Source organism: Kogia breviceps, chromosome X (genome assembly GCF_026419965.1).
Source record: "Kogia breviceps isolate mKogBre1 chromosome X, mKogBre1 haplotype 1, whole genome shotgun sequence".
Lineage (NCBI taxonomy): Eukaryota > Metazoa > Chordata > Mammalia > Artiodactyla > Physeteridae > Kogia > Kogia breviceps.
The window spans coordinates 64,212,864-64,357,042 of record NC_081330.1 but is presented as its reverse complement, the minus strand read 5'-3'; the positions used below and the strand labels follow the sequence as shown (position 1 = coordinate 64,357,042).

The following is a 144,179-nucleotide window of genomic DNA, read 5'->3' as shown; positions in this document are numbered from 1 at the left end:
TAAAATTAATGCACAGAAATATCTTACATTCCTATACACTAATGATGAAAATTGTGAAAGTGAAATTAAGAAAACACTCCCATTTACCATTGAACCAAAAAAATAAAATATCTTGGCATAAACCTACCTAAGGAGACAAAATATGTGTATGCAGAAAACTATAAGACACTGATGAAAGAAATTAAAGATGATACAAATAGATGGGGAGATTTACCATGTTCTTGGATTGGAAGAATCAACATTGTGAAAATGAGTATACTACCCAAAGCAATCTACCAATTCAATGCAATCTCTATCAAACTACCTCTGGCATTTTCCACTGAACTAGAACAAAAACTTTCACAATTTGTATGGAAACACAAAAAACCCTGAATAGCCAAAGCAATCTTGAGAAGGAATAACAGAGCTGGTGAAATCAGGCTCCCTGGCTTCAGACTATACTGCAAAGCTACAGTAATCAAGACAGTATGGTACTGGCACAAAACAGAAATATAGATCAATGCAACAGGTAGAAAGCCCAGAGATAAATCCATATGCATATTGTCACCTTATCTCTGATAAAGGAGGCAAGAATATACAATGGAGAAAACATAGCCTCTTCAATAAGTGGAGTTGGGAAAACTGGACAGTTACATGTAAAAGAATGAAATTACACAACTCCCTAACACCATACACAAAAATAAAGTCAAATGGATTAAAGACCTAAATATAAGTCTGGACTCTATAAAACTCTTAGAGGAAAACAGACAGAACACTCTTTGACATAAATTGCAGAAAGATATTTTTTGACCCACCTCCTGGAATAATGAATATAAAAACAAAAATAAATAAATGGACCTAATTAAACTTAAAAGCTTTTGCACAGCCAAGGTAACCATAAATGAGACAAAAAGTCAACCCTCAGAATGGGAGAAGGTGTTTGCCAATGAAGCAACTGACAAGGGATTAATCTCCAAATTATACAAACAGCTCATGCAGCTCAATATCAAAAAAAATAACAACCCAATCAAAAAATGGGCCAAAGACCTAAGTAGACATTTCTCCAAAGAAGAGATACAGGTAGCCAACAAACATATGAAAAGATGCTCAACATCACTAATTATTAGAGAAATGAAAATCAAAACTACAATGAGGTATCACCTCATACCAGTCAGAATGGCCATCATCAAAAAATCTACAAACAATAAATGCTGCAGAGGGTGTGGAGAAAAGTGAATCCTGTTACACTTTCTGTGGGAATGTAAATTGATACAGCCTCTACAGAGAACAGTATGGAGGTTCCTTAAAAAACTAAAACTATGACTACCATATGACCTAGCAATCCCACTCCTGGGCATATACCTGGAGCAAAACGTAATTCAAAAAGACACATGCACCCCAGTGTTCATTGCAGTACTATTTACAGTAGCCAGGACATGGAAGCAACCTAAAAGTAAATCAATAGAGGAATGGATAAAGAAGGTGTAGTATATATATATACAATGGAATATTACTCAGCCATAATTAGGAACAAATTGTGCCACTTGCAGAGACATGTATGGACATAGAGACTGTCATACAGAGTGAAGTAAACCAGAAAGAGAAAAACAAATATTGTATAATACCACTTTTATGTGGAATCTGGAAAAATGATAGAGATAAACTTATTTGCAAAGCAGAAACAGAGACACGGATGTAGAGAACAAACATTTGGATACCAAGCTGGGAATGGGGGTGGGTGGGTGGGATGAAGTGGGAGATTGGGATTGACATATATTCACTACTATGTATAAAATTGATAACTAATGTGAACCTACTGTATAACACAGGGAACTCTACTCAATGTTCTGTGGTGACCTAAATGGGAAGGAAATCCAAAAATGTCAGATATATTTATACTATTCACTTTGCTGTACAGCAGAAACTAACACAACATCTTATATCAACTATACTCCCATAATAATTAATTAAAAATATAAATAATTGATTATTTTTCCATTATTGCAAGAATTTATTCCTGAGTGAAGATAAAGACTGTAGCATGTACTACAAAGTTTTTACTAGAAACAGAAAGTTGTAGGGTGTCTCAGTATGTACCCAGGTTTTAGGATCCATTTAAGATTTTGACATGTCTGGCTATACTTGGAGAACTGGTGAAAAAGCAGTTCCAGGGACCAAGCTACCAGAGGGACCAAAGAACCTCTTGGAATATAACTCATGCACAGGGAAGAAAAAGTCACAGAACTCAAGATGAGTTCAAAGACAATGGGTCAGCCCCATTAGCAAAAGTGATTATAGCACAGGTGTATATCACTCAACTGGATTAGTCACTGACCCAGCTCACTCAGAGGGACTCACATTTCAGTCCTAGTGGGATACCAAACAAGAAAAAGAGTGAAAATTATAATGATCTCTTTTACCTTATCACACAGCATGACACAGCTGTTTTACCTTAGTTGTGCCATTTACATGGCACATTAAGTGTTTAATTCTTACCTCGAAGTATCAGGACCATCATTGTCAGCAACCTGAGATAGAAGATGGCATCCTCAGTTCTTATATCCCTCCTAGACAAGGGCAGTAGATATCACCAACCTTACTGTAAAAATGTCATCAGAGGCAAGAATCTTCAACAGTTAGCAGTAATTAGTTGTGCCTTCAGAGGCAATGGGTTCCATAGCTTTGGGGGGCATAGTCAAGGATAGGAGACATTGTTACAGCAAGGAGAGGAAGAAAGTGGGGGGTACCAAGTAGCGGCCAAAAGGACTGGTTCACTCAGCATCTGAGAGATGCCCTAAGGACTCTCAAACCTGTTTGTGATGCACTGGGGCCTGAGACAGGTGAAGTAGAGCAGGTACTAGACTTTTTTAAAACAAATGAGTCCAGACTTATAGAAATACTATTTGATGATTGTTAAAATAACTGTATCTTACATCCATGATGATGTGACCCAGGAAATGAAAGTCACTTATGGTTATATTACTATTCTAGTGAGAAAATAAATGTATAACAGAAAAAGAACTATGTTAAAAAATGAAGAAAAATCAGGCAAAATCATTTTGTCTAGTAATGTTAATGGTTTAACTTATTAAACTAAATGTGGATGAAGTAGGGGTATAAAGAGTAAAATCAACAATCCCTCAAACACTATAAATGAGTGATTATCAATGAAATATATCAGTGATGAAATGTATCAATTATCAGTGAGAGATTATCAGCTAACTGGTAATATGTGTATACTGAGAAATGCTAATACATCTCAAATTCTCCAAATCTAACATTAAGAGTATATTAAATATCACAGTACAACATCATAATTATATTGAGTGTCTACTGTGTGCCAGATGCTTTATATAAACTAGCTCACTCAATCTTCACAGCAACTCTGCATGTTAGGTACTATTATTCCTATTATGCAGATGAAAAACCTGAGACTCAGAGAGCCTGTGACTTGGCCAGATATACTACAAATATGTGGGGGAACTGGGATTGCAATCCTGTTTTGATTGACTTCAAATTTAATGTTTCCTCTGCTACAATATGCTGCCTTCCAGGAAGGTTGATTTTAAATATTGAAATGAGCATGGAAAAATGTATAGCACTGTCACAAGAATAGCACATTGTTATTTTGACTCAGGGGAATCTGCTTTTATTTAACATCTAATTTGTGTATTACAAGTAACAAGTCTCATTTGGTGAATATTAAGTGATTGACAAAGTGTGTTTTGGAGATCTACTTATGAGGAAACTGGATTTTATAACTGAACCAACCAGTGGTGATGAAACTGTAGCTTTCATCACAGAAAAAACATGCATCTTAGGTAAGTGGGAAGGGAAATGAATGCCACTGAAGTAACATCTGAAAAGTTAATGACTGTATGACTTTTCTTTTTTCACAAGTATAATTTATTTTCTCTTCAAAAAGAAACTTTTGAACCCTGAATTCTTGTGTCAGGTAGCAGGTCAGTTCTAGTTCTGCATAAACGTTGGGAGTTGATGGAAATGTGAAAAGAAATGTAATGGCACGTTTCCAGTCTTGACAACATTATTTACTCAGTTTTGACTCACAGGTTGGTGGATGAGAGCCAGACAGCTTCACATTTCCTTGTATAATTTTTATGTGAGCTAGTTAATCAGCATACAAATATTCAGAATTTTCCTGAGCTGAAGATGTACAACTGAAAAGTTAAAACTATTCAAAGACTTCCCATTGTTCTCAGGATAAAAGCCAAAATCATTAATGGGCCTAGAAAGCCCTGCATGGTTTGGCATCTGCCTCTCTCTTTGCACTTCACCTCCAGTCACTCAAACCCTTGCTTACTACACTCTGGCCACACTGCTTCAGGGTCATTGTACATACTGTACCCAAATATGATACATTACTAAAATTATTTTGTCCTCCCATTAGAAAATATTTCAAATATAACAATAAGTATATAAAATGCTAACTGATAAATATGCTCACAAAGGAACTATTTGAGGAATTCTAGATTAATGCAAAAAAGTTTACATTTATCAAAAACAAATTACTTTTTATGAATCACATGTCTTGATAAAATTAAACATGCTGGGCAAAGCTAAATGTTATTTGCTTTTTTAAATACAATATTATTTTTTTCTCCAAATAATTAGAGGAAGCTCTAAAACCAGTTTTAAAGAGCAACACTGCACTCTTCTGGTTCCCTTCTGTCTGCTCCTTAAATGTATGTACATAACAGGGGGAAAAAGCAGGCGGATGTAGAATAAAACAAACTTAAAAGATATAACAATGAAACGTGATGTGTGGACCTTATCTGGATACTGACAAGAAAACAATAAATGAAAGTCATCTTTGTGGTAATCAGGAAAAATTTAATGTAGCCTGGGTATCAGATGATTTTAAGGAATTACTGTTAATTTTGTTAGCTATGATAATGGCAAGGTAGTTACATGAAAAAATAAGTCCTATCAGTTAGACATGCATACTGAAGTATTTAGGAGTGAACAGACATGATGTCTGGATTTGCTTTAAGATATTCCAATAAAAGGCAAAGGAAGAAACAGATACAAGGAGATTATACTAATGTACATTGAACAACCAGAAAAAACTCCTAATGTTAAAAAAAAGAAGCTACTAAAAGACAGAAGAAAATACAAGTGAATGTTTTTTATAATCGAGGGATAGGAAAGGTCTTTTCAACTATGGCTTAAAATTCAGAAGCCAAAAAAGAAAAGATTGATAATGTCAGCTTCTTAAAAAATATCTTCGGCATGACAGGGACAAAAACCATGCAGAAATTTTTTTTCCAAATGAGTAATGAAAAGCTGGAAAAATACTTGCAACTGGTATAACAGAAGAGAGTTAAACTTCGTAGTTTAATAAGAGGCCTTAGAAATTGATATGAAAAAGACAAGTAATCCATTAGAAAAAGGAGAAAAAGACATAAATGCACAGTTCAGGGAAAAAGGAATATGAATTCCCCATATATATAAAAATGCTCAACCTCACTCATAATAAGAGAAATATACATTAAGATACAAATAGAATTTTTACCAATCAGCTTTGGGAAACAAGCATTCTCATATATTTTGGTAGGACAATTCCTATGGATAATTTGGTAATTATCAAAAATACAAATGAATTTATTCTTTGACTCAATACTCCTAATGAGAATTATGTCTACAGATATACTTGCATATGTATTCAAGGATATTTATTGGTATACTGTTTATCATTAATAAAAGATTGGAAATAGCCCAAATGTCCATCACTAGTTTAGTAAATTATGGGATACCAATACGATGGAATACTATGCATCTGTTTACAAAACAAAGGAGCCTCTCTCTATATATTGATATGGTAAGACCTCCAGGATACATAGTTAAGTGAAAAAAAGTAAGAAAAGGAATAATTCATCCTTTTGAATAAATAAAGGATGGAAGTGATAATGACATATATCTTCATTTTCTTGTATTTACATAAACACTGGAAGTATCCACAAGAGCTAATAAAAGTAGTTAATTGTAGGAAAGGGAAGAGTGGTGTAGATGGGGAGGGGATGGGACTTAATATAAACCTTGATTTTTTGTTATATTTTTTAACCACTTGAGTATATTACATATTCAAAACAATATAAATAAATAAAAATTTAAAAGTTAACTCCTCAGCAAACCATCCTCATTTTATATCATACAAGATTAAGTCTTTTCCTCTACTGTGCTCCCACGTTATTTTATATGCAGTTTTTTATAACACTCCACAGTTAGTACCATAATTTTTGTTTCTTGTCAGTCAGTCCTACAAAGGTATGAACTTAAGTGTAGGAATCTTATGTTAATGCATTTCTGTCTGTTTCATAACATGCACAGTGCCTGGCATGTGATAGTTGCCCAATAAATTGTCTTTTGAATGAATATAACCTTTTCAGGTACACCTTGTCTTAATGAATCTTTTCCAATAGCATCTTGCTTTTGCCTCTTTTATTGCATTTGTAACTCCCTTGTAGTAGAATTATTTACTTAGATGTGTTTGTCTTTACGAGATTGTGAATCCCTGAAGTATACTAGGTATTCAATTAAGATGGTGAACTGAGATACCTTGAAAAATTAGAAATAATTTTTCCATAATTCTTAAAAACGAATACCAATAATATCATAATACGTAGTGATATCTAAGATGAGCACTCTCCAGTAAAGTAATAGAGTCTCGGTAGTGGAAAATAAGAATCTAAACTTTAAGAAAATCTTTGTTCATTACACTGATGCCTTTATCCATGGAGACTTCACACATCCTACAGTCCTTTATTCAAGGGTATGCAGAAATCTATTAAGCTGTTTTTACAATCTGCTTTTGGTTTAATTTCCAGAATTTCAATGATTAATTTTGAAATGTATTACTGGCATTTAGTCGAACTTTATAGAACAACATTATGTAGAACAGCACTAATGAATTGGAATAGAAATTCCAAGAATGATAAGGATATTATCTTAGAGCACATAAATTACTTGAATGCATGAAAGTCCCTTGTCCTGGCTGAAATGTAGTTATTTATATATTCATTCATTCAGCAAATATTTTTTTAGCAACTACTATGCTAGGCATTCTGAAGTATCACAATATAAATAAAATAAGGTCTTTGTCCTCAGGGAGGAATTATAGCATAGTGTTTAAGAACACATTGACAAAAAAAATTGTAAATCACTATATTGTACACCTGTAACATATAACATTGTACATCAACTATACATCAATAAATAAGAATGTGAAAAAAGTGCACATGAAATCAAATAAACCTACTTTTGAAATATCACTTCTCTCTTTACTAGTTACATTGATTTGAGTAAGTTACTTAAACACTGTGCTTAGTTTTCTGTCAAACAGGGACAATAATAGTTATTTCAGAGGATTTTCATGAAGGTTTAAATGAAATAATGGACATATAGTGGTATACACAGTGGTTGGCACATAATAACCACTCCCAAAGTGTTTCTTTTCAGTCTTATTGCCTAAAAATAGAAGTGTTCTTTTCTGCAGTCAACCTTTTCATAATATTAGTATTCATCTGCTTTATTATAGTATATCACCCCATTCCAAATACTTACAGGTAGACTTGGTATTCACACATGGTATGCTTATCCTAATTCTCAGGCTTTATGAGGCATAAGGGAACAACTTCTTAGAGTAGTGAGGATGTTAGTGAATGAAATTGATGAATAATTATTAGTAATCTTAAGAAGAATAAAAGAGGTTCCATAAGACTGATGATGGGAGGATATCATGTTATTTATTTGAGTGAAACAATGGAATTCTAAGATTCTAAATGTACTAAAAGGTACTTTGAAAGGAAATGGTGATCACTAAAAGTCAGTATGGGTTCACTAAGAATATATTATATGTATTATGTTAGTCCAGTAGACCACTGTCACCTAACTGGTATCCCTCAGAACATTGAATGTTAGTAGGATAGTGCTGCTAAAAGAAACATACAATAAAACCACACACACACACACACACACACACACACACACACACACACACACCAAACTTTTCTATGACCAAATAACTTTAGGGAACATGAGATTAAGCAAATTTAAACATGCCTTCACATGTATTTACTGCAGGACTTTTCAGTGTTTTAATACACTAAAGTGTGTTATATGTTTCCAATAGCATAACATAGTACACAGTCTTTCCCAAGTGGTAACATAGAACTATTTTGTAGGGTGTGTGTGTGTGTGTGTGTGTGCACATTACTTATCAACATTACTCAAACTAATATTTTATAAAATAGTTTTGGAAACACAGGTCTAGGTTGTTTCTTTATAGTTACTAGAGTAGTAGAAAGGATAATGAGAAGACATATTTCAGTTTTTAGAGGGCTGAAAAAAATTATTTTATTAATCTAAGATGAAAAACTGTCTTCTAGATGAGTCAGCTTTAAACATTTTTCTTGCATAACCCCTGAAAGAATTTTGAAAAAAAATATATCCTCTCACACATTTTTAAGTTGACATCAAATGTTTTTCATCATAATTTAGAATTTATTTTTTAAAAAGTTGGATCACAGGACATTCCTGGTGTTGCAGTGGTTAACAATCGGCCTGCCAATGCAGGGGACACAGGTTCGAGCCCTGGCGCAGGAAGATCCCACATGCCGCTCAGCAACTAAGCTCGTGCATCACAACTAATGAGCCCACACGTCACAACTACTGAAGCCTGTGTGCCTAGAGCCTGTACTCTGTAATAAGAGAAGCCACTGAAATGAGAAGCCCGTGCACTGCAATGAAGGGTAGCCCCTGCTCGACACAACTAGAGAAAGCCCACGTGCAGCAACGAAGACCCAGTGCAGCCAAAAACACCAAAAAAAAGTTGGATCACAGATGCTCAGAATTGCCTTCATTATAAACATTTTTAATTACATACTCTCTTCATTGGTCTCATACATAGACTACTTTTAGTTATTTATTTAGTAAATCAGTATTTATAATCTAATAGCATGCACAAACCCAACACCCAAAAGGAAACTTAGGTCTTGACAGTAATTTGACTTTTAACCATATATTTTCCCCCTGTTGTTCCATTACCTTGGGTCACCTACCCTGAATCCTGTGTTCACTGTTCCCTGGCTTTCTGTTTTATTGCATTTGTATGTATTCTGAAGATTTATATATTATATATGTCATATATGCAATTTTAGATGTTTTAACTTTATAAAAAAGGCTTAATGCTATCTATAATCTTCTGGAACTTAATATTTTCATTCAATGTTATTTTTCTAAGGTTCATGCATATTTTTGGACATTTTTATTTATTATTTTAAAAATATTTTATTCAAGTATATAATATATGTAAAGCATATATACCACAAAAAAGTGTGCAAATAATAGGTACTTGATGAACTGAAATAAACACACCTTTATAACTACTACCTAGATCAAGAAATAGATTTATGCAGGTATTTGATATATTTTATATTATTTAAATGATGTTTCAAAAAGTTAATTTCCCAAGTTTGTTGTTAATATGTTGGAATAGCATTTTATTTATGTATTGATCTTGCAACCAGCTATTTTGCTAAATAAATTCATTTATTATTTAAAGTAGTTTATCCATAGACTTCTTGGATATTCTATATACATGTATACTATTTATAAATAATACATTTAGATTTCTTCCCTCCTATCATTTATGTCTTTTTTGTTTACAACCTTTATTGGAGTATAATTGTTTTACAATGGTGTGTAAGTTTCTGCTTTATAACAAAGTGAATCAGTTATACATATACATATATCCCCATATCTCTTTCCTCTTGCATATTCCTTCCTCCCACCCTCCTTATCCCACCCCTCTAGGTGGTCACAAACTACCGAGCTGATCTCCCTGTGCTATGCTGCTGCTTCTCACTAGCTATGTATTTTACATTTGGTAGTGTATATATGTCCATGCCACTCTCTCACTTTGTCCCAGCTCACCCTTCCCACTCCCATGTCCTCAAGTCCATTCTCCAGTAGGTCTGTGTCTTTACTCCCATCATGCCCCTAGTTTCTTCAGGACCATTTTTTTCTTTTTAGATTCCATATATATGTGTTGGAAAACAGTATTGGTTTTTCCCTTTCTGACTTACTTTACTCCGTATGACAGTCTCTAGGTCCATCCACCTCACTACAAATAACTCAGTTCGTTCCTTTTTACGGCTAAGTAATATTCCATTGTATATATGTTCCACATCTTCTTTATCCATTCATCTGTTGATGTACACTGTCTTGATTACTCTAGCTTTGTAATATAATCTGAAGTCAGGGAGCCTGATTTGTCCAGCTTCATTTTTCTTTCTCAAGATTGCTTTGGGTATTCAGGGTCTTTTGTGTTTCCATACAAATTGTGAAATTTTTTGTTCTAGTTCTGTGAAAAATGGCAGTGGTAGTTTCATAGAGGTTGCATTGAATCTGTAGATTCCTTTGGGTAACAGTCATTTTCACAATGTTTGTTCTTCCAATCCAAGAACATGGTATATCTCTCCATCTATTTGTATCATCTTTAATTTCTTTCATCAGTGTCTTATAATTTTCTGCATACAGGTCTTTTGTCTCCTTAGGTAGGTTTATTCCGAGATATTTTATTCTTTTTGTTGCAATGGTAAATGGGAGTGTTTTCTTAATTTCACTTTCACATTTTTCATCAGTAGTCTATAGGAATGCAAGAAATTTCTATGCATTATGTTTTATCCTGCTACTTTACCAAATTAATTGAATAGCTCTAGCAGTTTTCTGGTAGCATATTTAAGATTCTCTATGTATAGTATGTCATCTGCAAACAGTGACAGCTTTACTTCTTCTTTGCCGATTTGGATTCCTCTTATTTCTTTTTCTTCTCTGATTGCTGTGGCTAAAACTTCCAAAACTATGTTGAATAATGGTGGTGAGAGTGCGCAACCTTGTCTTGTTCCATCTCTTAGTGGAAATGTGGAAATGGTTTCAGTTTTTCACCATTGAGGATGATGTTGAGTATGGGTTTGTCATATATGGTTTTTATTATGTTGAGGAAAGTTCCCTCTATGCCTACTTTCTTGAGGGTTTTTATATAAATGGGTGTTGAATTTTATTGAAAGCTTTCTCTTAATCTACTGAGATCATCATATGGTTTTTCTCCTTCAATTTGTTAATATCATGTATCATGTGGTTTGATTTGTGTAAATTTAAGAAATTTGAATTCCTGGGATAAACCCCACTTGATCACAGTGTATGATACTTTCATTGTGCTGTTGGATTCTGCTTGCTAGTATTTGGTTGAGGATTTTTGCATCTATGTTCATCAGTGATACTGGCCTGTAGTTTTCTTTCTTTGTGATATCTTTGTCTGGTTTTGGTATCAGAGTGATGGTGGCCTCATAGAATGAGTTTGGGAGTGCTCCTCCCTCGGCTATCTTTTGGAAGAGTTTGAGAAAGATAGGTGTTAGCTCTTCTCTAAATGTTTGATAGAAGTTGCCTGTAAAGCCATCTCATCCTGGGCTTTTGTTTGTTGGAAGATTTTAAATCACAGTTTTAATTTCAGTGCTTGTGATTGGTCTGTTCGTATTTTCTATTTCTTCCCGGTTCAGTCTTGGCAGGTTGTGCATTTCTAAGAATTTGTCCATTCCTTCCAGGTTGTCCATTTTATTGGCATAGAGTTGTTTGTAGTAATCTCTCAGGATCCTTTGTATTTCTGCAATGTCAGTTGTAACTTCTCCTTTTTCATTTCTAATTCTATTGATTTGAGTCTTCTTGCTTATTTTTCTTGATAAGTCTGGCTATTTGTTTATCAAGTTTTTTAATCTTTTCAAAGAACCAATTTGGGCTTTCCTGGTGGTGCAGTGGTTGAGAGTCTGCCTGCTGATGCAGGGGAAATGGGTTCACGCCCCGGTCTGGGAAGATCCCACATGCCATGGAGCGGCTGTGCCCATGAGCAATGGCTGCTGAGCCTGTGCATCCAGAGCCTGTGCTCTGCAACAGGAGAGGCCACAATAGTGAGAGGCCTGTATACCACAAAAAAACAACAACAACAACACAGCTTTTAGTTTTATTCATTTTTTTCTATCATTTCCTTCATTTCTTTTTCATTTCTTTCTGATCTGATATTTATGATGTCTTTCCTTCTGCTAACTTTGGGGTTTTTTGTTCTTCTTTCTCTAATTGCTTTAGGTGTAAGGTAAGGTTGTTTATTTGAGATGTTTCTTAAGGTAGTATTGTATTGCTATAAACTTCCCTCTTAGAACTGTCTTTGCTGCATCCCATAGATTTTAGGTCATTGTGTTTTCATTTTCATTTGGTTCTACATATTTTTTGATTTTCTCTTTAAGTTTTTCAGTGATCTCTTGGTTATTAAGTAGTGTGCTGTTTAGCCTCCATGTGTTTGTATTTCTTACAAATTTTTTCCTGTAATTGATATCTAGTCTCATAGCCTTGTGGTTGGAAAAGATACTTGATACGATTTCAATTTTCTTAAATTTACCAAGGTTTGATTTGTGACCCAGGATATGATCTATCCTGGAGAATGTTCCATGAGTACTTGAGAAGAAAATGTATTCTGTTGTGTTCTATGGAATGTCCTATAAATATCAATTAAGTCCATCTTGTTTAATGTATCATTTAAAGCATCTGTTTCCTTATTTACTTTCATTTTGGATGATCTGTCCATTTGTGAAAGTGGGGTGTTGAAGTCCCCTACTATGATTGTGTTACTGTCGATTTCCCCTTTTATGGCTGTTAGTATTTGCCTTATGTATTGAGGTGCTCCTATGTTGGGTGCATAAATATTTACAATTGTTATATCTTCTTCCTGGATTGATATCTTGATCATTATGTAGTGTCCTTCTTTGCCTCTTATAATACTCTTTGTTTTAAAGTCTATTTTTTCTGTTATGAGAATTGCTACTCCAACTTTCTTTTGGTTTCCATTTGCATGGAATATCTTTTTCCATCCCCTCACTTCCAGCCTGTATTTGTCCCTAGGTCAGAAGTGGGTCTCTTGTAGACAGCATATATACGGGTCTTGTTTTTGTATCCATGAAGCCAATCTATGTCTTTTGGTTGGAGCATTTAATCCATTTACATTTAAGGTAATTATCGATATGTATGTTCCTATTACCATTTTCATAATTGTTTTCGGTTTATTATTGTACGTCTTTTCCTTCTCTTGTGTTTCCTGGCTAGAGAACTTCCTTTAGCATTTGTTGTAAAGCTGGTTTGGTGGTGCTGAATTCTCTTAGCTTTTGCTTGTCTGTAAAGGTTTTAATTTCTCTGTCAAATCTGAATGAGATCCTTGCTGGGTAGAGTAATCTTGGTTGTCGATTTTTCTCCTTCATCACTTTAAATATGTCCTGGCAGTCCCTTCTGGCTTGCAGGGTTTCTGCTGAAAGATCAGCTGTTAAACCTATGGGAATTCCCTTATGTGTTATTAGTTGTTTTTCCCTTGCTGCTTTTAATATTTTTTCTTTGTATTTAATTTTTGAATGTTTGATTAATATGCATCTTGGCGTGTTTCTCCTTGGATTTATCCTGTATGGGACTCTCTGTGTTTCCTGGACTTGATTAACTATTTCCTTTCCCATATTAGGGAAGCTTTCAACTATAATCTCTTCAACTATTTTCTCAGTCTCTTTCTTTTTCTCTTCTTCTTCTGAGACCCCTATAATTCAAATGTTGGTGCGTTTAATGCTGTCCCAGTGGTCTCTGAGACAGTCCTCTTTTCTTTTTATTGTTTTTTCTTTATTCTGCTCTGTAGTAGTTATTTCCACTCTTTTGTCTTCCAAGTCACTTATCCGTTCTTCTGCCTCAGTTATTCTGCTATTGGTCCCTTCTAGATAATTTTTAATTTCATTTATTGTGTTGTTCATCACTTTTTGTTTGCTCTTTTGTTCTTCTAGGTCCTTGTTAAATGTGTTTTTTATTTTCTCCATTCTACTCCCAAGATTTTGGATCATCTTTACTATCATTTTTCTGGATTCTTTTTCAGGTAGACTGCCTCTTTCCTATTCATTTGTTAGGTCTGGTGGGTTTTTGCCTTGCTCCTTCATCTGCTGTGTATTTCTCTGTCTTCTCATCTTGCTTAACTTCCTGTGTTTGGGGTCTCCTTTTTGCAAGCTGCAGGTTCGTAGTTTCCATTGTTTTTGTTGTCTGTCCCCAGTGGCTAAGTTTGGGTCAGTGGGTTGTGTCGGTTTCCTGGTTGAGGGGACTAGTGCCTGTGTTCTCATGGATGAGGCTGAATCTTTTATTTTGGTGGGCAGGTCCACATCTGATGGTATGTTTTGGGGTGTCAGTGGCCTTATTATGATTTTAGGCAGCCTCTGTGCTAATAGATGGGGTTGTGTTCCTGTCTTGCTAGTTGTTTGTCATAGGGTGTCCTGCATTGTAGCTTGCTGGTCATTGAGTGGAGCTGGGTCTTGGCATTGAGATGGAGATCTCTGTGTGATTTTCACCATTTGATATTATGTGGAGCTGGGAGGTCTCTTTTTTATTAGTGTCTTGAACTTGGCTCTCCCACCTCAGTGGCACAGCCCTGATCCTGTCTGGAGCACCAATAGCCTGTCCTCCACACGGCTGAGAATAAAAGGGAGGAAACAAAAAAAAAGAAAGAAAGAAAGAAAGAAGAAAATAAAATAAAATAAAGTTATTAAAACAAAAAATAATTATTAAGATAAAAAAATTTTAGGTAATAAATAAAAGAAAAAAGAAAAGAAAAAGGACAGACAGAAGCCTAGGACAAATGGTAAAAGCAAAGCTATACAGACAAAATGCCACACAGTAGCAGACACATACACACTTACATAAAGAGAAAAAGTGGAAAAATATATATATATAGCGTTGCTTCCAAAGTCCACCTCCTCAATTTGGGATGATTTGTTGTCTATTCAGGTATTCCACTCATGCAGGGTAAATCAAGCTGATTGCAAAGATTTAATCCGCTGCTCCTGAGGCTGCTGGGAGAGACTTCCCTTTCTCTTTGTTTGCACAGCTCTCAGTTTCAGCCTTGGATTTGGACCTGCCTTTGCGTGTTCGTCACCTGGGGGCATGTGTTCTTCGCTCAGGATGGTGTTAAAGGAGCAGCTGATTTGGGGGCTCTGGCTCACTCAGGCCAGGAGGAGAGAGGGCTACAGATGCGGGGCACACCTGCTGCAGCAGAGGCCAGTGTGTCATTGCACTACCCTGAGGCATGCCGTGCATTCTACCGGGGAAGTTGTCCCTGGATCCCGGGACCCTGGCAGTGGCAGGCTGCACAGGCTCCTGGAAGGGGAGGTGTCTATAGTGAACTGTGCTTGCACACAGGCTTCTTGTTGGCTGCAGCAGCAGCCTTAGCGTCTCATGCCCATCTCTGGGGTCTGCACTGATAGCCACAGCTCGTGCCCATCTCTGGAGCTCCTTTAAGAGATGCTCTTAATCCCTCTCCTCACTCACAGTGAAACAAAGTGACAAGAAAAAGTCTCTTGCCTCTTCGACAGCTCCAGACTTTATCCCGGACTCGCTTCCAGCTAGCTGTGGCACATTAGCCCCCTTCAGGCTGTGTTCTCACAGCCAACCCCAGTCCTCTCCCTGGGATCCGACCTCCTCCGAAGCCATAGCTTCAGCTCCCAGCCGCCACCCACCCCAGTGGGTGAGCAGACAAGCTTCTAGGGCTGGTGAGTTCAGGTCGGCACTGATTCTCTGTGCGGGAATCTCTCCGCTTTGCCCTCCGCTCCCTTGTTGCTGCACTCCTCTTCGTGGCTCTGAAGCTTCCCCCCTCCACTACCCACATTCTCCACTGGCAAAGGGGCTTCCTAGTGTGTGGAAACCTTTCCTCCTTCACAGCTCCCTCCCACTGGTGCAGGTTCCGTTCCTATTCTTTGTCTCTGTGTTTTCTCTTACCTTTTACCCCACCCAGGTACGTGGGGAGTTTCTTGACTTTTGGGAGGTCTGAGGTCTTCTGCCAGCATTCACTCGGTGCTCTGTAGGAGTTTTTCCTCATGTAGATGTATTTCTGATGTATTTGTGGGGAGGAAGATGATCTCTACGTCTTACTCTTCCAGCATCTTGAAGCTCCTCCAGTTGTGTTTTTATATTGCAGTTACAGACATTCTAACCCTTTAAAAGGAAATATAAATGACTACAAACAGACACTTAATCAAAAAGACCACAATAAGAGAACTTGCCCTACAAGTTTTCAAGATGCCCATCTCTGGGGTCTGCGCCAGAGATGGGCATAGTAAAATTGATAGTAATTAAGATAGTGTGGTATTGACACAATGATAGATAAACAGACAAGTGGAACAGAATAGATACCACAAGCAGACATGCATGTGTGATCACTTGATCTTTGGCAAAAGTGACATTGCAAAGTGGTGCAAAAAGATTTTTTTTCAATTACTAGTGCTAGAATAATTTGATAACTATTTGGAAAAAAATTAAATTTTATCTATATCTCAAACCTTACATGCAAATCAATTCCGGGTGGATTGTAGCTCTAAAAGTAATTTAAAAACCCACCACAGTAAAGCTTTTTAAAATGAATATGAGAACATCTTCATGCCCTCAGGGTCTGAAAAGTCTTATTAAATAATTGACATAAAACCAACTAACCATAAAGAAAAGATTGATATATTTAAATAACTTAAAATTAAGAGCTATTGTTTATAACATGAAACTATTAAGTCAGGCTGGAATACGTTATTTATAGCACACATAAGGGACACAAAGCTGCTATTTGGGATAGAGACAAAGAAAGATAAACAAATTTAAAAATGGGCAAAAGTTCTGAACAGATATACCTCAAAATAAAATATCAAAAAGACAAGAAATATATGAAAAGGTGCACAACTTCTTAGTGTACAGGAAAATGCACTATAAGATTACCATTCCCCACTAATAGGAGAGCTAAAAGAGAAACACAGAGTCCAGAATGAGAACCCCATAGTACTCTACATGATGGTAGTCATACTATGCTTGGAGCATGATATTCAGTTCTGGGGATCACCCTTTGCAAAAGAGAGAAATTGACAAACCAGAGCATATTTAGAGGAGAGACCTCTAGAAATCTATCACAGCATATGAACAATGGTTAGAAAAACTGGATATATAAACTTGGAGGAGAGAAGTCCTCCTGTTACAAAGGCTTTCACAAGAATAGAAATGAGTTAATAACTGGAAATTATTAGTATCAAAGAAAAATAAAAGAAAATAGTTCTCAGCTCAACCTCATAAATTCTTTTCTAAAGTTTTGAGCTGACCCCAAAATGGAATGGGAATGCCTCAGGAATTGTGAGTTCACTGTAACTGGAGGTGTTCACAAGGAATGCCTAGGCAACTACTTGATGGGGTTATTATTACTAGGGTGTGGAGGGAGCTAAGGGTTTAGACTGACTTCTAAGGACCTTTGAAGATTTATAATTACATAAATGGTGGTGTGTTTGTGTGTGTATGTGTTTGTGAGTGTGATAGAGAGAAAGAGAGAGAGAGAGAGAGAGAGGGAAAGAGAATGGGACCTCAGAGAAGGCCACTCTTTGGAAGAAATAATACCTGGGAAATCACCCTCCACCCTAACTTAATCACATTTCTTTTAATGACAAGTGAGTTATCTTCACAGTTTGACTCACTACTCTTCTGGAATCAGTGATAACCAATGAAAGAATAAGGGGCCAGTGGCCCTTACTCTAGGTATCAAAAGGTTTTTAGAAATAGTTATTTCTCTTGCCTGGAGTCCCATTATTCCCTGAGATATTTTATTGTTACTGTTCAGAGACAATGGATGAAATGACATTCTAACTCTCTTCTGGAATTCTGTACAGTGCTAACAATGTTAAGTCTTGCTTTTCCAAGCACAGAACACTTTTTCCCATGGGTATGTGGCACCCTCTAGCGGCCCCAATTATGGACATAATGTCTTGGGGGAAATCAGAATTCTAGACCCAACCAAGACAATTTCTGGCACCAAGTCCTAAAGTCACCATGTAGCAGGTGACTGAGACAGGCTTAGAAATCCTAAGTACAACACTCTGTCATTGACCTACCTTGCTGCTGACACTTGGAAAGAACAACAGTAAGTCCTTCAGAGCACAGGGATTTTTGGTTTTGTTTTTTGCTTTTTTGGATTTAGATATTGTTGTAATAATGTGTTGTCTGTTAATAGAAGAAAAATGTTATATTCTTAGTCTCCCATCTGCCAGAGCAGGCAGAAAGGTTGGGAACAGGGAATCATTGAATAACATTGTTGGTGGTTCCTGCTAACTATCAAGGCTCTTTGAATACCATCAAGAACCCAGCCACTGGGAGACCTTCAAGATGGCAAAGGACTAAGACGTGGAGATCAACTTCCTCTCCACAAATACATCAGAAATACATCTACATGTGGAACAATTCCTACAGAACACCTACTGAACACTGGAAGAAGACCTCAGATTTCCCAAAAGGCAAGAAACACCCCAAGTACCTGGGCAGGGCAAACGAAAAAGAAAAAAGAAAAAACAGAGACAAAAGAATAGGGACAGGACCTGCAGCTCTGGGAGGGAGCTGTGAAGGAGGAAATGTTTCCACACACTAGGAAGCCCCTTCACTGACAGACACGGGGAGTTGCGGGGGGGAAGCTTTGGAGCCACAGAGGAGAGTGCAGCAACAGGGGTGCAGAGGACAAAGTGGAGACATTCCCGTGTAGAAGATCAGTGTGGACCAGCACTCACCAGCCTCAGAGTCTTGTCTGCTCACCCGCTCACCTGCTGGGGAGGATGGGGGTTGGGAGCTGAGGCTCAGGCTTCAGAGGTCAGATCCCAGGGAGAGGACTGGGGTTGGCTGTTTGAACACAGCCTGAAGGGGGCTAATGCACCACAGCTACCCTGGAGAGAGTCCGGGAAAAAAGTCTGTGCCTGCCTAAGAGGCAAGAGACCATTGTTTCAGGGTGCGCGTTGAGAGGGGATTCAGAGCACCGCCTAAATGAGCTCCAGAGATGGGCATGAGCCACGGCTATCAGTGTGGACACCAGAGACGGGCATGGGACACTAAGGCTGCTGCTGCAGCCACGAAGAAGCCTGTGTGCAATCACAGGTCACTATCCACACCTCCCTTCCCAGGAGCCTGTGTATCCCACCACTGCCAGGGTCCTGGGATTCAGGGACAACTTCCCCAGGAGAACACATGGCATGCCTCAGGCTATGGCAACGTCACACTAGCCTCTACCACCACAGGCTCACCCCGCATTTTGTACCCCTCCCTCCCCCCAGCCTGAGGGATCCAGAGCCCCTATATCAGCTGCTAATTTAACCCCATCCTGTCTGAGTGAAGAAGAGACACTCTCAGGTGACCTACACAGGAGCTGCTGAACCACAGGAGCTGTGTGAACACAGAAGAGAAAGGGAAATTTCTCCCAGGAGCCTCAGGAGAAGTGGATTAAACCTCCACAATCAACTTGATGTACCCTGCATCACTGGAATACCTGAACAGGCAACAAATCCTTCCAAAATTGAGGCAGTGACTTTGGGTACAACTGTAGACTTGGGGCTTGCTTTCTGCATGTAGTTTGTTTCTGGTTTTATGTTTATCTTAGTTTACTATTTAGAGTTTACTATCATTGGTAGATTTTTAAAATTGATTTGGTAGCTCTCTTCCTTTTTTTAAATAAATATATATATTTTTTCTTTTTCTCTTTTTGTGAGTGGGTATGTGTATGCTTCTTTGTGTGACTTTGTCTGTCTAGCTTTGCTTTTACCATTTGTCCTAGGGTTCTGTCTCTCCGTTTTTTTTTTCACCTTTAAAATTACTTTTCAATTTTTAAAAAAATTTGTTAATTTTTTACTTTAATAACTTTATTTTCTTTTTTCCTTTTTTCCCTCCTTCCTTCCTTTCTTCCTTCCTTCCTTCCTTCCTTCCTTCCTTTCTTTCTTTCTTTCTTTCTTTCTTTCTTTCTTTCTTTCTTTCTTTCTTTCTTTCTTTCTTTCTTTCTTTCTTTCTTTTCTTTCTTTTTTCTCCTTTATCAACTGAGCTGTGTGGCTGAAAGGGTCTTAGGGCTCTGGCTGCATGTCAGGACTGTGCCTCTGAGTTGGGAGAGCCATGTTCAGGACATTAGGCCACCAGAGACCTCCTGGCTCCATGTAATATCAAAGGGCAAAAGCTCTCCCAGAGATCTCCACCTCAGCACTAAGACCCAGCTGCACTCAATGACCAGCAAGTTATAGTGCTGGACACCACACACCAAACAACTAGCAAAACAGGAACACAACCCAACCCATTAGCAGGGAGGCTGCCTAAAATCATAATAAGTTCACAGACACCCCAATTCACACCACCAGACGTGGTCCTGCCCAACAGAAAAAAGATCCATGTTCTTCCATCAGAACACAGGCACCAGTACCCATCCACCAGGAAGCTGACCCAACCAACTAAAACAACCTTAGACACTGGAGACAGGCACTAAACACAATGGGAACTACGAACCTGCAGCCTGCGAAAAGGAGACCCCCAAACACATTAGGTTAAGCAAAATGAGAAGACAGAGAAACACAAAGCAGATGAAGGAGCAAAGTAAAAACCCATCAGACCAAACAAATGAAGAGGAAATAAGCAGTCTACCTGAAAAAGAATTCAGAACAATAATAATAAAGATGATCCAAAATCTTATAAATAGAAGGGGAAAACACAAGAAACGTTTAAGGACCTAGAAGAACTAAAGAACAAGTAAAGAATGATGAACAACACAATAAATGAATTTAAAAATTCTCTAGAGGGAATCAATAGCAGAACAACTGAGGTACAAAAACGGATAAGTGACCCAAAAGATAAAATATTAGTAATAACTAGCACAGAGCAGAATAAAGAGAAAAGTATGAAAAGAACTGAGGACAGTCTCAGAGACCTCTGAGATAACATTAAATGCACCAACATTTCAATTATAGGGATCCCACAAGAAGAACAGAAAAAGAAAGGGACTGAGAAAATATTTGAAGAGATTATAGTTGAAAACTTCCCATATATGGGAGAGGAAATAGTGAATCACGTCCAGGAAATGCAGAGACTCTCATACAGGATAAATCCAAGGAGGAACATGCCAAGACACATATTAATCAAACTATCAAAATGTAAATACAAAGAAAACGTATTAAAAGCAGCAAGGGAAAAACAACAAATAACATACAAGGGAATCCCCATAAGGTTAACAGCTGATCTTTTAGCAGAAACTCTGCAAGCCAGAAGAGAGTGGCAGGACATAATAAAGCAATGAAAGGGAAAAACCCACAACCAAGATTACTCTACACAGCAAGGATCTCATTCAGATTCGATGGAGAAATTAAAACCTATACACACAATCAAAAGCTAAGAGAATTCAACACCACAAAACCAGTTTTACAACAAATGCTAAAGGAACTTACCTAGGCAGGAAACGGAAGAGAAGGAAAAGACCTACAATAACAAACCCAAAACAACTGAGAAAATAGGAACATACATACAGATAATTACCTTAAATGTAAGTGGATTAAATGCTCCAAACAAAAGACATACACTGGCTGAATGATACAAAAACAATACCTGTATATATGCTCTCTACAAGAGACCCACTTCAGACCTAGGGACACATACAGACTGAAAGTGAGGGGATGGAAAAAGATATTCCATGCAAATGGAAATCAAAAGAAAGATGGAGTAGCAGATCTCATATCAGACAAAATAGATTTTAAAATAAAGACTATTACAAGAGACAAGGAAGGACACTACATCATCATCAAGAGAACAAATCAAGAAGCAGATATAACAATTGTAAATATTTATGCACCCAACATAGGGACACCTCAATATATAAGGCAAATTCTAACAGCCATAAAAGGAGAAATCAACAGTAATGCAATCATAGTCGGGGACTTTAACACCCCACTTTCACCAATGGACAGGTCCTCCAAATGAAAATAAATAAGGAAACACAAGCTTTAAATGATACATTTAAAAAAGATTGACTTAATTGATATTTTTAGGACATTCCATCCAAAAACAGCAGATTACATGTTCTCCTCAAGTGCTCATGGAACATTCTCCAGGATACATCATATCTTGGGTCACAAATCAAGCCTTGGCAAATTTAAGAAAATTGAAATTGTATCATGTATCTTTTTAGACCACAACACAATAAGACTAGATATCAATTACAGGAACAAATCTGTAAAAAATACAAACACAAGGTGGCTAAACAATACACCATAAATAACCATGAGATCACTGAAGAAATCAAAGAGGAAATAAAAATATACCTAGAAATAAATGACAATGAATATGTGATGACCCAAAACCTATGGGATGCAGCAAAAGCAGTTCTAAGAGGGAAGTTTATAGCATTATAGTCCGACCTCAGGAAACAAGAAACATCTCAAATAAACAACCTAACCTTACACCTAAAGCAACTAGAGAAAGAAGAAGAAGAAAAAAACAAAGATAGCAGGAGGAAAGAAATCATAAAGATCAGATCAGAAATAAATTTAAATGAAATGAAGGAAACAATAGCAAAGCTCAATAAATCTAAAAGCTAGTTCTTTGAGAAGGTAAACAAAATTGATAAAACATTAGTCAGACTCATCAAGAAAAAAAGGGAGAACACTCAAATCAATAAAATTAGAAATGAAAAAGCAGAGGTAAAAACTGACACTGCAGAAATACAAAGGATCATGAAAGATTACTGTAAGCAACTGTATGCCAATAAAATGGACAACCTGGAAGAAATGGAAGAATTCTTAGAAAAGCACAACCTTCTGAGAATGAACCAGGAAGAAATAGAAAATATAAACAGACTAGTAACAAGCACTGAAATTGAAACTGTGATTTAAAATCTTCCAACAACAAAAACCCAGGGCCAGATGGATTCACAGGCGAATTCTATCAAACATGTAGCAAAGAGCTAACCCCTATCCTTTTCGAACACTTGCAAAATATAGCAAAGAGACAAACACTCTTAAACTTTCTACAAGGCCACAATCACCCTGATACCAAAACAAGACAAAGATGTTACAAAGAAAGAAAACTATAGGCTAATATCACTGATAAACATAGATGCAAAAATCCTCAACAAAATACTAGCAAACAGAATCCAACAGCACATTAAAAGGATCATACCCCATGATCAAGTGAGGTTTATCCCAGGAATGCAAGGATTCTTCTATATATGCAAATCAAACAATGTGATAAACCATATTAACATGTTGAAGGAGAAAAAAAATATGATCATCTCAATGGATGCAGAAAAAGCTTTTGACAAAATTCAACACCCATTTATGATAGAAACCCTCCAGAAAGTAGGCATAGAGAGAACTTACCTCAACATAACAAAGGTCATATATGACAAACCCACAGCCAACATCATTCTCAATGGTGAAAAACTGAAACCATTTCCTTGAAGATCAGGAACAAGAAAATGTTGTGCACTCTCACCACTATTATTCAACATAGTTTTGGAAGTTTTAGCCACAGCAATCAGAGAAGAAAATGAAATAAAAGAAATCCAAATTGGAAAAGAAGAAGGAAAGCTGTCCCTGTTTTGCAGATGACATGATACTATACATAGAGAATCCTAAAGATGCTACCAGAAAACTACTACAGCTAACCAATGAATGTGGTAAAGTAGCAGGACACAAAATTAATTCACAGAAATCTCTTGCATTCCTATACACTAATGATGAAAAATCTGAAAGAGAAATTAAGTAAACACCCCCATGTACCATTGCAACAAAAAGAATAAAATACCTAGGAATAAACCTACCTACGAAGGCAAAAGACCTGTATGGAGAAAACTATAAGACACTGATGAAAGAAATTAAAGATTATACAAACAGATGGGGAGATATACCATGTTCTTGGATTTGAAAAATCAACATTGTGAAAATGTTTATACTACCCAAAGCAATCTACACATTCAATGCAATCCATATCAAACTACCAGTGGCATTTTTCACAGAACTAGAACCAAAAATTTCACAATTTGTATGGCAACACAAAAGACCCCGAATAGCCAAAGCAATCTGGAGAAAGAAAAAGGAAGTGGAGGAATCAGGCTCCCTGACTTCAGATTATACTACAAAGTTACAGTAATCAAGAAAATATGTTATTGGCACAAAAACAGAAATATAGATCAATGGAACAGGAGCAAAAGCCCAGGTATAAACCCATGCACCTATGGTCACCTTATCTTTGATAAAGGAGGCAAGAATATACAATGGAGAAAGGACAGCCTCGTCAATAAGTGGTGCTGTAAGAACTGGACAGGTACATGTAAAAGAATGAAGTTAGAACACTCCCTAACACCATTCACAAAAATAAACACAAAATGGATTAAGGACCTAACTGTAAGGCTAGACAGTATAAAAGTCTTAGAAGAAAACATAGGCAGAACACTCTATGACATAAATCACAGCAAGATCCTTTTTGACCCACCTCCTAGAGAATTCGAAATAAAAACAAAAATAAACAAATGGGACCTAATGAAACTTAAATGCTTTTGCACAGCAAAAGAAACCATAAACAAGATGAAAAGACAACCCTCAGAATGGGAGAAAATATTTGGAAATGAAGCAACTGACAAAGGATTAATCTCCAAAATTTATAAGCAGCTCATGCAGCTTAATATCAAATAAACTAACAACCCAATCCAAAAATGTGCAGAAGACCTAAATAGATTGTTCTCCAAAGAAGATATACAGATTACCAACAAACCCATGAAAGGATGCTCATCATCACTAATAATTAGAGAAATGCAAATCAAAACTACAATTGAGTATCACCTCACACCAGGCAGAATAACCATCATCAAAAAATCTACAAACACTAAATGCTGGAGAGGGTGTGGAGAAAAGGGAACCCTCTTTCATTGTTGGTGGGAATGTAAATTGCTACAGCTACTATGGAGAACAGTATGGAGTTTCCTTAAAAAACTAAAAATAGAACTACTGTACAACAGAGCACTCCCATTACTGGGCATGTACCCTTAGAAAACCATAATTCATATAGAGTCAGGTATCACAATGTTCATTGCAGCTCTATTTACAATAGCCAGGACATGGAAGCAACATAATTGTCCATCAACAGATACTGATGAAGATGTGGCACATATATATAATGCAATATTACTCAGCCATAAAAATAAATGAAATTGTTATTTGTAATGAGGTAGATAGACCTAGATTCTGTCATACACAGTGAAGTAAGTCAGAAAGAGAAAATCAAATACCGTATGCTAACACATATATATGGAATCTAAAAAAAAATGATTTTGAAGAACCTAGGGTCAGGATAGGAATAAAGACACAGACGTAGAGAATGGACTTTAGGACACTGGGAGTGGGAAGGGTAAGTTGAGACGACGTGAGAGAGTGGCATGGACATATATACACTATCTAATGTAAAACAGTTAGTGGGAAGCAGCCGCATAGCTCAGGGAGATCATCTCAATGCTTTGTGACTACCTAGAGTGGTGGGATAGGGAGGGTGGGAGGGAGGCTCAAGAGGGAGGGGATATGGGGATATATGTATACGTATAGCTGATCCACTTTATTATAAAGCAGAAAGTAACACACCATTGTAAAGCGATTATACTCCAATAAAGATGTTAAAAAGATATATAAAACAGGCACTCTCATTTTGGAGACACTATTCCACAGTGTATCAAAATATAAAAATTCAAATGTACCTACCCTCTTACCTAGATATAAATATTTAAACAACTATTATTAAGATTTTATAGTTTGTTTTATATTTAAAATCATTCAGCACCACACAATTGATTAAATTATGCTTGACAGTTATTTCTCTGCAATTATTATATATACTTGGGAATTCTGCTGATGTAGAAAAAAATCTGAACTCCAAATTATTTTCAAATGAAATGAATTTTTATGAATACCAAATTTAATATTTAAAGAAGTTGACATGGTAATATTTTGTAGATATTTCATTAAATATTTCCTAATTGTGATTTTATAGTCTTCTTTCTGTGTTATAGGGTAAATAATATGTTTACTTTCTCAAAGTTTAAAAATAGGTGAAATTTCTGCTCTGGCAATGGTGGACTAGGTAATCTGAACAACCCTTTTACTAAAGGCAAATTAGAATTTTAGAAGACGCTTAACAAAACCTTAAAAACGTCAAAGACCTTGACAAGAAAGTGAGGAATTACCAGTGTAAGAAAAGGGGATGAATTTTAACTTCAAAGAGCTCAGTGATGAATTAGCACTGCTTTTTCCCAGAGTGGGCATTTGCTGAGCAAGATAATGAAGCTTCTAGGCAGACCTTCTCTTTTGGCATGCGGAATGAAAATAACCCACCTGGAGACAGCTAACCCTGAGAGGGGTGTGAGAGCATAAGCATTCTCCACTTGCAAAAGGAAAAAGCTGTCCTGAAGAAGTAAGTATCAGTTAAGGCAAGGAGATAGAAGGAAAATTCAGAGAAAAGGTTGATGTGGGAGAGTTTTCTCATCATAAAGCAGAACCTCTAGTGAATACAGCAAAAATGTTTCAGAGGAGTGAAGCATGGAGATTGAAACCGGAGGTAGAATTTCTGAATGAGAGACATCTTCTAGTTCTTATCCTATGTCATATGCACAACCCATATCTACCAGAAATTATTAGACTCCCATGTGGAACCATTCCATGTGACAGATATCCTCATTTCTGTAACCTTCATATTCTATCTGTTCACCTATGCCCATGCCATACACCCCAATTCTACCACTGTATGTACATCTCACTGAAACTGTCCTATGCCCTCCAGCTCAGCAGTTGGCCCCAAAATTCAGCACAGGGAACCAAAATGTATGTTTTTGGGTAGTGCTGTACTCATTCTGATGCCATTACCAGTATGAGTGCCTGGTGCATAAAAGTAGGTATGGGACAGGGAAGTATATGGAGGAACTTACCTGCCACCTCAGAAAAGTTCCAAACATTAGGGACTTATATCAGGAAAATCAGTTAGGGAGAAGAGGAGAGTAAAACCTGCTAAGAACTGTCCTTAGATTCCATTCTCTACAACCATGGCCATAAAGCCTGTACTCAAACCTCCCCAACTGAATTCTTGCGATTGGGAAAACATCAGCTAGTTTTTCAATGAAATCAACATTCTTTTCCTCTAGATCAGGGCAATATTGGGTCCAAATTATAACATTATAACAATAGGCTGGAGTAACTATCCGGTTTGCCAGCAATTGCACATCTAGGAATTTACTTTGAAAAAAATTTTAGAAATGTGGGCAAAGATTTATTGATAAATCTATACTGCAGTCCTAACTACATAGAATAATTGAAAGCAAGCAATATGTTCAATAATACAGAAATGTTTAAATACATTTTGGTATATCTGTAAAATGGAATCATGTAAAGCCATTAAAATCAAGTAGGATATTTTCTGACCTGTGCTAAGTTTTAAAATATATTTTCTAAGTGACAAAGAGCCATTTAAAAAATAGTATGTATCTTGTATTAAATTTGAAAAATACATTATCTCTCTCTCTTCCTCTTTACCACTTCTCTCAACTCCTCAACCCACCCTCATCTATCTATCTCTGACTAGGTTGGAAAGGCTTATGCCACCATATTAAAAGTAGTTATCTCCAGATACTGGGGGTGTGGGTGATTTTTTCTTTTCAATGTTTGTTAAGTTTTCTGCACACAGTATAAAATCATTTTATAATTTTTGAAAAATATTATTTCATTAAAAAATGAATAGACTTCCTGTGGCAATTGGTCACAAATACTGTTTGAAAACCCTTGCTTCATCTTCTTTAATCAGACCTTAACCTTTCCAGTTGAATTATATGAACAGATGGTTTTGGAGACTGCTCTATGAACTATTAAAATGAAGCAAAAATGACCATTCTAAAATGTACATTCCAGAGATGGTTGACTATAGTAAGGGACAAGTATAATATAACCTACAATGTTATTTTCTAGGATAAAATCATTGGTAAAGCCCCCCTGCCCCTTATATCCCAAGTATTGTTAATAAGGACTAATAGATTTTGTTTATATATGAATTTATGGGGAAAATGTTCACTTAGGTTAATACATCTGTATTTAAAAGAAATGAAACACCAGGAATTGTCTTCCCATTTCTCAAAGTTCCAGATAAGATCTACTGGACTCATTGCTAATCTTGTCTGCCACTCAGTTCTCTGGAGATATTAATTTTGTCATATGGGTATGTAGAATACATAGAAGAGTTTTTCTTTCTTTCTCTTTATTTTATTTTTTTTTCATCAATTCAAAATAAACTATAGGTCCAAATAGAATATATGTTGACCACTAAGAGGTGGTAGGTTAGATTATGTTATTATATGGCAAATTATGCCCATTATGCCAAATCACAACCTGAAGGAAGATTTTCCCGTTCTGTGGTCTGGGAAGCACAATAACAGTCACCCTGATGTTGACCATGATGAGGGTGGCTAGGTCACCCTGACTTACTTCAGCCTGATCATTTGTATAAAGATATTGACTTGCATCTAATAAAGGTAAGAGTTGGACAGATGGAGAATGCAGAAAAGTATGACGATGTGGGGAGAAGGCAAAGAAAGGAACAGGAAGAGCAAAGGCATTGAAATGGTAATAAGTATGGTTATTGCAGTGGGGAGTCAACAATGATTATTCAAGGAAGTTAGTTTGGGAGAGCAATGGGTAAGACTGTATGGATAGTGTAGGGCCAGATTATGGTGGGAGCTCCTTAGAAACATAATCTAGGTTTGGTTTGATAGTCAATGGAAACCTATCTTAAGTATTTCAGCCTACATTGTCTTCAGTGACACATGAAACTGATATTTTAGGAAAAAATAGCTAACAATTATTGAGTAATTTCTCTGTTACAGGCAGTGTATTAAAATGATATTTAAGAGGGTGGCCTTTGGAGTTGGTTGGACTTAAAGTCCAATCTTAACTCTGGAATTTACTAGCTAAATAACTTTAGGAAAATTACTTATTTTCATGGGTTTGTTTCTTCATCTGAAAAGTTGATGTGATAATATCCACCCCTTGAAGTTGTTGTACGGATCACAGATTTTGGAGAAAGGAGAGTCTGTGAACAGGGAACAGTTAGGAAGCTGTTACAATTACTGAACCTAGACAAAGATGATAAACCACTAGAATGGAGAGGGAGGACAGACTTCAAAGTAAAGGTAAAGAAGTAGGGCAGGTGACTGACACCCTCTCTCCACTCTCATTCATCTTGCAAGTTCCTTATTTCTGTTCATTTGACATAATTTGGGAAGGTGAAATTACACTCTTGAAGTATATGGTCCCTCTCTGGGCATTATCAATTGTTTGTTCATTTCCCTAGAGCTACAAATAACCATTTGCTCTCTCCGTTCACCATTTCCACAACTCCTGCAACATATGATCCAAACTCCCTTTCCACAGTCAATTAGAAAGCAAACAAAACGTAACAGAAATCATTCACGTTCTTACACTGTATTTTCAATTGTTTTGATTTGCAGTTTCTTCCTCCATTCTTGAGTTTGCCAGTCAATCAGGTTCCCTGCGAATTCTCACGGAAGCAGGATTCCGTAATTTAACAAAAAAACAAAACTCATAAAGAAAACCAATCCTGCTGTTTCTGGGCTTTGGGAAACCTGACACTTCCTAAACCTTCCAAGGCAGCGCTCAGTGCTTCAAGGTCCAATTCCTGCCACCAGCTAACATCAGAACAATCACTATGTAATAGGAGTCTTAAAATGCACAAGGCTTTGAGAACTTGGTCTTTATCACTAGTGTCTGGATTCAACGCAGAACTTCCTCTTTTAAAGAAGACATCTTATTTGCATACATTTCTGAGCAGGAAGTTACACGCAGAACTTTGAGTCTACGTGGGAAAAAATCCTTCATTGCAATCTAATTTAATTCAACTCTCCCTCTTTCTTTTTCTTTCTCCTTTCCCTCTTCTCAGGGAGGGAATAGTCAAAAATAAATGTTTCAACAGATCTCGCGGTGCTATTCGAGATTCCCAATTTTTAAAAAAAATTAGAAATGATGCAAACGAGCCTGTGCCTTCCGGGGTTTGGGGCTGGGACTGCCGCCCTCTGAGCCCAGTGAAAGCAGCCAAGAGAGGAGGCGGGGCTCTGGCGAGTTTCCCCTTCCACCTTCCCCCACCCCTCTCTTCCAACCTCTGTAAGGCCCCTAGCTTGATTCCAGCCTTTGCTGCTGCTGCTCTCCAGCCGTTTGCAGGACTCAAACAACTACAGCCGCTGTTCCCAACCAAGATGGTGATCCGTGTGTATATTGCATCTTCCTCTGGCTCCACGGCGGTAAGGAAGGTGGGAAGCCCACCTTTGTTATTTTTCTACACATAAGTCTCCTGCTGCCCCAGAACCGTTAAATTGCAGAAGTTAGTCTGGCAGCTTCTCCTTCGGTAGACACCCGCATTTCCCACCCCACCCCCTTCTTCCCTTTCTTCTCTTTGTTGCATCGATTTCATTTTTCCATGGAGTTTAGCTTTGTTTGCCTAGTGATGTTAGTCCCACATTTCCTCTCTGAAGAAAAAAGAAAGCTACCGAGTTTTGGTAAATGGGAGATGGTGGTATAGGGTCTTTGGGGTTAGGTGAAGACGTCAAGAAAGTCTAACACTACTAAGTTTCAAGAGTGGGACATTTCACATATTTGCTGTAGGTACTGAGGCAGGGGCAGGAGTGCACATCTGTAAAGGATGTAAAACATGCTGTTACTGATGATGACTGAGTGGAGGCCTACTGAGGCACTGTGATTATATTTCACAGAGGGAGACCCTTGTAATTAAAGAGTTGTATTTTGCCACTGCGTAGGAGGGGATATTTAACTTCAGCCTAAAGAGTCTGTTAGAACTAGACAGAATGGGAGCGGAAGTTGGGAACAATGATATAAAGTTGTGGTTTTTTTTTTAAAACAATGTAACAAGGGACCTGTTTCTCCCTTCCATATTGTCCCTTATTTTGACCTTTTATTTTCTTTCAAAAGATGTTACTTCGAACAGTTTCTAACTGCTTCAAATATATTGAGAACTGGAAGGGAACTAACAAGTGCCTTCTTGTGTTTTTGCAGATTCCAGTGGTGGCTTCTTCAAATGATAGGGCAAGCCTCTCTCATCCCTCGTGCTCTTAATTTAGAATAACAATTGTCAGCAGTTGTGGGGAGCAGTAGGCTAAGCTGGGGTGAAAACTGAGTGTATATCCATGGTAAATGAAATTGTCTATGTGTTTCACAGCTCAGGAGAAAAGCTAACAGTGGCAAGAGCAGATGTGTGGGCTCAGAATGTAGAATATATGAACCCTCTCCCTCTTCTGAGCTTCAGAGCAGCAGCTATCCCATGTTTTTTGTTGTTGTTGTGTTTTTGTTTTTGTTTTGTTTACCCCCGCAGAGGGTTTGGAGTAGAACTGAAAGTTGTGTGAAATCACAAGGAGCTTGAACCTTCAACTTGTCTTCTCTGGCTACCACATGTGGGTGTGTTTAGACAGTTTTGAAATAGAATACTTAAAGTTACACTTTTGGAGCAAGATTGGGTTGAAAAAAAGAAAACTTTTTATATTGTCTTTGAACTTCACTTTATGAGCCTCTTGCCTTATTATTTTCCATATATATTATATTTAAAATAATGTTCAAGCTGCCCAGAGTCTCAATTCCAATAAAATAATTGTAAAATTTAAAAGATCAGCTTAATACCTTTAGTTAAATCCCTAATTAGGATGGACAGATCAGGAAACTAGTTTTGGTGATTTCACTTTGGGTGACATGCAGTTTCAGTACTGCTGTTTATTCTTTGCTTTCTTGCTCTTCTACCCCTACCCGAAAAGCAGATTCAGGAAGAAACTCCTTTCAGAATTTCTATTCAAATAAGAACAACTATACCTCTCTCTCTGTTAAGACTTAAGTTTCTTATGGCCTTAAAAATGACTACTGTCTCCTACTATGTACATTATTAGATTCCATTGTTGAAGACTATGCAAATAAATATTTATGCTTTTTGTGTTTTGTTTCAATTGTTTTTCTTATGGGTAATTATAGATTTGTTTGTTGTTGCAGTAATTATAGTTCCTATGAACCTGTTATCAAAATTCTACTGCATATTGCCAAAATGAATACTTATTTTATTATAATCTTATAGTACTTTTATATAATATTAAAACAGGATAAAGTGAGTATACTTCAGAAGAGCTCCTTTAAAACATAAATGGGGACTCTTCAGTTTGCAGTATTAAGGTTTTTCCTTTAAGAAAGCTGTCATGTTGTTTTTAACATACAATTTAGAAATTTTGGGGCAAACATCCTAACAGGAATCCAGCAATTGTACAAAGTGAGATGCTTCTATAAGTGACTAAGTGTAGTTTTCTGAAGAGCATTTAAAAGAAAGCTTTTGGTTTTGGATTGTGAATCTTTGACTGTTTTCTTATTCCTGCTAGTGATTTTAATGAAAATAACCAATATTAGATGTTTTATCAGGCAAGGGAGGATCTATGATGATTGCAACTTAGGGTGACCTTAACTCAAGACTCCCTTTCCTTCATAGACCAATTTAAAAAAAAAAAAACTTTTCAAACTTGTACTCAACTCTGCCCTAGTATAGCACTTGCTTCTCAAAAGTTTAGAAATGAAAGCAGGTATATTGGTTTTTGCAATGGATTTCTTGATAGTAGCCATAATAATGTTAGTAAGTAGGAACACTTATTTGTGTCGGGTACTATCTCATTTTTTCTTGACAATTTCTAGTCCTATGAGTTAGATACTATGATTATCTCTATTTTCAAGATAAGGAAATACAGGTTCAGAGAGGTTAAACAACTTTCTCAAGGTCACACAACTAGTAAGCCACAGAGCTTGAATTCCATACAAGCTGAATCCAAATGACATATGTTTAAAGAAATACATCCTCCCAGTGATGCATGACAGTTAGGAGGCATGCAGAGATAAATGTAAGCATGAGGTGAGAGGTACAGAAGGGAGTAAGTCCTGTAAGTGGAATTGCTTGGGCATATACATACAGGAGAATAGAAAAATGAGGAGCTAGTATAGAGGAGGGATAGCATGTCTAAAGGTGAATGTCAGTAAGTGGCCTAAATTCACTGAAGGCCAGGAAGATAGAGAAGATGCATATTTGGAACTGGTCTAGTATAGGTCAAGATGAAAATTCAGGTCTTAATACTGTTTTGTTTTATGAAAACCATTTAGCAAGAATGCAACTCCCAAGTTGTCTGTCTGTAGGAAGTGATTTCTGCCTGTTCAGAACTGTTCGTGTATGTTTTGACCTATTGTAACACAATAATATATGCCATATTTTTTCTTTGAAATTGTAATGTCCTGTAAGTTTGCATTTAATGGAAAAAGAATAGTAAGCACAGAACCTATAATAAATGTAATAAATTTCAATAACTTTTAACAAAAATCAAAATTGGCCTTTGATCAGGATTGCTAGAGAGATGATAGCTTGGAGAATTATAACTGGTTTGGAGTTTTCTTCCCATACTTCTTTTCCTCAGATCCATAATAATCTTCATTTCACAGTCTCTATGCATTTTAGGTGTGCTTGGTGTAGAAATTTTAAGATTGTGGTAGATAGATAGATTGTAGATTTCTGAGGGTATTATTTATGGTCTAACTTTTGTAAAATGATCTCTTTTATGACTGCTAAAACATAAACTAGTTGTAGCTTGGATTGTCCATATGGTAAATGAAATATATGCAATTTTCCTCTGTGGCATTATTCTGTGCACGAGTTATAGAAACAAGCAAATAAAATGAACACTTGTGATTGCCAAATCATTAGTCACTAGGCAGTATTTTCTTCATTGGGATAATATGGATATGGAACAACAAGCCACAGTTCTTCATCTATATGATTCAAAAATAATTGCATTTAGGTGAAGAGTATTTTGCTCCTCTGTCTCTTTTTTTTTTTCATGGAAAGGCATTTTATTTTAAATATAGCAGTGTGTATATGTCAATCCCAAACTCCCAATCTATTCCCCCCCACATCCCACCTGGTAACTATAAGTTCATTCTTTAAGTCTGTGAGTCTGTTTCCTCTTTTGTAACTAAGCTCATTTGTGTCATTTTTTTTGATTCCACATATAAGCGATATCATATGATATTTGTATTTCTCTGTCTGACTTACTTCACTTAGTATGATAATCTCCAGGTGCATCCATGTTGCTGCAAATGGCATTATTTCATTCTTTTTAACAACTGGGTAATATTCCATTATATATATGTACCACATCTTCTTTATCCATTAATCTGTCAATAGACATTTAGGTTGCTTCCCTGTCTTGGCTCTTGTAACAGTGCTGCAGTGAACATTGGGGTGCATGTATCCTTTCCAACCATGGTTTTCTCCAGATATATGCCCAGGAGTATGATTGCTGAATCATATGGTAGTTCTATTTTTAGTTTTTTAATGAACCTCCATACTGTTCTCCATTCTCACTGTATTAATTTACATACCCACCAACAGTGTAGGAGATTTCGCTTTTCTCCACACCATCTCCAGCATTTATTGTTTGCAGACTTTTTTTTTTTTTTTTGCGGTACGCGGGCCTCTCACTGTCGTGGCCTCTCCCGTTGCAGAGCACAGGTTCTGGACGCGCAGGCTCAGCAGCCATGGCTCATAGGCCCAGCTGCTCTGTGGCATGTGGGATCTTCCCGGACCAGGGCACGAACCCGTGTCCCCTGCATCGGCAGGCAGACTCTCAACCACTGCGCCACCAGGGAAGCCCTGTTTGCAGACTTTTTGATGATGGCCATTCTAACTGGTGTGATGTGATATCTCAATGCAGTTTTGATTTGCATTTCCCTAATAATTAGCAATGTTGAGTGTCTTTTCATGTGCCTCTTGGCCATCTGTATGTCTTCTTTGTAGAAATGTCTCTTTACGTCTTCTGCCTATTTTTGATTGGGTCATTTGTTTTTTTGATATTAAGCTGCATGAACTGTTTGTAAATTTTGGAGATTAATCCCTTGTCAGTTGCTTTGTTTGCAAATATTTTCTCCCATTCTGTGGGTTGTCTTTTCATTTTGTTTATGGTTTCCTTTGCTGTGCAAAAGCTTTTGGGGTTTAGTTAGGTCCCATTTGTTTATTTTTGTTTTTATTTCCATTACTCTGGGAGACAGATCATAAAACCTCTTGCTGTGATTTATGTCATAGAGTGTTCTGCCTATGTTTTCCTCTAACAGTTTTATAGTGTCTGGTCTTACATTTAGGTCTTTAATCCATTTTGAGTTTATTTTTGTGTCTGGTGTTAAAGAATATTCTAATTTCATTTTTTAATATGTAGCTGTTCAGTTTTCTCAGCACCATTTACTGAAGAGACTGTCTTTCTTCCATTTTATATTCTTGTATCCTTTGTCATTGATTAATTGGCCATAGGTGTGTGGGTTTATTTCTGGGTTTTCTATCTTGTTCCATTGAGCTATATTTCTGTTTTTGTGCCAGTACCATACTGTTCTGATGACTGTAGCTTTGTAATATAGTCTGAAGTCATGGAGCCTGATTCCTCCAGCTCTGTTTTTCTTTCTCAAGATTGCTTTGGTTACTTGGGGTCGTTTGTATCTCCCTACAAATTTTAAGATTTTTTGTTCTAGTTCTGCGAAAAATGCCATTGATAATTTGATAGAGATTGCACTGAATCTGTAGATTGCCTTGTGTAGTATAGTCATTTTGACAATACTGATTCTTACAATCCAAGGACATGGTATATCTTTCCATCTTTCTGTGTTGTCTTTGATTTCTTTCATCAGCATCTTATAGTTTTTGGAGTACAGGTCTTTTGTCTCCTTAGGTAGATATATTCCTAAGTTTGTTATGTTTTTTGATGTGTTGGTAAATGGGATTGTTTCTTTAATTTCTCTCTCTGATCTTTCATTGTTAGTGTATATAAATGCAACAGATGTCTGTGTGTTAATTTTGTATCCTGCAACTTTACTCAATTCATTGATGAGCTCTAGAAATTTTCTGGTAGCATCTTTAGCATTTTCTGTGTACAGTATCATATTGTCTGCAAACAATGACAGTTTTACTTCTTTTCCAATTTGAATTCCTTTTATTTCTTTTTCTTCTGTGATTGCCATAGCTAGGACTTCCAAAACTATGTTGAAAAAAGTGGCTAGAGTGGACATCCTTGTCTTGTTCCTGATCTTAGAGGAAATGCTTTCAGCTTTTCACCATTGAGTATGATGTTAGCTGTAGGTTTGTCATATATGGTAGCTTCTCTGTCTTTGTATTTATAAATTGAACATCAATTTGATGTATGCTATGGTCTTTCTTGTAGCTGCCAAGGTTTGTTTGAATGCTGTGTAAAGGTATTCATAAACTAAGAGCAAAATTAGAAACTCTTCATGAGATGACTGTTTGGATATGCTTTTTGGATGCCCTGAACAATGGAAAATGGCAGTTCTCCCATGGCAAATGCAGGAACTCAAGATCATTGCCTTCAGATTGGTGCCCTATATTTGGTGACTGATTTCCTTAAACTCACAGCAACAATGGCAAAGCCTTTGGAATACTTTGGCCCAATTTAAAGAGGCTTGGGAAACACAGTTATCAATGATGGTGATTATTTGGTACTTGAAAGAATGGCTATAAGAAAGAATATATTGCAGAAGTTTAGTAAACGTTTCCTAATCTGGTAGGAGAAAATGATAAAATAGATTCATTTTAGCTCAAAGACTAGTTACTCTATTGAGGAAAGGGTTTTGATCAATAAACCTTACGGTCAACCCTCCCCCTGGTTTGAGCTGGAAAAAAAACCCATAAATTGAAGGCCCAGACACAATCAGATAGAATGTTCTAATTCTCCGTAGTTAATCTCTAAATTCTTTTCTAGAATATATATTGTGCTATAAAACATATATCTTTTATTTTTATTTTTATTTATTTTTATTTTTTTTTACATTTTTTTTTCTTTTTTTTTTTTTGGTACGCGGGCCTCTCACCGTTGTGGCCTCTCCCATTGCGGAGCACAGGCTCCGGACGCGCAAGGCCCAGCGGCCATGGCTCATGGGCCCAGCCGCTCCACAGCATGTGGGACCGTCCCAGACCGGGGCACGAACCCGTGTCCCCTGCATCGGCAGGCGGACTCTCAACCACTGCGCCACCAGGGAAGCCCTATTTTTTTTTATTTCTATTTTTATTTTTTTTGTGGTACGCGGGCCTCTCACTGTTGCGGCCTCTCCCGTTGCAGAGCACAGGCTCCAGACGCGCAGGCTCAGCGGCCATGGCTCACGGGCCCAGCCGCTCTGTGGCATGTGGGATCTTCCCGGACCGGGGCACGAACCCGTGTCCCCTGCATTGGCAGGCAGATTCTCAACCACTGCGCCACCAGGGAAGCCCAAAACATATATCTTTTAAAGGAATATTTTCTGCTTTAATTGAATTTTCAAGGGTGAATGTTGTGTTTCATTTCTTACTGATCAAATTAAACAGGTTGAGAATCTGTTGATGACTATCTGACCATCTGTTTGCTTCCAGCTCTAATTTGCAACCCACCAGGAAACCTTTTAAATCCAGTTACTTCCTCTGATGCAAACCAAAATTAAACATATGTTTAGAGAGAAGGGGCAGCACATTTATGATGACTATTTTTATTAATATGAAAGCAAAGCTGACTTTTCACACTTGGCCAATAGAGAAGAATTCTAAGCAAGGGGATTATTTTCTAGCTTAGTTCCTCACATTTTGGCTTTATTAGTTTGTTTGAACTGTTTCAGGTTGCCAGAACATCAGGCAAAAGTTAAATATAAATTGTAAAATATCATGACAAATTAAAAAATTATATATTTAAAAATATTCAGTATTAGTGCTGCTAGATTTTTGTTTCATTACTTTTCATTAATGTGACTAATCAAGATTTGACTTTAGTAATAATAAAGCCTAACATTTATTTATGCATTGTGTATGTCAGGCACTGTACCCAATGCTTTACGTACTGTATCTCAATTAGTTTAGTACTTGTGATAACATTTTGAGGTAAGTACTAGTATTAGATCCATTTCATGCAAGTGGAAGGGATATCTCTAAGACCCAGAAACTAGGTACATTGCTCAAGATCAAACAGTTACAAATGGCAGCACCAGGATTAGAACCCAGGTTGTTCTGACTCCAGAACTGGCTCCTAAACACTGTTATTTACACTCCCTTCTAGAGTATAGATACTGAACAGAAATCGTGTCAATATTACATTAAAATCTTACCATGTGATTGGGAATCTATAACTGCCACTTAATAACTGGATGATGCCTGAAAATAAAGAGAAAGACTGGATGATGCCTAACTAGGCAAATGTGTCTTCATCCATAATCTGCATGTGAGAGTTAGGTGGAAGTGAGGGAGATAGATTAGTAGCAACATTTTCATATACAATTTAGTTCTTTTTAAAATAAAATTGCCTAACCAAGGGCACATTTTAAAATAGCATTTGTGACACATATTGAACTTTTATGACTTTGGTTCTCTTTCCTGAAAAGTATCTTTGTGTGGTTATAGACCAACATAATTAAAATGTGGCTTTTTATGATTCTATAAATCTAAATTGATCAAGAAAGCAGTACATCTATGACTTGTAAACTTTGGTTCTGGACTCTAGTCTTTGAGTTCTGTCCTTTTGGCTTAGTCCTTTCTGGAAATAAGACCCTATAACAGAGTCGGAGCAGAGCCAAACAGTTTTGCTGAGGGGATTTCTAGCAGTGAGTCAAGACAAAAAGAACTTCACCTTTTAAACACCAGAGAATGCTCATCCCAATTAAGAGTTACAACATGGGAAAATTTTGTCTGTTTGTTTCACCACTACTCAGCCAACTGTTTCACCATTAGTGCAGCATATTTCTCAACACTGAAATTAAAGCAGTAAATATATATTTAATAATGGCTGTATTATATGAGAAACCATTCTATCCAGTGTGATTTGGAAGCAAGATGAGTATAGACAAGTACTTAATATGTTAAAAATATGATAAAGCATTGCACTTTAATTTCTCATGCAAATAATTTGTCAGCTTTAGTTGATAATAATAAGAGCTATCATTCATTGAGCACTTAAAATGTGCCAGGCATAGTGATAAGAACTTTAGGTGTGTTATATCATTTAATTCTTGTGACAACCCAATGAAGTCAGTATTCCTATTATGCCCATTATTTTCTTCCTTTTTTTCCTTCATTTTTATTGTGATATAGTTGGTTTACAATATTATATGTTTCAGCTGTACAACTAGTGATTCACAGTTTTTAAAGGTTGTGCTCCATTTATAGTTAATATAAAATATTGGCTATATTCCATGTGCTATACAATATATCCTTGTAGCTTATATATTTTACACATAGTAGTTTGCACCTCTTAATCCCCTGTTATTATGCCTATTTTTAGGAAGAGGAAACAGGCTCAGAGAGCTAGCAATGTCAGAGAGCTAGCAAAACACCACTCATGTCTGTCTGATTCCAGAGCCCATAATCTTAACCTTTATGCTATTCTGCCTACTGAATGTTATTTATTAATTACCCAGTATGAATGTAGCTATGAAACTACTTTAAAAGTCATTGTAAAATTGCTTTTCTTCTGAACTTGGAAAATCATGAAAAGTACTTCTTAATTGGTCTATAGCAGTACCAAGAATAATTCTAGTGGCCTGTTACATCATGTAGAAAACTTAAAATTCTTTAGAGCAGAAAATTAAAGTCATAATAGCTTAGTGTATATGATTAGTTAGATTGCAGAACATGTACTTTTATCCCAATATATGAAAATTACCTTGTGTAAGACAGTCTAACTAAAAGTAGATAAGACACATTGTTTTGGGAAGGGATTTTAAGTTTTTAGCTACAGCATGTAGATTTAGGGTGAGGTATGCATTATGGCTTGTTGCCTGTGTGATTTGAGTAGGTCACTAAACCTTTCTTTGTTTCTCATCACCCTCACAAGTGAAATATAAATGACATAAAATTAAGAGTATTATGGAAGAAAACTTCTGCAAGTATCATCATTGGAAATCTATTACTGAAAATTGTAGAATCTGATCTCATACTTTCAGAAACTTAAACATAATTAATTGGTCTTGCACATCAACTAAACATTTTGAACTCAAAAAGGGCAGTGGTTGGGGTGAAGATTTTTCAATGAGTTTCTACTTTAAAAGTTTAGAAATAAAGGTCTTAAATTAAATCTTCAGAGCAATATTGAGAGGGCACTCAGGTGTGGTGGTGGTGATATAGAGACTGGGCCAGGCAATACGACAAACACCTGGTGAGTTTTTAAACATCTTTATTGGAGTATAATTGCTTTACAAAGGTGTGTTAGATTCTGCTGTATAGCAAAGTGAATCAGCTATACATATACATACTACCCCATATCTCCTCCCTCATGAATCTCCCTCCCACTCTCCCTATCCCACCCCTCTAGGTGGACAAAAAGCACCAAGCTGATCTCCCTGTGCTATACGGCTGCTTCCCAATAGCTATCTATTTTACATCTGATAGTGTATATATGTCCATGCCACTCTCTCACTTTGTCCCAGCTTACACGTCCCCCTCCCCATGTCCTCAAGTCCATTCTCTATGTCTGCATATTTTTTCCTGTTGTGCCCCTAGGCTCTTCAGAACCTTTTTTTTTTTTTTTTTAGATTCCATATATATGTGTTATCATACGGTATTTATTTTTCTCTTCCTGACATACTTCACTCTGTATGACAGACTCTAGGTCCATCAAACTCACTACAAGTAACTCAATTTTGTTCCTTTTTATGGCTGAGTAATATTCCATTGTATATATGTGCCACATCTCCCTTATCCATTCATCTGTCGATGGACACTTAGGTTGCTTCCATGTCCTGGCTATTGTAAATAGAGCTACAATGAACATTATGGTACATGACTCTTTTTTGTTAAAATTTATTTATTTATTTATTTTTGGCTGTGTTGGGTCTTCATTTCTGTGCAAGGGCTTTCTCTGGTTGTGGAAAGCGGGGGTCCATCTTCATCGCAGTGTGTGGTCTCTCACTGTCACAGCCTCTCTTGTTGTGGAGAACAGGCTCCAAATGCGCAGGCTCAGTAGTTGTGGCTCACGCACCCAGTTGCTCCATGGCATGTGGTATCTTCCTGGACCAGGGCTTGAACCCGTGTCCCCTGCATTGGCAGGCAGATTCTCAACCACTGTGCTACCAGGGAAGCCCTACATGACTCTTTGAATTATGGTTTTTCAGGGTATATGCCCAGTAGTGGGATTGCTGGGTCGTATGGTAGTTATATTTTCAGTTTTTTGAGGAACCTCCATACTGTTCTCCATAGTGGCTTTGTCAATTTATATTCCCACTAAAAGTACAAGAGGGTTCCCTTTTCTCCATACACTCTCCAGCATTTATACTTTGTAGATTTTTTGATGATGGCTATTCTGACCGGTGTGAGGTGATACCACGTTGTAGTTTTGATTTGCATTTCTCTAATGATTAGTGATGATGAGCATGCTTTCATGGGTTTGTTGGTAATCTGTGTATCTTCTTTGGAGAAATGTCGATTTCGGTCTTCTACACACTTTTGAATTGGGTTGTTTGTTTTTTTGATATTGAGCTGCATGAGCTGTTTGTAAATTTTAGAGATTAATCCTTTGTCAGTGGCTTCATTTGAAAATATTTTCTCCAATTCTGAGGGTTGTCTTTTTGCCTTGTTTATGGTTTCCTTTGCTGTGCAAAAGCTTTTAAGTTTGATTAGGTCACATTTGTTTATTTTTGTTTTTATTTCCATTTCTCTCAGAGGTGGGTCAAAAAGGATCTTGCTGTGATATGTCATGGAGTGTTCTGCCTATATTTTCCTCTAAGTGTTTTATAGTGTCTGGCCTTACATTTAGGTGTTTAACCCATTTGAGTTTATTTTTGTGTATGGTATTAGGGAGTGTTCTAATTTCATTCCTTTACATGTAGCTATCCAGTTTTCCAAGCACCACTTATTGAAGAGGCTGTCTTTTCTCCATTGTATATTCTTGCCTTCTTTATCAAAAATAAGGTGACCATAGGTGCATGTGTTTATCTCTGGGGTTTCTATCCTGTTCCATTGATCTATATTTCTGTTTTTCTGCCAGTACCATACTGTCTTGATTACTGTAACTTTGTAGTACAGTCTGAAATCAGGGAGCATGATTCCTCCACTTCCGTTTTACTTTCTCAAGATTGCTTTGGCTATTCAGGGTCTTTTGTGCTTCCATACAAATTGTGAAATTTTTTGTTCTGGTTCTGTGAAAAATGCCATTGGTAGTTTGATATGGATTGCATTGAAGGTGTAGATTGCTTTTGGTAGCATAGACATTTTCACAATGTTGATTCTTCCAATCCAAGAACATGGTATATCTCCCCATCTGTTTGTATCGTCTTTAATTTCTTTCATCAGTGTCTTTTAGTTTTCTGCATACAGGTCTTTTGTCTCCTTAGGTAGGTTTATACCTAAGTATTTTATTCTTTTTGTTGCAGTGGTACCTGGGAGTGTTTCCTTAATTTCTCTTTCAGATTTTTCATCATTAGTGTATAGGAATGCAAGAGATTTCTGTGAATTAATTTTGTATCCTGCTACTTTACCAAATTCATTGATTAGCCATAGTAGTTTTCTGGTAGCATCTTTAGGATTCTCTATTTATAGTATCATGTCATCTGCAAACAGGGACAGCTTTCCTTCTTCTTTTCCAATTTGGATTTCTTTTATTTCATTTTCTTCTCTGATTGCTGTGGCTAACACTTCCAAAACTATGTTAAATAATAGTAGTGACAGTGGACAACATTTTCTTGCTCCTGATCTTAGAGGAAATGGTTTCAGTTTTTCACCATTAAGAATGATGTTGACTATGGGTTTGTCATATATGGCCTTTAGTATGTTGAGGTAAGTTCCCTTTATAGGTACTTTCTGGAGGGTTTTTATCATAAATGTGTTTGGAATTTTGTTAAAAGCTTTTTCTGCATCTATTGAGATGATCATATATTTTTTTCTCCTTCAATTTGTTAATATGGTTTATCACACTGATTGATTTGCATATATTGAAGAATCCTTGCATTCCTGCGGTAAACCCCACTTGATCATGCTGTATGATCCTTTTAATATGCTGTTGGATTCTGTTTGCTGGTATTTAGTTGAGGATTTTTGCATCTATGTTCATTATTGATATTGGCCTGTAGTTTTCTTTTTTTCTGGCATCTGTGTCTGGTTTTGGTATCAGGGTGATGGTGGCCTCATAGAATGTGATTGGGAGTGTTCCTCCCTTTGCTATATTTTGGAAGAGTTTGAGAAGGATAGGGGTTAGCTGTTCTCTAAATGTTGATAGAATTCAACTGTGAAGCCATCTTGTCCTGGGCTTTTGTTTTTTGAAAGATTTTTAATCACAGTTTCAATTTCATTGCTTGTGATTGGTCTGTTTATATTTTCTATTATTTCTTCTTGGTTCAGTCTGAAAAGGTTGTGCTTGTCTAAGAATTTGTCCATTTCTTCCAGGTTGTCCATTTTATTGGCATATAGTTGCTTGTAGTAATCTCTCATGATCCTTTGTATTTCTGCAGTGTCAGTTGTTACTTCCCCTTTTCATTTCTAATTCTATTGATTTGAATCTTCTCCTTTTTATTTTTTTTTTTTTGGTTTTTTTTTTTTTTTATTTTATTTTTTTTTTTTTGCGGTACGTGGGCCTCTCACTGTTGTGGCCTCTCCCGTTGCGGAGCACAGGCTCCGGACGCGCAGGCCCAGCGGCCATGGCTCACGGGCTTAGCTGCTCCGCGGCATGTGGGATCCTCCCGGACCAGGGCACGAACCCGTGTCCCCTGCATCGGCAGGCGGATTCTCAACCACTGCGCCACCAGGGAAGCCCAAATCTTCTCCTTTTTAAATCAATGAGTCTGGCTAATGGTTTATCCTTTTTGTTTATCTTCTCAAAGAACCAGCTTTATTTTTATTGATTTTTGCTATTGTTTCTTTCATTTCTTTTTCATTTATTTCTGATCTGATTTTTATGATTTCTTTCCTTCTGCTAACTTTGGATTTTTTCTGTTCTTCTTTCTCTAATTGCTTTAGGTGTAAGTTTAGGTTGTTTATTTGAGTTGTTTCTTGTTTCTTGAGGTAGGATGGTATTTCTATAAACATCCCTTTTAGAACTGCCTTTGCTGCATCCCTTAAGTTTTGTGTCATAAAGTCTTCATTGTCATATTTTTCTAGGAATTTTTTGATTTGCTCTTTGATTTCTTCAGTGATCTCTTGGTTATTTAGTAGTGTATTGTTTAGCCTCCTTGTGTTTGTATTTTTACAGATTTTTTTCCTCTAATTGATATCTAGTGTCAGAGCATTGTGGTTGAAAAAGATACTTGATACAATTTCAATTTTCTTACGTTTACCAAGGGTTGGTTTGTGACCCAAGATATGATCTGTCCTGGAAAATGTTCCGTGAGCACTTGAGAAGAAAGTGTAATCTGCTGTTTCTGGTTGGAATATCCCATAAATATTAATTAAGTTCATCTTGTTTAATGTATCATTTAAAGCTTGTGTTTCCTTACTTCTTTTCTTTTTGGATGATCTGTCCATTGGTGAAAGTGGGGTGTTAAAGTCCCCTACTGTGATTGTGTTACTGTAAATTTCCCCTTTTATGGCTGTTAGCATTTGCCTTATATATTGATGTGCTACTATGTTGGGTATGTAATATTTACAATTGTTATATATTCTTCTTGGATTGATCCCTTGATCATTATGTAGTGTCCTACTTTGTCTCTTATAATAATCTTTATTTTAAAGTCTATTTTGTCAGATATATGAACTGCTACTCTATTTTTTTTTTATTCCATTTGCATGGAATATCTTTTTTCCATCCCCTCACTTTCAATCTGTATGTGTCCCTAGGTTTGAAGTGGGTTTCTTGTAGACAGCATATATACGGGTCTTGTTTTTGTATCCATGCATCCAATCTATGTCTTTTGTTGGGAGCATTTAATTCATTTACATTTAAGGTTATTATTGATATGTATGTTTCTATTACTATTTTCTTAATTGTTTTGGATTTGTTATTTTAGATCTTTTCCTTCTCTTTTGTTTCCTGCCTAGAGAAGTTCCTTTAGCATTTGTTGTAAAGCTTGTTTGGTGGTGCTGAATTCTCTTAGCTTTTGCTTGTCTGTAAAGTTTTTAATTTGTCTGTCAAATCTGAATGAGATCCTTGCTGGTTAGAGTAGTCTTGGTTGTAGGTTTTTCCCTTCCATCACTTTAAATATGCCCTGCCACTCCCTTCTGGCTTGCTGAAGGATCAGCTGTTAACCTTATGGGGATTCCCTTGTATGCTATTTGTTGTTTTTCCCTTGCTGCTTTTAATATTTTTTCTTTGTATTTAATTTTTGATACTTTGATTAATATGCATCTTGGTGTGTTTCTCCTTGGAATTATCCTGTATGGCACTCTCTGTGCCTCCTGGACTTGATTGACTATTTCGTTTCCCATATAGTTTCCCATTTTCAACTATAATCTCTTCAAATATTTTCTCAGTCCCTTTCTTTTTCTCTTCTTCTTCTGGAACCCCTATAATTTGCATGTTGGTGCGTTTAATATTGTCCCAAGGGCTCTGAGATTGTCCTTAATTCTTTTCATTCTTTTTTCTGCTCTGCAGTAATTATTTCCACTATTTTATCCTTCATGTCACTTATCTGTTCTGCCTCAATTATTCTGCTACTGATTCCTCTAGAGAATTTTTAATTTCATTTAGTATGTTGTTCATCATTGTTTGTTTACTCTTTAGTTGTTTTAGGTCCTTGTTAAACGTTTCTTGTATTTTCTCTATTCTGTTTTGGATCATCTTTACTATCATTACTCTGAATTCGTTTTCAAGTACACTGCCTATTTCTTTTTCATTTGTTTGGTCTGGTGAGTTTTTACCTTTCTCCTTCATCTGCTGTGTATTTTTCTGTCTTCTCAGTTTGCTTAAGTTACTGTTCTTGTGTTGTCCATTTCACAGGCTGCAGGTTCGTAGTTCCCGTTGTTTTTGGTGTCTGCTCCCAGTGGGTAAGTTTGGTTCCGTGGGTTGCATAGGCTTCCTGGTGGAGGGGACTGGTGCCTGTATTCTGCTGGATGAGGCTGGATCTTGCCTTTCTGGTGGGCAGCACCACATCCAGTGGTGTGTTTTGGGATGTCTGTGACCCTATTATGATTTTAGGCAGCCTCTCTGCTAATGGGTGGGGTTGTGTTCCTGTGTTGTGAGTTGTTTGGCATAGGGTGTCCAGTACTGTAGCTTGCTGGTCATTGAGTGCAGCTGGGTCTTAGTGTTGACGTGGACACATCTGGCAGAGCTTTTGCCCTTTGATATTACATGAGACCAGAAGGTCTGTGGTGGACCAATGTCCTGAACTCAGCTCTCCCACCTCAGAGGGTCAGACCTGACATCTGGCCAGAACACCAAGACCGTTTCAGCCACATTGCTCAGAAGAAAAGTGAGAAAAAGAAAGAATGATAGAAAAAGATAAATTAATAAAATAAAATAAAGTTATTAAAATAGAAAAAAAACTTATTAAAAATAAAAAAGTAATAAGAGACAAAGGAAGAGAGAAAGAGAAAAGAGAGCAACCAAAGCAAAAAACAACAAATCCACCAATGATTACAAGCGCTAAAAACCATACTACAAAAAAAACAAAATGAAAAAAACCAAAAAAAGGACAGTCAGAGCCCTAGGGCAAATGGCAAAAGCAAAGCTATACAGACAAAATCACACAAAGAAGCATACACATACACACTCACAAAAAGAGAAAAAATGAAAAAATATATAGATAGATAGATAAAATAGGAAGAGAACAACCAAATCTATAAATAAATCTACCAATGATAATAAGCTCTATATGCTAAATTAAGATAAACATAAAACCAGAAACAAATTAGATGCAGAATGCAAACCCCAAGTCTACAGTTGCTCCCAGAGTCCACCGCCTCAACTTTGGGATGATTCGTTGTCTATTCAGGTATTCCACAGATGCAGGGTACATCAAGTTAATTGTGGAGATTTAATCCGCTGCTCCTGAGGCTGCTGCGAGAAATTTCCCTTTCTCTTCTTTGTTCACACTGCTCCTAGGTTTCAGCTTTGGGTTTGGCCCCCCTCTGCATGTAGGTCACCTGAGGGCATCTTTTGGGAAGTCTGAGGTCTTCTGCCAGCATTCAGTAGGTGTTCTGTAGGAATTGTTCCACATGTAGATGTAGTTTTGATGTGTTTGTGGGGAGGAAAGTGATCTCCATCTCTTACTCCTCCTCCATCTTGAAGGCGCCCCCACACCTGGTGAGTTTTAAAGGGAACAAGTAGGAAGTAGGACAAGATCCAGAATAAGGCCAATCTATACCAGACTTGGAGTTTATGTGATTTTTTTAGAAAAGAAGTTGTTGAAAGACAAATATAAAAATATTGTAGGAGAACATGACTAAACATTTACTTTTGTGCAGTTGCATAAGGACTTATCATTATACTTTGAAGTTGAAATTGAAGAATAATTTTTGTTTGATATGTATTTGTATCCCTTTATTGTATGGTTATGACCAGGGTCTGCATGGAGGTTTAAGAGAGCTGTATGCATGTATCTGTCTTGGCATTTAGTCTGACTCTACCAAAAAGTTGACCTTGAACTAAAGCTACACATCGCAGTGGATCCTTACACTGCCCAAATTTCAGGGGCTGTGTGGGGGAGGTCCCAACAACCACCGAGCATGTATATTCTTTCAGAAGTTCAGTGACTCTAGATTTCATGAAAAGTGATGTACCATGTGATGTTTTGAAACACAAAGCATCTAACACAATATTATCTAAATAATTCATGTCTGGATACCTAAGTAGATTTACTATAAATCAATATCTAATTACTTTTTGAAAATCATTCATTTACAGAGATGGATGTTAGTTTTTCCCTGTATAACGTGGTTGAATAGAGAAGTATTAGAATTGTACTTTCACGTTAATGTATAAAACTAGGGTCACAGTGCATAAACGTCTTATTGCTTGGAATATATAGAGAACATCTAAAAGGGGCCTATCATTATAAGAATTAAATACCATATTGTGCAACAGCTTATGTTAAGAGATTCTGTGGGAAGAAATTTGCATAACCTGAACTTTTTGGTTGTCAAAACATGTATTTCTCCAGTAAGCAATTAAAAGGAAAGGTAGTTAGACAATCTCCTAATGAGTGAGATAATTATGACCTAATTCTATACCCACGTTTGCAAAAGGACCACCATTTGATGTCCTTATAAGGCTTCATGAAAATATTTGAAGTTGCAATGGTGGACATTAATTTACGTGTCTATTTTGTTTTAATAAAAATGTATAGCAATTTTCATTTCATATGATTAGTTGTGAGCCCTTATTATAGGTAAAAGCATATGAGAAAAAGACATATGCATGTTGTTGTATATAATAGGATTAATTTTTTTTCTAAATATTTTCTCAAGCTATAGAGATTGTTTCTACTATAGTAATTGTTTTAAAGTTGTGTAAGGCAGGTTTCTGTACATAAAAGAACAGATATTAAAGCCAAGTCAAAACATTGAACAAACTTAATAGTATATGTATACATACATACCATATAAACACTTGGCAGAGATGCTTAAGTGCAGAGACTTACATAGGGTAGACAGTTTGAATAAATTATATGGGCAGGCCCTGCTAATGCTGGACCTATAGGCTACGTTGGGAATTTTCTTCCTTTCACCCCCAAATTTATTAATTCATTGAGAAAACATTTATTGCCATCCACTGGGCTAGACTCTGGACCCAGGTCCTCAAGGGAAAAAAAAGCCAGGAATAAAAATTCCTCAGCCTCTTCCCTGAGCCAGAGGAAGTGAGGTAGTATGGAGATGTCAATTTTAGGGACTATGTTATACAGCCTACAAATAAGGAGTTGTATGTGAGGGGCTCAAAGGCAGAAGTACTTCAGGAACTACTTGCCTGAAAGTTGGTATGCTGTCTGACAGGAATCAATATTCTACCTCCCAACGAATGTCACAAAGTACTTTGTCTACCCCTTCTAGTCACCCTGACGATGATCTCCTCCTTGAATAACTATTCTGAAAACACCAATAGTTTATTAGTTCAATTCAAGCTTTACTTAGTTTTCCTGCCATTTCACTAGAGAAGGGTGTGGGAAGTAGATCCTAGGTACAATTTGCACTTTCTTCTTATATGTGAACATTTTTCATAGGCATGATTATTATACAGTTATGATTAAAGCCAAATGTAGCAGTGATGACAAATTAAAGATTTATGGTATCACTGCCTAACTATTTCTATCAGTTACCTTGGGATTCTGGAACAAAGCATGCTACACCCCTTTTTCATTATCTGAAAAATGCCTTTTAGACTTCTCTATAATCCCTTCACTTTGGGACCACCCTGACCTTGAGCTTTTGTGTAAACAATTATGCCCTACAAAAATCTGAGGTGTATTCATTAACTCTTTTATTTATAACACCCCAGCCATTTTATGTTTGCTCTCCCTTCCTGTTCTCCTTAGCTGTTTCTTTTTTTTTTTCCAAGGATTATAGGATTAAACCAACAGTATGGTTTAATGTTTGGTTCAGGCTTCTACGTATTAATGCCCTTTATTTATTTTGGGTTTAACTCATGCCACTGCTATGTTAAATTTGATAGGGATCATCTCTTGAGTCAGACTTGCCAGTGTGGAGGCTATTCAGTGTTTGCCTTTGGCCAAGCATATAGCAAAGAGGCTAAGTGCTGAAATAATCAATGTTTCTCCTTACGTTTCCACCAAATCATTAGATAAATAAAGATAATTTTAGCTCCTCCTTCCCCCTCCCAACATATTTCCAACTCTGCCCACCACAAGCATTTGAACCTGGTCAAAAATGGTTCCATCCATTACCAAGATTAATAAGCATCGAAATCCAGTTGGGCCTTATTGTTCTTGTGGATAAATTTTCTCCTAGTACCAGACTGTTCTTAAAATAGCATTATGGGGAATTCCCTGGCAGTCCAGTGGTTAGGACTCCCCACTGTCACTGCAGGGGACACGGATTTGGTCCCTCGTTAGAGAACTAGGATCCCACAGGCTGTGTGTGGTGGCCAAAAAAAAAAATAGCATTATGGCTTTCAAATGTTTATAACAGTGCTTTAGTGGGCTAAAGCAACTATATCTAGATAGAAAGGGTATGGTAAAAATTAATCTATTTTTTGATTAATGTCACTTGTTATTAAGAAACCTAGAGTATAACACTGGAAGTCCCTTCTTCATTGTGGAAAAAAAATGGCTTTCAGTCTTTTCCATTTTTCTCAGCATCAAACATGCTAAAAATAAAATATTAAAAGCATCTGGGTAGAAGGAATCATAGGAGGTCATCAGTCTATACACATAAGGACTGCCTGTGAACTGTCCCAGAAAGATCGTAATCAATTTTCTCTTAGAAAACTCTCCAAAGAAGGAAATATACAACCTCCCTTGATAATATGCTGCAGTACTACTTTCTATTCCTTGTTGTTCTAGACTCTGGGACTAAGATTGTAGAAATCTGGGTGACCAATGAAGGTTATTTTTTACCTCTTTTTGTATAGTGAAGAGAAAGATTAGATTCTTGAAACCGTGGAAGCAACAGAAGTAAAGCACTGTACAATACATAGAGATCCACCAGTAATAAATTCAACACATATTTCCTGAATACCTGCTGATAAAAATATTCAGCTCTGTGGGGGACAAGGTGTTCATCCTGAAAGAGTTTACAAACTACCTTGTTCTGGAAAGCTTAAAATAGGTCTGATTTTTTTTTCCTCTTCTCTTCTGCCCCTCCTCTTTTTTAGGAAGCATTCTGGGCATTGTTCATGCCTGTAGATTAGTACACTCTAAGATCATGCCATAAGAGAATATTCCCATATACTGGTTATTTTGTGAGGTGTGATTTGTTGAATTTATACTAATCTCAAAATCGGCATCAGAGTAAAAAAAAAAAATTCATGAAAAAAACATTTTAAAATCAATAATCCCCTAAGTCCAAGTATTGGGCATTGTTCATTCATAATAGTTGAATGTGTTATTAATGAAAACAATCATACGGCATGGCTAATGTAAGACCTAATGTGATGTCTTTAAAAGGTTCAATTTTGAGAAAAATATTTTGTTATAAAATTATGAATTATACTACTTACTGTTGTAGAGAAAACACAGCTGTTTTAGAACTCTGAACTGAAGGCTGTGACTTTTTAATGTTGTTTAATAGTAATTTGTTTGGAATCCTTCCAATCATTAGTGTACTAATCAACAAGGGAGCCTTGGATCAGGGAGTAAAGGCATTAGAATAATGATTAATGTCTATGCTTTTTTTCCCCCTGTAAAATAGAAGAAATGACCTTATCTCCACTTCCCATGAATGTTAGTTAGATTTTTTAAAATGTGATGAATATCAAGTACTTTGAGTTTCTTTGAAAGGAAAGAATTTTTGTTTAGCATCCTGAAACATTTTGGTAAAACTCTTAAGGCAGAATGGGCTTTTCTATTTTTCTTTTATAAGTTGGCATTTTGCATTTTGTTTTTAGTTGTCCAAGATTAGGCTTCAAGAGAACCTCAACTCCTTGTTTTCTTTTGAAATCCTAATATTGTACATGAGAGAGTTTTACCTATCATTCCTTTTCCATTGAAAATTAAGTAACCTGTTAAGGAGAAATACTATAGACTTTTATGTTGTCTCTCTCCTTCTCTCTCTCTCTTTTCTTTCCTCCACTTCCTCCCATCCTCTCTCCCTCTCTCTCTGATTCTTTTCTATGCCCTTGTAAGAATGCACAGTGATATGCAGTTAGTTGAATGTGACATTTAATAACAAAGTTGTGACCTGAAGAAGTTATATTTTAAGCTAGGAAAACGGTACTAAGAAAAGATTATACAGGACCTTCAACTCAACTCTAGAAAATAGGCTAATAATGCTGTTTGTGACATTCACATTTCCAAATTGGAGTTGACACATATAAAAACTTATAAATGTATAATATTATTGTGTTCTAGAAAGAGAATTTTATGCTATTGAAAATGATCACATTCTTTTCATTGATAATCACTCTTTTTGGATGATTTCCTCCCTACCCTTCATTTCTTCTGAATCTATGTCAGTAGCTCTTATGCTTATTTGTAGAATATTAAAAATCTACTCTCTTTGGGTATTTTTCAGCTATTTCAGGCAAATTTACAATAGGTTCCGGTCTCAAGAGCTTCCTAAAATTTAAACTAATTTTGTGAAACAGTATTATATATACCCCAAATATGGCTTGTTTAAAGTAAAATTTATGAATCAGGAAGACAAGCTGAGGCACAGGTTATGTGCTTAACCCCAAACTACATAGTTCGAAGCAAAACTGTGAGTGAATCAAGAATAGACACTAAAAGGCGTTTTTTGGGGGTCACAATCTGTGAGAGTAAAATGGTTTTTATATACTAAATTAATTTTATACAAAAGCTTATTTTGAGTCTCCCTTATGATTCCACTGTATTTGTCTTAAACTCCATTTTTTGACATAGTATAATAAAAGGACCACTAATCATCCTTTGTTCAGCCTTTGTTGTGTTTTTTTCTTTTTTTTTTTGTCAACAGTATTTTTCCCCAACTCTGGGACTGAGAACACAGTTTTGTTTTGGTTTTTGTGTTTTTTTTAATTGTTTTGGCTGCGCCTCATGGCATGTGGGATCTTAGTTTCCTGACCAGGGATCGAAACTTTACCCACTGCATTGGAAGCACGGATTCTTTAACCACTGGACTGCCAGGGAAGTCCCCAGTTTTGTTTTTTTTTAAACAAAGTCATTACAGAAACCAGGAGAGGGTGGTGGTGTTAGTTTCTTCTTGGAGATTGCTGCTTAAAGCTGACTCAATTTCTGTCTTTTCTAAAGAAGATAATAGATCAGATAATGACCTGATGAAAGAAATGTAGAGCTAAGTAAACCTGTCATCCTCATAAAAGCCCTGCACAAATGGAGACTATATTTCACTCAACACCCATGCCTTTCTTCAAGCTTTTCAAGCCTGAAGAAAGTTCTACCACCCCCAATACCAGTTCTATTAATTTTATATAATTAAGAGTACGGAAACATAATGATCCTAGTTGAACTGTTAACCAAAATTTGGGCCACTACCAATTATATTGTAAATAAAGTCAAGGCCTCAGAAAGAAGATTGCTGTACCTTAACCTAAGTATGGGCAGTAATTTAATTTTTCTTCGGGAAAAAAAAGAAGTTTCTTTTTAAAATTAGGCATTTGTCACATTTCTAGGCATCTGCACTTAGCCCAAGGTTCTTTTGGCTATTCTTCGGTGAAATCTATGTATTTATAAATATTAGCTGACCTTTTGCTCCTATAAAGTTTATTTTTCCCCATAATGAGTGAGGTTATGTTGATAATATTAATCTTGAGAAATAGGAGGACATGAATTAGGAATCTTAGGATCCATTTGATAATGTATATATTTCTGAGAACTACAGGGTAAAATGCCAGCTGACTTAAATTGATACTTTATCTTTTATTGTGAGAAAAATCATTCTTTCAATTGTCTCTCCCTCTGCAATCTATTCCACACAGGATCCTCATATTAACCTTCCCAAATATACTTTAATCTTTTTTAGAAGACACCCTCAACTTAGGTTATGTGTCTTTTTATAATCTAGTAGCACTTTGTGCATATTTTTATATCATGGCATATTGGATTGGCCAAAAAGTTCGTTCGGGTTTTTCATATGAAAACCCAAATGAACTTTTCGGCCAACCCAGTATTATAATTTTCTGTTTATATCTGTCTTTCCCACTAGACTGTGAACTCCTTGGGCTCAGGGTCTTTGTTTTGTGAACCTCTGTTGTATTCTCAGTCTGTAGCACAGTGCCCAGTCCCCAGAACTATGTAATGAATACATGCTTGTGGACTTAGTGGATGTATAAATGAATGCATATGTGAATAAAGCACCTGATTTATCCCAAACAATGATTTCAGTAAAATCATGGATTTAATGTGCTAATTACCTATTTTTTCTATTATACATTAGCATAAACACATACAATTGAAGAAACATCTTTAATCATGTATTAAAAATCACCTTGTGTGCCATCAATGGAAAGCACTGCACTAGAGGCACTGTTTGGTCCAGACATCTGAGTTTACTACTTCCTGCATGTGCCAGGTATATCATCACCTCTGTGCCTTTGCTTCCAGTGTTTCCTCCACCTGAGTTATCATTCTTTTCCCATTCCACAGGCCTTGGTCTTACCCATCTTTACCCCTCCTCCCTAATGAAGTCTTTTCTGGCTACTTAAAGTAAGGCAGTTCTCTCTACCTCTAAACTCCTTCAACATTTATTTTCTATATGTTTCATAAGGGGTACTCATCATATTGTTAGCTATGTCCTGATTACTCCATTAAACTCTCTGAGGATAGAGACTATCATATATGTCTTCAGTCCCTAGCCCAGAAGAGATGTTCAGTAAATGCTTGTTGCTCAATTACTTTTCTCAGTGATGTTGTTGCCTAAATAAATAAGCAACATTAGTGTAAGATTTTATGTGGAAGGAATTGTATCTATCAGTGAAGTCTAATTCAAGACCCATATAATTTTTAGGTGAACTGGACCTATAGCCCAATCTAACATTTTACCCAATGCAAACATGTTTTTAACAGCCTTTTAAATATTGACCTTCTCCATTGATACTTCTAGTAATTCTTCAAATATATTGTTCCATTGTCAGAAAACTCTGGTTAATGTATACTAATAACTACTACTATTAACTCCTAAGTTAGCACATAGAACTTCTAGAAGATATCCAAGTCCTAATTTCTGGAACCTGTGAAGATTACCTTAAAAAGGGTAAACTTCACAGGTTCCAGAAAAAGGGACTTTGCTGTAATGATTCAGTTAAGGATCTTGAGATGGGGAGATTATTCTGGATTATCTAGGTGGGCACTAAATGTAATTATAAGGTCCTTATAAGAGGGTAGCAGAGGAAGATTTGATGACAGAAGGGAAAATAGGAGATATGATGATGGAAATAGGTTGAGAGTGATGCAAGGAAGGCATCATAAGCCAAGAAATGCAGGTGGCCTCTAGAAACGAAAAGAGGCAAGGAAAACAGAATCCCTCCTAGAGCACTCAGAAAGAACCAGCACTGCCACCATCTTGATTTTAGTTCCATGAAACTAATTTCAAACTCTGACCTCCAGAACTGTAAGTGAATAAATCTGCATTGTTTTAACCTACTAAACTTGTGGTAATTTGTTTTTGTGACAATAAGGAATTAATAGAACTCCCAGCTCTGCCATTGATAAGTCATATATTGTTGGCCAAGTCACTTAACTCTGTCACTGTTTTTGTTTCTCTTAGGTAAATAGAATGGATTTAACATTGCCTATATTACAGATCATTCAAGCCTGTTGTAAGGAAATTTGTAAAGTTGTACCTGAAATAAATGCTTTGGGCTTTTACAACAGAGATATCATCACGAAAAATGGAGGGCCAAAGACCAAATGAGAAATTGGTTGTTAGACCCCCAACACCAGTTAAAAATGTGGTGCAAATTTTTAGATACTTCATGGATTTTAAACTGCCACATTTTATTTTGATCTGAAGGAAGTTCCAGAGCTATTACTAAGGTAATCAATTAGTCTCTCATTTAAGAGTTCTATTTTTCTGCTTAAAAGCAATCAAAATGTTCTCTTCTGTACATTTCCCACCACCATATGCCCTTACTCTGCTGATCTATTTCAGAACAGAGAGCCTGTCTCATTGCTTACAAAACCCCTGGGGCTCGAATCTATGTGAAGAATGCACAATAATTCCTGAACAAACTATCAGATGGTACTGTTGACAGCTTCCTAGTTTGAAGGAAACCAGTTGTCTTATGTTTTCACTTTTGCTTTAGAAATGAGTTATTTTTTACTTGCTGTCTTGATAAATCTCTAAAAGGCACAATGATTTCGTTTGCTTTTTAAGCATTTAGTAATAATAATCTTTTACTTGCAAATATTCTTTAAATAATAGGATTTTTGAAAATCTGTTGTTGTTTTTTAGTTATTGTAAGCTGGACGTGCTATTAAATCACCTAAACCAAGAGTGGGCTGAGTACAATGAATGGTGAACTAATGCTTGGAGTATTAACCCACATGATAACATATTTCCATCATTTCATGGATTTGCACTCTCTTGCAATTCACAGAAGTGATTACAAAATAAACTGTGACCATGTTCACATGTTCATGTTCTCTCATATATTTCACTAAGCAGGCAATTTTAGATACTAGGGCTCTAGAAAATACGATTACAGTGATTGCACATAAATATGTATAGACCTTTCTTTGTGATAGTTAATATTAATGTGTTTACAAGAACAGTCCATTTTAACAGTCCAGAGTATATAGCTAATCCACTTTGTTTATATGTTTTGTGTATATAACTCTAAATTCTTTTTTTCAACAAAATGACATGAAGTGTGACACATGAGATATAGCTTGTTAGTTACATATAGAACTTAGAGGTTTTAAGATTAGCCCCACTGAAGTTTGTGAATCCTGAGTGGCCTGGATGGAATGGTGGTCCTCTTTTGAAAAGAACATAGATAATTGGTTAACTCTTTTTTAGGGAAGTTTGTGATGCATATTCATCTCAGCCGCCTATAATTCATTTTCTAGGAGGCTACGGAGGAGGTATCAATGATTAAATTACATGGGGTTACTAGTAATTAGAGAGTTTCTGATCATGTGGTATAGTGGAAAATATGCTGGATTTGGAGTAGAAAGTTCAGAGGTTGAATTTTAGTTCCACCAGTCATAGCTATCTTATAGTTTCCCTAGTTTCTGTGAACCTCGGTGACCTCAACTAAAAAATGAATATACTAATACTTGGGGCTTCCCTGGTGGCACAGTGGTTGAGAGTCCACCTGCCGATGTAGGGGGCACGGGTTTGTGCCCTGGTCTGGGAGGATCCCACATTCCGCAGAGTGGCTGGGCCCCTGAGCCATTGCCACTGAGCCTGCGCGTCCGGGGCCTGTGCTCCGCAAAGGGAGAGGCCACAACAGTGAGAGGCCCGCATACTGCAAAAAAACAAAAAAACCTAATACTTGTTCTACCTATTCCATTAGGTTATCGTAATGAATGAGTGAATATATATTCATTTATCAAGTATATTTTGAACATTTTCTATGTGCTTAGTTCTGTACTAGGCCCCAGGGATTCAGCAGTGAACATGATTGACATAACTCCTACTTTCATTAAGCTTACATTCTGATGGAAAAAGTAGTAAACACATAAATAAATGTGTAATTACAACTTGTGATAAGTGCCATAAAGGAAGAAGACAGGGTTTAGCATGAGAGTATAACAAGAGACTTACTTTAGGTAGTGTGGTCAGGGAAGGTTCCACTGTGCAGGTGATAATTAAGCTTAGTCCTGAAGGAAAAAAGGAAGAACCTGGTAGATGACATGCAAGAAAAAGAACATTTCAGGCAGAGGAATAGCAACTGCAAAGACCGAGAGGAGGAAATGAGCTTGGCATACTTGAGGAATATAGACAATCCCTGGTGTAGCTGGAACAAATTGAAAATTTTGAAATAAAAATGGAGTAGAAGTCAGAAGATAGAACAAATAGAACCTTGATAGTACAATGGCAAACTTTATGAACTCTAAAATCTTCTGTAAGTTTAAAGTGGTGATAGCATTGGTGGCACCACTATTATCAACATAATATCCCTGAGTTCTTTCATCCCTATAATGTGTGGTCCTAAGTGACTCGACATGTGAAGATAAGCCTGTGGATTCCTGTATTTGTACTTAGAGCCAAATGGGATGAAAGCCAGATTTCTCTCACTTGCCTTAAGATCAAAAGTATGCTACGTGTCTTCTGTGGTTACTTTCCCCCAAATGAGATTATTGCTTCCTTGGAGTTCATAATTAGTTCATACTAGTTTGAAGAGTTTTAGCTGTTTGTAACATCAACAGTTTCATTCATGTAAAATGAGTAGAGAATTCTTCTATCGAGAGTGGCCACTAGAAGGTATAGGTCTTTACATAACAATTTTCAGGTAAAGCAAGGGCTTACTTTTCCAACTAGTTTCTGGAGGAGATAAAGATTCAGGGAAAACTGCACATCCCTTACCCTCCCTGGATTATCTGGTTGTTGAAATGGAAGACTTCTTGGAACAACAACATAGCAGAGTAGGAAGTGTCCTTAGAAATTAGCTATTTCATATTCCTTGTTATATATATAAAGAACTGTAGCTCAGGGACTAGACTCCAGGTCACCTGACTCCCAGGTCAGTGCTCTTTAGAACAATGTGTGCATATGTTGAAGTAAGGCAGATATGTTCGCTAGTTGGTGGTCTGTGGCTCTTCGGGGAGAGAAGCGAGGAAAAGCATGTTCAATTGCCCTTGGAAAATTTCATGTAGAAATAGGTTTAAATATTGTTTTACTAGAAGCCTGTGAACACAAGCATTGTTCACTCTTAATCATTTAGGAAAATAGTTTTCTGCCAAGAAGAATAATACATTTCAACAGACATATCTAAAAAGATGGACTTGGATGAAGTTTTATTTGTAAATTCGGAGTCAAGCAAATACTTATCACTAACTCCTTTTGTCATTTAAAACAGCTGTGAAGATTAGCCTTTGAAGGTATCAGTATCTATTGTTTGTCATTTTTTAGAATAGAAAAATTAGGTTATAGTTTTGGACACTTCCTTTTATTAATCTTTTCTATCTGAACCTAAGGATCTAAACAAAGTAGTAAACTGTATTATGGGATTTTTTCCTCTGTTAGAAAGTAGTCAACTTGTTGCTATAGCTGATTAGAAGGGGGAATTCCTAACTCTTAACAACTGCTAGTAGTTATCAATTTAACTGAATTGCTATCTGTTAAATGGTGATTGTGTTGTCAATTTTTGTGATGAACTAGTCAAATTTTTGCTGAAAAGTTAAGTGTAGTTCAAAAGAGAATATCCAATATGTGCAAGATTAAGGTGTGCTAGCAGTTTTCAAAATGACTCATCATTTAAGTATTTGAATAACATTGTGATATTATATATATATAATATATATATTATATATATATATATATTATATATATTATATATATAATATATATATACATTTGGTCTGTCTCTGGTTCCAGGCACAGAACCTTTGGAGTATCCTTAGAGATAGGAGTGCCTTTTGTTATTCATAATGGCACCTTTCAACTACACCTGAGTTTATGCTAATGAGGTTGCTCTTGGCAGGGTGGGGCCTCTAGATAGCTTCCAGGATTGGGGGTCTGGTCTCCAGAGACAACAATAGATCAGAGGGTTGGAACATTTACCCGCCCAACCCCGGGGAGGGGAGAAGAAGGACTGGAGATTGAATTCAGTCACCAGTGGTCAATGATTTAATCAATCATTCCTACATAAAACCTCCATTAAAAACTCCTAAATGACAGGGTCTGGGGAGCTTCCAAGTTTGTGAATATTATATTCACATTCCAGGGGGTGGTTCACCTTGACTCCACAGGAACAGAGGCTTCTGTGCGTGGGACCCTTCCAACCCTCACCCTATTTACCTATTCAACTGATTGCTTATTTGTATCCTTTATAATAAACTATAATAGGAAGTAGAGCACATTCCTGAGTTCTATGGGTTGTTCTAGTGAATTATTGATGCTGAAGGTCGCTTGTGGGAGCTTGAATTTGTAGTTGGCCAGGCAGAAGTGTGAGTTGCCTGGGAACTTTACTTGTGGTTGGCATATGAATTGAGGGCAGTCTTGTGGGACTGAGCCCTCTAATTTGTGGGATCTGATCTAACTACAGGTAGTGTCAGAACTGTATTGATGGACACTCAGTTGGTATTGGAGAATTGGTTGTTGGTATAGAAAAATGACATGTAGTTGTCAGAAAAACCACACAGTCATGTTGATCAGTTTGTTTTGAGATTAGTATGTGAATATTTGCCATTTAAATTCCAAGAGTCTTTTTTGATATTCTGGTTTCATAACCTTATTAGCTTCTGTAGGTTATAGCAGTAATATCTCTATGAGAACCTTCTGGAGCCTTATACTATATGGAACTCAGTCAGATAAAGACTAATGCTAAGTTTATAGAAGGACCCCAGTTGTAAAAATGGCTGCTTTGGGTACAAGACTGCATTAGCAATATTCTCTGGGCACGAGCAAATGAAATTAAATGAGACAATGTATGTGGTACTTAGCATAATAATCTGCCACAAAGTAGATGCTAAATATATTACATATATGTTCATATATATGTGTACATATATATATATATATATGGTTAGAAATGATTAGATAAAACAATTTAGGAGATACAAACTTTAACACTTCATGAAGCAAGCAGTCTCTAATCAGAACTGTAAAATGGGACAGAGGGCAGGAAACTTTTATAGGATAAAGAATAATGAACAAGGAAGACAAAAATAGAAAATACTTAATTGTTTGGGACCACATAGTCAACCTTGTTTGGGGTAAGAAGGCCCAGGGTTGGCTTGGCATTTGGGGATTGGCTGACTGGATATACTGTTTCCGGTCAAATGGAATATTTACAAGGACATGAAAATGGTCTAAGTTTAGGTTTGCTGACGTGGCACCCTGGGCAGGAGCAGCTGCATCTTGTGTCTAGAAATTTATTTCAACTATACAGTTGACCCTTGAACAACAAGGTTTGGAACTGCACAGACCCATTTATAGGTGGATTTTTTCAATAAATATAGTATCTGTTGTTTCATTTTATAGATCTTTAAGTTAACTAAGTTTGGGAAAAGTTAGTGTTTAATTAGAGATCACAATATGTGGAATCACAAGAACTAGGGTTTGAGTCCTGATTCTATACAAACTGTTTCAGCTTCCTGCCCGTGGGTGAGTCATTTATCAATCAATTTTTTTTTGAGGCAGAGATTTCCCCTGCTGTACGGGGATTTTTGACTGTGTCGGGGTGCAACACCCCTAACTCCCACCTTGTGCAAGGGTCAACTCTGTGTGTGTCTGTGTGTGTGTGTGTGTGCACGTGCACACACACACACACAGACACACACAGTAAAAACAGTGATAGTAATACCTAACTTCCTTGGCTGCTATAAAGTTTAAGTGAGATAAAATGTTTAGCACAGTGCTTAAAACAGTAACTGTTCAGTGTTATTTGATATTATTGTTTTTATTATTTTTTAATTATTATTATTTTATTAGTTATTATTTATTTTTGTTTTATTATTTTTATTACTGTTGTTATTATTTTAGGTATACCTGGATATATTCATATTGTCCCTAAACTTCTTTGCTAGGTTCAACACTATATACAAGTCATTTAATTCCCTCTGAAACTCAGGTAATAAAATGGGGGTAATAGTACATATACATCACAGAATCACTGTGATGACTAAACAGGATGAAGCTCTTAATGTAGTGTTTTGCATACCATTAAGTATTCAGCAAATAGTAGTGATGATGATGATGATGATAAAGAAGATGATGTCGCCTCCCCTCTGGAAAATAAGTGTAGGCTAGCTGTCACCTTTCCGAACAGTAAGACTTTTACTGCTTCACTGATACTCTCCCAGAACTGTTTTTCCTATTACTAAATTAAGACTTTCAACATGCATACCCATCTCTCTCTGTGTTCTCATGCCTTCCCCAGAGCTCTCATACTTGCAGTGGTTTTTGCATGCCAACGGCAACTTTTTATTTGTGAAAGCACTGTCGGCATGGATTAGCTTACTCTTTTGGAGATCCAGCTACAAACTGTAATGAACACTGCATATTGTAAAATAATGACCCAGTATTTCATTCTTCTTTAGACATTCAGGGTCAAATTCTCAAAATGCCTATGAACCAGAATCTGACCCTGCACTTGTCTGACTCATCTCATTTACCTCCCCACAATCCTGGCCCTGTCCGATCATGTCTTGTTTAAAATTTTGGTATTTTGTTCATTATCTATATTTGCATTCATTTTTATTTTAAAAATTTCTTTAACATGTTATCTATCTTGATTACTGAGCTTTTCTGTGCCGCTCAAATTTTCAGTTGAAGTGAGTGCCTCACTTCCTTCAACCTAGTCCAGACTTGCTCGAAACAACTGGAGAATGTCATAAAACAATAGAAACACGTGATAGTGGGAGTCAGCTTTTTCAGAGTATAAATATGGAAATCTACCATAATATTAGTTAAATTTTTACTATCCTTTGGCTAAGAAAATAAATAATAACAAAAACTACCATACCGCTTTCTATGGGGATATATGTATATGTATAGCTGATTCACTTTGTTATAAAGCAGAAACTAACACACCATTGTAAAGCAATTATACTCCAATAAAGATGTGAAAATTTCAAAAAAAATCTACCATAAATTTGCGAACACTTTGAAATGAATTTGTATTTTAATTTATACAACGGTATCTATACATATTAGAAAAGAGTTGTATGTTTTAGTGCAAAACTTATTCTTTTAGTCTCTAGAAAATGCTTTGTGTACTTAGAGATTTGTTGGCTCTTTGCAATAACTGTTCTTCCCTCTCCCTCCCCCTCCCCACAGTGATCTCTGGACCACAGACCAGAAACTACTGCTATAAGAATTCAGATCTAAGAAAAATCAGTGCACCTAAAATATATTCTAGGGAAGGTAAGGCTTGAGTTTGAAGAATGAGTAGGACAAAAGGAGGAGATGGATGTGGAAAGACTTTCTAGTTATTGAGTGCCTTTGGGGATCCAGGCTCAAAGCCAGGCACTTTACATTCCTCTTCTCATTTATCCCTTACATCTCTAGGAAGTAGGCGTATTATGCCCATTTTACATATAGGAAAACTGAGTCTCAAAGTGCTTGAATAACTTGGCCTAGGTCTTATAGCCAGTAAATTTGCAGAGCCGGTATCCATACCCAGGATTTTACGTTATCATTAATCTAATAAGAAGGGCAGAAGTCAGCTACTGTTAATGCTGGTAAAGAAAGTGTGAATTTGAACTGGTAAGCCTGGAGTCCATAGAAATTATAGCAGTTGTACTTTCTCACTTGGCAGGCCCATCTTAATTACCTCAATGTTTTTGAATATCCTGTTGAGAAAGCTTATGTTGTTTCTAGACTATCATTCAACAGATTATATCATCTTTGACTTTACTATTAATGTTTAAATCTACTGCCTGGACTCATTCTACAGTCCAGAATAATCTATTTTCAACAGGCCATCTGAAGCAGGGCATGAAAACATCAGTGGTCCTGTGATTGACTCTCTAAATTCCTCAAATTGCACGTGAAGAAGTAGCTTCCCATTACAAATAGGTTGCGCCAAAGTAGAAATACCTTAACTTGCTCACTTGCTGAAAATAATAAAGCAAGAAGTATAAAATCAATTCTGCATTATTCATGAGGAAATGGTTTTCCTTACTTTCTCTTTAGTTGTTTTGATTAATTTTGCAAAGTGCATTTGTAAATAGTTCACTGAAACTTTTATTTTTAAGATTTCAATGATTCTTTTCTTCCAATGTTGTTCTGATTATTTTACATCCAAAGATAGCCAGTATATGTGATTGTTGATTACATTATTTTAAGATTTATGTTATAGCAAAGTGTTCTTCATTGAGTGTTTTTTTCCTATAGCATGGAAGAACTTTCTTCTGTTGTCAGAGGATACAGGACATTTAACATAGTAATAGACTTTATGGAAATTTCAAAAATTTTAGATGACACATAATTGGAATTACTCATCTTTTTATCTCCCCAATCCTGTCTCCATCTAAAATTATTAAACCTTTCTGGATCTTGAGGCACACAAATACTTGATCATGACTGTAAAACTTGGTGGTAGAGGTTTAACAGGCATGCTTTAATATCATGAAGGATTTTAATTCTGGGCTTTAGACTGTGTCCTTTTTCCCTACCTTTAAAATTTGTGCATCAGTGTCTTTGCTTCATGCCAGTAGTTACTGCAGATATTTATGAGCTGGCAAGTAGTCATGAAACACCTGGGTTTCCAAAGGCTGCATAAGTTCAAATCCCATGTAGTAGTTTAAACCACCATTTACTGGCAGTTGTCTTGAGTAGGTTACTCAACTTTTCCCTCTCAGAGACTCTGTTCCTTTATCTGTCAAATAAAGATAATAATATCAACCTTACAGATTTCTTTTGAAGATTAAGAGAAAATGTGATATGCTTCACACTGTGCCTAGTGCATAGTGGACACTTGATAAAATGTAAGGGATGATGATGATGTTTAACTTTAGCAAAGTAAACATGTGTTTATGAGCTTAAGGTTTTGGGATCTAGTATGCCTGTCAGAGACCACCTACCAAGTTGTCTCAGAAACGTAGCTGTCCTTATCATTTGGGAAGTTTAAAGGAGTTTCTTCCCATTTAGGTCACCACAGAGCATTAAGTAGAGTTCCCTGTGCTGTACAGTCAGCTCTCACTAGTTATCTATTTTATTCATGGTATCAATAGTGTATATATGTCAGTCCCAATCTCCCAATCCATTCCCAACCCCCTCCTTCCCCCCTTGGTATCCATACATTTGTTCTTTACGTCTGTGTCTCTATTTCTGCAAAAAAAAAAAGAAGTTTCTAATTTAAAAAACCCAGATCTTGGAAGAATGGGGCAAAGAGGACAGAGGGAAAGAGGTCAGGGAATTTATCTTTTTAATGCTTGGGGTTCCTAGGTAGTTGGGTATCTCTAAAAGGCTGAAGTGGAAATAGGGAGGAGAGAAATAGTGCCTCAAGCAAACTGAGAAGCAGTAGTTCAGTTTCTTATATATGATTTACACACTGCCCACTTGCATCTAGAGGGGTGTTTTTTAATGCAGATCCCTAGGCCATGTCTAGAACTCCTGAATTATATTCCAAGTCACATTAAGATTTGAAAATCCACTAGTACAGAGAAATCAGATTGATCTTGGTTCAGATCTCTGTTTTGCCACTTATTAACTAGACTCATGGCTTCCATCCTTCTCAAGTGTCCCTGCCATCTCTGCTCTTAGCTCCCTCTTTCCCTTCTTTTCTCCTTGTTATTTTATAACCTACACCAACCACACAAACTCACTTAGGCAGTTGTGCACTAGCCATCTTTTTCCCTGAGACCACTGAGATGTTATCACTTGACTAATCCTTACTGAACTTGTACAATTTTCTAGCTGACAACTATTTTTTATTTGTTTATTTCTCATTCTCAATCGGTGGTTCTGACATGTCTGTCAGTCCTCCTTTCTAGTTTCTGTGTGGTTTGAGTTACTACCCTGACCAATCAGATGCTGAGTATTTTTTACTTTTCTATTAGTCTACCCAATTTACAGGCTTTATAGCAAACTTAACTCAAGGTCACAGACTCAGATATAAAACTTCAGTTTATAAAAGCTAAAGACCCTATCATCACTCAATACTTCCTTGTACCCCAGTGCTGATAATGTCCCATAGCTTGTTCAGTAAAAAAGAGCATATCTGCTGAGTATGGGGGAAATGGACTAGGAGGCTGCATTTGAGCTGGATCTCAAAAACTAAGCAATATTTTCATTATCAGAGAAAGGGAAAGATCATTTCTGAAAGAGGCAACAGTAAGAGCAAAGATATGACTAGGGGACTGGTTAGTGACTCAATGTTAGGTGTTCAATAAACATTTCATTGTTTCTCACAGTGTAGTATGAGGATCACCTGCTTCAGAAATCTCACAGGATGCTTGTTCAAAATTTCATTCATGGATGCTGTAAACCTATTGAATTAGGATCTATGGGAATATGACTGAAGAAGCTGCATGTTGAGCAACAGGTACAGCATCAAAAAGCAACAAGTAGCTATGTATAATTAAGACTACGGAGTTGAGGACCAGGGAAGACAAAGCCAGGTCTTTTTTTTTTTTTTTTTTTTTTTTTTTTTTTTTTTTTTTTTGCGGTATGCGGGCCTCCCACTGTTGTGGCCTCTTCCATTGCGGAGTGCAGGCTCAGTGGCCATGGCTCACAGGCCCAGCCGCTGCACGGCATGTGGGATCTTCCCAGACCGGGGCACGGACCCGTGTCCCCTGCATTGGCAGGCGGATTCTCAACCACTGCGCCACCAGGGAAGCCCCTCAGGTCTTTTTTAAAGGGCTAAAAACTACATAATTTAGAGAGTGAATACTGACTTTCTAAAAGAAGTAGCAGTGTTTGAAATTAGTCTCAGTCCATGGAACCAACCGAGATATAATACATAGGATTTTAGGAGAAAAGGAAGGAAACTGATCTGAAGTCCAGTAAGTTTTGTGGTTGTGTGTGTGTGTGTGTGTGTGTGTGTGTGTGTGTGTGAGAGAGAGAGAGAGAGAGAGAGAGAGAGAGAGAGAGAGAGAGAGAATAGGATAATAGTGCAAAGAATTACTGATATGGCTTTGAAGTACCAGGGAACCTATAGTAAGAAAAGAAACACAGCCTGGAGACTTTGAGACCATGGGGATTAGATAGACTTAAGTGAGGAGTATGATAGTGAAAGGAAAGTCAGATGATTATATTGAATTACATCTTTATTTGATTATATTTACAAAGTTCTTTCACATACATTTGCAGTAATACTCATGATAACTTATAAGTGTAAGCACCCATGTTACTCTATTGGACATTAGGAAGCAGAGGCCCAGAAATTTAAGTGACTTGCTTATGATTACATATCTAGTATGTAGAATAGACAAATTTTTAAACAAGCTTTCTGACTCAAAGTCCAGTATAATTGCCAATACACCAATACTGCCTCTCTCACCTCTGGATATAATAATAACTTCAGTAATAACAACAACTAACATTAATTGAATCCTATGTGTCAGACATTGTTTAAAGCACTTTATATATATTAATTCATTTTGATCCTCTTTTTTATTGAGTGCTTTTGGTCTGTCAAAAATTAGTTTCCCATCCTGACTTCTAAAATCTTTGTATTTAACATATGTGCCTTTCCTATATAGAACCTCATAACTGTATGAAACAGACCAAAAGAAAAAAAAAGTGGGAGAAAAGCCAAGAAAAAAGAGTGGTGGAAGAACACATAAATTATAGGACTGGACAGGTCATGTTTACTTGAGCTATGTTCATGAAGCCATCTCTGCCAATCAGTTGTGAGACAGTAGATAAGTAGTAAGGCACCACCTAATTTTAAAGTGTTGATCAACATGAAAATTTTAACTGAGCCTCATCTTTTATAAACCTTGAGGTATTATGCCTATATGTAGCACATAATTTCATGCCTGTAGCCCAAAGGTACATTTTTCATCTTTGAATTGTTTCCCTTCTCAAAATAGACAGCCAGAGAGCAAAAACCAGTTGTGTATATATAGTAATCTTTGAACTTTAACCAATTCTAGATAGCTCTTCTAGTGGCTCATACATCATGTATTTGGTTAACAGCTTTAAGAAAGAGTCTTTACTGTCCACAAACAGAGGACATTTTAGGAGTTGGGGAGAGGAAAATGAAATCCTAGGAGTAGTCAGAGATGCTAGCAAAGCATTTTAACTTACTTCACTCCTTTGCCTGCCTCTTTTCTGGCTTAGTTCTTGGGCCTGAAAGTTCGTATATTCTGCTTTTTTTGAGTTCCTTTTCTTCTTATTTAGAATTAGACCAAAACAGGCTTTGATTAAAAAATGAAAATACTGCTTACAGTGGTAACAGTGCCAATAGAATAAATCCAGTTAGTATTCTCAGGACAGGAGAACCATCAAAGTGATGCATTGTGTTTTAAATAAGATCTTGAAAGGGTCTTTACTTAAAAGTATTTATTGAGTACTAGCAATGTATAAGGCATTCTGTTTGGTATTCTGAGGGACACAAACATAAATTAGGTATGTGACCTGCCCTTGAGGAGATTTTAATCTAGTAGGGATAACAAGACTTATATGTTAATATGTGTATATATTTTTTTCAGAATTTTTTTCCACACAAGGACTAGTAGGATGAGCAAGTGTGCTTTTTCTCAACAGTTAACTGTGAGAGTAGAAAGCAAAAGAGAAGCACAATGAATTGATTTACCAATTCTTCATTCTCTACTGTGAATAGCCATTATATGTTTATAATAAACTAAAACCTCTTCACTTGTAAAGATAACATTTACTGAATATATCATCTTGTTTTGCTGTACCAAGGTAGTTTTAAAAAAATTCTGATAGTACATTTGTTATCATACTCATGGGTTGTTTTCTCCTGAAAATAGAAGTCTTCTAGCTCAATTTATTTAAAACTTAACTCATCATCTTTACTCTGCCACTCCCCTCACCATTCTTCCCTTCTTAGATATACTGCCTCCCCCAACATATAAAATACACATGCATATTGAAAGTCTGCCTTCACAATGTCCTGTGTTTGCCAGTGGTTCCAAGTTATTGTAAGTATCATCTTGTAATTAAATGAGATAATTTGTCTTAAAAAGCCTAGTCCATTAATTAGTACACATTTAGTTCCCTTGCACTTGTCCCTTTGTATCCTGGAAGTCATCTTTCATACTGATACTTTGATAACTTATAGAACTTATCAGTTAATCACTGTCTGAAATTATTTTGTCTATTAATTTGTTTTCCTATTATTAGATTATAAACTGTTTCCTCTCATTAGATTATAAACTCTGTGGGGGCAGGAACCTTCCTTGTCTGTCTTGTTTATTGCTCTTTCTCTGATGCCTAGAACAAGCGCCAGGAACCTAATAGGCTCGGCTCAATAAATAACATGTTAAATGAGTGATTGATTAAATAAATCTTATTCCTTAAACTTTCCCAACCTATCCATCAGTGAAGCCTATCAATTTTTCTTTTAATAATGTCTCTTAGATTCTCCTCTGCACTTTTACAGCTCACACCTTCCAATTGACCCTGGACCCTTTAAACCTAAACAATAACTTCTTACCAATAATCTGTTTTCAACTCATCCATTTCAACCCATCCATCCTGCATACTACTGCTCTTCTAATTTTCCTCAAACACTGTTTCCCTCATCTCATTTCATGGCTTAAGAACCTTCTCCAAATGCTTCTTGGTTCAAATTAAAGTAATGGGTGTAAAAGCTTAAAGTGCTATGTGAAGGTTGTCTTTCTGTTGCTTATTGGATTGTAAGATTTACCAGCAATCATTTCCATCCTGCCTCTTCCATTGTTATTTCCTTTCTAAAGCACCTATGGATCTTTCACTCTAGTCAACCTGATAACCTGATGGAAGCTCTGGAGCTTCTTCCCAAAGACATACACATACACATTTTAGGGGAGTCACAGACCCTAAGTTCTAAGTTAAGAATCCCTTTCATAATCTCACAATTAAGCATTCCATTAAATAACGTCTTGTACTACTGTAAAGTTTCACATGCCTATGAGCTCCCTTCTTATGTAGTAGTTTTATCTTCTCTTGTAGTCCCCAGAGAATGTAGTGCAATGCTGGGCCCAGGACAAGCGTTTCATAAATACTTGCTGACCTGACATACAGACCTTATCCATTTGTTTCTGTGCAAAAGCTAGTGATAAGAATTCAGCAAAAGAGTTGAGAGAAACCAAGAAACCAGTAAGTAACTAGTAGTTAAGAAGAATATCTGTAAACTGAAATTTTAATTATAAAAACTAATGCTGCAAGGGGGTAGCACAAGGGAATTTGGGGGGGAGTCAGAGAATTGTTCTGATTGTGGTGGTGGTTACATGACTCTATGCATTTGTGAAAATCCATAGAAATGCATACCAAGCGAGTGAATTTCACAGTGTATAAGTAAAAATACATTTAAAATATTTTAATATAGTAGAGGTTTTTGGTTTCTGGCCACACCACGTGGCTTGTGGGATCTTAGTTCCCCGACCAGGGATTGAACCTGGGCCCTCAGCAGTGAGAGCACAGAGTCCTAACCACTGGACTACCAGGGAATTCCCTATAGTAGAGGTTTTAACTTTTAAAATTCAATCTACTAAGCAGCATTCTGGTCTCCATGTTTTAGAATTATGGACTTGTGATTATTCTAGTCTAAGGCATAATAACTTCTATAATGCAAATTTGGTGTTATACTTCCTCTTCCTCATCTCTTTTTTCCTCCTCCTCCTTTAAAATTAATTTTTTGGTATGGTTGGTAAAAGTTTGCATTCATTGGTATACAGTAGCCTAATTTATATAAAGTTTACAAACTTCAGCTAAATTTTTTTCCTTTAAAGGACAAATTTTCAGGGCCAAATTGTGGTTCTTCATAAGGGGAGCCATATGTGCATTAAAAATACAGAATTTAGACCTTAATTTAAGCTTTTTTTCCTCTCACTAAATGGTGTTCACAAACAAGCATGTCTTTTTTTCAATTGTACTAGTAGATTTATTAGAATCATGTATTGAATGTATCCAAATGTGTTCCTTCCCTCTGCTGGATGGAAGAGCTAGAGACCTTCATTCTGTGTCCTGCTGCCCTGCTGAATAAACAGAAATTATGGGTATCTCCTTTCTAGACCAGGCCATGCCATATAAATCAGTTCTCTTGCTGTAAGGGAGGGTTTGGTGAGGGCCCTACTCTGTGCTAGGCTAGAGGGAAAATTACTCCAATATACCAGATATCTTTATAGAAAAGGGTGAAATAATTGCAGCTGTCCTTTCAATGGAAAATGTTAACATTGCAAATAAATTCCATCTGTGTCTGCACATGTAGTAGTTACAAAAAAATATGCCACCCTTAACTTTTTGTCAAATGACTTCACAGTGGTTTGATAAGAACAACCAGAATTTCCAGACCTTCACTAAACACACCTTCATCTAGATGAATGCCACAGATCATACGGATCAGAAATTGTAATGAGAATTGTTCTCCGAACTGGTCAGCAGCTGTGTTTATTTAGAAATGAATGTATTCAGTACAGCCTCAAGGGAAATATATTTGATAACATACCATCTGGTGGAGAGTAGAAACAAAATATAGTTTTAACTTGTACCATAGATCTTACTCTAAATTTCTAAATTTCTGATATTAAAAAAAAAGCCTGCTGGTTTTAAGTGAATACTACATAATTAAAGAAATTTCCCAGGACTTTCCCAAAGCAGGGAACACCTAGCTCTCTCCTTTTTATCATAAACTAAGTTGGCAGTCTAATAAATTGTATGATTATTGCTTGCTTTTTATACATTTTAAATCCATTTTTAATTTTAGTTCTAGTTTTGAAAAGAAAGTAATGCTGGGAAAATGTATTAGACAAAAATATGTACTAAAATGGAGAAAACTGCTTAAAGTATGTTTCTGTAAGTCTTAAAAGAAAGTAATTTTATATTTTAATCTTATGCTTTTCTAAAGCCATTGGTTTTTTCATTGACTACTGGCTACCTTACTCCTTTTCAATCCTTAGAATGAAAACTTTCCTAATTATTTAAAATATACTAGTATTATTTTCTTATTTATACCTTAATTACTTAACTTCCATTTGTATAATGTGGTGGATTCAAGCAGCTGGAGTCAAGCTGCTTATTTTGAATCTCTGTTCTACCATTATCTCACTGTGTCTTCTTGGGAAAGGTTAACTGCTCTAAGAGTTATATTCTCATCTATTAAAATGAGATAATGCATGTAAAGTGCTTAGTATAATATTTAGCACATGATATAAATATTTAAAAATATTTACCTATCACAAATATTTTACTGAAGTGTAGCAAATTAAATTTAGTGTCCTACTAAATTTTAAACTTTTCTAAAACAGGAATAGTGTTTTCTCCTTTTACGTTCCCTGAAGAGGCAGGCGGTGGAACAAGAACTTATCTACAAGATTTTGGGGTGGGGTGGGGGGAGATTTCATGGACTGAAGAAAATAGAAAAAATATTTTAAATTATTTTTCAATTAATTACAGTATAGCAGCAAATCTCTTTAAACTATGTTCAACACTTTTACTTGTTTTTACACTAAGAAAAGTATATTTAGTGATTTTTCCCTGTTCCCCTACAAGACTAGTCACCCAAGTGTTTATGTATCTCAAACCTAATGTTAAAAATTTGCAGGATACTATGATGAAGAATCATTAACAAATATTTCTCATGTAGATCTTTTAGAAGATCCATTAATGCTTAAGGAAACTGCATATCTGCCAATCAACAAACAGGTATTATGAGATTTTATTGCTTTGATAGATTGCACAGAGTTAATAAGTAACATTCAAATTTTAGAAAGGCCATGATAGGCATGGATTCAATACTTGTTTTCTGCTAATTATACCTGTGATTCTTTACTATAGAATGAGTGAGTCAGATGCTTAGGGCAATTAGATATATGTCAGTAAATTATCTACTATCAGATCATGAGGTGATTCCTTGGAATAATTCATTCCCCTGTGCATATAAATTTTAATGAAGAGAATATGTCTTATTGGCTTCCCATGGAAAATGTCCTATAATCTGTTGTAAGCAGTGAAACACTTTAAAAATCATAAGGTAAAATGAGTATTTTAATTTCTGCAATTTACATTCCTTACAATTTATGCTTCCTTTTAATATTGATTAAAATCAAAACAGAACAAAATAAATAGCAATTATCCTTACATAGCATTTTAGTATTAACACCAGATATTAAAATCCTTCTTTCATATACTTTACTTTCAATAAGAATTCTGTAAAGATAACTGCCAGTTATTTTCTTTTTTCTTTTTTAAACTTGACTAGTATCAGATTTATTTCAACAAATCATTTCCCGAATCAGGAACAAAATCCTTAGCGTAAAAGCATATTTACAGAGAGAATAAATGCTTTGCAGCTTGTCTAGACTTTAAAATGAGATCATGATTTAGTTTTTGTCTTTTGGCACACATATGGATATTTGGGTTTAGAGTAAGAGAAGTTAAAGATGTAACATTGGTCACAAGAATTGATTTTACAAATAAACAACCCATATTATGAGGGACTGCTGAATGAATGTGTTATCCCTTGATGTAGAAGAGTTTAGTCTTACAGAATCCATGATTTCTTTTTTTTTTTTTATGGGGGGGTACACGGGCCTCTCACTGTTGCAGCCTCTCCCGTTGCAGAGCACAGGCTCCGGACGCACAGGCTCAGCGGCCATGGCTCACCAGCCTAGCCGCTCTGTGGCATGTGGGATCCTCCCAGACCAGGGCACGAACCCGTGTCCCCTGCATCGGCAGGCAGACTCTCAACCACTGTGCCACCAGGGAAGCCCCATGATTTGTATTTTTAATTGAATTGCTATACAACTTTACTCCTACAATTTTCTATTCAGCCAGGTGGTGAAATTACAGGATGTCATCACCCCAAACTGCATTTGATGTCTATATTAGCTTCCCCTTCAGAAATGTATAAGACAAGAGCTGAGAACTCTATAATAGCCAAATAGGTTGTACATGGTAGATGCTGGCAGACAGTTTTCCATTCATCTCTTGTATTTGCGTACATATTGTAAGCAGAGGCAATGACTTTTTGTCCTGTATTATCTTTTCAAGGATGCAAACAGCCTTGAAAAAAATGAGATAGTGTCTCTCTCTAAAGCAAAGGGAAGATTTGCTTACTGCTCAGTATGAAAGATCCAGATTCCCTAACCTGGCGCCCTGTGTCACCCTATAAGAATTGAGGATGGAATAGGTACAAGAAAATGCTGATACTCTGGCTACTGCTGTTACTATGACCCAGAAATCTGCCACCATCCTTAAAACTATGGCAGGTTTACTTATTAGTTTGCAAGTGGAGTAAAAATAGCAGACATTTCACCATCCTTGACAGCAGTTCCTATTGCTGGACGTGCTGTTGTTCTTGATGGTCATAGTCCAAATAACAATGGTAGCAATTAAGTTGCACCAAAAAGTCACTGATGAGCCCACAGAACTATCTGACTTAGGCATCTTTTGTTTCAGCAGCCTTAGCTTGCTAGGTGGTTAATTTCTTGGACCATTTGATCCTGGTCTTATTTAACTAATTAGGTAATACATGGCAATTGTTCTCAGCTGGACAGTTTGGAATATGCTTTATGGCTTGAGTCTGGGAGTACATTCATATTGTTCTCTGGAATGTTCATGTGGGGCACACTGTTCAGGCTTCAGACTAATTCTTTCTCCTATGGCAAATGCATTTGTTTGGGGCAGGATACAGAATTCTCTGAGTTGCCACGCTCCCTTGAAAGGAAAGTGTTTAATTTCCTTTGTTATGAAATATTAATCACCTCACCAACTATAGAGGAAAAAAATCAGTACTACAACAAAGTTAGTGTGAAATGGTAGTATTTGTTTTTTTTGTTTGTTTTTGTGTTTTCTGAAATCACAGGCAGCCCTTTAGGTGTAAGGATTATGCTATGGACCCACCATTAGCTGGATGTGGTTAGCAGTTATTTTCCCAGAAGGGTCTAGAGAGAGTGGCCAGGGACATGCAGTTTTTTGTGTATGTGAAGGTAACCAGACCAAGAATTATCTACCAACTGAGCCTACAACCCTGAAGAAACATTCATATAAAAAACTTTTAGATTGTTAAACAACATTTAGTAATATACATTTCTTTGTGGATATTCTCACAAATTCCATAAAAAAGCAAAAAACATGTAATCATCATATGTTTGTGTAAGGCCACTTAAAGTCCTTTACCTTAAATAGACTGTAACTGAGGGTTAGCTTTAAATTGGGTGGTTATCTTTGTTTTCATTATGAAAAAAACGTGAAGTCATACCTATTTTGTCTCACTATATGACAGTAATAAAGCATGCTATTTAGTTAGATAACGTTTTAATTATTTGGAAAGCTGACCCTGTGATCTTAAATCTGACAATTATTTGTGAAAATTTCCCCATTAGATAACGTATACAAAGATTCACTATCTCCTGTTATTACAGATTTGATAAAATAGTAATTTTAAAGGTAAATAAATTGAATTTAAGGAAGATGAATTGGAGCATTTTGTGCCATTTCCATGAATTTGATCAATGTGAAAAGATTATGGTTCTTTTCTGCATTCGATGCTTTGCTTCATGGTGGGTGTTAGACTGAGATTCTCTGCCTACTTTGAGTGATGCCCTTAGAAATAGGTCAGACCTCCCTGAAACATTCTTTATGTTTTGTTCCCCTTCTGTCTATTGCTACAATAATATGACTCTTGAATTTGAAAAAGTAATTGCCTTAAAATATTTTTATTGTACTGAGGGAGAATTTGGTCATAGCAAAGAGATGTCTTTGGGCTGAAAATTCAGTAGGACATATGTAAATACAGCTTCCTTTCCCTTTGAAAAAGTAGAAGGAAGTGGAGAAATCATTTTCTTTCAACCTCGAGTGTTTAGAAATTGCATTTCTGAGAATGTGCATGTGTCTTTGTCTGTGTGAGTATTATTGTTTTTCTTCACAAAATGATTTGGGGGACTTTCAGAGATTGAGTCAATGACTTCCTTACTCATTGTTCACCAATATTTCTGGTCTTCCCTTTTTCATAGAAACAAATATTGGTGGATTTTTACAGTGAACACTAGCTGAGTGTTGTGAGTATAGGTTTTGTGATTCAAATTGACTTAACTTTGGAATTTTTTCTACTGCTTCAGGTTTATTTATCAATTGGGAGCCTTTTAATAGTTGCCAGAAAAAGAAGCCAATCTATGAAACAGAATAATTTTACAATATGGCAGGATGTTTTTAATGGAAATTGAATAGGTCTCAAGGAATGTATTGCTTGACAATATTTAACTGCCAGTCAATTTTCTATTAGATTCTCTTATATTAGAAGTACTTTTTAATGGATTGTTACCAGAGTAAAATTTTTTACTTTGGTAGACACTTTTTCTGAGCACAATACTGGGATTTTGCTGTAATGCAATAAATAGTTGCATCTTTCTGAGGTTTCTCATGGAGAATTTTACAGTCTCTGAGTGGTCCCTCAGGCATTTCCTGGATGTGCTAAATAGCCCACCTTACTTCTCAAGAGCCCCATGAAGGTACTGAGGAAAGTCATTAGACTTTACAAATGTTCAGGCATCAGTCTAGCATTTTACAAACCACTCATCGTGACTATCTAGTGACTACACTGCTTCATTTAAATACCTCTTTTATCATCTTCATATAAGTATATTTTCTATTGATATTGATAGCAGTTTATCAAAATATTACATTGAATTTTGCAGATACAATTTTCTTATGTTTGATTCCAGAGTCTGGCTCCTTATCTGCATATCCTCACTATCATACTGCTCCAGAAAGGCTGTCCTATATTGTGATTGATGCACTATGGTGTAATTCATTGTTTTTAATACCTTGAAGGCAGGGGTTCTCTTTCAATTATGTATAACTACAGTTCCTTATGTATATTTAAAATAGCTACATTTCCTTGAGAGCTTATATTCATTTATTTATTCATTTGGTGCATATTTATAGAACACCTGCTATGGGTCAGATATGATTATAGGCACTGTATAGAATGATGAGCAAGATAGATAAGGTTTCAGACTTGAGAGACCTTATAATTTACAATCTAGCATATTTTGTGGCAGTCATTGTCAAAGGCACATTGCTTCTGTTGTCTGTAATTTTCTGTACAACAGTTCTGGGAGGCGAGTATTATTACTCTCAATTAATAAATGAGGAATTTGAGAGTCAGAGAGGTTAATCAACTTGCTGTGTCACACAGATAATAAGTGAAGGATCTGAGATTCAAACCCAAGTCATTTGGGTTCTGTATTAGTTTTCTATGCTGTTTAACAAATTACTATAAATTTAGTGGCTTAAAATAATACACATCTATTATATCACAGTGCCTGTAGGTCAGGAGTCCTGGTATAGCTTAGCTGGGTCCTACAAGGCTGTAATCAAGTTGTCAACCAGGACAGGTTTCTCATCTGGGGATCTACTATAAAAGAATCCATCTCAAACTCTTGTGGTCGTTGGCAGAATTAATTTCCTTGAAGCTGTTATACTCTTGGAAGTTGCTTCTTTGTATCCAACAAAGGAGAGAGAGACTCTAGTGTGAGTCAGCTAGAGAGATAAAGCCTTGTGTAATAACATCATCACTAGAGTGACATCCCAACACTTTTGCCATGTTCTACTGATTGGAAGCAAGTAACAGCTCCTGCCCACACTCCAGGGGATGGGATTCTATAAAGAAGTAAATGCCAGGAGGTGAAGATCATGGGGGCCATAGTCAGTGGTCTTTCCATTATATTGTATTGCCTCTACTATGAGCTCAATATACATGAATTGATTTTTTTGAAATATTTTTAAAAATTATGTAAAGCTATATAAAACCACTGGAAAAGTTTGGCAGGGGGAATTCCCATAATCTCATAATCCCAACACAGCTTAATTAGTCATCTGAGCAAGGTGCTAAACCCTCACTCCTGTTCTAAGAGGTTGTAATAATTGTGTTTGAATTCCTGTCTAGTCTTTTAAAAACATACATAGTTCTCCTTTTCACAGTTGGAATCACAGCAAAAACATGATTCTGTAGACTTTTTTTCACTCTTTATATCATAACTATTTTTCCTTGTTGCTACATAATTGTACAGTGGTCAATTTTAATGCATTCATAGCAATCTTTTGAATGATCACATCACTGTTTATTTAACTAAGTACAAATGGTTGCACGTGCAGGCAACTTTCAATTCTCCACCACTAAAAAACAAACAAATTAATGAAAACAAGAAAAACACACCAAAACTTTGCATAACCTCTTCAGGCACACAATTTCTACCCTCTTTTGGATTATTTACTTAGACTAGGAATCCAGAAGTGAAATTACTGGATCAAGGAACATGAAGGTTTCCATGGCTCTTGATGCACCCTCTCAGAATGCTTTTGGTTTTATTTGACTTTGACTGAATTAGCAGCTTTCAAAATTACCAAGGCATATTGATAATGCTAATTAGAATTCTATGATCATTGGAAAAAAGGATAGTATCTTACCTGCTGTTAATCATGGGGTTTTGGTAGTGAGAAGTAGGGGAAATTATCTTCTCTTATGTTGTATTCTTGAGTTTAAATGAGGACAAGGATCCCGCAGGACTATCCTTAGTATCAAATGATGTCACTTATATGGATACTTTTCTTAGTCATAGTGTAGGACAGTGCCTTCCTTACAATGGGGCAGACACTATTCTCATGGAGCTCTTGGGAAATCTGTATTTCTTTCTATAGGCAGATTGGACTAGTTTATTTAGATGTAATACCCTGTTGCCCACTTCGGCTGCACATTTCACAGTAGCCTTTCCTGCTGCAGAAAAGGAAAGGATTAAAAAGGCAGAGCTGGTGTAATATACGGTAGACTGGATCATATTTGTCATCCAGTCAGCACTAATAAAAATAGATTAATTGCTTATTACTTTTCTTGTGATTCAAGAACTTGGAGTTCATGGTTGCAGTTTTTTTTTTTTTTTAAGTATCTGTTGTGAGCTGGAGAATTTAACTACCATATTTGGTTCTCATGTGCCTGCCCTGTGACCTTACGTCAGCCTGTTGGAGGATTTGTGTGTTTTTGCTTAGCCTTATATGGCTGCCTGGAGAATCTGTCTGACTGGAATTCGAAGCCCTGTAGCATTTGCAGGAAGTGTGGCTTTAGGAGAAAGCTGTGGTTTTTGTAATTAGGTTTCTTCACTGCCAGAATTTGTTTCATAGAGAGGTGGTGAGTTGGAGAACATCTTTGCTGACTATAAAATCACCAGCATTTTATACCTCTTCATTTTATACCTCTTCATATACCAAATTCCCTTCCTTCTATTATGACAAAATTCTCCTAAAGAGGAATGAAATCTGTATAGTAACTCACTGTACTGAGTTGATAATGATTGTGATTAAGGCAGGGAGGTGGAAGCTGAAATGAATTGGTCCGTTTATTTTTAAATTCTTAGTGCAAACAATCTGAAATTTTATGGAACATAAAATCCACCTATGTTAGACTAGTACTTGTCACAAATATTTAGCTTTGATGTTTGATTGTATTGTAACAGTGTGATTTGTTTCAAGGAAGGTTTTTGCTTTAAGGACACTCCTAAAGCTGCCAGAACAGCCTCAAGCACCTGTTACCCTATTTCCCCCTCACCACTCATTTCCCATAGGCACCTTTAGTCACAAGTCACTGATACTTTTGTGGAAATACTTTGGACTGTTCTCAACTTCATATTTTATTTGTCCAAACATATGGCAGTTTTAAATGAAGATAATTTTTCTTCTTTTGGTATAAGCAATGAAGTTAATATGAATCATTGATTCTTCATGGTAACTTTTTCTTTCCAAGTCTTAAATTTCCAGGAGGCTTTTATTGCTTTTGGCATGTTTCTTTGTTTCATTATCACAGTACTTCAGAGTGGGAAAGGACCTGAAGGGGTCATCTACAAAAATCTATCCTGTGTATAAAACCTTTAAAATAATCAACAGGTTTTCTTGCCCTTACTTTAGACCAAGCTTTGGAATTAAGAAGGATACAAAAGAATTATGAGCCATTTCTGCAATCACGAAGACATCATTAAGTTGACAGACAGTCTAATTAACATGAGATAACAAGTATGGTAATATTTTGTTATTCATTATACTTAGTGTTTAAGTGGCACCTTTTACTTTGACAGATCTTGGGCAAGTGTGTGCTTAGGAGAAAGTTTCTAATCCATTTGAATGTTAGTTTCTTCATCTGTGAATCTGGAATAAAAATAATAGCAGCTCATAAGATTTTTGTGATAATTAAATTATGTAAGCATGTATAGTGCCTGACCCATAAAAAACACTTAGTCAATAATATTATTATACTATAATTTAGAGTAAGAGTAAATTTGGTACAAAGCAGGGAGGGAACTGCTACATATAAAATTCTGTGGTCCATTGTTAGCACACCCTAAATCGGGTTCTGTGTCCCTTTGTTTCCCTTTATCGGCCCACTCCTAATCCACACATTTCCTTGCAGCAGAAAGAGACCAGTCTTTGATTAAGGGATGGCTATATTCCATTGCTTAAATCGCCTGCTAGTATGGAATTTATAATCTTATAGTTTATAAATTCCTTGAGCCCATAAATAACATCTCTATTTTATTTTATTTTTACTGATATTAAGGTAAGAACAATGGCCTTAAGGCCTAGTGTGTACTTAGGAACTGCATTCTTTCTTTTAATTTTTTTTTCACAGAAAGATGCAACTTTATTTTTTATCCAGTATTACTGAGATATAATTGACATACAACACTGTATAAGGTTAAGGTGTACAACATAATGTTTGACTTACATAATCATGAAATTATTACTATAATAAATGTAGTGAATATCCATCATCTCATATGGATACCAAATTAATGAAATAGGAAAAAAACATTTTCCTTGTGATGAGAATTCTTGGGATTTACTGTCTTTAACAACTTTCATATATAGTATATAGCTGTTTTAATTATATTTCTTAGTTGTACATTACATCCCTAGCACTCATTTATCTTATAACTGGAAATTTGTACTTTTTGACTACCTTCATCCAATTTCCCCTCCCTCCAACCTCTGCCTCTGGTAACCACAAATCTAATCTCTTTTTCTATGAGTTTGTTTTACTGTTTAGTTTTGAAGTACAATTGACCTATGACATTATGTTAGTTCCTGGTATGCAACACAGTAATTCAATATTGCTATACATTTCAAAATGATCACCATGATAAGTCTAGATACCCTCCAGTCACCTCACAAAGATATTACATAATAATTGACTATATTCCCCACACTGTACATTTCATACCCTTAACTAATTTATTTTGTAACTGGAACTTTCTACCTCTTAATCTTCCTCACCTATTTCTCTCCTCCCCAGCTTTCCCTTCCCTCTGCCAACTACCTGTTTGTTCTCTTTATCTATGACTCTATTTCTCTTTTGTTATGATTGTTCATTTGTTTTGTTTTTTAGATTTGACATATAAGTGAAATCATATAGTATTTGACTTTTTCTGTCTGACTTATTTCATTTGTATAACACCCTCTAGGGCTATCTGTGTTGTCACATATGGCAAGATTTCATTCTTTCTTATGGCTGAGTAATATTTCAGTGTTTAGGGACATCCCTGGTGGTGCAGTAGTTAAGAATCTGCTTGCCAATGCAGGGCACACGGTTTCAGTCCCTGGTCCGGGAAGATCCCACATGCTACAGAGCAACTAAGCCTGTGTGCCACAACTACTGAGCCTGCACACTAGAGCCCATGTGCCACAACTACTAAGTCCCTGTGCTGCAACTACTGAAGCCCAAGTGCCTAGATCCTGTGCTCTGCAACAAGAGAAGCCACAACAATGAGAAGCCCGCTCACCACAACGAAGAGTAGCCCCGGCTTGCCGCAACTGGAGAAAGCCCGTGTGCGGCAATGAAGACCCAATACAGCCAAAAAAATTAATAATAAATAAAATACACAACATAATTTTTAAAAATATTCCAGAAAATATCACATTTTCTTTATCCATTCATCTACTGATGGGCACTTAGGTTGCGTCCATATCTTGGCTATTGCAAATAATGCTGCAATGAATATAGGGGTGCATGTATCTTTTCAAATTAGTGTTTTCATTTTTTTTAGCTAAACACGCAGGAATGGAATTGCTGGATTGTATGGTACTTCTATTTTTAATATTTTTGGAAAACTCAGTATTGTTTTTAAATAGTGGCTGCACCAATTTATATTCCCATTGTTACTGCATGAGGTTTCCCTTTTCTCCACATCCTTGCCAACACTGGTATTTGTTGTCTTTTGGATAATAGCCATTCTGACAGGTATGAGGTGATATCTCATTTTGGTTTTGATTTCCCTGATGATTAGTGATGTTGAGCATCTTTTCATGTGCCTGTCCATCTGTATGTCTTCTTTAGAAAAAATGTCTATTCAGGTCCTCTGCCCACTTTTTAATCAGCATGTTTTTTTTTGATGTTAGTTGTCTGATTTTGTTGTATATTTTAGATATTAACACCTCATTGGATATATTGTTTGTAATCTCCCATTAAGTAGGCAGCCTTTTCATTTTGTTTAGTTTCCTTCACTGTGCAAGAAGCTTTTTAGTTTAATGTAGTCTCATTTGTTTATTTTTCTTTTGTTTCCCTTGCCTGAAGAGACATATCCAAAAAGTATCACTGAGACTGATGTCAGAGAGCATACTGCCCATGCTTTCTCCTAGAAGTTTTATGGTTTCAGGTCTTACATTTAAATCTTTAATCCATTTTGAGTTTATTTTTGTATATGGTGTGAAAAAGTAGTTTGGTTTGCTTCTTTTACATGTAGCTGTACAGTTATACCAGCACTGTTTATTGAAGAGACTTTCTTTTCCCCACTGTATATTCTTGCCTCCTTTGTCATAGATTAATAGGCCATATAATGGGTGCACTTCTGCACTCTCAATTCAGTCCCAGTCATCTGTGTCTGTTTTTGTGCTGGTACCATTCTGTTTTGATTACTGTAGCTTTTTAGTATAGTTTGAAATCAGGGACTTTGATACTTTCAGCTTTGTTCCTCTTTCTCAAGATTGTTTTGGCTATTTGGGGTCTTTTGTGTTTCCACAGAAATTATAGAATTATTTGTTTTAGTTCTGTGAAAAATGCCATTGATGTTTTGGTAGGGATTGCATTGAATCTGTAGATCATCTTAGATAGTATGTTAATTTTAACAATATTAATTCTTCCACTCTATGAGCACAGTATATCTTTCCATCTGTTTGTGTCATCTTCAATTTCTTTTATCCATCTCTTATAGTTTTTCGAGTACAGGTCTTTTATCTCCTTACTTAGATTTATTCCTAGGTATTTTATTCTTTTTGATGTGACAGTAAGTAGGGTTGTTTTCTTAATTTTTCTTTCTGATAGTTTGTTTTTAACGTATAGAAATATAACAGATTCCTGTATATTAATTTTGTATCCTGCAACTTTACCGACTTCATTGACGAGTTCTAATAGTTTTATTGCGGCATCTGTAGTATTTTCTATATGTAGTATCATGTGATCTGCAAATAGTGACAGTTTTACTTCTTCCTTTCCAATGTGGACTCCTTTTATTTCTTTTTTTTCTGTCTGATTGCTGTGGATAGGATTGCTAATACTGTGTTGAATAATAGTGGTGAGAGTGGGCATCCTTGTCTTGTTCCTGATCTAGGAGGAGGTGCTTTCAGCTTTTCACCATTGAGTATAATGTTAGCTGTGGGCTTGTCATATATGGTCTTTATTATGTTGAGGTGTTTTCCCTCTATGCCCAATTTCTGAACACATAATTGGATGGTTTTTTTTATCATAATTGGATGTTGAATTTTATCAAAAGCTTTTTCTGCATCTATTTAGATGATCATATGGGTTTTTTCCTTCCATTTGTTAATGTGGTGTATCACATCAATTGATTTGCTGATGTTGAAAAATCCTTGCATCCCTGGGATAAATCCCACTTGATCATGGTGTATGATCCTTTTAGTATATTGTTGGAGTTGCTGTGCTAATATCTTGTTGAAGATTTTTGCATATATGTTCATCAGTGATATTGACTGGTAATTTTCTTCTTTTGTGCGATATCTTTGTCTGGTTTTGGTATCAGAATGATGCTGGCCTCATAGAATGAGTTTGGAAGTTCCTTCCTCTGCAGTTTTTTGGAATAATTTGAGAAGGATAGGTTTTAACTCTTCTACATATGTTTGTTAGAATTCACCTGTGAATCCATATGGTCCTGGACTTTTGTTTGTTGAGAGTATTTTAAATTATTGATTCAATTTCATTACCGGTAATCTTTCTGTTCATATTTTCTATTTCTTCCTGATTCAGTCTTGGGAGATTGTACATTTCTAGGATGTTGTCCATTTCTTCTAGGTTATCCATTTTATTAATGTATAGTAGTTCATAGCAATCTCTTATGATCCTTTGTATTTCTGTTGTGTTGGTTGTAACTTTTCCCCTTTTATTTCTGATTTATTGATTTGGGCCCTCTTTCTTTTTCTTGATGAGTCTGGCTAAAGGTTTATCATTTTGTTTATGTTTTCAAAGAACCAGCTCTTAGTTTCATTGTTTCTTTTTCTATTGTTTTTTTTTTAGTATTTCATTTATTTCTGCTCTCCTCTTTATTATTTTTTTTCTTCTACTAACTTTGTTCTTCTTTTTCTAGTTCCTTTAGATGTAAGGTTAGACGGTTATTTGAAATTTTTCTTGTTTTCTGAGATAAGCTTGTATTGCTATAAACTTCTCTGTTAAAACAACTTTCACTGCATCCCATAGTTTTAGGACCATTGTGTTTTCATTTTTATTTGTCTCCAGGTATTTTTTAATTTCCTCTTTAATTTCTTCAGTGATTCATTGTTTGTTTAGTAATATAATGTATAGCCTCCATGTGTTTGTCTTTTATTTTTTGCAGCTTTTTAAAAAAAATGGGGTACAGTCTCTTTACCATATTGTGTTAGTTTCTGCTGTACAATGAAGTGAGTCAGCTATATGTATACATATATCCCCTCCCTCCTGGACCTCCCTCCCCCACATCCCATCTATCTAGGTCACCACAGAGCAGCAAGCTGCGCTCCCTGTGCTGTACAACAGGTTCCTATAGCTATCTGTTTTACACAGGGTAGTGTATATATGTCAATCCCGATCTCCCAATTGGGGAAAGGGGGGCGGGAGGAATAGGGAGATTGGGATTGAGATATATATACTATTGATACCATGTATAAAATAGGTAACTAATGAGGGCATACCGTATAGCACAGGGAACTCTACTTATGCACTGTGGTGACCTAAATGGCAAGGAAATCCAAAAAAGAGGGGATATATGTATATGTGTAGCTGATTCATTTTGCTGTACAGTAGAAACTAACACAACTTTGTAAAGCAACTTTACTACAATAAAAATTAATCAAAAAAAAGAAAATGCAGCTTTTTATCTTATATTTTATTTCTTGTCTCATAGCACTATGGTCAGAAAAATGCTTGGTATGATTTCAATCTTCTTAAATTTACTGAGTTGTTCTGTGGCCTAGCATGTGATCGATCCTGGAGAATGTTCCATGTGCACTTTAAAAGAATGTGTATTCTGTTGCTTTTGGATGGAAAGTTCTATATATGTCTATTAAGCCCATTGGTTTATTGTGTCCTTTAAGGCCCGTGTTTCCTTATTGATTTTCAGTCTGAATGATCTGTCCATTGATGTAAGTTGGGTGTTGAAGTCTCCTACTATTATTGTGTTACTGTCAGTTTCTCCCTTTATGCCTATTAATATTTGCTTTATGTATTTAGGTGCTCCTATATTGGGTGCATATATATTTACAATTGTTATATCTTCCAATTCTGTGTTTTAAGCTCAATTTTTTCTGTGTACAAAGGAACCCATGTACACTGTTGGTGAAAATGTAAATTGGTACAGCCACTATGGAAAACAGTATGGATGTTTCTCAAAAAACTAAAAATAGAACTACTATATGACCCAGCATTTCCACTCCTGGGTATATATCCAGAAAAACCCAAAACACTAATTCAAAATGATACCACACCCTGATGTTCATAACAGCATTATTTACAATAGCCAAGATATGGAAGCAACCTAAGTGTTCATCAACAGATGAATGGATAAAGAAGATGTGGTGTGTATATATATATATATATATATATATATATATATATATATATATATATATACAATGGAATCCTATTCAGCCATAAAAAGAATGAATTTTTACCATTTGCAGCATCATGGATGGACTTGGAGGGCGTTATGCTAAGTGAAATGAGTCAGAAAGAGAAAAACATATACTGTATGATATCACTTATATGTGGAATCTAAAAAATACAAGTGAATATAACAACAACAAAAAAGAAGCAGACTCACAGATATAGAAAACAAACTAGTGGATACCAGTGGGGTGGGGGGAAGGGCAATACAGGTGTGGGGGAGTGGGAAGTACAATATGGGTGAATATAGCCAATATTTTGTAGTAACTGTACATAGAAAATAATCTTTAAAATTTGTATACAAAATTTAAAAAAATTAAGAGATTGAAACAAAAAATAAGAATTTACTGGCATCATTGTCCTTGAAGTAGAATGAGCTCACAGAAATGGCTACTGCCAGAGTCTGTGTCCCAGGGTGATTCCAAGTTGCCTCCTGCCTCTCCAGGAGGCTCTCCAAGATCAGAAAGTTGGTCTGACCCAGGCTTCTTTCAAATAACTGCTTCTGCCCTGTGTCTCGGAGTGTGTGAGCTTCTGTGTACCCCTTTAAAGAATGGAGTGTCTGTTTCCTACAGCATTCTGGTTCTTCCAAAAGTAAGCCCCACTGGCCTTCAAAGCCAAATGTTCTGGAGGGTCGTCTTCCTGATGCAGGACCCTGGGGCTGGGGAGCCTGCTGTGCATCTTGGATCCCTCACTCCTTGGGAGGAACCTTAGCAATTGTATTTATCCTCCCGTTTGTGGGTCACCTACCCGGGGGTATGGGTCTTTTGACTATACCTCACCTCTATCCCTCCTACCTGTCTCTGTGGTTTCTCCTTTATATCTTTAGTTGTTGAAGACCTTTTCTGCTAGTCTTCAGGTTGTTCTCATTGACAGTTGCTCTATAAATCATTGTAATTTTGGTGTGCCTGAGGGAGGAGGTGAACTCAGAGTCTTCCTACTCTGTCATCTTGGTCAGTCCATGAACTGCATTCCTGACTGAATGGTAGTGTCTAACATCACCTAAGCAGGAGTCTGACACTAATCCTTTCCTAGCAGCAGAGGATCCTAGAGTTGGAATTGGGTATTCCAGTCACTTTTTGCTCATAATAATTTGAAGATTGATTAGATTGTGTGCATACTCATTTGGATCATAATGGGAACAAAATCATGGTCTGGTAAGTAGAATTTAGAATTAAATTATATAGTAAGAATACATCAAAAAGTGGTATTACTCTTTGTAAGAGCTTGTCGACCTTATATAAAAATCTCTTAAGAAAAAAAATCCATGCAAAATATATTGAAGCTAGACAGGGCAATGTATTGGAACAAACTTAATCATTGGAGTTAGAGACATTTAGGTTTGAATGCCAGCTCTGCCACTGACTAACTTTGTGACTTTGGGTAAATTTACTTAACCTTTTTGAGCCTCAATATTCTAACCTGTAAAATGAGGGTAATAATATTTACCTTACAGAGTTATTATGAATATTAAGTTAAATAATGTATCAAAACACCTGCTTTAGCAGCTGTCACTTAATTGGCCTTCTATAACTGGTATGTATAATAAGACAATATCTGTCTCCCAGTCTTGTCTGAACTCAAAATTCTTGTGAATTTGGGAATAATTCCTGAATACCTTCTGATACTCCAACGTATGCTGGATGAACCCATAGCTTCTGTGAGTCCAAAAGCTCTAAATCTTGTGAAACTTTTGAGCTTTAATTCTTCTAAGCTTTGCTTAGAGCAGCTGCTATCTCCCTACCATGGAATGTGCTAGCAATGAGGTGCTCTGTTTGGGTCTGGAGATTTCTGAAGGCTGTATTTTATAATCAGCTTTGTTCTTGGATTGCCAAGTGGTAATTTGGAGAATAAAGACTTACTTTGCTAGTTAGGGATGAACGAGAGTCTATGTGCAAGCAGTAATAACCAACAATATTTCCCTGCACTCAAATCCTAGGTAACTGGAATTTATATTGTCATATTGTACATTCCAGTCATTAGTACTTCAAGGGCGCAGGATATATCTGATATTGAAAACAGTGACTAAAACATAACTAAAACTCACTATTAAATGGCATTTTCTCCAATCCCTTTTGGAGAACCCATCAATCTAATATGATGCATGAAATGTTTAATCCTGTGAATTTTTTTGAAGACATATTTCCAGATAACATTTAATCTGTGAGAAATCCAACCCAGTCAGCCACAAAGACTAATGTATATTACTTTAGAATAGACTCTTATAGGTTTCAGATTATAGCTACCTACCTTTCTCAAACTTCTCTGACTTTTTTGAAACTTTCTTAGAAAGTATTGTCAGATTCACAGTATGCTGTAAGAGTTTTAAAAAGAGAGCTTTTCTTGCTTTATATAGCTGGAGTTATTTTTTTCCAGATTTATTGATGTATAATTGATTTATTGAATTGCTTCCAAAACATAGAGTGTGGAAATATAATCATCCAAAAAACATCAGACAAACCTGAATTGAGGGGCATTTTACAAAATACCTGACCAATACTCCTCTGAACTGTCAAGATCGTGGGAAACAAGAAAAGTCTGAGAAACTGTCACAGGGCAGAGGAGACTAAAGAGACATGACTAAATGTAATGTGGTACCTTGGAAGGGATCTTGAAACAAAGAAACAGACATTAGTTGAAAAACTGGTGAAATCCAAATAGTCTGGAGTTTAGCTAATAGTACTATACTAATGTATCAGTGTTGGTTTCTTAGCTGTGACAAATGTGCCACTGTGAGGTAAGGTGTTACAATAGGGGAAACAGAGTGAGAGTTATATGGGAACTCTCTATATTATATCTGCAAATTTTCTGTAAATCTAAAATTATTCCAAAATTGAAGTTTAGTAAAACAAATAAAACTAAAAACAAGCATTTTAGAGGTCCTGGATTTAAAACGAAGTTGTTAGATCAATCCGTGTTGACTACTTTGTGTCCAGCCTATGAAGTGAGCACTATGTAGGAAAGCTTAAACAAAAGGCATATGGCCCCTACCTTCAGGTGGTTTAGCAACTCATTGAAGAGATGAGACTTTGACATGTGAAAAGATTAGCAATCATTGGTACTATTTGATTAAGCTCCAAACTGGGTGATACTGACTGTAGGAAGTCAGAGGGAGAAGGCTAGAGTGGCCACCAAGGGTTTCACAGAGTGAGTGCACCTGGATGAATAAGTTAGAATTGCGTCAGTGGAGAGAGGGGAGCCTTGCAGTAGAAGGTAACAAAGAGAAAAGCACTAAGGTCTTGGGCACATCAAACTCAGGGAAAAATAAAGGCAGCTTGATATGTTGTGGGGTGCCCAGGGAATGCATATTTTTAGAGAAGATAGAACATTATGCAGAACCTTGAAATTTAAGCAGTAGGGGGTGAGGTTGAAATTGGCCACAGGGAACCAGTGTAGCAACAGTAGGATTACAGTATATGTTTTGATTCTGTGGCTTTCAGCCTTTTGCCAAATTTGTCTATTATTTATTAATCTGCTAACACTTCACTCAGCATGTACATTTGATAAGACTATATGGGGATGAAGTTCACCTGCAAGAAATGAAAGTACAGGGCTTCCCTGGTGGCGCAGTGGTTGAGAATCCGCCTGCCGATGCAGGAGACACGGGTTCGTGCCCTGGTCCGGGAAGATCCCACATGCCGCGGAGCAACTAAGCCCGTGAGCCATGGCCGCTAGGCCTGCGCGTCTGGAGCCTGTGCTCCGCAACGGGAGAGGCCACAACAGTGAGAGGCCCGCATACCGCAAAAAAAAAAAAAAAAAAAAAAAAAAGAAATGAAAGTACAGTCATGCTCATTTTCTGAATTAAAAGGGCTTTTCTTGACTAAATGAAATTTCAGTTCTGAATAATCTCATCTTTATAAGATAATGAGAATTTTGGAATAATTATTTGGGAATGATTCCTGTACACCTTTCTTATCTGGCACTTTTCTCTGTCCATACTGTTTCCCAGAGTCAGAAGGAACTTTAATTCTGCTGTTAATGATTCAGTAAAGCTTATTTTTACTTTCTTTTTTAAAAAATTTATTTATTTATTTAGGCTGCATTGGGTCTTCATTGCTGTACATGGGCTTTCTGTAGTTGCGGCGAGCGGGGGCTACTCTTCATTGTGGTGCATGGGCTTCTCATTGTGGTGGCTTCTCTTGTTGTGGAGTATGGGCTATAGGCACACAGGCTTCAGTAGTTGTGGCACGCGGGCTCAGTAGTGGTGGCTTGCAGGCTCTAGAGCGCAGGCTCAGTAGTTGTGGTGCACAGGCTTAGTTGCTTTGCGGCATGTGAGATCTTCCCGGACCAGGGCTCGAACCCATGTCCCCTGCATTGCCAAGCAGATTCTTAACCACTGCTCCACCAGGGAAGTATCTATTTTCACTTTCAAGTGAGTAGTGCATTGTGTTCAGATCATTTTGCTCTTTGAAAAGGTTGTTGGACTTTTTAAATTTTTAAGTTATGGGTACATTGCTTATTTTAAAAAAGTAAAGAATGAGAGGGGTCTGATGCCCTTGCACTTTCTCATCTGTTTCTTTGTAAATTTAAAGTACAGAAATATGCCTCTATACCAGCTTTGCCCACTCAGAACTATTAAGTGACCGAGCTCTTGACAAAGGGGAGACATGGGCTACATTGTTCTCAGTGTAGTCAACAAGAAACCAGAGGCCTCATGACATTCCATTCAGTTCTTCTGTGTGCATGCTGCCCATGTGCAAACAAGCCCACAAGTTGGTGGGCTTAGGAGTTCAATGGGGTCAGTTTAGACTGCTCAAGGGGAAAGAGACCATAATAACTAGGAAATCAAATTTAGTAAATGAGGCTATTTGGAAGAGAACATAAGATATCTCAGCTTTTGTTGTCTTTCTATTTTGTATCACATAGTTTAGAAGAACTCTTTCATATATTTACGTCTTATTTCCCCAGCAAGATGGGGAATTCTAATATGTACTGCATGTAGTGAAAAAGAACAGGGTTTTGCAGTCAGATAGCTTTAGATTTGTAATTTAGTACAGGCAATTAATAGATCATTCTTCTTGGGCAGGTATCTTAACCTATCTAAGCCTCAATTTCCTTTGTTGTAAAATGAGGATAATCATACTAACCTTTCAGAATTGTTGTGAGGATTTCAGGAGATATATGTACATAGCCTCACAAAGAGTTTGGTACTCAGCAAGCACTCAACAAGTCTTAGTCTCCCTTTCTCCTTAAAGGTCTTTATCTGGTACAAATCTTAACCCAGTACTAACATATAATAAGGCTTGGAAATTTCCTCTTGGGATTATCTTGGGAGGCCATTCCTGCAGCTTTTATGTGTACCCCTCTATTAGAGTTATATAGGGACAACTCTGGCAAAATTCTAAGGCAGACAAAGAAACTTCACTGTTTCCTTGCCTACTTCTCTCCAGGCAGTCCCTCCCTCCACTCCAAATATGCACACTGCCTGCCCTTTCTATGAAGACCAAACTAGTAAATCAGTCATGGTAGAGTTTCAAGCATCAGAAGAATTGAATTTTAGAGTAGATGGTACTCCCAGTGCTCCTTATTTCACAGCCTCCTGGGTCTACACAGACAGCCATGTCTGAAGGAACTGGAGAGAGACTGCAGTTTCTTCTGACTCTGGAAAAAGCTCCAGATAAGAAAGGGCTGGATCCTCTTCAATAAGTGGTGCTGTGAAAACTGGACAGCTACATGTAAAAGAATGAAATTAGATCAGTTCCTAAAACCATACACAAAAATAAACTCAAAATGGATTAAAGACCTAAATGAAAGGACAGACACTATAAAACTCTTAGCAGAAAACATAGGCAGAACACTCTATGACATAAATCACAGCAAGATCCTTTTTGACCCACCTCCTAGAGAAATGGAAATAAAAACAAAAATAAACAAGTGGGACCTAATGAAACTTAAAAGCTTTTTGCACAGCAAAGGAAACCATAAATGAGGAAAAGACAACCCTCAGAATGGGAGAAACTATTTGTAAACGAAGCAACTGACAAAGGATTAATCTCCAAAATATACAAGCAGCTCATGCAGCTCAATATCAAAGAAAACAAACAACCCAATCCAAAAATGGGCAGGAGACCTAAATAGACATTTATCCAAAAGAGAGAAACAGATGGCCAACAAACACATGAAAAGATGCTCAACATCACTAATTATTAGAGAAATGCAAATCAAAACCACAGTGAGGCATCACCTCACACCGGTCAGAATGGCCATCATCAAAAAATCTACAAACAATAAATGCTGGAGAGGGTGTAGAGAAAAGGGAACCATCTTGCACTGTTGGTGGGAATGTAAATTGATACAGCCGCTATGGAGAACAGTATGGAGGTTCCTCAAAAAACTAAAAATAGAACTACCATATGACCCAGCAATCCCACTCCTATGCATGTATCCAGAGGAAACCATACTTCAAAAGGATACATGCACTCTGATGTTCATTGAACTATTTATAATAGCCAGGACATGGAAGCAATGTAAATGTCCATCGACAGATGAATGGATAAAGAAGATGTGGCACATATATACAATGGAATATTACTCAGCCATAGAAAGGAACGAAATTGAGTTATTTGTAATGAGGTGGATGGACCTATAGTCTGTCATACAGAGTGAAGTAAGTCAGAAAGAGAAAAACAAATACCGTAAACTAATGCATATATATGAAATCTAAAATAACGGTACTGATGAGCCTAGTGGCAGGTCAAGAATAAAGATGCAGATGTAGAGAACGGACTTGAGGACACGGAGGGCAAGGGGAAGCTAGTACGAAGTGAGAGAGTAGCATTGACATATATACACTACCAAATGTAAAATGGATGGCTAGTGGGAAGCTGACGCACAGCACAGGGAAATCAGCTTGATGCTCTGTGATGACCTAGAGGGGTGGGATAGAGAGGGTGAGAGGGAGGCTCAAGGGAGAGGGGATATGGGGATATATGTATACATATAGCTGATTCACTGTGTTGTACAGCAGAAACTAACACAACATCGTAAAGCAATTATACTCCAATAAAGGTAAAATTTTAAAAGAAAGGGCTGGGGCTTCCCTGGTGGCACAGTGCTTGTGAGTCCTCCTGTCGATGCAGGGGACATGGGTTTGTGACCCGGTCTGGGAAGACCACACATGCCGCGCAGCGGCTAGGCCAGTGAGCCATGGCCGCTGAGCCTGCGCGTCCAGAGCCTGTGCTCCGCAACGGGAGAGGCCACAACAGTGAGAGGCCCGCATACCACAAAAACAAACAAACAAATAAAAAGAAAGGGCTGGATAGATGAGATTTTTCAGAACTGATAAAGAAAAGCCTTTTTAACCCAGAAAATTAGACATGACTGTACTTTCTTTACTGTGACCACCTTAAGACATAGCTGTTTTTGAGAAACTACCTTTAAATATCTACATTCTCCTCTTTTCACACAAGGCTCTACTTCTGAAATTACTTGAGCCTTAACATCTCTCTAGACATAATGTGGTAGAATTGCAACTGTAAAAGAAAATAATAACAGTATTTGGGGAGGCAGACAGCAGTAAAATAGCAAACCTTACATTGTGCTCTTATGCTGCCACAGCTTGGAACATCTGCCAGGAGAACTCCAGAGAGCTAGGGGTAGAGATGGGAGATCAACAAGAAAATTCTTGATAGTCTTACCCTAGATTTGTTGTAGACTTGTTGGTAAAGAGATATGAATTACATGTTTTACATGGCTGATTGTGACCAAACCTTTTTTTTTTTTTTTTTTTTTTTGCCATACACAGGCCTCTCACTGTTGTGGCTTCTCCCATTGCGGAGCACAGGCTCTGGATGAGCAGGCTCAGCGGCCATGGCTCACAGGCCTAGCCACTTCGTGGCATGTGGGATCTTCCTGGACCGGGGCATGAACCCGTGTCCCCTGCATCGGCAGGTGGACTCTCAACCACTGTGCCACCAGGGAAGCCCCAAAGCATTTTTTAAAATATTGCAAAACAGGCAAGCTGAAAACAATTGTCTCTTGCTGTGGTTATACCATTAGATTAAGCAGTAGGAAGCCAGTGGCTTAAGGACTCATGACAGTATTCATTTAAAATGCACACAGATCTCTTTGATTACCAAATGACTACACAGTGGCAACACTGAAGTAGTCTAGTGCCAAACAGACTAACTGGGGATTCAGACTTGATTTTCCTTTTGGGTGTGTTTTGTTGAAAAGGCAGCTTTAAATTATATTTGTTCATGCTTCCTTCACCCCACTCTTAAATCAATAGGCACTGGCTAGGCAAAGACAGTCTTATTATTTAACTACAAATTAGCATAGCCCTTCTTGTGGCAGCATTTGAAAGAAACAGAACCAATTGGAATGAATTTATATATCTGAATTTCTCTTTGCAGAAGTTGACTGGGTCACAAATTATAACCTGTTTAAAGAGACAAAATACACACCCACACAAGTGTTTATTCATTTAGAGACTTCGATTATGTGTAAGAATTTAGTCATAGAAATTATGGGCATCCATTTAGAAAGTTTCCAAGTTTATTTGGTAATACTGTACTTTTATTGTTCTAGTTCAATATGCTGTAATATTTGTGAGCTCATTTTTCACAGCTGGACAATTATATTAAACTTTACTAAGTACATCATGCTTTCACTAAAACCATAGACTGCATGCAATATAGATGGATGTAGTATACAGCATGTGTGCTGTCATTATTAAGCTTAGTCTAAGTGGCATCACTCATAGCAATAAGTGCTTGCTCTCTCTTCTAAGTTCCTTGTACTCTTGGTTTTGTCATTCACTTGACTCCTCTCACCTGACCACCTTAGCTTCATATTTAAATGCCATGTTATAACTGAAATTTTTAATATATCTATGTCTAATCCCTCCCTCTAGATTGTAATTTTAGGAGGGAATCTGCTTTTTTTCTTTAGACATTTTAAAGAGCCTGATAAATTTCTTACACACTTAAGAGGCACCAAAGAAATGTTGTTGAATAGCTATTAAATACAGTTTTGGACAATCATTTTAGATTTTAGTGCATCACAGTTGGAACCTCTGTTGATCGTCAATAAAGTGTTAGCTGAGAAAATGTAACAGGTTGATTATAAAGGAAGACAAAACCCCATCTTGATTAAATGTGTTGTTGTAGCTCAGCACTTTCATGAAAAAGACTCTTGTTTTCTTGTTCAGTTTCTGCTCCAAATGATGAAAATTGACACATAGAGTCTTGTAACATTCTCAAGGAAGGATTCATTTCTGTTAACTGTATGATAAGACAAGAAGTAGACTCAGGTCATTTGGAATAACTTTCAACAAAGGCTAAAATTAAGAGAGGCTTGTAGATAATCGGAAAACACACCTTCCCACTACTCAAACTTTTGAGTTAATTGCACTTGAGGTTATTGATATGCATCAGCTAGGTTTTCTTCTTCATGATTAGATGTGAGCATTTCAGTGAAAAAAAGAAAAAGTTGGGTTGATAAAAGGACCTGTGAACTGAAAGCTCTTCCATCAACTTGTGAGACATCATTAACAACAAAATAATAGAGGGAAAACTATATATCTTCTGTTAAACCACAAATCTTGATCCATGTCTGAATTCACTTCTGCTAGTTCATTAACACTTCTTTGTTGAATATGATAAGCAAAAATAATAAAAGCTGTTTGTTCAACAATATAACTTTTTGTCCTTTGGGCCCTAGATTAAGAAGAAACAGCAAGATGTGCTTGGTTTCTTAGAAGCTAACAAAATAGGATTTGAAGAAAAAGATATTGCAGCCAATGAAGAGAATCGGAAGTGGATGAGAGAAAATGTCCCTGAAAACAGTCGACCAGCCACAGGGTACCCCCTGCCACCTCAGATTTTCAATGAAAGCCAGTACCGTGGGGTAAGGAACCAATTAAAATTCTTATTTTTTCAAAAATGGATTGCCTCAAACCCATCCTCTTCCTTTTACTCCCACCCCAAATCTACACACAGTCATTTATCCTGTTCATCCTCTACATCCATCCTAGGCAGCTGAGGTATTTTGCCTTCTACTAGAAGGTGAATGGATGAGTCATTCACCAAAAAATTATCTGTGAATGTATAAGTACAGGCCAGAGCATTTATATTATTTCTGGTATGTCCATGAAGAAGCCACTGAAAAGAGGTGAGCTGTTTTACTTATTTAGATTAAAATTAGTTTAAAAAGAGGAATATCTTAGTTTCTGCTTCAAGGTAGTAAAACTTTTATTTGGGTATTATTAATGAATTTTCTTAAAATTTTGAGTTAGCTAATTGAACTAATGTATGGATGAGGGAAACAAGAGTAGAGTTTTTACTTTGTGACTGGTGCTTTCAAGTTTGTCATCTTGGTTAGCCTTCATTTAAACCATGAAGTAGTTCCCTTCAATGTTCATTCACTGTGTATTTAAGTAACATTTGTAGCCTGTGGCCATTCTAGGTACCATGGCAAGTACAAGTATGTATAAAACAAAGCCTCTTTTCTTAAAGAGCTGATTGGGAGTGTTGTGTGGGTAGAATCAAATACACCTGAAACAGACAGAGTGGTTATGAGGCCACATCCATGTGATGACATGGTACAGAAAGCATATGTAAGGGCTATAGGAATTTCCAGTAAAGAACTGTTTGCTTTGCTGTGTCCTCAGAATTAGCATAATTGAAGAACAAATGTTTTTAGAGCCAGCAATCCAAATGTTCTAACTCATGTGTTTATATGGGAGTGAGAAGGAGAACACCTAGGGGAGGGTATGGCAAAATTGAAAAGTCCATTAGCATAAAATATTTTCTCTGTGAATTGAATTTGTCATTTCTGAGGCGGGGCCAGAAGATTTCTTCTGCTGCTGCAAACAGGGCCAATGTGTAAAGACATACTATGTAGATAAGGAAAAGACAATTAGGCTATTCATTTAGATGGTGAAACCTCAGTGCCTCTATATTTGAAATTTCTGCAAATTGTCGTCTCTCAGGGGCTGAAAGAGGCTTCGGAGGTCATCCAGTCCAATCTAAGCCAGCATATATTGTCTTAATCTCCTTTTTGAAGCAGGAATTTCAATTTGTTTGACTTTTAAAAAGAAACACATTTTGGGTTATAAGGGTGATGTTTGATGTTTCATTCTGTATTGTGGGAGGCTGACCTCAGCAAATTATATTTCCCAGTGTCCATTACCAACTGGCTGCCTATTAGGTTTGGCCGATAATAGGAGGCACTGGTTGGATGAGTGGAGGGCAGGAGGAGAGGAAAAGCCAAGGTATCCCCCTTTTTCTGGAGGTGTCCATGACAGTGGCTATATCTCCTTTGTGGTACCAGCTCTGTAATACTACCTTCTCCACTTTTCCCTTCAGCACGAGCTGTGGTAGCAGCTTCCTGCTATTTCTAGTCTCTGGGCTGCCTCACCATCTCCTGTCTGCCTTTCAGCTCTTTAACCTTTTGTAAGTGGTTCTTCATATTAAATTCCCTTGTTTAAACTATCTCAAGGTTTCTCAACTTTGGCACTACTGATATGTTGGGTTTATGGGGGCTCCCCTGTGCATTGTAGGATGTTTAGCAGCATCCCTGGCTTCTATCCATGAGTGCTATTAGCACCCTCCCAGTTGTGAAAAAACAAAAATGTTTCCAGATTTTGCCAGATGTCCCTGGGGGAAAATTACCTCCTTTTTAGAATCATTGAGGTATAGCTTAGGTTCTATTTCCAGATTAGGATGTGACTGAAACAATTACCCTGCCAACATAAATGAAGCTCTGCTATAGACGATACAAAATTTTTAAGGGTAATCTTTGTTCTGAAAGAGCTTATGCTGTGTATATGAAGAACTAAAGCACATTTTCATGAAATAATTAATATGATACAAATATATGGTAGAATACATTCTGGATTAATGTTATTGGAATCCCAAAGATGTAAATAAAGTATATTTTTCCTCAAGTGGATTCCTATAGAAGAAGCAGACTATGTTTTGTTTACTCTTATATTCTTAGCACCAGGAACAGTGATTGGTATGTAGTAGGTGCTCAATACATATTTGCACAATAAATTAATTAACCCTGCTTAATTGAGAAGCTGATGTTCTTTTCTCTCAGAGCTACAAATCTGTTTGTGTGTGCTAAGTTCAGGGCCAACAGATAATGTACTGTGATCCCCAAACACCTGAAACAGAGATAACTAGATTACCCTACATAGTATTTTATGATCAGATTTCAATGTATTTGAAGACCTGCTTTTTTTCACATGAGTTTAAAGATTGACACAGACTATTTTTATTGATTTGATGATAGTAAGAAATGTCTCTTGTATAATTGTTAGGTTATTTTAACTAGCATTTTGAGGTTACTTCCAAGTGGTTGAGTATAGATATGATGTATATTGCTTGTTTACCTTGAGTAACTTATAGGTCATGTGTCTCAGTATGGATTTTGTATCAAGATCCAATTAGTTTCACTTTTGAATAGTGAGTTCAAAGAGTAGAGGAGGCTGGTCATAAATGCCTGTTGTTTATGATTTATTCCTTTGTCAACATCTAGGGTACACAAAAAGATGCTTTGATACAATCGTTGATGAGATCTCTGTGGCTCTAAACAGTACTGCCTGTGTTAAAAGAGTCCCTAAATGAGAGAAATTCGGATGTTTCTTGAGGTAGGGGTCAAATTTAGGGTCATCAATGGCTTGAGAGGCTGTAAACTTGATACCTCCAGATCCTCCAAGTACCAGGAACTATATATGCTAGAAACGAACCTTGTAATTGGTGATCTGTTGGTGAGGCAATCTCTAGAGAAGCCAGCAAATTATGAGTGCATTTTACCTCTAATAACTCAGCCAAAATGCCAAGCTTATCTCTGTGTTTTGGGGGTTTTTTAGAGAAATTTTGAAACACTTTTTTTTTAATTTTTATTTTTTTAATTTTTTGTCCATGCCATGAGGCATTTGGGATCCCCGACCAGGGATAGAAACTGTGCCCCCTGCATTGGAAGGGCAGAGTCTTAACCACTGGACAGCCAAGGAAGTCCCTCTCTGTGTGTTTTAAGTCAAACAAACTAAGGCCAGGTATAGACAATGGCTGTGTTTTCTAAGTATATTTGCTATTGATTATATGTTATAGTCAAATGTACGCAGTTCGGTTGTTACTTTTGGAGCATGCGTGGTGGTTTAGAGGATGACAGTGGGAAGCCCAACTGAATTTAGTCATGTGAAGCTTTTATTGGGTCCCTGGATTGTTTGCTCTTCCAGTCATATTTCATGAAAATCTCATACCCTTCCTCCAAACACAGCACAGATTTACTATTCTTATGGCCAAGGGATAGCTAAAGTCTGGTCTGCTGTAGGTTCTGATGGCATCTCTACTTTAATAAACAATGCAAGAGAAATAATGGCAAACTGGAACAACAGCCTCCTCCCAAAAGCAAGCAATCTCTTACTGGCAAATAGTTGGCTGCTTTGGGCTATGGAGAAAGCTGCTTGCCCTGAGGCAGATTTAAGTTCTATGCAGTATGAAATAAGTCCTTTTGCTATTTCTGTCTCACAGATCAGCATATCTTCTAACCCACATTAATTGGGATCCAATAAGCCTTGCCTCTTTACTACTCTTTCCAGAATTCTAGAATTATTGAAGTTAGCTAGCCTGTTTGCCTTCAAAGATATTGACCAGTCAGATAATTTTGAATTAATTTCCCCTTTTCTTTCCTTTGTTGGTTGCATATTGCTAATTCTTGTTGCCTTCTTTTATCAAGGACTATGATGCCTTCTTTGAAGCCAGAGAAAATAATGCAGTGTATGCCTTTTTAGGCTTGACAGCCCCACCTGGTTCAAAGGTATGATTCATTTTTCCCCTTCTTTATAGGCCATTTTATTGCTGCTGGGTTTTTTTAATCGTAAGATTTCCACTTTATTAAATACTCAGATTAAGCCAGAGGCAGTGCAACATAGCTGAAGGGAAATGTTCCTGCTCCGCATGAACTTAATCCCTAGTAGGACAGACAGATGTGCATAATTAAATACATAAAGTATGTGGATAGAAGGTAGGCCGAGTGACTTCCCTATCAAGCTGCCCAAGGCAGCAAATTTCTCATTGACGCATTCTCAAATAAGTGGTTAACAATTTTAAAGATGCCATTATTCCAGCTGTCATGTGTGGTATTACATGGACAGAAAGCATCTTAGTTCATAGTAATCTTCTTGTCAGTATCTATTGTCCTTGTGTGACAGCAAATGCTAGAGTCACCTATTCAAATTAACTAAGAGCATTTGAGTATCAAAACTCATTACTAAATTGCTGGCTGAATTTGGAGCTTTTCCCCTAACAACAACAAATTAATTTTTCAAGTGGTGGTATTCCCAGGGAAGATCATACAAAGAAAAATGTAAAAAATTAAGTTGCCTGTTTAAAAAAATGTCTCAAAGCTATGGACTTTAAATATACATTTGCCTTTTACCATATTTCTTCTCCTCAAAGGCTGGTTTAATCAAAGTGTATGCCCCCTGCTCTATCATTTTACATTTTGCTCTTAGAAGCTAATTTTTGTTAAACAGATTCTTCAAACTCCAGCTCCTTCTCCAGTTTTGAGAGTCTGTGTTATTGTCTGTATTTTCACTAGAGACTGTTCAGAGGCATTGTTGTCTGGGTCACTATGAAATTCTGTTTTATTGCCAAATTTTCTTTTCCAATTGGTAAAATGTCTTATTTTAGGCTTTGTATAATTTAAATTGTAGGAAATCTTAGGTAAGGCATTTTTTTAAAACAAGTTAGTAAAACCCAAGTTAAGTCATTGATTTCAGTGCATATTAGAGGAAGTATAAAAGGAAGGATAGTCTGTTTTCTGTGACTGATGACTCTCTTTCCTTCAGTGAAAAGTAGGAGCCATTCATTCATTTATTCATTCAATAAATATTTACTGAGTGTCAAACATTGACTTGATATTGATGGTAGGGCAAATACGGAGAATACAACATAATCTCTACCTTCAAAGTGTTTATAACCTAGTGAGGGACATGTATACGAATAATTATACAACAAATATATCTACAAATAATTATGATATAGTATGGTAAATTCTGTATGGTTGGTATGAATAAAGTACATTAAACATCCAAAGGAAATAATCATAAATTACTACTAAGGAGTTTGGGGAAGGTTCCACAGAGGAATTGGCATTTGAGCTGTTAGGGATTCTAAAACACTGAAGTAACACTAGGCATCTTTCACAGTGGCTGCAATAGGAACCACTGCATTGGGATGTACCTGCACCCAATGGTATGTTCAGGGAGCAGAGTGTAATGAAGCATGAATCTACTATAGGACATATTAAATAAGAGAGATGCATTAGGAGGTAAGATTGGTTAGGTAGGATGGGACCAGATTATGAATACTGTGCTAGATACTTTCGGCTTTATTCTCTAGCCATCTAAAAGCCATGATAGGGAATGAGGGAAGACAATGATGTGATTATCTTTGTATGTTAAGATGCAATTTGATCTATGTCTCAAGAAAATAAATTTGGCAGATGTGTGGATTGTGAAACATTGGAGAAATGAGATATTAGAGATGGGCTGACCCATTAGAGGGTACCTTAAGAGTCCAGAAAAGCAATGGAGAAGGCCTAAAGTGGGACTGCAGTTACAGAAAGGAAAAGATGGATTTAGGAGACACAGAAAAATCACTTGTGATAGGATTTGGCAATTTATGAGATGTTTATGTATGCAAAGAGCTGGGAAGGATTGAAGCTATCTCTGAGGCTTCTAACTTGGGTGATAGGGAAATTAAGCAAAAGTCATGGAGGACACAGAAAAGTGAGTGATCCAAGGGAGGAGTTAGTCTTGGAAAAGAGAGGGCATGCAGTTTTCTTCTGAGACTGGATAGAATGAAGAAGGATAAAAATAGAGATTTTAATGTGTGGGGAGGTTAGGGAAGTTCACATTTGAAAATGTATTATCTTTAGTATGAGGTAGGAAGAATGATCATCTGCTAGGAGTGATGGGAAATTTGAGAAATGAAAAGATCCATTTGTTGAAAATAAGCTAAAGAGTAGGCGAAGATCATGAATGGAAGGATAGCTGAGCAAGATGAAAGTCCCTGTTGAAGTTAGAGTTGATGAGCCCACAGTGTAGCCAGTCAGCTTGTTTATAGTGTTTGTTTGTTTGTTTTCATCCTTGTTTAACCCTAGAAGTAGGAATAGAGTAAAAGAACAGCAGATGTTATCAAGGATTGAACTACAGGGAGCTGATAGATCGGGATAAAGAAAAGAGGTCTGGAATTGACAGTGGAGTTGAAGGGTGAATTGGTAATAGGGAGTTTTTTGAATGTTAGTATTTAATAGGTTTTTCCCAAGATTAAAAGTGATAAATTTGATATCAGAAGGATGATTTTTCTATCCTTCAGCTCAGCTTTCAGAGTTTTCCCCTTTAATTTAACAGGACAATAAGTCTTCCAGAAAAAACTGGCTGAAAAAAAAGTATACGCAATAAGAAATACAGCTAATTAACCCGCATTGGAAAAGTACATTCATAATAAAAAGAAATGTGATAAAATGAGATACAATATCCATCTGTGAAGTTAACAAAGATAAAACAAAGTGATAATGCTCAGTGCTGAGAAGTGTGCATTAAAACATATTCTCTCATATATTACTGGTGATGATATAAATTGGTGTTACTGTTTGAAAACCAAAATAGCAAGTATATATCAAGGACCTCAAAAATGTTTATAGTTCTTCATCCAGTAATTTTACTGGGTATTAAGGCCTAATGAAATAATTATCTACATGGAAAAGTCTTTATGGATAAAAAAATAAATCAAAATGTTATTTATAATCTTAAAAAATTTGAAAACAAGTTAAATATCTAAAAATAGGGTCAACAAAAATGATTTATCCACTGAGTGAACTCATGCTCTCATTAAAAAATGAGAATTTGTCAAAAGATACATTATAATGAGCTACAGAATTGTTTTTACTGTGTAATTAACATTCTATTGATAATTACATTTAAAATATATGTATAGGACAAAAAGAGACTGAAAGGAACCATAGCTAATAATATGAATGTTTTTCTTTTTTCTCCATTTATTTATTTTCCAAATAATTAGAATACATTCTTTTTACATTTAAAAATTATTGAAAACCAGTGCACTGGAAAGCTTTATATTTAAAAGTACCCAGTGGCAAATATTTCCATAAGGCAAGGAATCCTCTGTAAGAAAAATATTTTTTTATTCTTTTGTATATTAGATGCAGTTAAACATGGTATATAAATATTTGCTCTTTTCTATTAATACAGAAGATAATTTCATAGCACTAGCATTTCTTACATTGCAGTATAGTTGATAGTTTTGATATGGAATAAAATAACTGATGTATTTTTACTAAAAATAAAAATCCAGTGATGTTCATATTGAGAGGAATACCACTCCTCTGGAAAAGCTGTGTTCACTAGTCGGTTGACGGTATAGAACATGCTGGTTAATGAAGTGTTCTCGTTCACTTTGGTTAAACCACCTAGCTCTAGGGAGGGGCCATGAAAATCTGCTTCTGCTATGAGATTTGAAGCATTCCTATTTCCACTAAGCCCATCCCATTTTATTGCATCTCCAAGAGAAACTGTATGTTAATAACACTTAGCTGTGGTGTTGGTCTTAGTGACTAGGCAGAAAGTGGAAAGGAAAATGGCAGGAAAGAAGTCTGGATACCTGCAATGGACTAAGCATTGAGCTACACAGTTCACATTCATCTCATTTTATCTTTACTCCATCCTTATGAGCTAAGTGTCCTCAATACCATTTTATAGAGGAGGAAACTGATGCTTAGATAATTTAAGTAATTTGTCCAAGGCTACATAATAATTGAGTAGCAGATATGGAATTTGAACCCGGGATTATCTAACTCAAAACCAATGCATTTATAGAATGATGTATGTAGTGGGAGTAGAGGGTGAGAACACATCATATGCCTGTTTCTAAAGCTCTCTGGTTGATTAAATAATTAATGATACTATAAATACTGGCTACTTACTTTTAGATAATAATAAAGTTGGTAGCACAATTTACATATTTGATGAATAAAACATAATTAGAAAAGTAAATAATTTAAATATGATGCATTCTTTTTTTAACATCATTATTGGAGAATAACTGTTTTACAATGGTGTGTTAGTTTTTGCTTTACAACTAAGTGAATCAGTTATACATATACATATGTTCCCATATCTCTTCCCTCTTGCATTTCCCTCCCTCCCACCCTCCCTATCCCACCCCTCTAGGTGGTCACAAAGCACAGAGCTGATCTCCCTGTGCTATGCGGCTGCTTCCCACTAGCTATCTATTTTACATTTGGTAGTGTATATATGTCCATGCCACTCTCTCACTTCGTCACAGCTTACCCTTCCCCCTCCCCATATCCCCAAGGCCATGCTCTAGGAGGTCTGTGTTTTATTCCCATCCTACCCCTAGTCTCTTCATGACATTTTTTTTCTTACATTCCATATATGTGTTAGCATACGGTATTTGTTTTTCTCCTTCTGACTTACTTCACTCTGTATGACAGACTCCAGGTCTATCCACCTCCTTACAAATAACTCAGTTTCATTTCTTTTTATGGCTGAGTAATATTCCGTTGTATATATGTGCCACATTTGCTTTATCCATTCATCTGTTGATGGACACTTAGGTTGCTTCCATGTCCTGGCTATTGTAAATAGAGCTGCAATGAACATTTTGGTACATGACTCTTTTTGAATTATGGTTTTCTCAGGGTATATGCCCAGTAGTGGGATTGAGGGGTCATATGGTAGTTTTATTTGTAGTTTTTTAAGGAACCTCCATACTGTTCTCCATAGTGGCTGTATCAATTTACATTCCCACCAGCAGTGCAAGTGTTCCCTTTTCTCCACACCCTCTCCAGCATTTATTGTTTCTAGATTTTTTGATGATGGCCATTCTGACTGGTGTGAGATGATATCTCACTGTAGTTTTGATTTGCATTTCTCCAATGATTAATGATGTTGAGCATTCTTTCATGTGTTTGTTGGCAATCTGTATATCTTCTTTGGAGAAATGTCTATTTAGTTCTTCTGCCCATTTTTGGATTGGTTTGTATGATGTATTCTTAAAGACAAATTACAAATAAGTTTGAATTGCCTTTTGTTTTGGATTTTTGTGCTAGTAATTTCTTCCATTAAAAAGGATAAGTGAGAGCTAAGGAATTTATGACAAATTACAACAAAGATTGATAAGTGTGACTTTAGGGAACTAGGCTGTCTCCAAAATACTAGTTACTCAGAGGCATTACATGCTCATAAGAAGAAGGACTTCACAGTAGCATGTATTCATATTTTTATACCACTGCTTCCCTACCTATATATACTATGCCACTGAGGGGTTTTATTTATTTATTTATTTTATATATTAATTTATTAATTTATTTATTTTTGGCTGTGTTGGATCTTCATTTTGGTGCACGGGCTTCTCACTGTGGTGGCTTCTCTGATTGCAGGGCAAGGGCTCTAGGCATGCGGGCTTCAGTAGTTGTGGCATGCAGGCTCAGTAGTTGTGGCTCACGGGCTCTAGAGTGCAGGCTCAGTAGTTGTTGCACACGGGCTTAGTTGCTCCACGGCATGTGGGATCTTCCTGGACTAGGACTCGGACCCGTGTCCCGTGCATTAGCAGGCGGATTCTTAACCACTGCACCACCAGGGAAGCCCCATTGAGGGGTTTTAGTATAAAATTCATTGTGTTGTGTGAGGAAATTTTTGGAAGCTTGTTCTATAAAATGAAACAAAATACATAATGTGGGTCTAAGATATATTCATTTAGACAGCCAAACACCATGTTAGAAATTTCAAAAGAGCTTAGGGACGTTTGTTTTTTTGGTTTTTTTTTTGACTAAGAGTTTTGGAAGGTGAGTCAGTAGTGTAATACATATGTTTTGTTAAGGATGTATTAAGAATGAATTACACTGTCCTCTGGTTTCCTTCTTTCTATCATTTCTACCCCCCCCCTCCTTTTTTTTTTGGTAAAAATATGGCATCTTTATTTTGTTTGTTTTTTTCCCCTTCTTCTGGGGTTAGCATCAGAGGCTCACTTTGGAATATGCAGGTGCTGTCACTCCTCCTGAGACTGTCAAGTACTCAATTAGTGACAGATGTTTAGAGTGACATTGTCTAGCATACATGATTTCTACAGCTCAAGTCTGAGGTTTCTTTCACCAGTCACTCTTGTCACCCATCCTTATTTCCAGAAACTTTCCTTGAAGTGTATTTTGTGTTGAGTACTATGTTAAGTGCCAGAGCACACCTATAGGTCAGAGTTTCTATGCTAGAAGTACTCACCATCCACAGGAATAGAAAGACAACCTTACCTCTTCAAGCCTACTGCCATGAAATTTAAAAGCAACAATATTTTAGCAAATTTCACATTTTCTAAGTAGCTTAATCCTTAAACAAAACTCATGTGACTGTAAACTGTAGGTGAAAATGATTTTGAACACTCAATTTTTGTGAAAAATCATTCAAAATGGAATTTAGCTACTTTTAAATAAAATGTCAACTATTATTGTAAATCACTTGCTTTTATGGAATTATAGGCAGTCCTCTATGACATCTGTTTCTAGGCAGAAGTTTCTATTTTTAAATTTTTCTATTAAGAATTTTTAAGCAGTCTTTTCTGGGGGCTATTTTTCTGATTTTGAATATTCTTAGCAATTTGAGGAAATATAGTCTAACCAAAATACACATGGATGCCTGCTTTGTGATATTTAAATCTATTTCATTTGTTTTTTCTTTCAGGAAGCAGAAGCTCAGGCAAAGCAGCAAGCATGAACCTTAAACATTCTGCCTTAAGCATCCTGACAAAGGAGTCTCCACTGCTTTTTATAAAATAGCAAAATTATCTTGGCTTCAAAAGAAATAGGCTTAATGTTGAAATAATAGATAGTTGTTGTTTTCACATGCAAACAATCAAAATGAATACATAATTAAAATGTGAACATTATGATGAGGAGAATGGGAGATGAACTTAAAATTTTAAGTAGGTGTCATGGAATGGTATTGTTGTCTGCTAAGGCATTTTATTTACTTCAGTGATTTTAAAAAGCAAACACCTGTTTCCTTTTTTGATATTATTGCAGCTTAAGTATATCTGTAGCTCTACTTTGAGTAACTTTAAAAGATGAGCGAGAAAGAATCTGTCTCTTGTTCCCAAATTGCCTGAATTTTAGTGAACAAAAATATGTACCTTTTTGATGTGAAATTATTGTGATTAAAAAGTAGTTGCAGATAATGTTTATGATATGTCAGACATTGTAATTTCTGATGGTAATTATAACATTTATATTATTTTGTAGTTAAAACTTCTATGTACTGAACCACAGGTTTTCTAGGCTTCTAAATGTAGCCTTTCATTGCATGTTTCAGTGATCAGAACAGATGACCTCCCACCAAAATAAAGATGTATTCAGTTGACAAATTTCTTGCTTAACTACACAGCTATGATGCAATCATGTTACTAAGTTGCTTGCCCCAGTGAAATATGCATATGTATGCTATGGAAGTGGGATGGCAAATAAGTTAAAAACGGCATTCTTTTGCAAAGAGCTCAGACTTTTAATTAAATATTTTAAAATAGGTTAGAACTCATTTTTACCCTTTTAAAACAACTTGTGATCATGAATGCCACTATCTCTCAGATATTTGACCTTTTTGTTTCAGCTTAGGCATATATTGTATGAGTACATTAATCTAAGCAGAGAAAATCTTTTCTATGTCTCTATTCCAGTGAATAGCATAAGTATCAGATAAAAGGATCAATTTAAAAAATGTTAATTTTGAAAACTTCTAAGAAAACAAGAAACATTATGGCCTAAATCACCCAGAAGACACATATATTGTACTTTAGTTCCACATTACTATTGTACTTTAGTTTCACATTACTAAAAGCAAACACCTTTTACTTTAAATTACTTTATCATATCATTTGATGTATGCAAGTCTGTGCTCTTTGCCAAACTCAACATACAATGAAGACATGGCTTTGTTTACTGAGATTCAAACATGATGCAATGCTTTAAAATAAACTCAGTACTGTCAGAAACATAATTTTCGTGTTTGTGGAGTTTCTAAATAGTGTAATAATAATTTTAGATGGGTAATATATTTTTAGATGGTGGGGAAGGAGAAAAGAGAAAATAATAGAAAGAAAACAATTTGAATAAACTTTCTAAATTTCCTATTTAGGACTCTGAATTTTGCAATACACACTAAAGTCAAACAACTACTCCACTGTTTTGTGTACAAAAATATGCTATGGAGAACTCATAATAAACAAGGTATCTTGTAATAAATTCTGGAAAATGCTAAAACATTTTTCAATATTTTCTCCTGAGCTTTATCAAATGCAGATGAAGATACTTGCAATATTTTATGTGGGCATTTTTACTTTTAGTATCAAATAAATTAACACTGTCAAAAATAGACATTCTTTAAAAATAGATGACATTTTTGAGATGTGTATATCTACTAGACTATACCTTACAATTAACATATATGTATATTTGAAGTAAAATGTTTTATTGAGTCATGCCAAATTGAAATCTTTCTTTTTGTCAACTAAGTACTATATGTCCTGTAGATACAAGAAAAGCAAGTGAAATTCTAAATATTAGGGAGCTGCCTTCAATGGTATGCTGAGGCCCCCCCACTTTTTAAAATTTTTATTTTATTTATTCATTTTTTTGTCTGTGCTGGGTCTTCATTGCTGCACATGGGCTTTCTTTAGTTGCGGCGAGCGGGGGCTACTCTTTGTTGCAGTGCACAGACTTCTCATTGCAGTGGCCTCTCTTGTTGCAGAGCACAGGCTCTAGGTGTGTGGGCTTCAGTAGTTGTGGCTCATGGGCTCTAGAGTGCAGGCTCAGTAGTTGTGGTGCGTGGGCTTAGTTGCTCTGCAGCATGAAGGATCTTCCCGGACCAGGGATCGAACCTGTGTCTCCTGCATTAGCAGGTAGATTCTTATCCACTGTATCACCAGGGAAGCCCCTGAGGCCTCTTTTAAGAAGGACTAAAGATGTCGCACTGTCCTAAAGACACGCTAAACTCCAAGAGGTAGTAGGAACCTGCAATAACTAAGCCAGTGAAACCAGTACACAAGCCTGAAAGCAAAGCAGAGGGAAGGTGGGGTTTGGGTCTCTTGTATACCCTGAGCAACAGAGCCCCTGCTTTCCTAGACTGCTCTTGATTCAACTTTCTGAGGCTGGGAGTGTGTACTCAATTTTCTGAGATACCTACTCCCCAAAGTCTCCATCTCCATCGGTGTGCTGGTCTGCTCTGTTCCCTCCAATTCCCAAGCAGCACACTAAGCAGGGTAGTAGCATGGTTCCCCAATGTTAAAGCTCTCTTGGTTTCCAGAACCAAGAAACAAGAAGCTTTAGAAACAGCTTCATTAGTAGTAGTAGTAGTAGTAGTAGTAGTAGTAGTAGTAGTAGTAGTATTTAGGGAACAATATATAACCATCTACTTGTATGTATGAAATTAAACCAATATAGATACAGATGTGTGTATATATGTGTATATATACATATATATGTATATATATTCACACAGCACCATCTACTATGACTCTGGGGGTATGTTAGGGAGTCAAGAAGGATTGCAAAATTCTTTTTGCTCTACTAAGGTTTTCCAGAAATGCCTATAAGGGAAGAGGTTTTGGGAAGCAGTGAGAAGAATTCCTAACTTCCTCGTGACAGGCAGGAACCCCAGGATTGAATGGAATTCCTTGTATTACGTGACTATTCTACCTGGTGTGGGAAATGCCTGCATTTCCTAATGGCTTATTCAAACTTCCAGATTATGGAACCTCATGGTGATCATGCCAGAGTTATCTGGAGAATGAGAGCAGGCATCTTACTCTGCTAGGCAGCCTTTTAAATTAAGATCATTTTCAGCATAAGATGACAGACCACTAAGCTTTTCTCCCATCCCACCTCCGTCACCTGTACTAGAAGAAGAGCTCTTCAATCCCCTTCTTATGACACCCCATAACCTTTATGCTTCATTTCTTTAAACCACTATATGAAATATAAAGGGGATTCCTCTGGACAAAAAAAAAAAAAAAAAGATCTAAAAACCCTGCAACTGTGGGGCCTTATATGTAAAAGGATACATTTTATTACCCCAAGGGAGAGGACTGTATAAATACAGAGGGGTTTTATATGCATATTAACCTTATTTATCATTTTGGGTCTCTTTATTTCTTCCTATGGAATTAAGTTAACATCTGGTGTCATTTCTTATTCCAGTATAGCTATATGCCTTTAGGACAACTTCCAGAACTTTCAGTTACTTTTGAATTTTCTTCAGTCAAATTGCTGTTTTGATGGGGGAAGTTCTGCCATACTCCTTACTACACCATTACAAAAGCACAGCATGATTGTCTTTCATGATAAAATATATCTCATTTCCTCCACAAGTTAAAACATTTTAACATTAGTTTTCTTTGGCTCTAACATGCTTGGAATGTACATGGAAATATAGTATGCCTTCAATCCCTCCAACCTATCATGCCATGGGATTTATGAGAAAAATAAGTTTCCTCAAAGTTTTATCAAAATGACACAGCCTTAAAAGTAGGTGATCTTCCTAGGTTTCTTATTAAAATATACTGTGGGAAGGTTAACCTAATGACCAAAGTTAAAAATGAAAAGACAAAGAAAAGGTCTCAATTTCAGAAATTGTTCACATCATTGAGATTCTTGAAGACCTTGAGTTATTAACTCGTATTACTACTGGAGTAATTAATTTGCATTACTGCTGAATTAATGTAGGAGAAGAGGCAGAGAGACAGTAGTGGATACTTTTTTAGCAACTTAATTTCTACTCTCCCACTTTTAAGTAAAGAAAAAAATAGCTACAGAGCATATAGAGCACCTTTTCCTTCTTCACTTTTTTCTTCACTCGAATCCTAATTATTTAGATTGTGACTGGGCATAGTGAAGGCTGTGCATCAACTCTGGGCACTCTGCTAGGTCATATGTCTACATAATTTTACTTAATCTTCACAACGGTCATGAGAAGTAGGTGTAATGGTTAAATTTATGTGTTAATTTGGCTAGGCTAAAATTCCCAGATATTTGGTCAAACACCAGTCTAGATGTTGCTGTGAAAGTATTTTTTAGATATGGTCAACATTTAAGTCAACAGACTGAGTAAAACAGGTCACTCTCCATACTGTGGGGAGAACTTTTCCAATTAGTTGAAGGCTTTAAGAGAAAAAGATCTAGACCTCCTGAGGAAGAAGGAATTATGCCTCCTGACTGCCTTTGGATTCAAGATTGCAATGTCAACTGTTGCTGGAATTTCCAGCCTGCTGGCCTGCTTTGCAAATTTCAAATTTTCAGACTCGCCAACCACTACAATCACATGAACCAATTATTTTAAATGGATGTATGTGTTTTTTCTTTTGGTTCTGTTTCTCTGGAGAACCCTAACTAATACAGTAGATATTATTATCTCCATATTTTTTATGGAAAAACTGAAGTTCTGTAACTTGCTTGGGTCACACAGTTGGGAAATGGCAGTTACCTAAGTCTTAGTAACTCTAATATCTGTGATTTTTCGTCACCCTAAAAATTATCATGAAAGGAGTCTTCATTTTCTGCCCATCTCTACTCTTAGGGCCCATATATGAAATAAATACATTTTTGAAAAATTGACTATAAAGTCAAATTCTGGGGCTTGAATACTTTTGTAAAATTTACTTACTTTTAAAAATTAAACCCTCGTCCTACTGAATATTGCTGTTGCTATGGCAGCATAAAGTCTGAGCTGTGAAATGGAATTCTGAGGCAAATACATGCAAGCAATTTAGAAAAACAAAGAGGAAGTACAGATTTTACTTGTCCAATTTAAATCTGTCTCTTCACTCACAAAGCATTCTTTTTTTGTGTGTGTGATATGCGGGCCTCTCACTGTTGTGGCCTCTCCCGTTGCGAAGCACAGGCTCCGGACGCGCAGGCTCAGCGGCCATGGCTCACGGGCCCAGCCGCTCCGCGACATGTGGGATCTTCCCGGATCGGGGTACGAACCCCTGTCCCCTTCATTGGCAGGCGGATTCTCAACCACTGCGCCACCACGGAAGCCCTAGCATTTTTATTCTTATGCTGACTTAATCAGCTCACTCAGGGGAAAAAGTCAAATGAGGTATTGGATTGACAGCTTCTGGCCTGACTTCAATTGATTAAGTCAGTCAGAACAAGCAGGTTTATTCATGTAGGTGGAGCTTGGGATAAATTATGGATAATTCCATTTATTTTCACTTTTCCTCTCAATAGAGGAAACATATGCAAATCACATGTGGTTTTAACTATTTCTAAGTATTAGTAAAATATTAAGTGAAAGCATTGGAGAAGACTGTGCATTAAATGTATAATAACTAGCTTGAAGTGGAGGTGGGAAAAACCACAAATTAAGCACCTGGTATAGTGACTGACACCTCAGCAAGTGGTACATCAGTCTACATAGCTGATGGCAAATAGCCTTTCCAACTCCATTCTACATTTTTTGTTTCCTACAGTGGTTTGATATGCTCTGAGGAAAGAAAAAAATGCATTCCTGGTCATCAAAGAACTTTGTTTTAAAAATCTTTTTCTCTACATTTTATAATGTCTAAATTTTAAGGTGCTACTATGAGGGGTAATTAAAATTAATCATTCAACCCATATTTTTAGTCACATACTGTATATTGATAGCAGGAACATTTTTAGGGGTGAGAATACTGCCATGAACAAGACATTATCTCTACTTTTAAGAAACTAATAGTTTAGTGTGGGATGATATACAAATTGCTAGGCATTTCTAATACAGAAAGGTAAGTGGTGCTAAGAGAAAATTTAGGAGAGATACCTCATTATGTGTTGTATGTAGGAGGTAATCAGGCATACTTTCCTATAGGAAGTGATATATAAACTAAGACGTAGAGGCTAAGAAGGAGTTAGTCAGGTAAAAAAGTAATGGGAGTGCAGCAGTATGTTCCCCGGCTTGGTTGCAAGAGACATCATGGAGCATTAAAGAAACTATAAGTACTTCAGCATGGCTAAGGTAGAGACTATCCGCGGTCAGCACACATATTACAAATGTGGGGGTGCTTGTGATAAGAAGCTAGGGAGGTAGGCAAGTCTATATATATATATATATATATATATATATATATATGTTTGTTTGTTTTGGCTGTGTTGGGTCTTAGTTGCAGCACATGGGATCTTTTGTTGCAGCCTGCAGGCTCCAGACCACGTGGGCTGTGTAGTTTGCTGCACGCCGGCTCTCTAGTTGAAGAACGTGGGCTCAGTAGTTGTGGTGTGCGGGCTTAGTTGCTCTGCGACGGCATGTGGGAATATTAGTACCGGGACCAGGGATCAAACCCACGTCCCCTGAATTGGAAGGCGGATTCTTTACCACTGGACCACCAGGGAAGTCCCTTTAATATATTTTTATTCTTCTTTGAAACTTCCTACTGCCATTATTTGGCAGTCTACTTTTGTAATGAGTGGTACATGTAATTTTTTTCAGTTTAAAAATTAATTAATAGATTACTTTTTAGAGCAGTTTTAGATTTAAAGAAAAATTGAGCAGAAAGCACTGAGTGTTCTCATATATTCCTCTCCATCTCCCAGTTTCCAGTATTATTAACATCTTGCATTATTGGAGTATATTTTGTTACGATTGATGAACCAATATTGATAAGTTATTATTTACTTAAGTTCATAGCTTACATTAGGCTTTACTCTGTGTTTTACAGTTCTATGGGTTTTGACAAATGTGTAATGTTATATCCATTAGCGTATTATAATGTTACATTACATCACAGTAACATAATAATTTCATTGCCCTAAGAGTCCCTTCTCTTCCACCTATTCATCCCTCCCTCCCTGCCCCATTCAAGTCATTTGACTTTCCATCTTCTCAGAAATTTATTGCATTTTGTCATTTACTCATATGCTTTACATTTTACTTGATGTACTTTTTTACTTTTTTAAAATAATGTTACATTCCTTAAGATTGGAAAGGATTTTAAGAGATTATGTAGCCCAGGGATGTTAAATAAATTGCCCAAAAACTTTCCTTACCCATTCCATTGCCCATGGAAGATATCGTTAAAGGATCACAGTGCTCTTTCCTACTGTGCCTCAGAATCCTTCTAAACACATTAGTTTAGAAAGGCGATAACAATCACCAGATTTGGCACAAGAGTTAAAACCTATTTGCTACTTTAATCTTGTCTAAACCAACCTCATTTTACCAAAAAGGAAATTGAAATCCAGAAAACTCAATTGATTTACTCTGGGACACAAAGCTGGTAACTTGCAAAATAAGAATATGTCAAGAGTCTAGGGTTTCTTACTCAATCCAGTGATGTTTCTACTATGCCTCTCTTAGGGTCATCTTGAAAGAGAAGTTGGTGAAGTGACAAAAAAATCATTATAAAGTGCATACTTCAAGATTTTTTTCAAAAACATGCATTTCTATTTCCAATACTGATCATTTCTGGTTATGAAGCAATCACCAGTTAGTGTTTTTTAAACCTGATCGGTACAACGTTTTCTTCAAGGTAAATATGAAGTGGGTGCCCGGTATGGAAGACATGTACGTGGAGTTTTTCTGATTAAAATAGGTGTGTGTGTATATGTGTATTTGGGGGAGTATGAGTCAGACTGGCTCTATTTTCTCCCCCGTATTCTACCAAACATCACATAAATCTGGGGAACTCCTAAGACTCTAACAAGAATAGTTTGAAAACCTTTGCACTAGAGGAACAAGTATTTATGCCTAAGGAATTATTAACTGTATATATTCATACTTTAAAATATATTTCCACATCTCAGATACCATATATCTTTCCTTAATACAAAGGCTCATAGACTGATGTGTCAATTATCTCCCCAAATTTTGCCAACAAATTATTAATGACTCATCTTTATAATGTACTTGATTTAATAAACAGACTTCATATTAGATAATTAAATCAGGTCAATGCTGCTACAGGAGACTATCTCTGTATAAGAAAGGTAAGATTATTGAAATATACCTTGCTTACTTATGCTATGTTATACACAATACTTCTGTTTTTTAAAAAAACTAACGTGAAATATATTCTAATCTCATTATTACACCCCTGTCATAGAAGGAAGGGACTCAGAACAATCCAAATGTTCTTTAGCCATCCTCTCTCTCTCTCTCTCTTTCTCTCTCTCTCTCTCTCTCTCTCTCTCTCTCTCACACACACACACACACACACACAGAGTCTGAAAAAAATGTATATATTTTTTAAAAGAATGTAAAAAAAAGCCTTAATTTTAGGTTTGGGTCATCTGTTTCAACACATTACAATAATGGCTTTCCAACTTTGTTGGTTATGATCTCCAGTAACACACACATCCTAAATCATTATAATAAATAAATGAATACACATCTATATGTGTATGCACCTCTGTCTACACCTATCTCTCTATATACACATTTATATACACGTAATCAATTTCTCCATATATGTTTATAACTGGAAAATAAATTTTACAAAAGAGTATTTTTTTCCTTTCCCCACTTTCTCTAATGCAATTAGGAAGAGTCTACCAATTTCATTATATTTGTGAGTTTGACAAAAATGTTCTAAGGCATCAAATACATGGTCACCCAGAACCTTGCCTTTTATAAGTATTTTATTAGGAGTTCCAATGGCGACATTTTGCACTTCCCTATTAATACATAATTCCTGGACTATTGATTCCCTTTTTACCATTGGAAATAGAGTCATTAATGCATTTTAATCTGATAAGATTAGAGAAACAATTCCAGAAACCTCAGAACCAAAAGAGAAAAAACTCAATCTTTAAGATTCTGTTCCTGTAAAACCACTCTAGGTACCAAAATCTCTATCAGTGAGGGTTCTTCAGAGGAACAGAACAGAAGAACAAATAGGATATATATGCATATCTAGGATATATATATGTCCTATATATATGTAGGAATTATTTTATATATGAATTATAAATATATATGAATTATTTTAAGGAATTGACTAACACGATAATGGTGACTGGAAAATCTGGAATTTGTAGAGCAGATTGGCAATCTAGAAATTCAGACAGGAAGTAATGCTGCAGCTTTTTGTTTGTTTGCTTATTTGTTTATTTTACGAAATTAAACCTCCTTGTTCATTAACAGTTTCTTCCCATTCCAACTCCCCCAAGCACCAGGCAACCAACAATCTGCATTCTGTCTTTATAGATTTATCTATTCTTGACATTTCATATAAACGGAATTGTACAATATGTGACATTTTGTTTCTGGCTTCTTTCACTTGGCATGTTTTTGAGATGTATTCATGATATAGCACGTATCAGTACTTTAATCTTTTATGACTGAATATCATCCTATTGTTTGTATATACCAATTTAACCACTCATCTGTTAATGGACATTTGTTCTGTGTTCACCTTAGGCTATTATGATTAGGAATACAATGAACATGTGTGTACATGTATATATATCTAGGAGCATATGTTTGGGGTCATATGATAATTCTATGTTATTTTTGAGGGAATGATCAACTGTTTTCCAACATGGCTACACAATTTTGCATTTCCGCCATCAGTGCACAGGATCCCAATTTTTCCACATCCTCTCCAACACTTGTTAATATTTGTTTGTTTGATTTTTTTGTTTTGATAATAGCCATCCTAAGGGGTGTGGGGTGGTATATTATTGTGGTTTTGATTTGCATTTCCCAAATGATTAATGATGTTGAACATCTTTACGTGTGTGTTGGCCATTTGTATATCTTCTTTGGAAACATGTCTATTCAACTCAATGCCCATTTTTTAATTGGATTGTTTGTCTCTTTGTTTTTGAGTTACAAGTTCTTTATATATTCTACATACTCCACTCTTACGAGACACATGATTTACAAATATTTTCTCCCATTCTGTATGCTGTTTCTTCACTTTTTTTAAACAACTTTATTGGAGTATAATTGCTTTACAATGGTGTGTTAGTTTCTGCATTACAAAAAATTGAATCAGTTATACATATACATATGTTCCCATATCTCTTCCCTCTTGCGTCTCCCTCCCTCCCACCCTCCCTATCCCACCCCTCTAGGTGGTCACAAAGCACAGAGCTGATCCCCCTGTGCTATGCGGCTGCTTCCCACTAGCTATCTATTTTACATTTGGTAGTGTATATATGTCCATGCCACTCTCTCACTTTGTCACATCTTACCCTTCCCCCTCCCCATATCCCCAAGGCCATGCTCTAGGAGTTCTGTGTTTTATTCCCATCCTACCCCTAGTCTCTTCATGACATTCTTTTCTTTTTCTTAGATTCCATATATATGTGTTAGCATACGGTATTTGTTTTTCTCCTTCTGACTTACTTCACTCTGTATGACAGACTCCAGGTCCATCCACCTCACAACAAATTACTCAGTTTCATTTCTTTTTATGGCTGAGTAATATTCCATTGTATATATGTGCCACATTTGCTTTATCCATTCATCTGTTGATGGGCACTTAGGTTGCTTCCATGTCCTAGCTATTGTAAATAGAGCTGCAATGAACATTTTGGTGCATGACACTTTTTGAATTATGGTTTTCTCAGGGTATATACCCAGTAGTGGGATTGCTGGGTTGTATGGTAGTTCTATTTGTAGTTTTTTAAGGAACCTCCATACTATTCTCCATAGTGGCTGTATCAATTTACATTCCCACCAGCAGTACAAGAGTGTTCCCTTTTGTTCACACCCTCTGCAGCATTTATTGTTTCTAGAGTTTTTGATGATGGCCATTCTGACTGGTGTGAGATGATATCTCATTGTAGTTTTGACTTGCATTTCTCTAATGATTAATGATGTTGAGCATTCTTTCATGTGTTTCTTGGCAATCTGTATATCTTCTTTGGAGAAACGTCTATTTAGGTCTTCTGCCCATTTTTGGATTGAGTTGTTTGCTTTTTTGTTATTGAGCTTCATGAACTTCTTGTAGATTTTGGAGATTAATACTTTGAGAGTTGCTTCATTTGCAACTATTTTCTCTGAGGGGTGTCTTTTGGTCATGTTTATGGTTTCCTTTGCTGTGCAAAAGCTATTAAGTTTCATTAGGTCCCATTTGGGTTTTTTTTTTTGTTTTTATTTCCATTTCTCTAGGAGGTGGGTCAGAAAGGATCTTGCTGTGATTTATGTCATAGAGTGTTCTGCCTATGTTTTCCTCTAAGAGTTTGATAGTGTCTGGCCTTACATTTAGGTCTTAAATCCATTTGGAGTTTATTTTTGTGTATGCTGTTAGGGAGTGTTCTAATTTCATACTTTTACATGTACCTGTCCAGTTTTCCCAACACCGCTTATTGAAGAGTCTGTCTGTTCTCCACTGTATATTCTTGCCTCTTTATCCAAGATAAGGTGACCATATGTGTGGCGGTTTATCTATGGGCATTCTATCCTGTTCCATTGATCTATATTTCTGTTTTTGTGCCAGTGCAATACTGTGTTGATGACTGTAGCTTTGTAGTATAGTCTGAAGTCAAGGAGCCTGATTCCTCCAGCTCCATTTTTAATTCTCAAGATTGCTTTGGCTATTCAGGGTCTTTTGTGTTTCCATACATATTGTGAAATTTTTTGTTCTAGTTCTGTGAAAAATGCCAGTTGTAGTTTGCTAGGGATTGCATTGAATCTGTAGATTGCTTTGGGTAGTAGAGTCATTTTCACAATGTTCATTCTTCCAATCCAAAAACATGGTATATCTCTCCATCTGTTTGTATCACCTTTAATTTCTTTCATCAGTGTCTTATAATTTTCTGCATACACGTCTTTTGTCTCCTTAGGTAGGTTTATTCCTAGATATTTTATTCTTTATGTTTCAGTGGTAAATGGGAGTGTTTTCTTAATTTCACTCTCATATTTTTCATCATTAGTGTATAGGAATGCCAGAGATTTCTGTGCATTAATTTTGTATCCTGCTGCTTTACCAAATTCATTGATTAGCTCTAATAGTTTTCTGTTAGCATCCTTAAGATTCTCTATGTATAGTATCATGTCATCTGCAAACAGTGACAGATTTACTTCTTGTTTTCCGATTTGGATTCCTTTTATTTCTTTTTCTTCTCTGATTCCTGTGGCTAGAACTTCCAAAACTAGGTTGAATAAGAGTGGTGACGGGCTTCCCTGGTGGCGCAGTGGTTGAGAATCCACCTGCTGAAGCAGGGGACACGGGTTTGTGCCCCGGTCTGGGAGGATCCCACATGCCGCGGAGCGGCTGGGCCAGTGAGCCATGGCCACTGAGCCTGCGCGTCCAGAGCCTGTGCTCCGCAACGGGAGAGGCCACAACAGTGAGGCCCGCATACCACAAAAAAAATAAAAAATAAAAAATAAAAGAGTGGTGAGAGTGGGCAACCTTGTCTTGTTCCTGATCTTAGTGGAAATGGTTTCACTTTTTCACCATTGAGAACAATGCTGGCTGTGGATTTGTCATATATGGCCTTTATTATGTTGAGGAAAGTTCCCTCTATGCCTACTTTCTGCAAGGTTTTTATCATAAATGAGTGTTGAATTTTGTTGAAAGCTTTCTCTGCACCTATTGAGATGATCATATGGTTTATCTCCTTCAGTTTGTTGATATGGTGTATCACATTGATTGATTTGCATATATTGAAGAATCCTTGCATTCCTGGAATAAACCCCACTTGATCATTGTGTATGATCCTTTTAATGTGCTGTTGGATTCTGTTTGCTAGTATTTTGTTGAGGATTTTTGCATCTATGTTCCTCAGTGATATTGGCCTGTAGTTTTCTTTCTTTGTGATGTCTTTGTCTGGTTTTTGTATCAGGGTGATGGTGGCCTCATAGAATGAGTTTGGGAGTGGTCCTCCCTCTCCTCTCTTTTGGAAGGGTTTGAGAAGGAGAGGTGTTAGTTCTTCTCTAAATGTTTGATAGAATTCACTTGTGAAGCCAACTGGTCCTTGGTTTGTGTTTGTTGGAAGGTTTTTAATCACAGTTTCAATTTCAGTGCTTGTGATTGGTCTGCTCATATTTTCTATTTCTTCCTGGTTCAGTCTCAGTAGGTTTTGCATTTCTAAGAATTTGTCCATTTCTTCCAGTTTGTCCCTTTTATTGGCATACAGTTGCTTGTAGTAATCTCTAATAATCTTTTGTATTTCTGCAGTGTCAGTTGTTACATTTCCTTTTTCATTTTGAATTCTATTGATTTGAGTCTTGTCCATTTTTTTCTTGATGAGTCTGGCTAATGGTTTATCAATTTTATTTATCTTCTCAGAGAATCAGTTTTTAGTTTTATTGATCTTTGCTATTGTTTCCTTCATTTCTTTTTCTTTTATTTCTGATCTGATCTTTATGATTTCTTTCCTTCTGCTAAATTTCAGGGGTTTTTGTTCTTCTTTCTCTAATTGCTTTAGGTGCAAAGTTAGGTTGTTTATTCGAGATGTTTCCTGTTTCTTAAGTTATGATTGTATTGCTATAAACTTCCCTCTTAGAACTGCTTTTGCTGCATCCCATAGGCTTTGGGTGGTTGTGTCTCCATTGTCATTTGTTTCTAAGTATTTTTTGATTTCCTCTTTGATTTCTTCAGTGATCACTTCGTTATTAAGTAGTGTATTGTTTAGCCTCCATGTGTTTGTATTTTTAACAGATCTTTTCGTGTAATTGATATCTAGTCTCATAGCATTGTGGTCAGAGAAGATACTTGATATGATTTCAATTTTCTTAAATTTACCAAGGCTAGATTTGTGACCCAAGATATGATCTATCCTGGAGAATCTTCTATGAGCACTTGAGAAAAATGTGTATTTTCTTGTTTTTGGATGGAATGTCCTATAAATATCAATTAAGTCCATCTTCTTTAATGTATCATTTAAAACTTGTGATTCCTTATGTTTTTGTTTTTGGATGATCTGTCCATTAGTGAAAGTGGGGTGTTAAAGTCCCCTACTGTGATTGTGTTACTGTCAATTTCCCCTTTTATGGCTGTTAGTATTTGACTTATGTATTAATGTACTCCAATGTTGGGTGCATAAATTTTTACAATTGTTATATCTTCTTCATGGATCGATCCCTTGATCATTATGTAGTGTCCTTCTTTGTCTCTTGTAATAGTCTTTATTTTAAAGTCTATTTTGCCTGATATGACAATTGCTACTCCAGCTTTCTTCTGATTTCCATTTGCATGGAATCTCTTTTTCCATCCCCTCACTTTCAGTCTGTATCTGTCCCTAGGGCTGAAGTGGGTCTCTTGTAGACAGCATATATATGGGTCTTGTTTTTGTATCCATTCAGACAGTCTGTTTCTTTTGGTGGGAGCATTTAATCCATTTACATTTAAGGTAATTATCGATATGTATGTTCCTATTACCATTTACTTAATTGTTTCGAGTTTGTTCTTGTACGTCTTTTCCTTCTCTTGTGTTTCTTGCCTAGATAAGTTCCTTTAGCATTTGTTGTAAAGTTGGTTTGGTGGTGCTGAACTCTCTCAGCTTTTGCTCTTCACTTTCTTGATAGTCTTCTTTGCGGTGCAATATTTTTAATTTTGATGAAATCCAGTTATCTCTTTTTATGTTTGATTGCTTGTGTTTTGGTGCAAGAAACTACTACATAATCCAAAGACATAAAGATTTAACTCTATGCTTATTTCTGAGAAATTTATAGTTTCTGCTCTTACATTTATGCCTTTAATCCATTTTCAGGTAATTTCTGTACGTGTATATGGTTTGAGATAGAGGTCTGTATTAAATAATTTCTGTGTAGATAGCCAGGTGTACCTGAATAATTTCTTTAAAAGACTATTCTTTCCCCAGTGAATAGTCATGGAGCCATCATCAAAAATTAATTGATCATAGATGTATAGGTTTTATTTCTGGGCCCTCAATTCAATTACATTGGTCTATATGTCTACCCTTATGCCAGTGCCACACTGTTTTGATGATTGTAACTTTGTAGTAAGTTTCAAATTGAGAATTGTGAGTTTCCAACTTTGTTCTTCTTTTTCAAGATTGTTTTGGCCCTTTGGGACTTCTTGCAATTCCATATGAATTTGAGGATCAATTTGCCCATTTCTGCAAGATAAGACTGCTGGAATTGTGATATGGATTGAATTGAATCTGTAGATTGATTTGGGTACAGTACTGCCATTTTAACATTAAGTCTTCCATTCCATGAATGCAGGTTGTCTTTGCATTTATTCAGGTCTTTTATTTTCCTTCATGAGTAATTGGCAGTTTTCAGTGTTTAAGTCTTTCATCTCCTTGGTTACATTTATGCTTAGTTATTTTATTCTTTTGGATGCTATTGTAAATGGAATTGTTGTCTTAATTTTTTTTCGCATTTTTCATTGCTCTTGTGTAGAGACACAACTGCCTTTTTGTGTGTTAATCTTTTACCCTCAACTTTGTTGAATTAATATAAGCTTTAGTTGCTTCTTTTTGGATTCCTTGAGATTTTCTATATATAAGATCATGTTATCTGTGAACAGTAATAGTTTTGCTTCATCTTTTCCAAATTGGATGTCTTTTATTTCTTTTTCTTATCTAATTTTGATGGATGGAACTTCCAATAAATTGTTGAATAGCAGTGGAGAAAGCAGACATCTTTGTCTTGCTTCTGATCTTAGGGAGAAAGGTTTCAGTCTCTACCAATTTAGAATGATGTTAGCAATGTGTTGTTGTTGTTGTTGTTGTTTTTGATTAATAAATTCCCTTTATCATGTTGGAGAATTTCCCATCTAGTCCTAGTTTTCTGAGAGTTTTTTTTTTTTCCTATCATGAAACGGTACTGGATTTTGTCAAATGCTTTTTTTGCATCCATTGAGATGATTATGTGTTTTTTAATTTCCTTCTATGAATGTGGTGAATTGCAATAATTGATTTTCTTATGTTGAACCACTCACATTCATAGGATAAATCTCACTTGTGGTGTATAATCATTTTAATATGCTGTTGCATTCAGTTTACAAGTAATTTTGTGAATATCTTTACACCTATATTCATAAAAGATATTGGTCTGTAATGGTCCTTTCTTGTGATGTCTTTATCTGGCTTTGTTTTGAGGGTATGCTGGCTTCATAGAATGAGTTGGAAAGCATTCCATTGTTTTCTATTTTTCAGAGTAGTTTGAGAAAGATTGGTGTTAATTCTTTTTCAAAATTTTGGCAGAAATTACCATTAAAATTTTCTGGTCTAGGACTTTTCTTTGTTTGGAAAATTTTGATGACAGATTTAATCTCTTTACTTTATATAGTTCTCTCTAGATTTTCAATTTCTTCTTGAGTCAGTTTTGATAGTTTGCATGTTTCTCAGATTTTTGCCCATTTCATTTAGGTTATCTAATTTGTTGTTCTACAATCATTAATAGTATTCTCTTATAATTCTTTCAGCTTCTCTAAAATTAATAGTAATGTCTCCATCTTTTTTCCTTATTTTAATATTTTGAGGCTTCTTCCTTTTTTATTTGTCAGTCTAGCTACAGTTTTATAAATTTTGTTGATCTTTTCAAAGAACCAAACTTTGGTTCCATTGATGTGCTCTTGTTTTTCTATTCTTCCTATCTGGTCTATCCTAGAGAATAGTCCATATACTCTCAAGAAGAAGGTGTACTCTGCTGCCGTTGGGTGGAGTCCTTTATATGTGTAGGTTATATTGTTATTCAAGTCCCCTTTTTCCTTATTGACCTTCTATATTTTGAATTGATACCACCTTATCTGAAATAACATATAAAAAAATTGCTCTTATACAGCTTTTTCCAAACACCCCTGTATGTTTTTTTATCACAAATTGCATATTTATTATGTAACCAATAACACAGATTTTTATGCATTATCTTTTAATTCACTTAGGAAATAAACAGACGTGTTACAAACAAAAATAAAATAATACTGGCTTTTATATTTATCTGTGTAGTTACCAATGCTGTGATTCTTTACTTCTTTGTATGGCTTTGAATTATTGTCTAGTGTCCCTTCATTTTATCATGAATGAACCCCTTTAGCATTACTTGTATGGTCGGTCTACTGGTAACAAAATCCCTTAGCATTTGTTTACCTGGTAAAGGTGGTTTTTCTTTTTTACATTTTCTGGATTCTTTTTAAATTGAGATGTAGTTGATGTACAATACTATATAAGTTACAGGAGTACAATATAGTAATTCATTATTTTAAAGGTTATACTCCATTTATAGCTATTATAAAATATTGGCTATATTTCCTGTGTTGTACAATATATCCTTGTATAGTATTTATTTTATACATAATTGTTTTACCACTTAATCCTCTACTCCAAAATTTCCTCTTCCCCCTCCCCCTTCCCACTGGTAACCACTAATTTGTTCTCTATCTCTAAGTCTGTTTCTGTTTTGTTATATTCACTAGTTTGTTTCTTTTCTAATATTCCACATATAAGAGATATTATGCAGTACTTGTATTTCTCTGATTTGTTTCACTTAGCACAATACCCTCCAAGTCCATCCATGTTGTTGCAAATGGAAAAATTTCCTTCTTTTTATGGCTGAGTAATATTCCATTGTATCTATCTATCTATCTATCTATCTATCTATCTATCTATCTATATATATATATATATATATATATATATATATATATATATATACCACATCATCTTTAACCATTCCTCTGTTGATGAACACTGAACACTTAGGTTGTTTCCATATCTTGGCAATCATAAATAATTCTGCTATGAACATTAGGATGAATGTAACTTTTTGAATTCTTTTTTTTTTTTTCTTCAGATGTATACCCAGAAGTGGAATTGCTGGGTCATATGTTAGTTCTACTTTTAGTTTTAGGAGAAAGCTCCATACTGTTTTCCATAGTGGTAGTACCAATGAACAATTAACGGTGTATGAGAGTTCCCTTTTCTCCACATCCTCACCAACATTTGTTATTTGTGGTCTTTTTGATGACAGCCATTTTGACAGGTGTGAGGTGATATCTCACTGTGATTTTAATTTGCCTTTCTCTGATGATTCACAATGATGAACATCTTTTCATGTGCTTGTTGTTGATCTGTATGGTTTCTTTGGAAAAAGGACTATTCAGGTCTTCTGCCCATTTTTTGATTGGGTCTTTTTTTTATGTTGAGTCGTATGAGCTGTTTATATATTTTGGATACTAACCCATTATCGGTCATATCATTAACAAATATTTTCTCACATTTGATAGGTTTTCTTTTAATTTTGCCTATGGCTTCCTTAGCTGTGCAAAAGATTTTAAGTTTAGTTGGTCCCGTTTGTTTATTTTTATTTTCATTTCTTTTGCTTTAGGAGACAGATCCAAAAAATATTGCTACAATTATGTCAAAGTGTGTTCTGCATATGTTTTCTTCTAGGAGTTTTATGGTTTCTGGTCTAACATTTGTGTCTTTAATCCACTTGAATTTAGTTTTGTATATGGTATGAGAAAATGTTCTAATCTCATTCTTTTACATGTAGCTGTCCAGTTTTCCCAGCACCACTTATTGAAGAGTCTGTCTTTTCTCCATTGTATAACCTGCTTCTTTTGTCATAGATCAATTGACTATAAGTGTATGGGTTTATTTTGGGCTCTGTATTCTGTTCCATTTATCCATGTGTCTGTTTTCATGCCAGTACCATACTCTTTTGATTACTGGAGCTTTGCATTTTTAGTCTGAAGTCAGGGAGTATGATTCCTCCAGCTCTGTTCTTCTTTCTCAAAATTGTTTTGGCTCTTTGGGGTCTTTGTGTTTCCATACATATTTTAGAATTATTTGTTCTAGTTCTGTGAAAATTGCTCTTCTTATTTTGATAGGGGTTGCATTGAATCTGTAGATTGCCTTGGGTAGTATGGGAGAATTAATAATATTAATTATTTCAGTCCATGAACACAGTATAACTTTCCATCTGTTTGTCCTTGGCATTGTTTGCCTTTCTAAATTACCTAGTATACATGGGTACTTTTTTTTTTTTTTTTTTTTTTTTTTTTTTCCGCTACGCGAGCCTCTCACTATTGTGGTCTCTCCCGTTGCAGAGCACAGGCTCCGGACGCGCAGGCCCAGCCGCTCCGCGGCATGTGGGATCCTCCCGGACCGGGGCACGAACCCGTGTGCCCTGAATCGGCAGGCAGATTCTCAACCACTGCGCCACCAGGGAAGCCCTACATGGGTACTTTTGAATGCTGTAATTCCCCAAAGAAATTCATGCCTCAGGTATTCCTCTGAAGCTTTAGGCAATGTATTCTATGTCTTAATTATAACTTTTGCCCCAGGTGGCTGTGGTTTTTTAATTCACCTTGCAATGTTTTCAAGCAATACCCACTGCTTTTCCATCCTGAGTGAGTTCTGAGTTAAAAACTTTAAAAAAAAATATGTGTCATGTACTATAGTATTTTCTAGTGTTTTATTTCACTTTAAAGAAATGCTGGTGGCATACAGCTATGTTAATTTCATTGTGTAGCCACTTGCCTTTTCAAAATATCTGCATTGCAGAACTTGTAAAAGTTACTTGGGGCTTCGGAATGACTCTTGCTTTATTCCACTAGCTTTCTCATTTGTATTGTGAACTTAGCGGCATCCGTGAGTTCATCCTCTAATGGTGTAAGGGGAAACCTCTTCCTCTTTTGACTTCACCCATGACCCTAGATGGTTTTATTCACTTTTATCTTAATTTTGGGAAATTGCACATGGGACATAATATTAGTTTCCTGTGATTTCCATCACAAATTACCACAAAATGGGTGGCTTAAAAAAACAGATATTTAATTTCTCACTACCCTGGAGGCCAGAAGTTTGAAATCAATGTATTCACAGGTCTGCATTCCCTCTGGAGGCTCTAGGGGAGAATCCACTCTTTGCCTCTTTCAGCTTCTGTTGTTTCCAGAAATTCCTTGGCAAGTGGTCATATCACTCCAATCTCTCCCTCAGTGGTTATGGTGCCTTCCCTTCTTTCTATAATATCACTCTAATAAGAAGTATTGTCATTACATTTAGGACTCACCTGGATAATTCAGGATGATTTCCTCCTCTCAAGATCCTTACATTTACAAAGACCCTTTTTCCAAATAAGCTAATATTCATAGGTTGCAAGGATTAGGATGTAGACATATCTTTTCAGGGGCCACCATTCAATCCATTACAGGGAATTTAGAAGGGAACATGAGAAAAATGCCTTCTCAGGGGATGCATATTAGGGTGTTGTATCTGGAAAATCAGTGCATTTTTATGCTACCCAGATTAATATTCCTTTGGGCAGCTCCAGTTAATGTTGTTATGCTGAATGACAATCCTCCTCAGTTTTCTTAGTCTCTGCCTGAAAGCTGGAGGAATAGGGTGTTAAAGGAGGGAAAATTTTGCACATAATAGGCATTTTCTCTATTTTAAAGAATAAACTGATTTTGAACTGCAGATGTTATGCCTATATCCCTCTATTCTCTGGTCACCAGGTTCATAACATCTCCCATCATCCATTTCCTGAATTTGAAGGTTTCTATATCTGCTGACTCACACTCAGCTGCCTTTGATCCTCTCTTAGAGTGGAGTGTGAAACTGAATACACAAACAGACAAAGGCCAGTCCTCATATAAAAATAGAACTGAAACACATAACCTGCAACAGCTAACTCAGGAAGCCAAACCCCAACCTCTGCAGTAAACTTTGCAGGAAGTCAAACAACCTCCTGTAACAATCAGTCCAAAAAGACCAGAACATGATAAACAACTGCCAGCTTCCTTAATTTTTGGTCCTTCTTACAAATTGGAAGTAAGTGGAGGAAACCAAATATGCGTCCCTAACAGATTTAATCTAGGATGTCCTGCTTCTAGTTAGCCTGTTTTCAGCTTCCCCAAGGTGAACAGCTTCCAATCAGGACATATCTGAAGGCTTCCTATTTTTCCATTATAAGCTTTCCCACTCCTTTGCCTGCCTTTGAGCTTCTGAAAAATGTAAGTGATGGTGGCTTCTCTGAATAACCTTTAATTGTTCTCATTTGGTTGGTTTTTGTTTATTCCCATAAGAGGCATGGGGAAGTTTGGGGTGCTCTTTCACTCCCTTTAATGGAGATGTAAGGCTTTACAAGGCTGCCCTTAGTCCCATTATCTTAGACCCTCACTTAAGAATTGCAAATTCCCAGTTGTGTTGCAGTGAGAGGCTGTGATAATTATCTGGCTCAACTTTAGAAATAAGAGGTACCACTCTTTTCTGTTTTCTGGTTCCCCTAAAACTAGCTGGGAGTTTTAAGGACTCTATCTCCCATCTCTCTGGGGATTTTGACCATAAGAAGGGCCAATCTGTGGGACTTCTTTTATAGGGACCCACACCACTGACTCACTTTTCTGCTGCCTTCTCTCCTTTCAGATCCTCTTCTTATTAAGAGCCTTTTACTTCGTCTATGCAATGGCTCCAAAATCTAGGTTTATCACTTATTAGCTATGTAGCTTTTTGAAAATTACTACTTGGCAACTCATTTTCCTCATCCATAGAATGAGGATAATTATAGAACCTATCTCATAGAGTTGTAAGGATTAAATAAGGTAAGTTCATATAAAGCACTTTAGAACAGTGTCTGGAACATTGTGAGCACTGAAGAAGTATTAACAACTATGACTTTTAAGGGAAGCAAAAATTCTAAACTGTTACTAGTGCTGCAATATAATAGGTAGTAGGTACCATCTAGGTCATAAAGAAAAATGGCATTTCATTCTCTATGGGAGGAAGATGTCACAAAAGGCATCTTAGAGGAGTTTTACTTGAAATATCAGTAATTATTTGTCAAGCAGATGGTGGGATGATGTAATCCTGCAAGTGTGTACAAAAAAAAAGGCAAGATAATGCAAAGCTGATACATCCAGGAAACTACAAACAGGTAAGTAGGGTTAATGGTGGAGAGAGTTGGATGTAACTAAAAAGTGTGAAAAGAATGATCTACAGAAGTCTGTTTCAGAGAATGAATATGGAGTTTAGATTTTAACCTATAGATAACCACTTCTCAAAAATTAGTGTGGGGCTTCCCTGGTGGTGCAGTGGTTGCGAGTCCATCTGCCGATGCAGGGGACACGGGTTCGTGCCCCGGTCTGGGAAGATCCCACATGCCGCCGAGCGGCTGGGCCCGTGAGCCATGGCCACTGAGCCTGCGCGTCCGGAGCCTGTGCTCCGCTACAGGAGAGGCCACAACAGTGAGAGGCCCACGTACGGCAAAAAAAAAAAAAAAAAAAAAAAATTAGTGTGGTATCTGAAGCTACTCATGTAAAATCCAAATATCTTTGCCCAGCTTTAGAGGTCTGGGGAAAAGTCCAGGAATCTACATATTTATTAAGTTATCTAGATGATTCTGAGGAGTGTGGTTTTCTTATACCACACTGAGAAACATTTTGCTGCAGGCTACATAGACTTGTCTAAACTTACGTTTTGAAAGATCTCTCTAATTCTATTGTTCACAACTTTAGGTGCACATTGAAATCATTAAAGTTGGGATCCAGACATGGTTTTTCAAGTTCTTCAGGTGATTCCAAAGTTCAGTAAAGGTTGAAAAGTCCTGACTTAGCAGCAATGCAAAGGGCAGATATTAGAATATTAAAACTGGAAGTAGGGAGTCAAGATATTACTGCAGTGGCATAGCAAGAGTGATGAGGACAGGAACAAGGGCAATAGCTGGAGAGCTGGAGAAGCAACTAAAGTATTAAGATTAGCTCATCTAGGGTCTGGTGATTGATTGTGTACAGGGGTGTGGGAGTGAGCGATATTAAGAATGACTCAGGATTCAGAGTTGGGGTTTGAGTGAATGGAGGTGCCATTCAGCAAGATAGAAACCACAGGAGGAGAAATAGATTTTGGAGGAAGACTACCTTATAGCACAGGTGGAAGTCAAGGGAGGGGTGACCTAAAATTTTTGTTATTCTTTGGTATTGGTTCCCAGAGTTTAGTGTACCAAAACAAAACAAAAATGTCACCTGGGGAGTTTGTTAACAATACAAATTCTTATTCCCTCCTTATTTCCATTTGGGAGGATTTGGAATGGAGTCCAGTGATCTCCTTTTTTTCTTTTCTTTTTTTAAACAGCCCCAGTACAATATGTAGGCCTTTGTTAAATATACTGAGAAACATTTAAAAAGTAATACTGAAAGTAAATTGAAAATTACATTAACAGTCTATTTCATGACTATAAATTGACAGCTACTAGTGATTTAAAAGAAAAGTTTGACATTGATAGATATTTAACAGTTTTTCTTTTTACACAGCTTTATAAAATGTTCACAGTGTAATAGAGTGATTTTTAATGCATGATGGAAATAGAAAGACTCACATGTTAGTGATTACAAATTAGTCTAGGTAGCAATTAACTTTAATGAAACAGTTCTATTGTCATAATTAAAAGTAACTGATGTATGTGGAAGTATATGTAGATCCAACTTGGTAAACATCTTTTGTGTCATTGCTGCCCATTCATTCCATCTTCAGGAATTTCAGAATCTCTTTGTTCTCCTTTGCCTTGTGAAACATTTCAAAATTCTAAAAAGAATTAAACTTAACCTATAATATCAATGTTGATAATTCCCAATTATGAAGTCACTAAACTCAAGTGTCTAGATGAGTTTGTTAATTATCTTGCCTGGGCCTTTGCAAACCGCTGCCAGCTAAGTTTGATAAAAAAAAAATCTCCTCAGAGTAGCAGTCATTTCATACTATAAAGTATGATGAAAAATACCACATAAGTATCCCAAAACAAGCAGCATGACAAAATTTCCTTTTATTATGTTTTTGTAATAGAATACAAATTGCCTGTCTCTAGGAACATAATTAAGTTATTCCACAAAGGGATAAACCTGCCCTTCATACCCCATAAATGTATTATTTCCCCATGTATATTACCTTAAAATATGAAGTCACAATAAAATAAACATGGACATTTATTCTTACTCCACAATATTCTTGGACATTGAAAATATAAGGTGGTAGAGTCTTAGGGGTGGAAACCTTCATCCTCATTTCTTGAAGCACTTTCAAACTGACAGAAATGTCTATTAATTCATACTTTATTTTGTAAGTATTTAAAATTCTGGTAACTTCTTCCTGTCTCTACTTCACTTAGATAGACAAAGATATAGAAAGATATTAATCAACTGATCTCAATGTTTTATGTTTTATTTTAATTTTCAATGTCCACTATTCTATGGATGAGGAACAGCTTTTAATGGTATAATATTTTTTGAGGAGCTAAAGTTAGGTAATTTTCTTGTTTTATATATATATAGATATATATAGATATAGAGAGATACACACAGTATATATGTAATATATAAATATGTTTAATATGTATATGAAGAATTACAGTAAGGTGTCAGTGGGGGCTGAAAATCTCTAATGGGTTATAAATATTTACCAGATTGTTTTCATACTCTGAATGAAGTGGTATGAACATTCTGCTAACAGTTGAAGCAGGCTTTTGAATTCATCACTGCATTAATTCATGTTAATATCAGTGGTAACTCTGTATAGAAAATGGACATGATACCAGGTTTTTAAACTTGAGGGAAACTTAATACATGTTCTAAAACCATAATCAGGCTGGTGGAGGTCAAAATGATGGAGTAAGAGGATGTGGCGCTCACCTTCCCCCAACGAACACATCCAAAATACATCTATTTACATGTGGAACAATCCTCACTGAAAACTAACTGGAAACTGGCAGGAATACTGTACAAACAATGTTATAAGAAAGATACATGCCTAATTGGGTAGGAAGAGAAGAAAAGTGTCAGGTTAAGACCTGTGCCCCTGGTACGGGACTCAGTGTAAAAGGAAGATTGCACAAGCAGAAACACACCCTGGGGAGTGAGCAGGTCGAGCTATAGATTGGGCTTCCTGGTCCTGGGGTCCTATGTGGAAGAGACAAACACCCTTGGCTGGTTAAAGGACCACTGGGACAGGTAGAAAGGCAGGAGAATCCAGGAATCCATTGTGAGGAGTGCTCACATGTGCTGGCTTGCCCTTGAGGCAAGGTGGAGAAAGGTCTATTTTAGTGGCTGCAGGTTTCCCACAATTGTCTTACCACACACCCCACCCTGAGCACAGCAAATATTCTAGTCCCACTCTCTCCATGCTACAGTGTGGTACTGGATCTGGGGAGGCCAGGGCCAGGGAAAAGACTCAACCTTGGGACTCAGAGGTGACCTGGTCCCAGGACAGATCCCAGGTAGGGCCATGGTGGTCATTATTGCTTACTAAAGTGGTGCCCCAGAAGCAGCCCAAATTTTTGATGGCAACCACTTGGCCACAGCTCACCCCCCACCCCATGCATACAGAGAAACCACATAATGTCTGACTCCCTTGTGGAGCAGTGCCACATCATATAGAGTGGTGGAGGCTGGTGACAGTGATCATCTGTGATAGACAAAGGGGTGTTGCCCCTGAGGCAGGGCAGTGAGAGGTCTACTCTAGTGGCTGCTGGGTTTCCAGCAACCACCTCACCATATACCCCAGCCCAGTGAGCCCCAGCATGAGCTGAGCAAACACTCTGGCCCTGCTCAGACCACATCATTTTGGCACTGGAACTGGGACAATCACGATCAGCGAAAAGACATGACCATGGGCTGCATCTGAGTTGAGCCATAGACACTTACACAGGGAGCACATCAGATCTCTGTATGTGCAAAGAGCACATTTGTTTCAGCACTCCCTTCCTCTGGTGCAAAAGTCCCCATGCGGGGAGAGGGAAAAACACACACTAAGGGAACAAAGCCAGTCCAAGGCTGAGCCTCAGGGCTTCTTCTCCAGCAAACTGGGATGAGACTTTTCACCTGACAGGGCTGTGATGGGCAATGAACAGAGATAAAGTCCCACCTCACACTTGGTACTGGCTTAGCAACTCCATCTCCAGCCCCACTCACTAACAAGGTGATCACTGTCAACAGAAACTGAGAAAACACTTGAATGTCATCCATATCAAATCCAGCCCTCCCATGAAAGGCATTGGGCACAAGCAATCTACATAGGGCTGCTCCCACGTAAGAACCCCCTTTCAAGAACACAATATGTAGCTGTTTCACCTAAATTTATAGAGGCAGAGAAGTTAAGCAAAATAAAAAGGCAGAGGAACTACTCTCAATTGAAAGCAAGATAAAACACTGAAAAAATAAATAATGAAAGAAATAAACAATTTACCAGATTCAAAATTCAAAATTTTGGTAATAAAAATGTTAAATTAATTAGGAAAAACGATTGATCTAAACACTGAATATTTAAACAAGGAACTATAAAATATTTTAAAAGACCCAATCAAAAATAATTCAATAGCTGATATAAAAAAACCTGGAAGGAATGAATAGCAGACTAAGTGATATGAGATAATGAGTTATCTGGAAGATAGAATAATGGAAATCACCCAACCAGAGCAACAGAAAGAAATACTAATTTAAAAAATTGAAGGCAATTGAAGAGATTTCTGAGATGACATTAGCACACCAATATTCACAGTATAGGGGTTCCAGAAGCAGAAGAGAGAGAGAAGAGTATCAGAAAAGTATTTGAAGAAATTATGGCTGAAAACTTCCTAAACCTAAAGAAGGAAACAGATATCCAGGTACAAGAAGCACAGAGGGTCTCAAACAAGATGAAGCCAAAGAATCCCACACCAAAATGTATCATAATTAAAATGGCAAAAGATAAAAAGAGAATTCTAAAGGCAGCAAGAGAAAAACAAATAGTCAGTTATAAGGGAACCCCATAAAGCTACCAGCTGATTTTTTAGCAGAAACTTTGCAGGCGAGAGGGAGTGGCATGATATATTCAAAGTGCTGAAAGGGAAAAACCTGCAACCTAGGATGCTGTACCCAGCAAGATTATCACTTAGAATAGAAGGAGAGATAAAGAACTTCCCAGAAAGCAAAGACTAAAATAATTCATCAATACTAAACTTACCCTAAAAGAAATGTTAAAGGATCTTGTCTAAATGAAAAGAAGTAAGAATCTATAGGAAAGGGAAAATCCCACTAAGAAAGAAAAATATATAGTAAGGATTGAAGATCACTTAAATAATCCGGTACATAGATTAAAAGACCATAAAATTATAAAAGCAACTATAACTACAGTGAACTGTTAAGGGATAAGCATGAAGATGTAAAATAAGGCATCAAAAAGACAAAATGTGGTGGAAGGGAGTAAAAAACTATAGATCTTTTAAAACGTGTTTGAACTTGAATGACTACCAGTTTAAAACAAGTAAATACAATTATGAATCAACATATATGGATCCCATGGTGACCACAAATCAAAAACCTACAATAGATAGACAAAAAACAAAAAGAAAGGAACACAGGAATACTACTAAAGAAAATCATCAAACCACAAGAGAAGAAATGAACAGAGAAGAAATATGAAAACAACAAGAAAACAAATAATAAAATGGTAATAAGTACATACCTATCAATAATTACTCTAAATTTCAATGGACTAAATGCTCTGATCTAAAGACAAAGGGTGTTTGAATGGATCAAATAACAAGACCCTTCAATATGCTGCCTACAAAAGGCTCATTTCAGGGCTAAAAAATACAGACAAAGTGAGAGTTTGAAAAATGATATTTCATGAAATGGAAATGACAATAAAGCAGGGTAACAATACTCATATCAGACAAAATAGACTTTAAAACAAAGGGTATAATAAAAAACACAGAAGGGCATTATAAAATAATAAAGGGATCAATACAGAAAGAGGATATTACACTGGTTAAACACATGCACCCAATACAGGAGCAACTAAATATACAAAGCAAATACTAAGAGACATAAAGGGATAAATAGATAGTAATACAATAATAGTAGGGGACTTCAACACTCCACTTACAGCAATGGACAAATAATCCAGACAGGAAATCAATATGGCAACAGTGGTCTTAAATGACAGAATAGATATCTACAGGACATTCCAACCAAAAACAGCAGAATACATATTTTTTCAAGTGCATATGGAACATTCTCCAGGATAGATCACATGCTAGGCCACAAAACAAATGTCAATGCATTTAATAGCATAGAAATTATATCAAGCATTTTTGGACTACAATGGTATAAAACAAGAAATCAACTACAAAAAGAAAAATGGGAAAAGAAAAAACGTGTGGAGACTATAAAATATGCTACTAGAAAACCAATGGGTCAATGATGAAATCAAAGAGGAAATTAGAAAATACCTCAAGACAAGTGAAAATGGAAACACAACACTCCAAAATCTATGGGTTGCAGCAAAGCAGTTCTAAGAGGGAAGTTTACAGCTATGCAGGCCTTCCACAAAACAAGAAAAATCTCAAATGAACAACCTGAACTACCACTTAAAATTAGAATAATAAGAAGAAATAAAGCCCAAATTCAGCAGAAGAAAGAAAGTAATAAAGATCACAGAGGAAATAAATAAAATCAAAACAAAAAAGACAATAGAAAAGATCAATGAAACCAAGTGCTGCTTTTTTTTTATTTTTTAAAGACAAATGACATTGATATACCTTTAGGCTGGCTCAACAAGAAGAAAAGAGGGAGGTTTGAAGTAAACAAAATAAATGGCAGAGGAAAAATAACAACTGATACCACAAAGATACAAAAAATTAATAAAAGAATACTATGAATTATATGCCAACAAATGGACAACTTCAAAGAAATGGACAAATTTCTAGAAACATACAACCTGACAAGACTGAATCAAGAAGAAAGAGAGAATTTGAAAAGACTGATCACTAGTAGTGAAATCGAATTTGTAATTAAAAAAAGAAATACTTCCCATCAACAAAAGTCCAAGGCTGGATGGCTTCACTGTGGAATTCTATCAAACATATAAAGAACTAATACCTATCCTTCCCAAACTATACCAAAAAAGTAAAGAAGACTGAACACTCCTAAATTCATTCTATGAGACCACCATTATTCTGATACCAAAATGAGACAAAGACACTACAAAAAAAGAAAATTACAGGCCAAAATCTTTGATGAAAATAAATATCAAAATCCCCAACAAAATATTAGCAAACTGATTCCAACAATATATAAAAAGATCATACAACATGATCAAGTTGGATTCTTTCCAGCATGACAGGATGGTTCAACATTCGCAAATCAATCAATGTGATGCACTACATTAACAAAGGAAGGATAAAAATCACATGATCATCTCAACAGATGCAGAAAAAACATTTGACAAAATGTAACATCTATTCATGATAAAAAAACTCTCATCAAAGTGGATATAGAAGGACATGTCTCAACATATTAAAGACCTTTTATGACAAGCCCACAGCCAATATCATACTCAAGGGTGAAAAGTTGAAAGCCTTTCCTCTAAATTCATGAATAAGACAGGAGGGGAAAAAAATGGAGCTAGAGGAATCAAACTCCCTGACTTCAGACTATACTACAAAGCTACAGTAATAAAGACAATATGGTACTGGCACAAAAACAGAAATATAGATCAATGGAAAAGGATAGAAAGTCCAGAGATAAACCCATGCACCTACAGTCAACTAATCTATGACAAAGGAAGCAAGGATACACAATGGAAAAAAGACAGTCTCTTCAAAAAGTGGTGCTGGGGAAACTGGACAGCTACATGTAAAAGAATGAAATTAGAACACTCCCTAACACCATAAACAAAATTAAACTCAAAATGGATTAAAGAACTAAATGTAAGGCCAGACACTATAAAATTCTTAGAAGAAAATACAGGCTGAAAACTCTATGACATAAATCACAGCAAGATCCTTTTTGACCCACCTCCTATAGAAATGGAAATAAAAACAAAAATTTTAAAAAGGACTTAATGAAACTTAAAACTTTTGCACAGAAAAGGAAACCATAACCAAGACAAAAAGACAACCCTAAGAATGGGAGAAAATATTTTCAAATGAATCAATGGACAAAGGATTAATCTCCAGAATATATAAACAGTTCATGTAGATCAATATAAAAAAAAAAAACCCAATCCAAAAATGGGCAGAAGACTTAAATAGACCTTTCTCCAAAGAAGACATACAGATAGACAAGAGGCACATGAAAAGCTGCTTAATATCACTAATTATTAGAGAAATGCAAATCAAAACTACAATGAGGTATCACCTCATACCAGTTAGAATGGGCATCATCAGAAAGTCTACAGACAACAAATGTTGGAGAGGGTGTGGAGGAAAGGGAACCCTCTTGCACTGTTGGTGGGAATGTAAATTGATACAGACACTATGGAGAACAGTATGGAGGGTCCTTAAAAAACTAAAAATAGAATTACCATATGACCCAACAATCCCACTACTGGACATATACGCAGAGAAAACCATAATTCAAAAAGACACATGCACCCCAATGTTCATTGCAACACTATTTACAATAGCCAGGTCATGGAAGCAACCTAAATGTCCATCAACAGATGAATGGATAAAGAAGATGTGGTAGATATATACAATGGAATATTACTCAGCCATAAAAAAGAACGAAATTGGGTCATTTGTAGAGATGTTTATGGACCTAGAAACTGTCATACAGTGTGAAGTAAGTCAGAAAGACGAAGAGAAAAACAAATATCATATATTAATGCATATATGTGGAATCTAGAAAAATGATACAGATAAACCAGTTTGCAAGGCAGAAATAGAGACACAGATGTAGAGAACAAGTGTATGGACACCAAGGCAAGAAAGTGGAGGGGGGGGGGTTGGTGGTGGTGGGATGAATTGGGAGATTGGGATTCACATGTATACACTAATATGTATAAAATAGATAACTAATAAGAACCTGCTGTATAAAAATATAAATAAAATAAAATTCAAAAAATTGCATCAAAAAGAATAAAATACATAGGAATAAATTTAATCAAGGAGGTGAAAGACCTATACACTGAAAACTAGAAAAATTGATGAGGGAAGTTGAAGGTGATACAAGGAAATGGAAAGATATCCTGTGCTCTTGGATTGGAAGAATTAATATTGTTAAAATTGACATACTACCCCAAACATCTAAAGATTTAAGGAAATCACTATCAAAATACCCATGACTTTTTTTCACAGAACTAGAGTAATCCTAAAATCTATATGGAAACACAAAAGATCCAGAATTGCTAAAGCAATCCTGAGAAAAGAACAAAGCTGGAGGTATCACCCTCCCAGACTTCAGACTATAATACAAAGTTACAATAATCAAAACAGTATCGTACACGAACAAAAACAGACACCCAGAACAATGGAACAGAACAGAGAGCCCAGAAATAAAGTTACACACCTATGGTAAATTAATCTATGACAAAGGAGGAAAGAATATACAATGGAGAAAAGATAGTCTCTTTAAAAGGTAGTGACAAGAAAACTGGACAGCCACATGTAAAACAATGAGATTAAAACATTCTCTAACACCAAATACAAAAATAAACTCAAGATACATTAAAAACCTAAACACAAGACCTGAAACCATATAACTCCTAGAAGAGAACATAGGTGGAACACTCTTTGACACAAATCATAGCAATAATTTTTGGATCTGTCTCCTAAAGCAAAAATAAACAAATTGGACCTAATTAAACTGCAATCTTTTCTACAGAAAATGAAATCATCAAAAATTAGAAGACAACCTACAGAATGTGAGAAAATATTTGCAAATGGTATGACTAACAAGAGGTTAACATTCAATATAAACAGCTCATACAACTCAATACCAAAAAAATGAAAAAAAAATCCCAAACAATCCTATCAAAAAATGGGCAGAAGACCTGAATAAACATTTTTCCTAAGAAGAAATATAGATGGCTAACAGGCACATGAAATTATACTCAACATAACTAATTATTAGAGAAATGCAAATCAAAATAATGAGATATTACCTCACACCTGTCAGAATGGTCATTCAAAAAGTCTACAGATAACCATTGTTGGAAAGGATATGGAGAAAAAGGAACCCTCATACATTGTTGGTGGGAATGTAAATTGCTGCAGCCACTATGGAAAACAGTATGGAGTTTCCTCCAACAACTAAAAATATAACTACCACATGATCCAGTAATTCTACTCCTAGGTATATATCCAGAAAAAAAAAGTAACACTAATTGGAAAAGATACATGCACCCCAATATTCATAGTAGCACTATTTACAATAGACAAGATATGGAAGCAACCCATGCCCATCATCAGATGAATGTAAAAAATGTGGCATATATATATATATATATATGTAGATATATATATAGATATATACACAATGGAATATTACTCAGCCATAAAAAGAAGGAAATTCTTCCATTTTCAGCAACATGGTTGGACCTCGAGAATATTACCGTTTGTGAAATAACTCAGACAGAAAAGCCAAATACTATATATCAATCATATGTGTAATCTAAAAAATAATACAGATAAAATATATATGCAAACAGAAACAGACTCACAGGTATAGAAAACAAACAAGTGGTTACCACCTGGGAGAGGGAAAGGGGAGGGGCAAATTAGGGGTATGGGATTAAGAAATAGATACCATTCTGTATAAAATAGATAAGTAACAAGAAATTATAACACAGGGAATTATAGCAATTATCTTGCAATAACATTTAATGGAGTATAATGTATAAAAATACTGAATCACTATGCTGTACACCTGAAACTAATATACTATTTTAAATCAACTATACTTAAATAAACAATAAAATAAAATCATAATCACAGTCTATGCCTAAATTTAGAGATAATCCATGGGACAAAATTAGTAAATACACCAGGGGATTAAGATTACAAATATGTGAGTGGATAAAAGTGGCCAGTTCTTGCTATGTCCTCTCATATAAACAGTTAGGCTTATGTCATCTGTTACTATACTGTATTTCCCCACATTGTCTTTTCCCCCGAAACACAGATTACTGCTAAAGTAAAATTGTAATAATTGGTTATCTTTTAAGCATATTTTATAACTACAACTTTTTGTTAATGGCTATAACATAAATATTAAACTTTGAGGTTTCTACATTTTCATATGACAGTCTTGGGCATTTTTGTCATATAAAACCTGGGATGTTAGACTTCGAAAACTTATGTGAAAGCATTTTGACAAGTACAAACCCCAGTTTATTCAAATGGGATTTCTGTGAAAGTGCATGTGAGTAGGCTTTTTGTTTGATGACTTGAAAAGGTAATCTGATCATGCTTGGAAAACCCTGCTTATATCCAACTGCTGAGAAATTTCTGAAATTCCCAAATGCAACATTTTCACTGTCTAAGGCTCATTTGTTTTTAAAATTGCAAAAGCATGGTGCATGTGACTTTCACATTTTTATAGTGGTTTTGCAAAACCTTTTCAGAGGAACCCATTAAGAGAAGAACAGTTGCTTAGACCAGTGCTATTCTGAGTGTGGTTCATAACACTAGCAGCATCAGGCTTACCCCACCCCAAAACTACAGAGTCAGAATCTCTGGGAGTGGATCTCAGGAATTTTTTAATACACCCTCTAGATTATTTTTATGTTACAGTTTGAGTGACACAGATCAACACTTGGGTGAGTCCTCTACTCCATCCACTGTAGTCCTTACGGATTTCACTCCCTCTTACAGACTCAGTACCATATCCAATAACATAATTCACATTGTTAAAAAACAACTAGTCAAATGGCCCATAATTTTCTTTTTTAAACTACTTCTTGCTATTGTTTCTTAGTACCCAGTTGAAATCCCTAATCTACCTGATGAGGCTTTATGAAAAGCAATGCACGCTTTCTAAGCTGAGATCAAATCTCATTCCTCACACCTATCATCGTATCTGACACATAGCAGGAGTGTGATGAATGTTTGTCAACCATATATAATCAATTCCAAATCAGTTTTCATGCTTCTCCAAAAACTTTGCTGAATGAGATTTTTAGCCATTTTTAGCCAGCTCTATAACTGAGCTGTCTAATGTGATAACCACTAGCCACATGTGACTACTGGGCACTTGAAGCGTGGCCAGTCCAAAATGAAATGTGCTATAAATGCAAAACACAAACTGAATTTTGAGGACTTAATATGAAAAAATAATATATAATATTTCTATTTCTATATTGATTATATGTTGCAATGATAACATTTAGTTTATTTTGTGTTAAATAAAATCTATTAAAATTAATCTAATCTTTTTTTAAAGTGGCTACTTAAAATTTAAAATTACATATACAGCTCACAATATATTGCTGTTGGAAAACATTGTTCTGTAATATTTCCTAATCTTGGTCAAAATAATTCATCTAAGCTCTAATTAAGCTAAGAAATGTCTGATCTATGCAAATACACCTTCTTCTTTGAAATTAATCAGTTTTTCATTTTGGGGTTGCCCAGACTTCTCTGAAGATTTTGGCCATTCACTCACTGGCATTTTCCCCCTCTCATCCTAAACAAGGTTCTTTACCTTTTCCATTTGAAACATCCATAAAATTATTGGAAGCCCTGAAGTTGAGCTCAATACACAGAAACCTCCAAGATCAATCAGTTCTTAGAGCACAAACTGAGTGAGGGTGTTAAACACATTCTCTGTTCTCCCCTGCACCTCCCACCCCGAAAACCTAGAGGAGGGAGCTGAAGGATGAAAGGCATGAAGGGGATGGTAATGTCTTAGCACAATCCTGAAGACCCCAACTGGAATGTCTTCACTTTAGTCCTTTTTGCCTGCTGAGGCCCTTTTTCTTTCCACTCATCTCCCTAGACCCTAACATGCTGGTATAATAGATTTTAATGGAGCTCATTGCTTCCACTCCGAGGCTACTTTGCAGAAGTAACCCTGAATCAGCCACTTCACCGCTGCGTCTGGCTCACCAATGCTAGAAGCTGTGTCCCAACGCCCGGCCCTTCTCCAGGGCGGTTGCTAAGCGCCAGGGACCCTGCGCTCAGTATTGGCTGGTAAACAAGTGCCCTTGTGGCGCAAGCGATCGCCCATTCTGGGGACTCTGGGCGCCTAGTGACTAGGAGACTGTAGCCCCCAACCCCCGCCCGGCCTGTGGGGAGGGGCTGAACTCTCAAGGAGGATAAGCTCTAGTTAAGGCCTCTTTTCTCTCTTCATCTGCACGGCTCAGGGGAGGAGTGGCAGGAAGAGCCAAAGAACTCTGCATTCCTGCTACCCCTTCTCCCACCTCCTTGCTTGGGAATGGCAGTGAGTGCTTGGCAAAGGCAGCCACGAATGAAGGGCCAAGACACCTGAGGGAGAAAATGGCCAAAACATAAAGAAGTGTGAAGAAAACAAATAAATTAAAACTCATGTTGCTTGGGTTTGTAGGAACAGAGCAAAGTTATATAACTTTTATATAACTTTATATAGCCACCATAGCAATCTTTTTTACATTTTCCTTTCACCCTTCTTGAGGATGTGCTTTGCAGGGCACCCCTTCCTCCTGGAATTAACCTTTTGGTTTGTGTGCTAGTGGGTGCAATAGTCCCTGACTGTCCTAGCACTTCCTCTCCCCCTGTGTAAAAAGATGACCTCGCACTTTAATGTCCGTTTTCCTTTCAATACCTTTGTAGCTCAGTATTCCAACCTTTATTCTCATTTTAATCTTTTCCAGTAGTTGAAGATCTGGATAATACTTACAGGATTTTTTGGCTTTGCCAAAAATGGGTAATGAAAATTGAGAGTGAAGTGCCAAAAAACCTCAGAACCAGCTTTTGTGTTAGGCACACTTGGATTCCACTTTGTAACTATGGGTCTTGGGCAAATTATTTCCCCTGAATGTCAGTTTCTCTGTTGTTAAAGTGAGAAAGGTGATGCCTACATGACAGCATCATCTGTGAGGAGTAAATGAACTGAGTATGTAAAAGTGTTTAGCATACGGTCTGACAAGCAGGTAGTTCAGAAAATGATAATAATTACTGATGATAATAAGTGCCAGACTCTTTGCATGCTGCTTGGAAACAAACACATTAACATGAATAAGAAAAAAAAAAAAACATTTACCTTCAAGGAACTCAGAGAGAGATAACTGATGAGATGAGGTAAATGCATTGTAGAAAAATCTAAACCAGGCTAGTTGGGTCAAGGCACTTCACGGATCTGAAGAAATGAGTGCTAAACTGACCTGAAGGATGTATAATTTGCAAGGTTATTCTAAGAATAAAGGAATTTTAGGTAGAAGGAAAAGTCATGAAGCAACATGGTAATTGAAGCTTTGAGGAGCACGTGAAGGAACAGAGGCTAAGAAAGTAAACAGGGAAAAGCACATAGACCTTCAGGTTTCATGTTAGATTTTGATTTTTAGCATTTTCCAGGCTGTTTTCTGTTCTGTAAAAACTTAGAAAATCATGACTTGCAGATTTGCTGAGAAGATTAAATAAGTGCAGATGTTGCCTAAAAGCATCTTTCACTTATGAGACACTCAATAAATTGTATCTATTCTTATTATTAATCCATTAGAAGCCATTGAAGGAATTAGCATGTTTGTGCAAAAGGTGGATAAATCTAACACGTCAAATGGATTTCAAAGGGGGCAAGATTGGAAGCAGCTGCAGAATCCAAGAACAAAATGACAGGAGTGAAAGGCAGAGATATTTAGGACAGAGGACTGCTAACATTTGGATCAGCCAGATATAGAGATGAGTAAGGCAAAGGAAATGGGGTATAACAAGTGAAGGAGTTTAGATTAGAAACAATTTGAGATCTCCATTTTCTTTTACTATTCTTTTGTGATAGTAATGATAGAAAATCTATTTTTTTTTTTACAATTGTTTTCATTATCTTTCTGGTGTGGGGTTGTGAAATATTTTCTCATTTTGCTGTGAGCCATTCCCTCACATCCATGCTAAATTAATACACTATTTCTTACAAGAGGTTGTCTTTGACAACCTAAGAAAAAGTGGTTGGTAATTAACCTATTCTGGAGGATGTTTGTGATAACTATTTTGAAATAATTATTTGTAAAACAAAAGCTGTATTGATAATTGTAGCTGAAAGTATCAACTATGTAGAAATTTTGTTCATGCTTTTCAATCTACTTTGGCAGTTTGTATCTGGGTTAAAAATCATTCTAAAGAACGGGTCGGACTCCTGTGAGATTGAGAAAATACATTCAAAGAAATTAACATTGTTTTTTTCTTGTCCTTTTATGTGTGTGGACTATTTTTCAATCATGCAAATAATACATGAATATGTGCACATTGTAGAATAATGCAAACCGCATGTAAGTATAGGGAGTAAAAAATAAAATTACCCCTTCACCTTTTCCCTGCCAACCCCCTCCCAGAGGAAGACATGGTTAACAGTTTGATTTGTATTCTTTTCCACAAACATGATTACATATATTAAGTCAATTAAAAGGGACAAAAAATCTGTTATAGCAGGAATATTAAGCACACAGTATTTAAAGCCAGGCTGCCTGGGTTCTAACCCAGAGTCTACCACTTAGAACTGTGTGATATTGGACATCTTATCTAGCTTTTCTGTCCCTCAGTTTCTTCATAGATAAATGGTAATTATCATATCTGTTTCATATAGATGTTAACAGGATTAAATTAGTATATGTGAAATATTTAGAAAAGAGCTTGGCACATGGTACACACACAACACATGATGGACTAGTACTGTTTATATGGTTCTGCAACTTGCATTCCATCAATAAACATAGAGGCAATACGGTGTAGTGATTGAGTATGGATTCTGAATCCAATTGCTTGGTGCAAATCCTAGTTCCACCATTTACTAACTTTGTGAACTTCAATAAGTATATAACCTTCCTCTGGCTTTGTTTCCTCTGTAAAATGGAGATAATAGTTTCTGTTTTAAATTAAGTCATATATGTAGAACATTTAGAATGACCGTTATGTAGTAATTCCTTATTTTTAATATCATTCCATCATTAAAAATCCTCAGTTTAGTATTTCATACAATAGATGTAT

General features: G+C 36.3%; 1 protein-coding gene and 1 non-coding gene across 3 annotated transcripts; one reads left to right on the top strand and one right to left on the bottom strand.

Annotated features, from left to right (window-relative positions):
• The first annotated feature begins 29,723 nt into the window (after positions 1-29,723).
• Positions 29,724-107,417, top strand: SH3BGRL (SH3 domain binding glutamate rich protein like). Of its 2 annotated transcripts, none has more exons than XM_059050770.2 (4): positions 29,724-30,205; positions 95,042-95,227; positions 99,068-99,148; positions 106,110-107,417. In XM_059050770.2, the coding sequence occupies exons 1-4, from the start codon at positions 30,161-30,163 to the stop codon at positions 106,140-106,142; spliced, it is 345 nt and encodes a 114-aa protein (XP_058906753.1). In that variant the 5' UTR covers positions 29,724-30,160; the 3' UTR covers positions 106,143-107,417. The 2 variants fall into 2 exon arrangements, with proteins under 2 accessions (XP_058906753.1, XP_066879504.1); XM_067023403.1 differs by having other exon boundaries at positions 30,062-30,214.
• On the bottom strand, positions 69,629-69,701 carry TRNAE-CUC (transfer RNA glutamic acid (anticodon CUC)). The gene has a single exon. It is a non-coding gene; the product is annotated as a tRNA-Glu (tRNA).
• Positions 107,418-144,179: the final 36,762 nt, after the last annotated feature.

Excerpts from the sequence above, each read along its gene's own strand:
- SH3BGRL (XM_067023403.1), top strand. The coding sequence starts at position 30,161 with ATGGTGATCCGTGTGTATATTGCATCTTCCTCTGGCTCCACGGCGGTA. Across the intron at positions 95,228-99,067 it reads ATGAAAGCCAGTACCGTGGG|GACTATGATGCCTTCTTTGA; the intron begins GTAAGGAACCAA and ends TCTTTTATCAAG. Across the intron at positions 99,149-106,109 it reads CAGCCCCACCTGGTTCAAAG|GAAGCAGAAGCTCAGGCAAA; the intron begins GTATGATTCATT and ends TTTTTCTTTCAG.